The sequence below is a fragment of the Magallana gigas genome, chromosome 8 (assembly GCF_963853765.1).
Source record: "Magallana gigas chromosome 8, xbMagGiga1.1, whole genome shotgun sequence".
Lineage (NCBI taxonomy): Eukaryota > Metazoa > Mollusca > Bivalvia > Ostreida > Ostreidae > Magallana > Magallana gigas.
Window position 1 is genome coordinate 22,887,024 of NC_088860.1, and position 117,844 is coordinate 23,004,867.

The 117,844-nt window shown below is 33.1% G+C and overlaps 11 protein-coding genes and 1 long non-coding RNA gene across 19 annotated transcripts; 7 read left to right on the forward strand and 5 right to left on the reverse strand.

Annotated features, from left to right (window-relative positions):
* Positions 1-7,755: 7,755 nt before the first annotated feature.
* LOC105319933 (uncharacterized) lies at positions 7,756-16,232 on the forward strand. Its single transcript, XM_011417666.4, has 11 exons — positions 7,756-7,878; positions 8,565-8,737; positions 10,547-10,709; positions 12,429-13,319; positions 13,408-13,594; positions 13,754-13,859; positions 14,361-14,498; positions 15,330-15,428; positions 15,542-15,633; positions 15,769-15,872; positions 16,035-16,232. Exons 2-11 carry the CDS (start codon positions 8,575-8,577, stop codon positions 16,057-16,059), a joined length of 1,968 nt encoding a protein of 655 aa, XP_011415968.3. The 5' UTR covers positions 7,756-7,878; positions 8,565-8,574; the 3' UTR covers positions 16,060-16,232.
* A 1,332-nt stretch (positions 16,233-17,564) lies between these two features.
* On the forward strand, positions 17,565-19,448 carry LOC105348634 (zinc finger MYM-type protein 3). The gene is made up of 2 exons (XM_011458155.4): positions 17,565-18,831; positions 18,936-19,448. Exons 1-2 carry the CDS (start codon positions 17,703-17,705, stop codon positions 19,196-19,198), a joined length of 1,392 nt encoding a protein of 463 aa, XP_011456457.4. The 5' UTR covers positions 17,565-17,702; the 3' UTR covers positions 19,199-19,448.
* Positions 19,449-23,398: 3,950 nt separating this feature from the next.
* On the forward strand, positions 23,399-32,061 carry LOC105319932 (uncharacterized). The gene is made up of 11 exons (XM_011417664.4): positions 23,399-23,506; positions 23,672-23,879; positions 24,247-24,409; positions 25,028-25,912; positions 29,259-29,445; positions 29,694-29,799; positions 29,988-30,125; positions 30,228-30,326; positions 30,464-30,555; positions 30,680-30,809; positions 31,447-32,061. Exons 2-11 carry the CDS (start codon positions 23,714-23,716, stop codon positions 31,470-31,472), a joined length of 1,992 nt encoding a protein of 663 aa, XP_011415966.3. The 5' UTR covers positions 23,399-23,506; positions 23,672-23,713; the 3' UTR covers positions 31,473-32,061.
* On the forward strand, positions 26,163-29,216 carry LOC105327260 (uncharacterized). Its single transcript, XM_066069563.1, has 2 exons — positions 26,163-26,327; positions 26,858-29,216. The coding sequence occupies exons 1-2, from the start codon at positions 26,313-26,315 to the stop codon at positions 28,676-28,678; spliced, it is 1,836 nt and encodes a 611-aa protein (XP_065925635.1). The 5' UTR covers positions 26,163-26,312; the 3' UTR covers positions 28,679-29,216.
* Positions 32,062-33,123: 1,062 nt separating the features above from the next.
* Positions 33,124-36,076, reverse strand: LOC105319931 (glycoprotein 3-alpha-L-fucosyltransferase A). Its single transcript, XM_034472299.2, has 2 exons — positions 35,095-36,076; positions 33,124-34,062 (listed from the first exon to the last, which is right to left on the reverse strand). Exons 1-2 carry the CDS (start codon positions 36,009-36,011, stop codon positions 33,738-33,740), a joined length of 1,242 nt encoding a protein of 413 aa, XP_034328190.2. The 5' UTR covers positions 36,012-36,076; the 3' UTR covers positions 33,124-33,737.
* A 2,644-nt stretch (positions 36,077-38,720) lies between these two features.
* Positions 38,721-46,356, reverse strand: LOC105319929 (retinol dehydrogenase 11). The gene is made up of 6 exons (XM_011417661.4): positions 46,118-46,356; positions 42,805-43,047; positions 42,287-42,376; positions 41,201-41,386; positions 40,525-40,628; positions 38,721-39,521 (listed from the first exon to the last, which is right to left on the reverse strand). The coding sequence occupies exons 1-6, from the start codon at positions 46,266-46,268 to the stop codon at positions 39,315-39,317; spliced, it is 981 nt and encodes a 326-aa protein (XP_011415963.3). The 5' UTR covers positions 46,269-46,356; the 3' UTR covers positions 38,721-39,314.
* A 1,528-nt stretch (positions 46,357-47,884) lies between these two features.
* On the reverse strand, positions 47,885-49,298 carry LOC117690418 (5-hydroxytryptamine receptor 1B-like). The gene has a single exon (XM_066069642.1). The coding sequence runs from the start codon at positions 49,132-49,134 to the stop codon at positions 47,971-47,973; it is 1,164 nt and encodes a 387-aa protein (XP_065925714.1). The 5' UTR covers positions 49,135-49,298; the 3' UTR covers positions 47,885-47,970.
* Positions 49,299-50,287: 989 nt separating this feature from the next.
* On the forward strand, positions 50,288-59,414 carry LOC105319941 (succinate--CoA ligase [ADP/GDP-forming] subunit alpha, mitochondrial). Of its 6 annotated transcripts, none has more exons than XM_034472293.2 (10): positions 50,288-50,391; positions 50,674-50,777; positions 51,058-51,174; positions 51,510-51,722; positions 52,116-52,335; positions 54,049-54,122; positions 54,545-54,733; positions 54,877-54,898; positions 55,569-55,604; positions 59,045-59,414. In XM_034472293.2, the coding sequence occupies exons 1-9, from the start codon at positions 50,355-50,357 to the stop codon at positions 55,589-55,591; spliced, it is 999 nt and encodes a 332-aa protein (XP_034328184.2). In that variant the 5' UTR covers positions 50,288-50,354; the 3' UTR covers positions 55,592-55,604; positions 59,045-59,414. The 6 variants fall into 6 exon arrangements, with proteins under 6 accessions (XP_034328184.2, XP_065924896.1, XP_034328185.2 ...); XM_066068824.1 differs by lacking the exon at positions 59,045-59,414 and adding an exon at positions 57,629-58,959; XM_034472294.2 differs by lacking the exon at positions 55,569-55,604.
* A 13,547-nt stretch (positions 59,415-72,961) lies between these two features.
* On the forward strand, positions 72,962-85,495 carry LOC105319928 (G-protein coupled receptor 83). Of its 2 annotated transcripts, none has more exons than XM_066069980.1 (2): positions 72,962-73,557; positions 84,173-85,495. In XM_066069980.1, the coding sequence occupies exon 2, from the start codon at positions 84,240-84,242 to the stop codon at positions 85,473-85,475; it is 1,236 nt and encodes a 411-aa protein (XP_065926052.1). In that variant the 5' UTR covers positions 72,962-73,557; positions 84,173-84,239; the 3' UTR covers positions 85,476-85,495. The 2 variants fall into 2 exon arrangements, with proteins under 2 accessions (XP_065926052.1, XP_065926053.1); XM_066069981.1 differs by lacking the exon at positions 72,962-73,557 and adding an exon at positions 79,456-79,563.
* Positions 85,496-89,490: 3,995 nt separating this feature from the next.
* LOC105319926 (D-beta-hydroxybutyrate dehydrogenase) lies at positions 89,491-99,091 on the reverse strand. Of its 2 annotated transcripts, XM_066069813.1 has the most exons (9): positions 98,483-99,091; positions 96,862-97,034; positions 95,936-96,057; positions 94,453-94,575; positions 93,869-93,972; positions 91,180-91,252; positions 90,723-90,784; positions 90,450-90,503; positions 89,491-89,761 (listed from the first exon to the last, which is right to left on the reverse strand). In XM_066069813.1, the coding sequence occupies exons 2-9, from the start codon at positions 97,017-97,019 to the stop codon at positions 89,669-89,671; spliced, it is 789 nt and encodes a 262-aa protein (XP_065925885.1). In that variant the 5' UTR covers positions 97,020-97,034; positions 98,483-99,091; the 3' UTR covers positions 89,491-89,668. The 2 variants fall into 2 exon arrangements, with proteins under 2 accessions (XP_065925885.1, XP_065925884.1); XM_066069812.1 differs by lacking the exon at positions 98,483-99,091 and having other exon boundaries at positions 96,862-98,447.
* A 6,462-nt stretch (positions 99,092-105,553) lies between these two features.
* LOC105319925 (neuronal acetylcholine receptor subunit alpha-6-like) lies at positions 105,554-107,619 on the forward strand. The gene is made up of 2 exons (XM_011417656.4): positions 105,554-105,859; positions 106,102-107,619. The coding sequence occupies exons 1-2, from the start codon at positions 105,554-105,556 to the stop codon at positions 107,017-107,019; spliced, it is 1,224 nt and encodes a 407-aa protein (XP_011415958.3). The 3' UTR covers positions 107,020-107,619.
* On the reverse strand, positions 105,603-113,252 carry LOC136270899 (uncharacterized). Its single transcript, XR_010708768.1, has 3 exons — positions 112,322-113,252; positions 111,383-111,504; positions 105,603-107,015 (listed from the first exon to the last, which is right to left on the reverse strand). It is a non-coding gene; the product is annotated as an uncharacterized lncRNA (long non-coding RNA).
* Between the last annotated feature and the right edge of the window lie 4,592 nt (positions 113,253-117,844).

Sequence of the window (117,844 nt, forward strand, 5' to 3'; positions counted from 1 at the left end):
GAAATCAACGATTATGGTTTAGGTTTTGTTCAACAACACTGAAAATTCTTGCTATGATTTGCAAAAAAATTGCTAACAATATACGTTAACTTTAACTTTTCATTTGTTGTACTAAACCTAATGCATACGAGAATATCATAAATAAAATGAAACAACGAAGATAAAATAAATCAATTGTATTGATAGAATGCAACCAAAAAGATTTTCAGAGTAGGTGCATTTGTTTCTAGATTTGGAAAAAAAAACATGGCATAGTTTTTTCTAATTAGAAAAAATAATTAAATCCGATCAATTTAACCACTATAGAGGTATGTTGACGATCTGAGGTAAATTTTATTTTATTTGCCATTTTTTAATGTTTAAAGCAATAAAAGCTTTGTAAATGGTCTACCAGAATCAGGGTATCATGTTCAATTTGCTATGAAACAACGTTCGTACCATGTTTTGTGTACATGAGGTTCTCGGAAACAAAAATATCCCATTTAAAGCAAAAAACAGTAGAGTTGATCAATTATGTCCAGGGTCCATAAGTAAATAGAAAAAAAATCTGAATTAAATGAAGTTTTTACTACTTTGCAACAGATGTTAAAATACCCCACAAAAAAACAAATAGCATAGCACGAGCTTTATTTTCAAAACAAATAACTCTGATGCATGTATCTCGCTTTTCAATCGACAGTCGACATTCAAATTACGATTACATATTAGAGATATCCTAATAATGCATAATCACCACCAAAATGAAAGGGGGGGGTGTTTCAACTTAAATAACCATGCCTTTCTTTAAACTGATCACGCAATTTTTTAAAAAATCTATTATTGATTAAGTTCATGACGTGGGGAAATTCCACTTAAATCATTACATGTGCAATGTTATCGCAAGTAGGAATATATTGTACCTCTTTTCGGTACATAGATTATTAAGGAGATTAAAAAATGCATTAACTTTCCAGTTAATCAAAAAATGTTATCATCCCATGAACACAATACTTATTTTTATGTCGAACGGAAATATTGCATCAAGATGAAAAGAATATGTTGGCAAACTTTTTCCGAGTACCATGAGATTTGGTGGTACCAAATCACCAAATCGAATGGCGGGGAAAAAAGTTTAACAACATACTTAGTACATGTTTCACACGAGAAATTATTCTTTTATAGTTCGTTTTATTTATCACCATTCAATTGTGTTATATCTTATCAATTCAAAGTATGATGATTTAAATGCAATTAGTTCAGTCCACCTTGGCCTGGTGATATTTTGTGCCTTGGGGCAGGTTACCTGTTTTAGATAGGAAAAGTTTGAAATGAGTGAAATTCAAACTAAACAATAAATCATACATTCACCCTTCAATTCATGAAAGAAGCAAGCGAAGTACAAGATGTCTTTCCAAATGGATTTAAGCCAGGAAATAAAAAGTCTTTTTGATATTAATGATGATTTATTTTCGGATGTGCCAGACACTAATTCCAAAAACGGTTTTCTGAAACTATTTTGGAAGCTGACTTGGAAAAACAAAGAATCCAGAGAATTCCTAAAAAACAAGACATAATAATTAATTTGCAGTAAATGTATGGCTGGTCTGGGCACACAACAGAAATAGGACTGCCAGTGTTCTTCTTGAAAGATACATAACTGTCCCCTTAAGTTTTGTGGCAGTAACCAGGAACGATAGCAATATTTGCCAATTTTGTAAAGCAGCTGCAGTGACAGATATGAGAGAGAGAGAGAGAGAGAGAGAAGTTTTTAAATTTTAATTTTTATTTAGGATCCAAATACCCCCCAAACACGATCTACAATATTGTGGCAGGGATCCAGAGGAATATCAGGGAGGAATGGTAGACGCCCCGAGATAAATTTCTTCAACAACATCGCATTTTCAAGTTTTAGGGGAACCTTGGATTCTGTAATGAAAGAGAGAGAGTATCAGAAGGCAGGGGTGTTGTTAAACATACAGAGAACCTGACAAATAATGATGAAAATGAACTTTGGGGAAAAGGTGTTATCAATAAGACAACTTCAAAGGGTTTAAGCTATGGTGTGTTCTTCTATAACTCCAATTTTGGTTTCGCAATTTGAGTGAGCACAAAGACCTTAAGGCCGAACAATTTACTGTTTCAAATGATCTATAAAAGGTGGCCTGAAAGATCGAAAATTTATCTAAAACAATACCTCAGTACAGTTGTCCCCAAAAACCCAGTTGTGTTGTAGATGCCGCTACCTTGCATGCATACCAAATAAAGGCCCCTTTTATAGACGACCTCTTCCGCCCGAAAAAGAAAGTATTGTAAAATTTTCTTCTCAGGTTATTGGTGTCAACACCCTTGGTAAGTGTATGCAATCAATATTTGATGATACTAGGAAAGACAAAAGAGTTGTGAATCACTCTGGTAGATTATTTTGCTGGTCCAATTTGTATAATGCTGGGTTTGAAGAGCAAGAGGTCATGAAACGTAGTGGTCATAGAAGTTCTGCTGTCAGAACTTACAAAAGAGCATCTGAGGAGAAATAAAGAGAAATTTCAGATGCTTTGCAACCTCCTTCTCCTAAAAGCCAGAGTGTAGAAAGTGAGCGAGCACCATCCATAGCTACATCATCATCGACTGCAGATTCTACTAAGGGTGAGCAGTGCAGAAATGTATTAAGACTGACCATTCCAGCTTGTATAAACAAAATCATAATTAGGATGGATGGAAATGACATAACATTGCCCATCTAATTATTGAAAAATGATCAAAACTGACACTGTTCTCCAGAGAATTTAAATAAATATGTTTTTTTCAGATGTTGTTTTATTCATATTCTTACAAATGTTATGTAGTTGAGACTTGGTTTGCAGGTTTAACAATGATTAAACCAAATATCGTCAATAATTGGTTTAATCATTGTGAACACAATGGATGGTCACTAAAGCCTGGACTTGGTGTGTACCAAGTCATTTGGTATCAAGAAAATTGTTCGAGGTGTGAAACATGTACTAAAAAGATTAGCTCTTCGTAACACATACATTTACCACCCCTCATATCTTAAAAAGGAAAAGTATTAAGCTGGTTATTTTTATTTCAGAAAATTTACGACATTGGATATTATACTTATTTTATTCAATTTTATTGACATTTTCTTTCAAGAAACAATTCAATTAATCAAAATTTGTATAAATTGCTGCATTATTATTTTGTCTTACTATAATGATACGTGTATTTTGTTTGAAAGCAAAAATTACAAAAAGGTGAAATTTTTGTGCTAGATGATGCATGAAAATTTCAAAAGTATCGAGGAAATTCCATGCATTACACTTAAATTACAAATGCTTTATAACCATTCTAATTCTGTTATTCTGCATTTGATCAGAGGTTTCTTTTATAGAATTCGACTCGATATGTATAGTTTTCACAGATAACAATATAAGTGTACTTCTTATATCATATCTTTAAATGAAATATTCTTAAAACATATCGCATAACAATGAAATTAAAATCAACATAAAAAATGAGAAGAACCATTATAATTTAATTGTGCAAATGAATATAGTTTCTCCCACCTTCGTTTGTGGGTTGGTATTTGTTGTTTTATAATAGAATAATGTCGCATGTCAAAAGTTCACTGAGAAACCTTTGGGATTAAAAAAAAATCATAAATATTATGTCCTTAAAACATTTAAATAATTTATTTAAAAGGTTTTTTTGTTGCATCTTTAATTCACAGAAGTGAGTTTGTACCTTGTGGGGTATACCTAAACGCAACTATATTCAGTTTTCATATAAATGTGCAAAGCAGTGCATAAGAAATTTTTATCTATTGAATTAATTAAGATTTATCTACATAATACATAGAATATCTAAGTATTTTGACGGAACATTTTTTATTTCCGTCTTTTATATTAATTGTAATTCTTGATTGGGGAAAAACAAGATTGCTATGATGATAAAAGGGAGTCATGCTTTAAAGATTTACTGCATTTCTATCTCTGCAATTTTAATGTATCGTTTAATGTGTTTTTTCGACGTAAATAATACTTTTTTATATTGAAAATCACTTTATTGCAAACATAAAAATGTAAATATCTGAGGAATCTCCTCATGAATCAAAACCATGCATGTTTATCAACAAATATAACTAGAACCTTTAGAGTTCACAAACACCGTCAATCAACAGGGGCATCGTATCCATTCTACACTTTAGAAAAGTACTTGTTGATTTTACCTACAGATCTACGGATCACGTTTACAAAATTACGATCATGTAATCATCGATTCCCCATTGAAACAGGTAGATGGCATAATATTGAAAAACATTTAAGAAAATGTACAATGTGTGATTCTAATAGTATTGGGGATGAATTTCATTATATTTTAGAATGTACATATTTTGTAAACGACAGAAAAATGTTTTTACCCAAGAGATATTATGAAAACCCAAATATGATAAAATTTAACGAGCTCATGAATACTTTTAATGTAGAAAAACTAAAAAACTTGTCAATATTTAATAAGAAAATTTTCAAAGTCTGTTCTTCCAGAAACCAACTTTAACAACCTATTGTATTGTGATTTTAACTTTTTTTTTGTCATTATTACTTCTACTGTACATGTGATCCTTGACTGTATTCGTGTACATTTGTATATACTGATTTTGAACCTCAAATACTAGTGAACTGGTCTTGAGCGAATAAAGAATTGAATTGAATTGACACTCAATGACATATATATAAATTATACACCTAAATTCACAGGGGCATCGTATCCATTCTACTCTCTATGACATATATATAAATTATACACCTTAATTCACAGAGGCATCGTATCCATTCTACACTCTATGACATATATATATATATATATATATATATATATATATATATATATATATATATATATATATATATATATATATAAAGTGCCGTACGAGTTAACAACGCGGGTTCAAATTTTCCTTTATTAACTCGGACGTCAATTTTTTAATTAGCTAATTAACTTAATCAGGCGTGAAATTGGCAGTCGATTGATTACTTTATAGCGATCGGCGACAGTATCAACACCTTTAAGAATGTGATCAAATGATGTGTATAATGTAGCTGTTCTTTTTCATAGTTTCTTAAGAAGTTTAGTAGTAGCTTTAGATTTTGCTTTCTTTGTTTTTCACTTATGTAATTTATTTTTTGGTCCTGAAGAAGGGACGGGTTGTCCCGAAAATATGACAATTTCTATTGCTCGTGTCGTTAGCCATTTTTAGTGCTTTATATATTCAGTTTACTGGCTTAGTATCTATATATTAGATCCGACACCTTAAAGATGCCTAGTGTTGTTGATTCTATTCAGTGCTTTATATATATATATATATATATATATATATATATATATATATATATATATATATATATATATATATATATACACACACACACACACACACACAAAGTGTATTCTTTATATATATGTCATAGAGTGTAGAATGGATACGATGCCCCTGTGGTCAATCCTTTTGACTCGTCGCGGACAATTGTCGTGGATTAAAAAATACTTATGATTACGTATGATTGAATTTTTAAAAGGTCCAGTTGTAACGTAATGTATTTAAACTGAGTTTCTTTAACCATTAGTTTATGTACATGTGCATTGTTTTTTGTTACTGAACTCAATTTTAAGCTGAACATGACTCGTATTTAAATATGAAGACCAATATTAACTTTGTTTAAATTTTTCTCCCATATCGACACTGGGGTATAATCACATTTTATTCACGGATTGTGTATTTTTTGTTTTACAATACTCGCCGTACCTTCATTTAAGCATCAAACTTTTTCTTTTGTGATTCATGCGAGTATGAAGATAAACGTCGCTAGTATTGCAGAAAAAAAATATTGCAATTTAAATTGGAATTCGCAAATGTTATTAAACATCCTCAAAAATTACCACCAGTAATTGGCCAGCGTTGATATGCTTCTTATGCCAACTATGTTGAAATTTGGTCAACTCGAGCTTGAGCTCATTAAAATATTTAAAAATAGGTGTCAAGAGTGATTCTTACCATAATTCAATTGGCTTCCTCAAATGGTTGTGATAACTGTCATCTTGTAAATTAAATGCAAAATTTACAGCATAACAAGTTTTAAGTTGTAAATTTTGTATTTACTGCCATCCGGTAAATTGAAAATTTGCAACAAGACATAACAAACGGCTGAACAACAGCATTATATGTGTTTTATTAAACGAGTCCTGTTTCAATAAAAAATCTCGTAATTGTGGATTACAGTTATAAAGAATGACATAATAAAAACTTAAATCATATATCTTGTTTCTCTTGCCTATCATGGTTAACTAAAAAATATCTAATGCTACGTCGAAATTTAATGCAATACGTAAAAAGCTGGATGGATATTTAGAAATTTTATTTCCAAAAGTCAAGATTATTTTTGTTGTTGTTAAAAATAGCCGTTATGTTTGTAAACTTTTCATTCAAATCATGTTTTTTTTCCTGTTTGTTAACGTTTTTAATGCTATTTAAAGAAATGAGCTCATTGAAACAAGTTATATTGATTGTCACGTGTCAATTTGTATCAGATGTGGTATAATTTATTTTAATCAAATTACTTCATTTGCAAACAAAAACCTGACATGGTTTTGGTTACATAATAAATACTTCGGGAGCTCTGAATTATGTATCTCACATGCTGGACTTGACTTAAGAGGATCATGAGAATCTTTCATTTATACCATTATCACGTCTTTAATTAACAAACACGTCCTTATTCAATTCTTAAGACAGCGAAATGGATGTATGTAGGTATTGGTAAGGCCGATTTCGAGTACCATCAGAAATTAATAAATAGCTAGCATCTCGAGTATACCAAACATATTGTGTACTTTATCGCATGGCATGTACATTAGAAAAAGACAATACACAAATTATGTTATAATCATTACTTGCGTAATACATGTAAATAATAGTTTGTTTTGATATTTGAAAAAAAAAACATGAAAATTTTATGACCATTGATCTATGTGATGTAAGAATACTTCCTTTGATTTCAGAATTTAAACGATTATTTATCATGGATGTAGCATTGTGATAAGTTTTTCAAGAGAGAATAACCCGTTGATGTTAAAACATTAAAAAATTAAAACAATCTCAATTAAATCATATATAGATTACTTGAATAGAATACAACATAAACTCATAATAGTGTATCTTAACTATTGGTTGCCAAGGACAGAGACACAATATGGTGAAAGTTTGTTGCCAGCATTTTTTTTGTTGCCCCTTAGAGATTCGAAACGGTGAGAAAATATAACTTGGATTAGACAAAAAAAGAGATTCGGAATAGTCAGATAGTCGTATCTGGAATGCTTAGATTAGACAGAGGTACAAAATAATGGGAAAGAAGAAGCCGAAATATTGGTGGTACATTTTTTTTCGCGAAAAAAAAATATGTAACGTAATATTAAAGCTGAGGTATAAACAATTCTAAATTAAATTGAAGGAATGGAGAAAAAGGCATTGACATGAAAAGTCAAACGCAGGAAAGGATGTCAGCTAGAATAGTACATAATTCATCTTGAACTGTTCATAGATTTTAATAACGATGCAACTATTGAATAAAGTTACCTGAATTTGATACGATGTTTAATTAATCATAAGACCTGATGATCGCTAAATCTTATCTAATAACTAAACGTACATGTCTGTATTAAGTGTTAATGAGATGAGAATGTGATGATTTTGATTTTGGACAAATCCCCTTCGAAGATTGCGGAATCGATCGATGACGTCACGTAACTGTTAATTTAAAACTCTCAGCTTCATTACGAGGATGATAGAAAGGCGGAGATCATGAAAAGCACATACAGCAAACAGGGTTGAGATAGCTGTTGCCAAAGGTTGGTGAAAACTAACATTCTATGTTCTTCGCAAAAAAAAAAAAAAATTATGATTATTAATTTTTCAATTTCAAATGTGATGTACTGTATATGTTTAATGTTTAAGCCTGGTAAGCGCCTTTGCTTTTTCTTATAGATTTAATTAAGGTCATCGTTCGATCAGATAATTAGTTTTGGTTCGTTCTGATTCAAAATATTTTCCAAGTGGATATTGCCAGATAAAAGGTCGAATAATAAGGGGGAATGTAACTTTGCCCATTTAGAAGCATGACCTTTGATGATAAAACGTTTACTTCTAAGGAATATAGTTTGTTTTTTAACAAACAGTACATATACAATAATAAATACAAGATAGCGTATGAATATAAATCTTAAGTTATAGTTCCAAAAATTTACTGATTACATGTATATGCTAAAATGCGCATACAAGCATTATTCTGGCCAATTTAATATCTCCACACAGTGAATTAATAAAAAAAAATGTCATTTCAAGGATTATTTTCTCTTTGGTTCAATTAATCACTATAAAAAACCGCGAAAATTAAGATTTGCTTTATTAAGAATTAAAGACAACATTTACCGTCATAATTTTAAAAACATACAGCGTGTCTCTAAAACTATTACTGTAGAGATAAAATCAAACAGGCGATCCATATAGTCATTATTGTCTGTATTTGTTAATTCAGGTTAGAGAGCATGGTGTTTTTCAAGAAGAGAGGCCAAATCCGGCCGTCGTCCAAAATGGGACAGTCCATAAATAGTTCCATGGGGTCCATGACGCCGTCCCAACTTAACACTCTCATCATGGACATGCTGAGTCTGCCTCAATCGGAGAACGCCTGCAAGACACTGTGTAGAGGTGAGAGTTCAACAAAGAATCTGTGTCCGGGTCCTTTAAATGAGCTCGTTGGTCGTGGCCATATTTAGACCACTTTGATCTTCTTGAGAAAGAGAGTTCTACATTTTGATTTAGGAGAATTATCAAATTTTAAAGCTTTATTATTTGGATTTTTTCTTTACTAATGTTAGTTTATTGTCAAAAATACCATATGCCAAAGTGTAAGACAAATCTGATGGTAAGTGTGTTGACCACTAATGACCTGCCTCCTTAATAAGATAAATAGACAAAAGCAATGCCGTAAACAAAATCATGCTTAAAAATGCGTTAAACAGTAAAAAATATCCTGGTAAAAAACAATCCGTTTCAATCCACTCTGATGATTTCAATGAACTATGTTAACACAGCTATTTGAACGGTAGTTGATGATAATTGCAGTTGACCTTCATGTTTTATTTTTAACTTACAAAAAAAATTCAAAGCCTAAAACAGAAGTAGAAAATACCAATTCCTTCTGTTTATGTAAACTCTTCTAGGCACCATGCATAATAGATAATGAAACATAAAATGCTACATGTAATATGATTCAGATTGTCTTTTTGTTTAGGTATTTGTGTCTGCCAGATTTTTTGAAAAAATTGCCTTTAACATGAAATGCATCATACTTTAAAATCATTGTTTTAATCTGTGATTTCTATTCTTAGTTAAGGAAACAAATATATTTTAAATATGAGTTTAGTTTATACTATCAAATTTGATATATATTATGAATTGCTTGTACATAACTCAGACCAAGAATCTCTACCCCCCCCCCCCCCCCAAAATGAAATTTTTTACTTTAATGCAAAATAAATTCATCTCATGCACTTATGCTTTAATCTTAATGTCTTTTTGCTAATATTGGCCAGACCAAGGGCTTGCTATTTATGTTTTTGAATTATATATTTCACATTTAAGGAGGATGATTCGGGTTTTTGCGTAAAAAATACATTTACAATAGGAATACATAGGAAATTGTCATTTTCCACATTTCGAGGCCGATTTGAAAAAAAAACTACAATAGCGATTTTACTTAAATTGTGAAATGTGATTATCAATATCATTTTCTTAATTCTACCATCTGGTTTTTAATGGGGCTCATCTCAAAATATCAAAACATTAAAACTGAAGAAAATATCACTATATTTTGATATATATTTAGAGCATTAAAAATGTTTATTTGTACAATGGATTCATTCAAAAATTGAGGAAAATCTTAATCATAATTCTTGAACAAAAATGTCAAAGGCGCACACTTTTTACTTTTTTAAATGTTATTTCATATAACGTACTCCTACAAAGCTTCATTTTATCATAACGTCATAAAAGCACAGTGGCAACGCTCACCTACAGTACAACGGAAATTTATTTAAAAAATTAAATTTTCGGTAAAAAATCTGAAAAATTCTCAACTGTTATTTGTTTATTATGTTCTATTTCATTAATAGTTTTGAAACGATTTCATAAAGGGTATAAATACATTGTATTTACTATATTGCGCAAAAACATTCGCAATGATAAAAAATTAATCTACTTCGCTGAGGTAGTTGAACTCTATACACTAAAGGAACACAAGTGTACAAATAAACAGAAAAAAAACGGGCGCCACAAGTAGACATTTGATTTTATGTTAATTCCATTTTTTGTCAACATTGTTTTCTATATAATAAATGGCTTGAACAATTTAAAATTTAAATCATGACAAAATTAATAAGGATACAAATAATAAGATATATACAAACAAAATTTACGATAAAGACATGGACAATTTTAGAAAAATTGCTTTTTTAGACAACCCAATTACCAATTCTGGAAAACGAAAGCAGCTGTTGAAAATGCTATTGATTGTGCTCCTCCCCATGGGGATCCTGGTGGGAATGATGTCCAATGTGTTTGTTTCCGTCCTGAAGAACTATGTCGAGTCGTCTGAAATCCGGAGTTCTCTGTTCTTCTCGTAAGTGACCAATCATTACAAAAAACATGCCACCGCCTCTTGTGGGTGTAAATGGGCACGTTTAAAGCGTGTGTTAACAGGACTCGATATATGTCTGTTGTTTACATTGATTTAATATACTAGTAAACGTTCTTTTCTGACTGATTTTTCTATCTGCTAAATTCGTTGTGAACAGAAATAAACAGTTTCTAGCATGTGCCACATACATGTATACTAGTATTTAAAGCATTAACCTTGAATTTTCTTTTCAACATTCAAAATGTTAACAAAAACATGACATGAACTTTGTTTTTATAACATATATTTGTAAACTCTATCAATATATAATATATATTAATATAGTATTGTATCTTGCTTATAACTCGACCACTGACATTCAAATTACTACTACCTTATACCTACCAACTAGTTCGTCCAATTCATAACGTACTGATGACTTGTAAGCATGTTCCTACATTCGCTTCCTCTGCAAAAATATACCCGAGTCATGCAAGATTATTCAAACTTATTAATTTACGCCTGTCACAGACAGACAATCGTTAATAAGGAAATAAACAGCAAGTTAAAAAAGTTCACCGGGGTGTGAACTTGGTTGGTCCTGTGGTGAAATCCTGTTCGTGAGGCCCGAAGGCCTTCTTAGAAGATTTGATCACATACCAACCAAGTTCATATCCCGATTAACTTTTTAACATTGCTGTTTATTACTTATATTTTCATTTGAAAAGGGCAAACCAATAAGAGCTGTCAAAATTACCAAGATTTTATGTATACAATAATCCAACCAACCGCTTGAGCATTATGATCATTGTGACGTCATGAAAAAGTTAAATTAGTACAGAAGTGAACGTTTCCTAATTCTGTAGGTTCATACAAGGAATCATATTTGCAAATCTGTACATTTAAACAATGTAATGCTTTCTTTGGTGATTTATGCGGGATAGGAAGGTGGCACCTTTGCTAGCCAAAGGTCTTCGTTCCACTCCGTTCCCCATTATGGGAAGCGGAGTGGACCGAAAACTCTTGGCTAGGAAGGCGGCGACATTGCAGAAAAAATACATAACATGCGTTAACGTGTTATAAAATTTTTTATTCGCTGTCTTCATAACCTGCATGAATCTTCAAAGAAAGCATTTATTGTTCATATTTACATCTTTCTTTTAACAAATAGTAATATATAAAATGATTGTAAAAAGTAAGTAAAACTAACTAAATTACTGTTAAAGTACATCAGTACTTTAGCTAAAAAAAAAAAGTCAAATCGTCTCCTATGAGAATTTGAGTCTGACATCATCATTATCATTTCTTGCAATCCGTGAGTTTTCTCAGGTCGCTGTAGGTTTCGACCAATCGACAATGGGGCGTGTAGATTTCAGTTTTGTCAGTTTCTACAAATTATGAATAAGTTTCCGTAAGAAATAGAGGGAATCATACTCAAAAGATGTAAAAATATAGCAAGTATGTAATTTGAATCGAAATAAATTATAAAACTATTACCGCCATTACTAACGGCCCCCACTATGCTTACTTGTGTAATATGTGCCACATAAAAATATATATATTTCTAATCTTTTTAATTGACATTTTACATGATACAAGTGGTTTTGATATTTTTGTTAGTGGGTTCTAAGGAGCAAAGTTTGGACAAACAACTTCAAACATGATACAAAAATGACACTATTATTTTACTTTTTAACAACTTACACGATGTCATATTTTCAGTATCGAGCTCGGTCAAATGATGCGGTATCTGCAAAGAGAACGCGACATGAGCGCCCTCTATGTAAGCGCCATTGGTATGGAGACCAAGAACCTACTACTTCGACGGTACCCAGAAACTGACGCGGCGGTCGACAACATGTCGTACTGGCCAGTCAGGATGAGTAACAAACGGCTCGAATTTCAGTCTAAGGACAAATTCCTGCTGTACCTCAACCGACATAGGTATCAGCTGGACCAAATGCAAAACAGAACCTCTAAACAGGAGATCGAGTTCTACACCAGCCTGATAGATGTGTTCATCTTGTGGCTGTACGAAAGTGTGTCCGAGTCCCGGAGCGGTGCAATATGGAAGACGTTGGTGGCCTATCAGGAGATTATCGTAGCCAGTGAACACATCGGGCGAGAACGAGGCTTAGGCGTGACCTATTTTGCAAAAGGTGGATTTGATACCAAAGAGGATTACTTACTTTTTTTGGAAGCTCAAATCAACTCCAATATCAGTTTTCAATCTTGTAAACGCTACTCTGATCTTGCATATCAGATGCATGAGGAACAGCTTAAAAGTAAGAATGAACTGCTGGTCCAGATAACCAGCCTGAGATTGATGATACGCTCCAACAAGAGCAGCATCCAACTAAATGCGTCTCTGGAAATGGCCAATTACTGGTTTGAAAACATGACCTACTATCAGGAGACAGTCAGAGAAACGCAGAAGAAACTGGCAGAGAAAATTGACAAACAGCTGACAATCCGAGAAAACGAAGACCTGGAGGTAATCGTGTCGATCAGTTGTATCTTTGCTGCTGTTATGATCATCTGTCCATTGGTAGTTACTGGCGTCTACAAGCTAACTGTCCAGATACAAAACTACTCAGTGACTATTGCAAACAGGTTGGTCTTCTCTTTTTTTTCATTTAAGATAGGTTGAAATAGGAAAACAATGTGCATGATTTCATGATGTGCGACTGTGTAATTGTAGAACAAAAGCCTTGAACAAAGAGAAAAAGAGAACTGACACTTTGCTCTACCAGATGTTACCTAAGTCGGTGGCAGAGCGACTGAAGAGCAATGAAGTGGTAGAGGCTGAGCACTTTCCAGAGGCGACCATCTTCTTCAGCGACATCGTGGGCTTCACCAAAATAGCATCCTCAAGCTCACCATATCAGGTTTTTCGCATTATCTCTCTCTCTCTCTCTCTCTCTCTCTCTCTCTCTCCACACACATCATTCTGTCCATATCTCAATGTCTTTCATCTTTTCTTTTTCTTTGGTCAATCCAATCATTCTTTTTTCCCTTTTCATTAGATGATTTTTCCTTTTATTAAGGTGGTCGATATGTTAAACAATCTGTACACGTGCTTTGATGGGAGGATAGATACGTATGATGTGTATAAGGTGGAGACCATAGGTGACGCCTACATGGTTGTTTCGGGTGAGCTCCCCTTTTTTTAAATTTACGAACATGTAGAGCGTTATTTTTATACTCCCCCCCTTGCAAAAACAATCTCGAATTTTTTATTTTTAGCGAAGTGTAACAATGCTTACTAAATTTTAATATTTTGTTGTTTCCTACTGATACCAAAAATGCAGCTTTACAAATAGTGTCCTTACAATAATACATTTAAAATAGAAACATATGCACTGAACACTCGATGCACGCTTGTGCTTCACTTTTTTGCCAGCAACGTTATAATATTCTTTTACACAAATTCAGTCATAATATCATGAAAAAAGATTACATTAAAACCAGTAGAAATTAAACTAGCTTAAGTTATAAAAAGACGCACTGTATTGTTATCTAGTCCGAGCTTTCCTTATAAAATCTTATGATGAAGAAGTGGTCCCCTTCCAGAGTAAATGAAATGATTAACCTACTGATTAAAAAAATGCCTCTTTTTTTAAACAGTTGATACCTGCGTTTGTTAATTGACAGGTGTCCCTCGACCGAACGGAAATCGACATGCTGCGGAAATAGCGTCCATGGCGCTAGACTTGGAGCGCACTGTCAAGGACGTGGAAATTCCTCATTTGCCCGGGATGACCTTCAGTCTGCGTATTGGTTGCCATACTGGTATGTAATATTGGAACAGTTTATTTTCTAATTCCAAACGATTCTGAATCTAAAAGAATTCACTTATCTAAGTATTAATAAAACTATAAAATATTGATAAATCACATATGTCAGTTCTCTTTGGGCTAATCGGCAAACAAAATTTGAGTTTCATTCGTCAAGTTATATGCGAGTTAAAGAGCTTAAAAGTTTTTGCAACGTAAACAAAGCTTTTGTTTATACTATGAATGTTGAAGTGAAAATCCTGCTTTAGACCTAAACTGAATGTGTTAAACGTTAGGAACTATTTATTTATGCTTAAAATGAATAAGAAGATAGACAAATCAGCATGAAAAAAGATTTTTTTAATGGTACATGTATATTGAACTTATGTAAACAAAAACAGGGGACGAGCCTTGTTTACTAGTACATGACAGAGAATTGTGAGCCCTGTATCTTGCTTATATCTCTACTTATATATGACTCTCAAATTTCATTTGATCATTAGAAATGTATTCCTAAAGCATTGTAAATAATAAAAAAAGAAAAATAGAATTTGACCAAAATCGTGACCATGCCCCTTTAAGTGGACGGGCCAAAACGGCTGCCAGACCCATCTCAAAATATTTTGACAAGCTAATTGAAATGTAAGAAAATAGTGCACGTGAAAGAGCCTTTATATTTTTTGTATATGAATTTAAGACAGCTTGGGCCGATGTCCAAAATAAAAAACTAAAGGGTTCACTCTACCTAACACAGTCCATTGTTGCTATTGGATAAAGGTTATCTAAGATATGCCATATAAGTGATCAAATGGTAATTTTAACTTCACTTTTTGACCCCCGACAACAGGTCAAGTGGTAGCAGGTGTCGTGGGAACTAAGATGCCAAGATACTGCCTCTTTGGCGATACTGTCAACACAGCCTCTAAGATGGAGTCCTTGGGAAAGGGTATGTACCTGGTTCCTGAATGGAATCGCCCAATCTTTTTGCTGACACTATAAATAAAAGGTTAAAAAAGCAATGGTTGTCATTGATAGAAAGTATTATGTCTTCATTCAAAGCGAACAAGATTCACATCAGCCAGACGACATACGATATTTTGCTATCCATTGGCGGGTTCAAGATGACGGAACGTTTGGATGAAAGTGTTCAGGTAAGAGAGAGAGAGAGAGAGAGAGAGAGAGAGAGAGAGAGAGAGAGAGAGAGAGAGAGAGAGAGAGAGAGAGAGAGAGCAATGTCAAGCATAGTATGTGCTTGAAATAAATTTTTTCTTCCTTTTAAATTTTAGGAGGACCTGGATTTAAAAAATCACTTTAAAGGAACTTTTCAAACTTACTGGCTTTTGGGATCCATGAAGTTTCCCGCCGATGAGAGATCAACAATGTCAGATGAGTAAGTATTTTGGGTGGAACAAATTTTATACTGATCTACACATCCAGGTCATATGCGTCCTGTTTATCTGAAAAGCCTCCATTTGCTGGAAGGAGATGGGTTGTGCGTTGAGTGATGTTAATCGATTTTTTTAAAATTTAATATTTTGTTTTTTTGTTGTAGTCAAAGCATGGATATGGATTATTAAATGTTAACATTTTATATTTGACTGCGACCACATGTTTCTGAGATATAGTTGAGGGCAGGGAAATTATTGGAATGATATATATCCTCAGCTTAAGATCTAACATTTGCAATGTCAATATCAAATAATTTTTCTTTTCATTTCACATGTTTTGTCAACATTATTAAAACACTTTGTTGAAATTGATATTAGTTTTCATTAGTTTTTGTATATATAATTAAAAAAAAATGTGTATTCAGTTTTTATTCAATCAATTTGTGTTTTTGTACATACATTTATATCATTATCGGTCTATCTTTAATAATGTGAGCTACAAAAACAAAACAAGTCCATTGTGTATATATATACTACTTTCTTTTTTGAAAATTCATTTGACTCTGTGTTCACTTTTTTAATCGGAAAAGCCTTTTGCAATAAAGCTACCTGTGCACAATTAGAATTGCTTCTGAATGTTGTCGTCAAATTTATTTTAGACGCTTGATTGTTTTGAAATGTTAATAGAAATAAAAATTTATCACTGAAACAAATAAAAATATGTGCAACATATCAGAGCACGGTTTTGTATATTTCAGGGATACGTATCTCTGGAAAAAAAGTTTCAAATCCAACTTTTGAAACATAATCCAACTTTTGAAACATATCTTTCCAATTTTATATTAAATTTTTCTTTTAGATTTTGTGGTTATGTAGTTTTCAAAAAACTGTGTTCAAGAAGCAGTCTAAAAACAAACTACTAGTAATTGTGAAAGTTGAGTAGTGGTGGTACGTGGTGGTACGTGCTGAATTTGGCCAAGATTTCGACTAAGTTTTAAAACAACGTATACAGATCATTCTTTTGAAATTAAGATAGTGAGATGTACAACACACATTCATCTTTTAAAAAAACCATAAGATAAAGTTTGTACAACGAATAAAGTCAGTGTCTATATAAAATACCAAAAATTCTTTTCTTCAACTATCCATAACAAGTGAAAACAGGTAAGTTAGTTATTGTTGTCGTCGGTCAGCAGGTTAAATAGAAAGAACAGTTTGAAGGTTACCATGGTAACTAAAAGTAAGTTGAAGTCTGAGATGAGCGCATGCAATGTCATAGAGTTCGTGCTTTCAATATATTTGTTACTAAAAGCCCCAAGAACCAATGGATAGTTTTAAACGTTATTATTAGATAACAAAACATTTGATGCAGTTGTAAAAAGTAAGTGAAATGCGCAAATCAATACGCGGGCAAACATAATTATCTTATATAGTTTGTCCCAATCACATTTTCTGTTACTTTTGACGATTATCAACCAAGTTACACTTGCCTGACAAGAAGTATATGTCAATCGAAATTGATGAAAGGGGTCAAATCCAATTCTTTATTATTGACATGCAATCAATTTCTACCCGGAGAAATTCACGTTATAGTTACATGATGACACGAGAGCATGTACGGAATATATCGCCTCACTTTTTGGCACGAGGGGGCGGAGCCCCCGAGTGTCAAAAGGTGAGGCGATATATTCCGTACATGCTCGAGCTGCCAATCATGTAACTGATTTGTCCAATGGTTTTGGCACATTTTCCCGCCATCCGGTGATATTTTCACTTTTTCCCGCTCTCTGGTACAAATTAAATGCGCAGTTTCAGAAATTCGGTGGAGGAAGATGGACGTACTCGGCGACTCCGATGACTTGATTTTAAGCCAAGCGCTTGAATCTTTTGAAAACTTTGATGAATTGGACGAAAAAGATGTTGAATTTGGAAACTTTACTTTCGACGTTGATGAATTTTTAAAGGAGTTAGAAAAACAGGATAACATTAAAACTGAACAATATGACGTCAGAACCGACCCTCCGGAACGTTTCGGCAAACCAGTGAATTCTACAGAAATAAAGGAGCTTCACAAAAGTCAGGAAAGTACCAATACACGACGCAATACATCTTGGGGAGTTAAAGTTTTTGACGACTGGCGAAAATCGAGAAACGCTAATTCAGGTTTAGAAATGCAACTTCCTGATTTACTATCGTGCAGCTCACAAGATTTAGACCATATTTTGTCCTGCTTTGTGATCGAGTGCCGCAGGGCTGATGGTAGTCCATATCCACCTAAAACCTTGTACCAGTTGTGTGCTGCTATTTTAAGATTTATGCGAGATAATGAAATCGACTTAAATTTTCTTGACGGTAAAGATATGCGTTTTCGGAATTTCCGCAAAACATTAGATGCCCGAATGAAACAACTCGCCACGGAGGGAATAGGTGTGACAATTCGACAGGCGGATCCAATTTCCCCCGAAATGGAGAACGCGTTATGGGAAGGCGGACATCTGGGTATGAAAACTTCAGTTGCACTTACCAACACAATATTCTTCTACAACTGTAAATTATTTGGGCTCAGAGGTCTTGATGAACATCGTTCATTAGTGACGGAGCAGTTCAAGCTCGACAAGATTAGTGACAAAATGTTTATTACATTTTACGGTCGTACTTCCAAGAACTTTGCGGGGGGATTAAATCAGCGAAACCTAACTGCCAAGGAAGTAAAACACGACTGTGGACCCGACGGACCTCGGAATTTATTTCATGTGTACCAAACTTACATTGACATGGTTGGACCGGGAAGCATGTACCGTCGTCCATTAGCAGGTGAGGGACTGAAGTATTCCAAGCAGGTCATGGGAGTAAACAAACTCGGGAAAATCATCAAGGATATGTGTAGTGGGGCTGGCTTCCATGGGAATTTCTCCAACCATTCGGGCAAACGAACATGTGCTACAAATCTATTTCAATCAGGTAATATTTATCTCTCTCTCTCTCTCTCTCTCTCTCTCTCTCTCTCTCTCTCTCTGGCGTAGTTTTTTAATTTTCTTTTGTATTCATAAATTTTTATTTGTCAGGAATAGAGGAACAGCTTGTAATGTCCAGAACAGGACACAGAAGCACGGCAGTTCGGAACTACAAACGACCAAGCCAGGAACAACTTAGTGCAGTAAGCATGGCGCTAAATCCACCGAAATTGGGCTCGGAAGGAAACGAATGCGCGGCAGAATTCGAAGCCAATAATAGCAAACTTCCAAAGTTAATGGTTGATCCAATGCGCACCCCAATGATCAACATTACAAACTGTAATGTCCATATTTTTGATGCAGGAAACAAGTAGGCCTAATGTGTATATTGATCACGTAACATTTTAAAGAACTGTTCAGTTTTTGTTTCAAACTGTTAAAGAAACAGAACATTTTAATTTTAAATTTTCATTTTTTTTTCTTCATGTTTACAATTTGTTGAATAAAGTTTGTTGCCAGTATTGTGTGTTTTCTTTAGCCAATCGCCATGAGGGGGCGTATCTAATTAGTATGCAAAAATATCACATATGTGATATTCAAATAACAAAATTGTATGCGATATATCAGTCGAGAAACATCAAAGAAAAAACACCGCACCATTGGACAAAAATTAATACAAGTTCGATACCGGTGGGTAAATATGACATCCTTTTCCATTCCAAAGTCATTGGAAACAACTTGCACATCACTCGGATACTTTTATGTCTTTTGCAATGCAAAATCACAGTACATTTTTAACCGGAATTTCCAAAGGAAAAATCCGGTTAATGAAATGGTGAAAATGGCGGGCGACTGCCAAAAGGGTACCTTTATATACTAATAACTCCTCCAACAGTTTTCAAGATAAGAAATAGTTCTTTTGCAGATCAATTGAACATATATCAGAGGTGTGCATAATTTTTTTAGGATTTTGATTTCTGATAATATATGAAAAAAATACCAGCTGTTAATTTGGCAAAATACTGCATATAGGGTACCCCTATTGTACGGATGACTCCTCCTACAGTTTTCAAGATAAGAAGTTGTTCTTCAGCAGATCAATTGGACATATATCAGAGGTGTGCATGTTGCTAGGATTTTGATTTCTGATGATTTTTTAAAAAAAATACACTTAGTCATATTTTGGCAAAGTATTGCATATAGATTACCCCATTTCCCTGGAAAGGTAGTGTTCATCAGGGTTGACAAATTGATTATAGATCGATAATGTTCTCAAAAGAAAACCCGGTTTGCTGTCAAATTGACAGCTTTTCTCCTGTTTTTAAAATTATTTTAAGCCATGTTCCTCAAACTGAAAATGTAAAAGAGGTGTTTTATAAGATTCAAATGTGTTTTTGTTCATCAATCTGCATAAAAAAATAGAAAACAGAAAATACATTCGTCATGTGGTAAAAAGAGTGAGAATCAAATGATGGTGTTCAAATTACAAAACACAAGTTTAGTCTGGAACAACTGCAAAATATGCTAAATATACAATATATTTAACCGAAAATAGGAAAATGGGATATAATCTTGGTATGAATATAATATTTTCTAAAATACTTAGATGTTATTCTTTAATTAAAAAAATTTAAAAAAATGCTCAAACGACGTGAACTAAAGATTAAAATCCTTCATCACAATAGCTTAACGTACAAACTTACATAAAATCCTAAACTTATCAAGATGTAGAGTTGCGTTTTTAAAAAGCATAGGTATATGTTTAATAAAATTTAAGTTTAAGACACTAAATTAACAGTTTTTGGAAAACACATATCTAGGTCATCTTTATGTGCGTGGAAAGGAGAAACTAAATGTCATTTTATTTTTCACAAATACTAATTATCGCTTCAAAATATGTCTTTCTTCAGTGAGAACAACAATTCGATAATTGCATGTCACGTGATTTTTGACACTGTCGCCAAGGTAAGCAGTGCGTAAATATAACCATAGAAACCAAGTGTTCCAAAGTTAATGCCTTATTTGCAATAGGATTTATCTTTGTTAGACAAAGAATGCACATTTAGAGTAATTTAAAGGTGATGCATTTAAATTAATCGGTCTCTGGTCTCTTACATGTATATTGAAGAATGAGTAACTTGAATTACAATACAAGAAAGTGTGACATTAATTTCGGGGAAACACACTTTTAAATAACAGAAACGATTGTACAAATAATCATTGATTTAAAATGTCAGGTTATATGTTTCCCCAATATTTTGCAAAACTTGGAAGATTTTAGGAAAATGAACCGTTAATACACTCTCCTATCTTAAGTCTTTGTGACTCTTTTATCTATTTTCGAGGTCATGTTACTAAAATTTTTAATGACACCCCACTTGTTGACATAAGGTCGATATTATAAATAATCCTTTAGCAAAGACATCTACTGATATTCTTAATAATTGATTTTACCACACCCTGTACCTAGCATGTTTTTTTTTTGCATGTTAAGTTACTCGTATATCCCAGAGCACTGCGTATCAAACCAAGAATTTCATAATTTGAAACAATCCCTGAACAGTTCATTGAAAAACAAAAATGCAGCGTATTTTAACAAATATTAATTGTCAATGTTCCTTGACTTTGTGCATGTATTTTCTATGCTCAGTTTATACAATTAAGGTCGGTAGATATTTAAAAAAACTAGTCAGTTTTAGTATATTATGTTTTTTTTAAGCAAAAGACCATTATTAATAAATTGAAAATAGTTTCCAAATATTTACGTTTTAAATAAATATTTTAAAAAGGGTTTTTTTTAACATCTTTTCATTAAGTTCTTCTTTTTAATAAGATTAATATAATAGTATAAAGATAGTCACGACCATAAAATCCTATTAGAATAAAATAAACACTCCTTTAATCAAAATAGACAGCAGTTATAACGAAAATTGTGATATACCGTCAATCAGAAAGGATTTTCAACTTAAAGCTTATAAAATTTCAAGATTAATCCAACAAGATATTCCTAGGTAAAAGTATTAAGTATTTGCTTGTAAGTTAGTGAATTCAAAGTAGTAATCATGTGGCTTTAATTAAGGGATGGGAGTATTATGCATATTTAAGAGGATTTGAAAAGTGTGCTCCAAATTTCAATCCGGCATCCATTACATTGAGACAAGAATATCGAAACACTTTATGAGTATGTGCAGTCATGTAGATGCATTTTTGCATATTCAGTTTAGGATCATCAACACCCCGTGAATTTTACTCTATATATGACAGTACGCTAATAAGCAGATATCCGGCGAATTTCAACCCATTGTTAAGTTATTAATAGTTACCTAACACTGAAGCATTGGTCTACTACATGTATTTTTGAGGTCCTGGGTTCGAATACAGCAGAACCTTTTATTTCAATCAAAAGTGATACATGCAATTGTAAAATTTTGGCTTTTATTCCGCCAGACTTGTACCTTTTCTTGTCATTTTCAAGTCGAGCGCATGCAAAACTTCATATCTCTAAAATATGTTTGTGCTGATACTAGATACTTTTTTTTGTGGGACCCTTAACAACAAATCACCATCCCATCACCGCTCCTCTCACTCATCATAACCCTTGTGCTTAGTTTGCCTTCTAATAGTAGTAACCAGTTGGTGGAGAAAAATATTAACAAAGGATCAAAATCATTTTAAATACAGTAAAATACGGTTATAGCGAACACGCTTATAATGAATTGACGCTAACAGCGAAGTGAATTTCATTCCCCAAGTCTCTATTTCATGTTGTAAACTTGACAGATATAACGAATTACGCTTATAACGAAGTTAAATTGGCCGTCCCTGGGACTTCGTTATAAGCGTGTTTTACTGTATTAAGGATAGAGCATAGCCCTTATCACATCGGAACCATTGGGGCAAGTGTGTAAATCACCAGTTATTTAGTTTTTCCTGTTCTTACTACTGAAAGGATGTGAATGAATTGAATAATTTTTTAAAATTATAAGAGAGCAAAGACATACAGAAACCCACTTGTTGATATTCAAGACAATTCTGCTTAATTATAAGTGAGTCATAAGATAAGATAATAAATTCTGTTCTGAAGCATAGCGGTTGTTCTAATACACTTTCTGTGTTTCAAATTCTTTATTTTGTATAATAATTATTATTGTGTTGATAAAGATATCATACGCCATTTTACTTTAAAAAGAAATTAAGAATAATACTATTCAGTGGAGTAAAAAAATAATTAGCAAACAAACAAATGAACAAACAAACAAACAAACAAAAATTTAAACAGCTTTAGAGTTAATTGACACCGAATTAGATAAATAATGCATGTATTAAAATTAAGATATATTATAAGACAAGAAAACTACAGTTTAAAAAATAATATGTTAAAATCTTATAAACAAAAGTTGTATAAAATAAGGTCATTTTTAATGTGTTATTTTTGCAGCAACGTCTGTATTCGTTGTTGATGTTCATGGTCACTGAAAACATTTGGTTGATAGTTATTTTGAAACTGTTTCATAAACATCGATCAATATGTTTTTCTAAGAAAAAGGATTCCACATCTGAAATTTGATTAACACTTTCAAATAGTAAATACATCGTATCTATGGCAACCGCTATCACAACATCTGCCATATTTTAAACTTTTGGTCTTTTCTTTAATGGTTTGAGAAAAGGCAGACGTTCTTGTAAGTAAATGTGTTGTCTTTTTTTTTTTTTTAAATATTATCACTAAAGCGGAATATTATTAAATTACGTTAAATGAATCGCCTTAACATAATTTTAGGTACCGTTGCTTAATAACATGTCCATAGGCATCAAGTTTTGTTAAAAAGACCAAGATATAATTTTAGGAAATCAGAGAATCGAATCGGTGAGAATTGCAGTGAAAAAAAATGGGTTTGTTCAAGAGAAAAGACAACCAAATCCGACCTTCATCAAAGTCCAACAAGTCTATTAACAGTTCTACAGGCTCAATGACCCGCTCCCAGCTCAACATGGCCATTATGGAGATGTTGAATCTGACTCAGAGCACACACGGGTGTGACTATGTATGTAGGGGTAAGTTCAATCCGAAGTTTTACACATTTTACATTTAATTCTTACTCATTTAATTTTCAAAGAAATTTTTTTGAAAAATCATTTCATGTATGAACTGTTTAAGACTTATTACATAAGTATGTATTAAAATGTATTGAAATTTGTTCGTTGGCAAATCGTGCATCTCCTGAATTATTCATACTCAAAATTGAAAATCTGTCAGCTACTAACGATGGTAAAAAGTGATAAAAAGGCTTACATGCATCGGTAAAATTCCAACTTGAAAGCGTTCAGAGGGACCGGGGGGGGGGGGGGTTAATGAAATTCGATATTATATGAAATTCGATATTATATGAAAACAATGAGTGAATTTGATGCCTTTGAAAAGGTAACCCCATTACCGACACCGGCAAAAGGAAACAGTTGTTTAAGATGTTGTCCGTCGTGTTGCTGCCGATGGCCATTTTGATAGGCATGACGGGAAATGTATTCCTGATAACTGTCAAAAACTTCATCGAGGCGAAGGAGACCAGATCGGCCCTGTCCTTCTCGTGAGTACAGATCTGACATTGTAATCTTGTATATTAAATGTATCTAATCAAATGTATCTTAATATAAGAATTGTATCTCGTTATCAGTCTTGCTCCTGTATCCATTCATATATGAGGACTATACACAATGCCAAAGGCAAATTTTGTTCCTATAAAAATTCAAAATTTTATTAAAAATTGTTTCAAAGCCAAGTATATTTTGTAGAAAAATGGCATATATTTTTAATTGTATGACGTACAGTGGGTGTTTTTGTGCAATCCAATCACAATAAGACAAAGTTAATATCAGTGATTTTCGTACTATAAAAGCTTTGGCGCAACTTTCAACTACTTGGAAAGAAGCAACGTGGATAAAAATATAATCTGTTCAAGCATGTGATCAGTTTCAATTTCTTACACTATTCTGCAAAAGAATTTGATAAAATGGCTTGAAAATGTTTAATTTATGATATCATGTTTCTGAATTGATAGCTTTTAGACAAACTAAAGATAAAAATATAATAAAGCCATATATCTGTAAACGTACACATCAAAAGTAGAATTAAGTTGCCGATTGTATATTTTATGGCACAACTTTAGACCCCCACCACACCTCTCCTTATAATGGTTTTGTTTCAGTGTTGAACTTGGTCAGATGATGCGCTTTCTGCAAAGAGAACGCGACATGAGCGCCCTCTACGTGAGCGCCATTGGTCCCGACACGAAAGAGTTCCTTCTGAAGCGTTACCCCGACACAGACATGGCCCTGGAAAATCTGTCCCACTGGCCCGTCAGCAAGAAGAATAACCGTCAAGAGTTCCAGTCCAAAGACCGCTTCCTGTTGTTTCTGAACCGTCATCGATACCAGCTCGACCTATACAACAGAACGGCCAAGGAGGAGCTCTTCTTCTATACGGACGTGATCGATGTCTTCATCACTTGGCTCTATGATGCTGTGTCAGAGGCCAGGTCAGGTGCCATTTGGAAAACCCTCGTTGCCTACCAGGAAATCATCGTAGCCAGTGAATACATCGGACGAGAACGAGGCTTGGGTGTGACCTACTTTGCTCTTGGCGGTTTCAAAGCTAAAGAAGATTACCTCCTGTTTCTGGAAGCCCAGGATATTGCCAATATAACTTTTCAGTCCTGTAGACGATATTCTGAACTGGCGTACAATCTCTATGAAGTTCAGATGTTACAGAATGATTTGGTTTTAGCCCCTGTGCGGGCAATGAGGCTAAACATACGATCGAACAAAAGCGCTCAACTTGCAGGGTCGCTAGATAAAGCCAATGAATGGTTCGACAACATGACAGTATACCAAGATATTGTGCGCGGCACGCAGAGGGCTTTGGCTAATAAGATAGACATCATGCTCACTGCAAAAAGCGACGAAGACGCATACACCATCATAACCATTGCGTGTATCTTTGGGCTGATCATGGTAGTATGTCCACTGGTGATTATAGGGGTCTATTTCTTAACGTCTGAAATTCAGAAGTATTCCATATCCATCGCTAATCGGTAACTATTTATAAAAATTTTTAAAACAACCATAATATTTTTTTTACAAAGTTAAATCCCTATGTACACTGTATTATTAATTCTCTTATAACTTGAAAATTCTGAAGGGAAATCCCCTTAGTGTCAAGTGGAGTCAAGATTTGAAACTTGTGATATCAAGTTATTATTATAAATCTTATGTAAATCATATTTGAAATACGTAGAATTTTTGGGATAAAGTCAAATTGTGTTTTTTATACTTAGTATATATGGTTGAAGGTCCTATAGTCGTGCGTGCCCTGTAGTCGTGCGCCATCTTGTTTGTTGTCGTATTTGGTCACGTGCCAAAATATTACGTCATAAACGGCTGATTTTGAAAGGTTGATATCAAGTGCGTATAAACAGAAACGAAGAGTTAAATATGCGGAATAAACAGGTAGGAAATTATACAAACATATATTTTATGTAAAATATCCGCCATTTTGTTAATACCAAATTTACTATTTATAAAAATGCATGTTTTCTGGGTTGAAGCGTACATTCCAGACATGAAAGGCACATGGCTAATTAGCATATCCAAATGTAGAGGTCACAATGTGTATCGATTGTTTCTACAGGCCAAACATTTTAATTGTTGGGTTATGAAAATGTTCATATTCCTTACATTTTTTGTAGACGTAATTATAACGCAGGAATAAATTTAATTGAGAGAGGGGCTAAAAACAATAATTTTAATTGAGGGAAAAACACTTTTATACCTTTAATTTGAATTAAAAAATATTTGAATTTTTATTTACTATACAAAAAAGAAATTATTTGAATGAATTTACATTTTAATCAGGAAATATTTGTCCAGTTTAAATCTGTAAGAAATGTTCAATATTCTATTCATTGAATAGAATAATTCCTTTGTATTAAGAAGAAAAATTAAAAAGTCAAATTAAAGATCCCTTTTCATATTTTTAGATCCCAAAGAAAAAACCCAAAATTAAATTCAGACAGTACAGTCCAACTCGACTCATAAATGCATATCTAGCTGTCAAAGAAAAAGGGACAAGTGTTCGCAAAGCTGCAAAGCAGTATAATGTCCCAACCCAAACTCTTCGCGACCGAGTCAAAGGGAAGGTAGACCTGGAGAAGGTAACTATGGGGCCAGCACCATTGCTTGGACAAGAAGAGGAGGCTATGCTTGTTTCGCATTTGAAAGCAATGGCCTCATTTGGTTATGGGTATACCCGAAAAGAGGTGACCAATATGGCATCTGACTATGCCATTCAGCTACACAAGAGAACCAAGCAGCAGAAACCTCTCACATTAAAATGGTTTAGAGGGTTCATGAAGCGTTGGCCAGATCTGAAGGTTGTTAAGCCACGGGCATTGGAGTATCAACGCGCAAAATCATCGAATCCAGGAAATGTACAACGATACTTTGTTGAACTGTCGTCGATCCTCACAAAGTACAACTTATTTGATAAGCCCCATAGAATTTTTAATGTGGACGAGAAGGGGATCACACTCAACCATGCACCTCCTCATGTGGTATCCGGCACTGGAGACACGCCACAAGCTGTAACAACAGGAAAATCCTCTACGGTTACCATTCTGGGATGTGGTAGTGCCTCTGGGGTTGCCATTCCACCATATTTTGTCTTTCCTGGTATGCGGATGAGGTCCGAGTTGATGGAAGGCTCAACACCTGGAGCAGCTGGTGATGTCACAGAGAGTGGATGGTCAAACTCTGTTATATTTCTTCAGTATTTACAGAGCCACTTTGTTCATTATGTTCCTGGTGGACTCGATGAACCAGTTCTGCTGCTATTAGATGGACATAGGTCTCACGTTTCAGTTGCAGCTGTTGAATGGGCAAAGGAACACAATATCGTGTTGCATGTTTTGCCAGCGCACACTAGTCATATTCTTCAGCCCATGGATGTTGGTTGCTATGGCCCTTTACAGAAAATTTATAACAATTTGTGCCACCAAAAGATGAGAGCAACATCAACAGTAATCACCAAACAGGATATCTGTGCCCTAGCATGCCAGGCATACAGCAAAGCTTTATCAGCTCAAAATCTTCAGTCTGCCTTCCGCAAGTGTGGAATTTATCCTTTTAATGCTGATGTGGTGCCAGCAGAAGCTCTTGCCCCTTCTTCGGTATTGACTCAAAGGAACGAGGAAGAAGACAAGAGCGACTCTGATATGGATGCAGATGAAAACAACAACAGTCAGGATTTTTTTGCAGAGCGAACTAGAGAGCTTGTTCGTATAAAATCAGAGGGATTAAAGGCCAAAAAAGAACGCAAAACCTTGAGCAAGATTACATCAGGCAGAGCAATTACTGAGCCGGAGGTATCAGCGAAAATTATGGAACATGTTTCAGCAGCAGCAGCCCCAAAACAAAGAAAAAACATAAAAAATCAGACACTCTCTACCACCTCTACGAAGAATGGTAAAAGTCCAAAGTGTGGAAACAAGAAGAGTAAAACATCTCCACAAACAAAAGGTCATTCACAGGAACCTGGACCCTCCAATGTGCAGCCAATTGACAACACATCTTCAAGGCAATACTTCCTATCCGAAGACTCTGAGGACATCTCTATTTCGGAGGAAGAATTGTGTTGTATCTGTAAAATGTTCACCCCACATGCTGTTCGAAATAGCACATCCCTTATTTTTGTAAAGTGGGTACAGTGTGACAAATGTAGACATTGGGTGCACTTAAATTACTGCACTGACATCAGAGTAGTCCGGATAGGGGATCACTATCTATGCCCTCACTGTAAATAGAGTAGAATTTAAGTTTCAAATTTGTGTATACCTTGGTCTTGATAAATTAATGTGATTCTTAAGATAGTATCAAATATCTGTTATCTTGAAATACAAATTAACCTGTATATGACTGTATCATAAGTTGTGAAATGATGAAATTCACCAAGATTATGAAACATAATTTATTTAACTTATTGTTAAATTTTCATAGCATTTGTTGGAATATGTTGATATTTAAGAATATATTTGATATGTTATTTGTGACATCAAAATGAAAAAGTTACCAACTACACAAAATTTACTTTTCTTGGCCTCATTTTTGCTTACATATCCGGGTGCACGACTACTGGTTCCAAACAAAGATGGCGACCATAATTCCTCGCTTCGTTTCGGCCTCGATAATTATCTGTTTAAAGCACTTTAATGTATTTTAGATACACAGAAAATCAGAATACAGTTCAGTAAGTTTAATTATCTTGACAAATAATCCTTAATTTAATTTAACCGCTCAATAAATCAGATTATTTCTTAAGCGCACGACTACTGGGCACACGAGGATATCTCAATAATAGTTCTTTCTGTCTTTGCTTTGGTGAAGAACAAAAGCGTTGAACAAGGAGAAGAAAAGAACGGACACACTGTTGTATCAGATGCTGCCCAAGTCAGTGGCGGAGCGGCTGAAATGTAACGAACAAGTGGAGGCCGAGCAGTATGAGCAGTCCACCATCTTCTTTAGCGACATTGTGGGCTTTACCAAAATCTCCTCGTCTAGTTCCCCTTTACAGGTATAGTGGTCTGATAAAACGTGAATCTACTAGAATTCAATGCGTCAAGCTCTTACTACCGACTTCATTTCCAAAAGTGCAAAAACGATACCAGAGGCGTGCTCGCCAGCGCTCGCCAAAAATTCCCTATACCTGCAACACAAATTTTAGCGAATGCTCGCGGGCACTCGCTATGCTGAACACGACTCTGTATTGATATGTCATGCATTAAATCCGAATTTACTCGGTATTTTTGGTTATTCCACAAGGTGGTCGATATGTTGAACAGTCTGTACACGTGCTTTGACGAAAGGATAGAAATGTATGATGTGTACAAGGTGGAGACCATTGGTGACGCCTACATGGTAGTGTCAGGTACGTACTTACTGTGGGAAGTTAGAATTGTATAATTAAAGTGAAAGTTTCGGATGACCAAAAGGACCAAAGTCCATGTTTATCGCTTTTTGTGTTCTTAAGAGCGAAACTTTCGTTTATTCCTCTTATTAAACAAAAAAAATTGACGTTTTGTTTGACATTCATTTACATGTAAAATACAACAACAGGTGTTCCGAGGCATAATGGAAAACAGCATGCCTCAGAAATAGCAAAGATGGCGTTTGACCTCGTTAGAAGACTACGACATTTAGAAATACCGCATCTCCCCGGCATAAAGTTCACTCTCCGCATCGGCTGCCACTCTGGTAGGCATTTGTTTAAAAATGGCTCCCTTGTTATGTTTGATTGTTTCCCTGTTATTCTGCAACTACATATATATAGTTACTGTCGTCCTTTTCCTGCTTTAGGCACAGTTGTTGCAGGAGTGGTGGGAAACAAGATGCCGAGGTATTGTTTGTTTGGGGAGACTGTGAGTGTTGCCTCCAAAATGGAATCTCTCGGAAAAGGTAAGCTGTTCGAATCCGATTTAAAAATGTCCATAAATATAATAATTTTGCGATGCCAAAATGTCATTTGGTATTAAAATTGAGCAGCTGTATAGGTTATTAATTATGACTTACTATAACATGTATTATTTATGCAGCCAACAAAATACACTTGAGTGAGACTACATACGATATCTTGACATCTATTGGAGGATTTACAATGCATGAAAGAAAGGATAACATAGCCAAGGTGTGGATTTAATAGCAAAATCTAGTATTCTAAAAAATATTAGGATAAAGCCCTTTTTTAAAAATAGAAATCAGTTTAATGCTTTGAATGTTCATTACTGAATATAGTATACCTTTATGTACAGAACGACCCGGATCTACAGAACGCATTTAAGGGAATCGTGCGCACGTACTGGCTGGCGGAAGTGGACGGCACGGAGCCGGACACCGACTCTGTGCAGACCGAGCCCGAGGAGCCGCACGAGAGAGTAGCAGGTGAGGCCCAAAACGGCGCGAGGGGAACGTGCCCAAGCTCGATATTAGCCGCGGGTCCGTAGCTCCTATGCGTAAAAATTTGGTAGATCAGGGCATAAACCCGAATTTCTCAGTACAGCTAAAAATCTGCATCTAGCTCGACATCTGCTTAAAGAATGTAAGTTATCAATAGCTACTTAATAATCAATTTTATATTTTTTTTTAGGGGGGGGGGTGTCTAAAATATTTTTTTCTTGCATAATTTTTTTTAAAAATTATCTTGGGGTGGGATACGGAGTTTCGGTTATCATATCATAAGTATCATGGTTCATCTTTAATGATTTTATCATAAATTTTTTTTTTCCAAAGATAGCATGGTTTGACGTGAAATGTTTTTTTTCTCGATAATTTCCGGAGAGTACGGACATATGCGAATTTAGTTTACAACACCACATTTAAAATGACACACATAATTACATGTATTAAAATGTCATTTTCATGTAAAAAACAAAAAAAAACAAAAAAACAAAAACAAAACCTCCTGTGCATAGTTGTAGAATAACATGATAATAAAAGTTGTTAATACCATCGATTAACAATATCTTAATTGACATATTCCTCTGATACATTTTAATGGTTTACCTTTATTTTTTTTCAGGCTCCAAAAGTTTCTGGCTACATTAAAAATACGATATTCGAACACAATTTGCGTAAAATCAAGACAACATAATACATGTATATAACAAGATCAGTGTTGTTTGTATAATTATGTCCTCGCTTTGTTTATATATGTAGTGATGGATCTGTTTGTCCTCGTTTTTAACAAGTGCGTTTAAAATGCTTACATTTGATGAATTTTTTTCTCTCCACAATCGGATTTTTTTCTTCAGAATTTTCATTATTTACAATTACTATAGTATGATTTTATAAAGTTATTTCGAGCAGTTAACTACAAATTGAAATTACCTTTTTTTGTATATGTCTAGCTAAATGATTTTAAGCTTTGTAATTTTTTGATATTAAGAAAAGCAATTAAATTTGGAGGGACTTTCAAATTATATGTATTAACTTCTTTGTTTTGTTTTTTTTAACTTTTATATTATTATTTGTATGCGTGTTGTAAGAATTATCAAAACCTTTATAAGGTACATTAATTTGGAAGTGTATCTCCGTTAAGATAATTTTCTTGGTTATACAAGAATTTTTTTTAAAACTATGGTTGTCTTAACTTATTCATAGATGTACATTTATGTTTTGTATTCATTGTGTAAAGTATATGAAATAAAATTTTGTTTCAAAACTTGCATTGAAATCGGTTGACAAGACTTGATCAAATTTTTAGAGATTTTAAGACATTAGTTTACCAACATATTTAAAGACACCGTCGAACGTGGCCAAATGTAAAGATCATTTTATTGTACAATACAAATCGTCCACCCTTTGGTTATTTTTTCTCATATAAACTAACTCATTTGTAGTTTTTTGAATATTGAAAGACCTCTGTCAGCTCTCACGACTGTTTCGTTCGGATCTGATATCCCGTATATTATAGTTTTTGTGAACATCGCAGTCTTTATTTTTTCACTTGCCCTGGTATATCCTCAAAATATCCACGTCACCCAACCATGGCGTCATTTCCTAACTGTTGTGCATAAACTAATATTTGCATCTACCAAGTATTATTCCCTCTATTTCTTACGAAAACTTATAGTTAATTCATAGCTCTATAGAAACAGTCAGACTGAAATATACACGCCCTGTTTATCGATTGGTCTAAACCTTCAGCGACCTCAAAAAATCACGGACTACACAAAGTTATCATGATGTCAGACTCAAAGTCTCACAGCAGACGATTTGGCTGTTTCTTCTAGCTAACCTACTTATGTACATTAACAGTAATTTAGTGATTTTTACTTTTTTTCCTAATCAATTTATTGAATAGTTAAAAGAGAGATGTTAAACAATATAAACAATAAAATGCTTTCTTTGATGATTCATGCGGGTTATGAAGGTAGCGATCATTGCAAAAAAATTACATAACCCGCGTTAGCGGGTTATGTATTTTTTCTGCAATGTCACTACCTTCATATCCCAAATGATTCCCCAAAGAAAGCATTTTATTGTTTAATGGAGGAATTTTCAAATGTTCGTGAACTTCGACAAAAGCAATACGTTATATTATTTTGATGTTGTAATCTTCCACACACCTAATCAACTAGTCATAGCTAAAAACACAAAGCTTTTATATTATTACCGACATTTTTATTGAAACCAAGAATAGCCCCTATAATTTTGGGAGAGTGTGGGGGTTAGTGCCTCGAAAAATAACTCTTCGTAAACAAATTATTTAATGATTCATCAATAATTCATACATATCATCCTGCAGTTAAATAAAGTAGGTCAATGATAAAAGAAGTTTCTTACTTTTTTATTTACGAATGTCAAAATAGGCTGCAATAGAACCTAAATAATGGAATCTTGGTTTTTTAGCGTCCATCCCAAAAAGTATCATTTGTCTCAATTTTTAAGTTTTAGACTACCCGACGGATAGTTAAAGAAATGACAATTGTTCCATTTTGCAACATCACAAGTTTATAACTTCAAACATTTCAAAATTATTTACTAAAATCAAATCTACTTAGTAGATACATGTATATACATGTAAAATGAATAGAGAAAACTATTTGGAATCAAATTTGATGTACAATTTCCACCTCATATCACATTAAATATCACCAACCGTGAGTCGTTCCTTATCGAATATCATTAGTCTGACGTCACGGGTCGTCATCAAACGACTTTACTCAAATAGTTAACGCCCGTCTTTTCATTTGGTTTTAGACGCTCTCAGCCGTCATGAACACAATGGTTATAACTTTCATAAAACAAACAAACAATTTTCAACTGTAAAGGGCTGAATTGAACAAACAAATCTAGATTGAGGAAACATCACCTCCGCCATCTTTGGTCTCCTCGTATACAAACTTCCGGTTGTCTCCACCATGCTGCAATATCGCGGATAATGAGCTCTGGCTTATTGAGGTCATTCAACATTGCACATAATCTGCACCAAAATTTCGTGTCTATGAAATCTCCAGTTCCCTTCCATCTAAAGTAATCGTTATAAAGTTCATCATTTTTGTCTAAAACTTTTAGATAACGCGCTAAATGCTGAGGAGATTCAAAATCTTCAACGTGTATGAATGAGTTTGGCGGGGCGGATCTTGCATAGTCGTCTGGGTGTGCACCCATCGCCACCGGAACTACGTCATTCCTGTTAATGGAAGAGATGCAGAAAATCACTTTTCTTAAAATATCAAAATGGTCATAATTATTATGATTGTAGTTTGACATTATACCAATTTAACAATTCTAACGAAGAATCCCAACAAAACCACTTGACTACATTCTAATCAATTGCAGGGTTATTGGGCCACAGCAAAATTCCTCGAAGAATTAAGAACTTTGCCAAAACTTCCCACAATAAATTACAGTCATATTTAAAACATTTTTTTTAGGAAATGACACATGAAGGTTTAGTAAGGTGCGATTGTACATGTGCACAAATTGTAATTTATGGCCTTTACAGCCAACCAAATCAACTTTACTTTTAAGATTTTTTGAAGTACTAAGAAATGTTTCTACTGTTTTCGATGCATTCACATACATGTATAGGTCTAAAAGACAATGCATTCAAAGTCAGATTACATACAGATATATAAGCAATTTTATTTTACACATATAAATGAGAATTTTTATTTACCCTAGAGAATAACTTTCTATACCATTTATAATAATTCATTAGTAAATGAACGAAAAGTATGTTTCCTAAATCTTTAACAACAGATCTAGATAGTGGAGACACGATATTAGCAGAGCAGTTGAGTAAAATTGATATCCTCAATTACTCTCGGATTTCTAATCAATTGAGTTTCCGAAAGCACTTGATGTAAGCCACTCTCTCGAGTCTCTATAGAATGCCTAATTGGACTTCTAGAATGTCTCGTTCACTTAACAAATATGTGGGACATCCATTCGAAGAGTTCTGAATGATCAAACCAATTTCACTGGGGATATGCGGCAAAACCGTTAAATGATTGGAAATGATATAATTCTTTGCATTATGATTTTCTCTTGAAATTGATACATTTCATGTGCCCTGAACATTTGATTTAATATCGAAATGAAAATGTTGCTGCCAACATTAACCTCGGTATCTCATCTTTTTGGGATAAATTTACAGACCTATATAAGAGTAAGATGTTTTCTCATATCAACAACAGAAAGGTGACTATCGATCACTTACATTAGTGCGTTTCTGAAAAACTTCTCCGTGATGTAGTCTCTACAGTTTGAATTTTCAAAAGCTAGATAAAACTTATAGTCCTTCTTCAGCATCTCGAAACACTCCAGCTCCGAAGACCTATCGCACTGATGGTGTCCACAGGCGCCATACACATCGACCGTCATGTATTTTTGTAACTCGCGAACATACCCCATTCTATTGTTACTGGTCTCACAGTTGGAGACAAATATAGCGGCCAGTTTCTTCTTTCCCGACGCATAGTTTTTCACGGACAAAGTTTGGTTCTTTTTTTCCTCTTGAAATGCATGCCATTTTTCATACGGTGCTACGATCGTAGAATCATGGCGATAAGTCGCAGTCCAGTTGAAGACCTCACCCAACAAAGTGTAATCAATCGTAGCCAATGGTCCTTCCAAAATATAGAGGATCCAAATTTCACCTGGGTTTCTTTTGAACAAAGCTAATTCACTGTAACTTATTTGAATATTGAAAAGCCTTGCATCGGCTTTCAATGACTTTGAATCGTCGCGATGTATTTCACAATTTTTAATCGGACATTGGTCTTGGATAAATTTCTCTTGCCCTCTTGGAATGTCAAAATCTCCGCTTCCAGATATCAAAATAATCCTATTACGAGACAAGTCGACTTCCGGTCTGTAAGTAATCTGCTGATAAATTCGATCTTCACCTGATGTGGCGTCCCACACAGAAGTCAAGTTTGGTGACGTCTCCTTGCGGAGCACTTTGACCACGTCTCGTGCACTTCCGCGAGATTTCACGGGAACACACGGAACGGCTTTAGACAGCTCCCTCATTTGAAGTGAAGTGCACCGAAATATCGAAGAAAAATTTATGACACAACTGGCTATTATAAATACAATGACAACAAACAGAAAATATCGATAAAGTCTTTCCATCTTGGGGGAAACCCTAAAATGTCGACTCCTCTTAGATAACACCAAGGTCGTGTCACATAGTTATGCACTACCACTACGCTTGATAACATTTTCTTAAACAAACGATCCTATATGAGGACAGATAAGGGGATATTTTACAATTATTTGACTATAGAGTGCTTTACCTTTATTTATAAAAAAAACTGAGAATAAGCTTGATATTCCGCAAAGTATGCATAGTTGAAAGTTTTGTTATTATCCTAAACGTTCACTCTGTATATGCGTGTACTTGAAAATATAAATATCGATTTGAAATCTCATAATATACCAAATGTTGACATCGTTTCTAGTTTCAAACTACACTATACTATCCTAGCACCCTAACACCACAACTTGGATGTATTTGACAAGTATGTAATCTATTTAATTTCTCTTTATTTGTTCGATTTCACCCTAAATTGTTTACCGACATGAATTTCTTTAGAATACAGTAAAACTCGGATATAGCGAAGTCCTGGAGGACCTGTGGATTTATTTTACTAATTTATAAAAGTTATTCGGATAAACTTTATTTGGTGGTGGTGGGGGGGGGGGGGGGAGGGGGGATATGCGTCTAAATGTTTTTGAAAAAGAAATGAGCAAAGTCTATATGTCTTGTTAGTTGAAAGATAAAAGGCACTTAATCATTCAGGGCCCCATGCTTTCAGGAAAAGGGTTTACGATTCTTCAAAAACATTTTTATACTGTCCGTTACCTGGACTAAAGGTAAAAATGAGTAGCCTTAAAACAAAATTATATTTATCAATAAAGCAATCATATTTGGGAATTGACAATCCATGTTCATCCCCCCTACTGGCATACCCCATTTATTTAGGGATCTCGTATTTCTGTGCTAGATGCCTTTCAATTAAGGAAATCCGGATTAATAGATTTGTGTTTTCAATTGATTTAGAATGGGGCACTAAACTTTAAACCATAATCAAAGTACTGATAGTACTGAAAAGCGCTAACACAGCTTCTGTTTGTGTATAAAAAATATATGTATATAACATTTTAGCTTCTGTATACGCGATATATTTCCTCATCACTGCGTGGCAGCCCCTGCAATGACGTATGTAAGCCACGTACATTAAATTCACAATAGCCCATACTAGCCCGAGCAGTTATGCGCACAAACTCCTGAAACTGGTTCCCTAACCAGTTTAAATGATGTAAACTTCTGCTCATAGGGGGCGGTTATTCGTTGCACCGGAAGTAGAAGTCTAACGACAATAAAGCGCTGAGCTATGCTTAGCGCTTTAAAAAGGAGACAATACCTGAACTATACCAATTCTACATACACACTCTCTCTCCAAAAGACATTTCCATTAAGACTTTAGAAGAGTTCATTGAAGAGAAAGGTCCTCGCCTGTGTTGGACAGTCTTCACCCCTTCCCTTGAATTTTATTTTCATATGGTTTGAATTAGTTTGTGCGTATGTGGGATATTTCCACCCTTTTCGACAGCTTTTTGTCACAATTCAACTAATTTTCAAACTATCATATGATCCAAACATTTCAAGGATGTCTAAAGACCTGTTTTATGTTTTGAAAACATATTTTACTCTTTGATTTAAATAGAAAAAAAAAGGTTATCTAGCTAGCTACCCCCTCCCAATCTGCGATTCAAAAAGCGTATATGCATTTAACGAAACTATCATTTCGGGTAGGAAGGGAAATCTTTGAACAAATTGTAAACTCAAGTCATCACGTAGGAAGAAAATTGTAAAAATGTGGCTTTTTTGGCATATTTGGCCCCGCACATGAGTCCCGGGTGGGGTGGGGGTGTTAAGGTAATTAAGATTCCTCTTATCTTGTGTGAGATGCTATAAACTAAAATTGTTAAAAATTGGTCTTGTACTTTGTAGTTTTCAAAAAGTTTAAAATGTAAAATTGTAAACGTGTAACCAGACAGCTGTCTTGGTCGTATTGTGAACTGCATGTAGATGAAAAGGTGATGAACAATAAATTGCTGTATTAAATATTATCAATTTACTATTTGCAAAACATTTCACCAGTTTAAAAGTCAGGATTGGGAGGCTAAAATATGAAAGCGTCTCGATAACATTTTAAAGCTGCATATTACCGCTTTTAGCGTTGCTGGAAACGCGACCAAAACGATCTATACATGTATAAGTTATAGCAGAGACATACATGTATGTCTCCGGTTATAGAAGAAACTGTCTGCAAATTATACAGTTTAATCAATTCAGACGCATTTTAAAATATTCACTACATTTCCAATTATTTTTTACTAACGATCCAATCTGTAAATGACCCAGTTTGAATTGTTATGTAAATATTTACGATTATACCAGACGGTCTGAACCAATCTCTGTTAATAGATGCTTAATCAGATTAGATTTGATACCAAGGGTCAAATAAATCGCTGTTTAACACCAAATTGGACTTACTCATTTTATAGCTGCAGGTCTGTAGCTCCCGATCTGAAAAAATTCGGATGGACAACCTTGGTCGTCCACGACGCACGACGAAAACCAATATCAAAAGTCATTTAAATTAAACAAATTACCGGTGAAAATCTTCACTTTTTCTGGAAAAATATTGACACAAATTGAACCATTCTGTTCTGTGGAATCACTTGAATTAGCGGTGGCTTAATTTTCGTGGATTTGGTGGGTATTCCTCACCCAATAATTAATATCACAAACGAATTATGATGTACATGTACAGTATTTATTATATCAATAAAAAGTGAATTAACAAAACTATATCTTGTATTTTTTTGTATATTTTTTAAAAATATTGTTTGAACAAATAATTTTCCAAAATGCACCTAGTTGACACTGATCAGTATGTACCCATATACATTAGTCCTGAGATTTGGTAAATCATCTTGCAAAAAGCTTAAACTCAGCATATTCATATACATGTATACATGTTGTACATACTTGTACATATATACATTCATAAAGTACACCTGAGGCTTGACATGACACTTTACAGGTATAAAAAGGCACCTGTATAAAACTAAAAATACTGTTCTGTTATTCGATTTCTTTGAGAGACTAGGTTATCGTAAGGCATAAACACAAACAACATTAAAATGTTACACAACTACCGGAATGTTTACAAAAATTGTATAGGTTTGTTAACTAAAATACTGCTCTGTAGAATACATTGTTATTTCTTTTCAAAGAGGTTACCATATGGCACAAACACAACACACAAAAATGAATCACAACTCTCTGAAGTTAAATATTATTTTTGTTAAAATGTAAGTGTACATTTACATTTGTACACAATCATGTAAATCAAATGACAGTTAATTTGAAGAGGACAAATCAGTTGTAGCAATAATGGCTTCTGTGGCCTCCCACAGTTTCTTACACAGTCCCTGGTCGTATGCTGACCCACTGATCCACCAGGTGTGGTCGTATACCTGACTATCAGACAAGTATTCACCCTGAGCATTCCGCATTTCCTCTGAGACTGCTGCATACAGTGTTGTCTGGGCACCATCCCTGGGCGTCTGTCATAGCAAAGAGGAAATATATGTAATGATTGACATTTTTGCTTGTTATTACATATTTAAGGACAAATGACTGGACCACAGATTTTAAATCTTTGTGAGGGATACATTTAATAAAATGAGGCAATCAAGGGACTGACATATCATCTTTGGTTTGAAACTGCAGCATTCTTTATGGAAATTGCTTTATTTATAGTTATCTACTTCACAACATATAGTTTATATTTGTCTCATTCAACTTTTGCTGATACAAAGAGCTAATTAAAAACTGCATGAACTAAAATGGCCAATTCTGTTTCTGTTTAGTATCTTAAAACTGTTGTATTTTGTAAAATTTCAAACCGGACAAATTGTCAAAATTGTTTTCCTTTTACATACAACTAGATGAAAATAATAATTGGCATATAACTCTCCATGTACAAGGCCTACATTTGATATGGCATTTTGAATAGTATCATATTAAATCAAATTTTCCATGAAACATTACACAGCGGTTTGTCTTTCACAATAATCTTAATATTAGTCATCACTGTCCTAAAGCTATTTATCTATAATGTCACTAAAATGTGCTTATTCCTGCAATTTTACAAATAAATGAAAATATTGTAATTTTTCCATCATATTTTGCCTTTGGAAATATAACGCGCAGGTCAAGTACAACTTTCACACATGTTTTGTTCGTATAATTATACACATCATAGTTACAATGGTACTTGAGCAAGCCTGCGCTCAATATTTTCCAGTTGAAAAATTGTTGGAAAATACCCATTTTTTTGCTAGAAAATATGAATTTATCAAATTAAGACAATCTCAATAACGTCATTCTACATTATGACATCACTGTGGTGACAACCTTTAACTTACATACTTATTTTCAATATGATTTCAACTATCTTTAACCTTATTTTCAAAGCTCTCCATAGAACTATACTTTTTGGGGCGAGAAATGCATAATCCTTTGTTCAAAATTCTGTTCATTGCTTATCTTGTGTTGTATACTGACCTTAAAGAACATGGAGAGGAAAGGTGTGAACAGCTGGTTCCCCCAGAGACCTCGGAAAATCTCTGTCCCAGCAGCCCCAGGGTGCACACAACAGGTAGACACACCTACAACATTTATATGTGGGACAGCCTGAAATACACTCTGACACCACCTTCTCAAAAAGGTGAGCTTGAGAAAGCATCATATACCATTCACCATAACAGTAAAAGATAAAACAATGAACATGCTTAAAATGAATTCATGCTTACAGTGAAGTCAGATTAATTCCCCTTACAAGATTGTATTATAACAATTACTCATGTAAAAGATTACAAATAAAACAAATCACTTGTGTATGTTGCTTTGCTTTAACTGATTTTTACTGTGCACTGTTCAATAAATCATTGTTACACACCTGCAAATTAAGTTTTCCATAACTTCATCTATTGTTCAGTGTTCAACAATTAAATCATTGTTACACAAAATATTTGCCCTCTTTTTATTTTTGCCCCCTAAGCCCTTCAAATTGTTTTCAGCGGGCCAATTCCAAAATCTCTCTTTAAATACAACTGTGTCTAAGCGAATTCAAGATTGGAAGAAACTGTTTGCAAGTGAAGAGGGGCAATGATAACACATGTTGAAAATAACCATATATACAGTATCATACATGTATGTTTATCTTTATGCTACAGTTTACCGGTTCCTTCCAGCCTCCTAGCAAGTTCTTTGGTAAACAGAATATTCATCAGCTTTGTGTTGCAGTAGGATGAGAAGCCATCATAGTCCTTCTTGCCTTGCAGGTCACCTACGTCCACTTTCCCGAAAGTATTCATGATGGAGGTCAGATTTACAATTCTGCTTGGAGCAGACTTCTTTAGCAAATCTTCAAATTTGAAAAAAAAAAAATTCCCAGGAAATATGTATATGTTATCTTACAACAATATTCCACAATTCTTTAGGAGTAGTTGTTGGAAGAAAAGAAATGAATGCTTTATAATATTTGATGTTGTGCTCATGAAACATTTTTAGAGCTTTTGTCGACAGATCTATCGGCTGATGCACTAGAAGTGCCCATTATAACATGCAAGAGGGCTGGGTGGTTGGGACCATTTTCAGACAAATTGATCTCCTTGAAAAAAAAGCTCTATAATAAAGCTATATGAGCTGCAATTTTCACCTTGCGCTCATCGTCCATTCAGCGTTCACTTTTCGTTCAGTCAGATAATATCATATTTAGGCTGATAACAATACATACATGTAGTTTATTTGCAATTGTTTCCCGATTACAGACAAAACACAATGTAAGGATAACTCCCGAGGCACTCCAAATAAATCATTTATCTTGCGTTCACATAGCATTCACCATGCATTCACTTTGGACTCTGTGTTCGCTTACCATTCATCGTTCATAAGCGCTCACTAAATCCCGTTCAGCATGTGCTCACCGTTCACAAAGAGTGTGCTTACCATTCACTAACTTTTCATATGGTAAAGTACAATTTTTCAGGGACTGTAGGAAAAAAATCTAATTTAAAAGCTAAAATACATTGAATTTTTCTTTACAAAACATATCATATCTAAAATCATGAGATAGATCTAACGGGTAATTTGTTGACCACCCAGCCTCCTTAAATAATTGACTGAACTGCAATACAATCATTGTTTAACTTAGTGGATATGGTATCTTGCAATGATCGTTAAATATCCTCTTCAAAAAAGTTATAATTTGTTTTCAATAATTTAAAATTTTTAATCATTTTTCTCCCCATCATTTGATTCTTACCAAGAAGAAGATCGGTAAGAAGAAATGGTGCGACATGGTTTGTAGCATACGTAAATTCCAATCCCTCCTCTGTAATGGTTTTTGGCATGCCTATCAAAATATAAGGAGACAAAAATAATTAATAACTATCAGTCAGTCATTAATACAAATAATTTTATCAATCTCAACCTTCACCTCATTAGTGTAATGAACTCTGTTGGGTTATTGTTATAGTTTGAGCTACTGAGTATTAGTGTCTAAAATGAACTGCAAGTTGCATGATGACCCTAAAAATATTCAATTTAACGATATAACCCAGATTAAACTTTCTGATAAACAAAGTATTCAACATATTAAAACTGCAGGTGTATTTAAATGCATAGAATGGGAATCATACTGATAAATTATCTACAGCCCTAAAGGAGACAATAATCTCAGTGCACTAACTTCCCTTTAATTTTATGGAATGAAAATTACTTACTATGATAAGTTCACCAAAACTTGAAACATTTATTCAAAGAATAAAAAAACTAACTCACTTGAAACTGCTGCATTATTGATGAGAATATCTAATCTGGATTCTTGTTCATAAGTTTCTCGTGCAAACTGCCGTACAGATCGCATAGAACTAAGATCTAGGTGTCTGACGACCACATCACCTCCATCGGATAGTTCCTTCAGGATTTTTTTCTTTGCCTCTTCTGCCTTTTGTAAGTTTCTACAAGCTAAAATGACGCGAGCTCCTCGTTTGGCTAGATCTAGCGCTGTCCAATACCCAAGCCCTGTAAAATGTGATATTTACATTCATGGTTTCCTTAATTTCAAAGTGTTGTATATTTCATGATAGAACTATTTTAACAAGATCTTGGACTTTTGGTAGGACATAGTAGTAACTATCTATTTCTTGCTTCAAAACAAGTTAAAAATGATGCTAGTTTCAAGCAAAGTCTGCATCGATTGCAATTGCATAGTTTAAACTCACTCAAAAGCCAGATAAATCTAGTTGATTTCAATGAGCTATGGCTGAGTGGCCAGCAATGAAATAGACAGGCCTACGACACATTGCTGTTTGACACAACTGCCCAAAGTCCAAGATCTTGTTAAAATGGTTTTAAATTAAGTTAATTTTACTTAAAGAGGAATTTTATTGCTAATGTTTGGCTTTTCTCCACTTGTCTATGTGATTTTAACAGAGTAATATATTTATCTAATTAAAATTAGACTGACTTGTAAAACTGCTCCTTTGCGATAGCTATAAAATTTCTAACATTCCACACAGGGTCATCTCATAGTGACCTTTCAAATAGCCAATGAAATCACTGCTGTCAAAATCTTGGCTGGTAGTTCAGTTATATACATGTATTTTTGATCACCAATGAACCTTATTCCCAGAGGTGCCTCATGTAGTACACAAAGTCATGACGAAGTGCATGTATCAATTCTACATTGGTGTTATTGTTGTTTGCATGATTCATGGAAGAATATCAGTTGGATGGATATTATATATTGTAAAGAACAAATTAGATGAACAAGCATTAAAGTGGTTAAAGATAAAGCTATTGAAGTTAATATTTTAAGACTTGTTTATTGAAGCTTGAATCCGATTGGCTTACATATCTATGTTTATTCATACTTAAAAGGTCGCTCTGAGATGACCTCATATGGGATGTCTTTACATCTTGCAAAGTGTATCGTAGAGGAGCGATTTTACAAGTCTAATTCAATAACAACACTACATTATATTTACTCCAGGTTTTCCTACTGTTTTTAAACTGTTGATATTGGAAAAATAATAAATTTTCTAAAAGTGCTACTAGTTTCAAAATATAAACAAAAGTAAAGAAAAAAACTGTTTTAGTTATCAGAAAGGTTAGGAATTGATTCTTATGACTTTATTACATAGATATTTTGCTCTTTTTTGTCTCTTAAAATGTCAACATGCAGCTCTTAATTTCCAACGTCTATGGACACCGGTACCTGATCTGGAAAAATGGTCTTGAATTGGGAAAATATTGATGATTTTTTGGGAATGGGTCCGGTAAACGGACCCAAAAATAAAATAGGCAAACCCCTGATTACAGTATTTAAACCAATCCTGATTTAATTCCTTAATCTATGTGCATACGTAGAGAAATTTTCTGAATGTTTTACTGACTTCATGCAATCAGAAAACACTAATGAACCTTGATCACCTGAAGATAACAACAATGGTAATTACACTCAATCTGAATCACCAAGTTGATGAAAATGAAAGATAACTGCTGGTTATTCTAAATTGTGAATCGACATCAGAGGGCTATAGATTACCTACAGCAATTAAATGTACTTCAGAGGAGGGGTGGTTACCATAGTGATATAAAAATATAGTTCTCTATCTTTGGTATATGTAAATACATTCCTCGATACTTACATATAAATTTTGTACCTGGGAGTATCTGCTGCTTGTGAAAAACATGACAATCAAGATATCAAATAAAAGTATCGCTATATTGATTTTATATTTAAAATAAAGTATCTGAGCATTGTTAAAATAAATGCCAAAAAAAATGTCTGCCTTTTTCTTACTTTTAATTCCTGCAGTTGGTATATTTTCTTCTCATTAGGCAACACAATTTTTTTTTTTTTTAAATTCTAAGTTAACAGCTGCCTATATAACAAAATGCAAAGACTTCTCACGGGTCTAAAGGGTCAGTGAGAGCAAAGCTCTCTCTATAGATAACATTCATTTATTAAAAAAACTTTTTTTAAGATAAAAAACAATACCAGTACTCTATAAATTTAAATGTACTTCAAGTTGGCAGTCACCTGTTGCCATTCTGAATCTTTCACTAATTCTATCTGCCTAAAGAGTAAAGACATTAATTTTACAAAATCTCAGATAATTTTAAACCCCAGGCCTGCATCTTAAATTCTGAATGTTGGAGAAAACATATCAGTTTAAAAAAAAAAAAAATTATTTTTCTGCAACAGGACATTTCTATCTACCATCAAATTATTATTATGTCTGAAGCCTTTTCACTTTTACAGAAATTGTCTAGAATAAGTGATGTCTCCATCTAATATGACCTCGTAATGTCTGAGCAAGGGACCTTTAAAATAATAAATAAATAGATACCCAGATCCAATTTGCATATTTCAAATGAATCAATACACTCTTGTAAGTTAATAGTAAAATATTGACTTCAACCTCCAAATAGTCACGAGTAAAACTTATAATTATCTAAAATTGTCAAGTTCTGCAATTATATACCTCATGATATCAACAATATCTGAACAGATACCAACCACCTGTTTGGATAATTGCTGTGCTGATGATGATATCACAAGAGCAATTTGATATTCTAATTATGATGTCTTTAAAAAAACCCACCAAGATATATCTGTTAGGCAATGCACACTAATGATATGCCTGCTCTGATGTGAATAAGCAAAATAAGCAAAGTTAACATTCAAAAGGGAGTTGACATCGAATTTGTTCAAAAATAAATTCTGACATATGGCATGCCTAAACAAAAAGTGTGTTTAATTACAACCATCCGAGGTTAATATTTGCTGAGAAACATGTCATAAAAATATGACACGGACAGACAGACAGCCATACAAGGGAAAAACTTCTGAAAAAATGCTTGATCACCAGTCTAAGCATGGTAAGAAGAGGAGCAGTTTTACCTGTACAAGTCTAATTTTAATTACATGTATATATTGCTTGATCATTGTAAATCGCAGTCTCAAAAAATATCAGCTGAAAATAGGATTTTGTGATTCAGCAGTTTTTGGTATTTCATTCGTTTTGATGAACAACGAAACAAACATGAATAAACTTACATAACAAACAAAGATGAATCAACATACCCGTATTGGCACCGGTAACAATAGCCGTTTTACCATGTAACTTAATTTCAGATACGAAAGGCTTCTTTATGGACACTTCGTATAGTTTTACCGCTGTGAGGACTATCCCAACAAATAAACAAAATCCACAGAATATGGAAATTAGATCCATTGCAATCTTTAAAGACTGTAACTTCAAAGAGGCTTTGATATTAGCTTTTTCCCTTACAGACCAGATCTAGTTTCACTTTTATAAGATCAAACCGGATATAGGTGGGAGAGAAATATGAGTAAAAGTCTACCTCGTTAGTGATTGTTCCGGAAAATTACCTGCTTCTTTGAAGTGGGCAATTATTTTTATCGATTCAAACTTTGCATTAGTAAAAACAATGACATTTCACCTTGAGCAATGTTTTGAAAGATAAAATCATGAAAACGGACTGCAGTTAATGTCCTAGCTTCCTCTTCGCTTAAATAGTTCCCGAGGCTCAGACAGACCAAGAATAGTCAAGAGCAGTATTTAAACAAGCGTACATGGCAGTGTGTCTAAAATTATGGTGACTAGGATAAACTATCCTTTTTAATTTAAAAAACATTAACTTAGATGTTAAGCATTAATTATATTTCTGATTAATTAGAAAAAATACAAATATTGTTAATTGTTTTCTCCTTGTAATCTTTAACCAACATGTTTCCATTCAAATCAGTTTTATCTCCAAAATAATGATCTCATATTTTCTTAAATCATAATTTATGGAAAACAACAATATTCACTTTCATTTCTTATGATAAAAAATATGTTTTAAAAGATTTTTACAGTATTATATAAGAGTCCTGTCATAAGCTAACACCCCCCCCCCCGCAATTTTCAAAAATATATCAGTGATCAATACACAATTTTTGTTACCCGTTTACAAGTAGATTTTGCATATAATAGATATCTGATTGTTTGTTAAAACGTTTACTCCTAATTAGCGATATAAAATTTTACAAGCTTCTCTTATCAAAATTTAAAAATTAATGTAAAATGCATTAATTAATCATTTAAGGTACGGAAAAAATCTCCAATATTAAATGACTATAATTATATTTATTGTTAATAATCTCCATACACGTTGATATAAGTACATGTACCTTAAATGAGTTTGAACAACTGACCAATGAGGAAAAATCATAACGTGCGACTTCGTTCAAAATTGTCTATTTTTCAGAGATTAACTTATTTCAACTTTATGTACAAATAAACTATATTTAAGCTAGATTCTTACATCAATGAAGATATTTGTTTTCATTTAATATAAATTTTGTGTAAGTTGAGTATATATGTTTCTAAAAGACTGAATATTCACAAAGTTGTAGTAAGTCTCTTTGTTAGATTCTAATAATGTCTTTTATGACATATTCTATATCTTATATATAAAAAATAAGGAAAACAATTACCTACTGGTTATTTTCTTCGAGACTCTCTCTCTCTCTCTCTCTCTCTCTCTCTCTCTCTCTCTCTCTCTCTCTCCTTGCTAAAGATAATGTAACTGTACAAGTGTAAGTGGCAGCGTAAAATTGTCTCTATTAGAACCATTTAAACAAGACCTTGAGCTCTCAGTAGGACGTAGCTATATATCTACATGTATTCCTTGTGTCAAAACAAGTTAAAATGACGCGGTTTCAAGCGAAAAATGCATCAATTGCGTAGTTAACTCAAAAGCTAGACAAATCTTATTATTATCAAAGAGCCGTGGCTGAGTGGCTGTAAGGAAATAGATAGGCCTACGTCACATTGCTGTTTGACACAACTACCCAAAATCCATGCTATTGTTAAAATGGTTCTATATACATAAAGAAAAGAATTTTTTTGGTATGAAACATTTACTGTATCAGTCAACATGCCACAAATATGAACAGAAACAACATGTGAGTTTCTTCTTAAGCGCTCGTAAATTGTGTCTCACTTCGTTCACTCTGAACGCATACACCAATGGGTTACAGGCGGAATTCAGACTTGAAATCACGCAGACAAAATAAATGGCATCTTGGCTACGCGCGTTTTTTGGAAACGTATGGCTCCAGCCCATCAGGAAGTTAACGGCACACAAGGGAGATAAACAGAAGAGCAAACATCCTGCCAGGATCAACAAAGTTACCACCGCCTTCCTATGGGCCACTAATTTGACTGTCCTCAACGAAAGTCGATTTAATTTGACTCTCTTGGGCTTATCTGGTTTATTTGGAGCGTGGTTGCCTTCCTGAACACCAGATCGAGGCCGAACAAAGATGACGCGAGGTTTGCTGAGTGTGAAAACATCCTTTTGACCATTCTTTGCTGGGTGTATCAGCGATTTTTGAAGATTAAGAATTCGATATAACATCCACCCACAGGAAGTTATGATGAAAAAGAGGCCAAGAAAGAGAAGAATAGCCCACGAACGAAATAATATATGAGCACCAAAATCCGAAAACAGTTCCGGAATGGAACATACAGTTATTGTATGATCCCTCCTTAAAGCGGTAAATGGTATAAACACAATTGCAAAAGAGCAGACCCACGTTGCTATGATGATTATCCAAAATCGAAACACTCTTTTAGTTCGTTCTGACGAATAATTTCTGGTTAATATCCACCAACGATCTGCACAAATGAAGCACAGGTGTAACAGAGAGGCCACAATGCAGCACAGGTAAATACCTAGGGCCACCCAACACCTGGCGTACTGCAGTGGGGGTTTAGGGTCGTTAATTCCGTCGGTGACACGTAGGGCGTAGAATAAGAACACGCTACTGACGCTGACCATACAGTCGGTGATGCTCAAACTCAGGATGTGGACGTTCCGGATCTTCCGCCCCATACACCGACCACTGATTAATATAATGATGACTGGAAGGTTCAGCAGGAAAACGACCAGTGTTGAAGTCACGTATAGAGAGATGGACAACAATCTGAGCACCGGCGCCATATTGGGAGTGATGCTGAAAGTAAAACATTCACGGGACTCTCGAACTCTGGGATGCTTTATTCTGGGAGATGATGGTTTCTGCTCCATAAGGTTGCGTGTTGGTTAATGGTGCGTTGATGTTTATCAGCCAATTAATGTCAATGTTTTCCGTTCTATTACGGAACAATTAAAGCGATGATTTTATGATTTTTATTGTTCCTTAGTCTTACATTGATTAACTCGCTCAATGTAATGGTCTACCTGTATATAAAATGCTGATGGCTCCGGATCAGTTGCCATTGGTGACCAAAGATAAGACTTGGACGTCTTAGGAAGAAAATTCTATTAAAGAACTTTGGTCTGTAGCACAAGATGTAAAATCTTTAACAGAATAAAGAAAATACAAAGTTAACCATATTAAGACATATTGATTTTTATTAACAAAATGCAAGGGCTTTGTGCTCTTGAATTAGATGAAATCATGCATTAAATTTTACTAGCTAGTATTTATAAACTACTAGTATTACAATATTATATTTCGTTTAGTTTGCATGCATATGACTCCAGTATTTCACATTTTACAACTGGCATTAAAATCATTCATTGTTTTGGTGGACTATTAGATATATATTGAATGATTTAAATTTAACACCTTTTTATTATCATTTGCAATGGAAGGCTGCAAATTTTAGTTGAAATCGTGAGCATGTCTTTTTGATTTACAGGAATTTAGATGTACATGCAAGTAGGGGGTTTTCTTTCTTTCCTAAAAGTTATACAGAATCGTAAATATGAAAAAAAAATTATGGAAATTTTTGTACATTTCATCTACAATGTGGTTCAAATAAAAGAACATATTGATCAATATTTTCATACGTACTTTATCAGATTTGAACTGAACAAATATCTTTTTTTTAAATTTACCAGTCACACGTGCACTAGTGTTTGTGCAGAACCACGGGTTTTCGTGAAGCCAAATTCACTTTGGGATTGAATAGTTATATCAGCATGCATTTTTGTGAAGAGATGAATACTCGGGTTGCAGAATGTACATGCATATATTGAAACTGAAAATCGTATACACTTATATTTACATGTAGTACGTGGATGGGGTGTTGCTTGTAAACCTAAACATTTTATATTTTATGTATTGCGATTCATGAAAAACTTAATAAAAATTATTGTAAATTGAATTACTTTTACATGTACGTTGGCAATTCATTTATGGTTATCATATATTCCTACATTTACTTTTGGGTTATCCCTGTTCGTTTATTCGGAACACTTCATTCCCATCTAAAGGGTTTTAGCTATTAGAATTTTACACGATGGCTGCGGCCGGAAAACTTCTCTGTCGGATTTCGGGTATGGGTTTTAAAGGAGACAAAGAAATTGATTAATTTTTAGATTAGTTGCAAAATCATCTTCGGATTCTCTTATATTAGCTACGAATATGGTGTGCATTGATATTTTATTTTAATAGACAAGGTGACACTATCATTTCGAATTTCCTCAACTATTTCTATGAGAACGTTTGTGCTTACATGTATATATCTTGCTTTAGCTATTTAGATTTTGAAGAGATGCATTGTTAATGATGAACAACGTTGGTTATGTTAATATTTTTCAATGACCCATGTTTTGTAGGCATTACAAAGTCTGGAGTAAGGTCATGTTACACCACAACACGTAAAAATTTGATGATAGACAAAAACACCAAGGTTATCTGTCAGGGATTTACAGGGAAACAGGTAGGTTAAGTCCTTTAAATAAAAGCTCGAATAATGATATAGATGTCCTTGACATTAATTAAGTTATCGAAATAATGGTGATGTACACATTTAACAGTTTTAACCTTCTCACACCAAAACATAAATTGATTCAAGATTGTCTGAAGATCAAAGCAATGCACAGAAATATTAGAGCATATTATGATTTAAGAGATGATATTATGATAACGTTTTTTTCGCATTAACACGACATATTACTCTGACTTCCATGATTTTACTCAACATGATGTTGTCTTTGTAGGGAACCATACACAGTCAGCAGGCTATTGAGTATGGGACAAGAATGGTTGGGGGTGTGTCCCCTGGTAAGGGTGGCCAGGTTCACTTAGGTCTCCCTGTCTTTAACTCAGTCCAAGAGGTACGTGCAGATTGATGAAATTATGCTACATACTTTTTAGTGCTCCAAGTCATGCTTACATTCATGTCACTATTCTGGTTGTCATCAATATATATTTAACTTGCCATGTTTAGCCTATTTTGCAAACAACACAGTTATATTATAACGCAAGGAACAGATTCATCTTTGAATAAAAAATCTTATTGGTGCCTTCATTGGGGGTACTGGGTTGGATATTCAGATGATAAACCTTTTCCTTAATAAATAAATAAATACAGCAGAGGTTCATGCAAAACTCATGCCTGAATTTTGATGGGTTTTGTTTTGAAATAAAAAATATGGTTGTTTATTTGAAGGCTAGAGATAAAACGAACTGTGATGCTTCCGTCATCTATGTGCCACCACCATTCGCAGCTGCAGCCATTGTTGAAGCCATTGATGCAGAAATCCCACTAGTTGTCTGTATCACAGAAGGAATTCCCCAGCAAGACATGGTCAAAGTCAAACACAAGCTTGTACGACAGAATAAAACTAGACTCATTGGACCCAATTGTCCGGGCATTATTAAAGTGAGTAGCGAGTGATGAAAAAAGAAGGTACTAATAGCACAGAATTAATAATATACGTAGTACATTAAGGTAACTAATCAAGAGACTATGGATATATAATATAGAGGTATTACTTCTAAAAAAATAAAAATTAAAAATTGAACTAACTCTATTGTACACATACTTAATTTAGCATATTTTTGTGCTGCTTCTTCACTATTTCAAGCACTTGCTATTATGCCCAGATATTTGAATTACCCATAAAAGCTTATCTCTATATGCATTAATTTTTTATTACACTGATCAGTCAAATGTTGCGCTAATTAATATTTAGTGCCCTAATTTATGGACATTCACAATATTTGAACCAGACATTTCTTGATGTAAACAAGCTTTTCCTTTTGCTATTACTAGCCTGGAGAATGCAAGATTGGAATCATGCCAGGTCACATTCACCAAAGGGGGCGTATTGGAATCGTGTCCAGATCCGGAACCCTGACCTATGAAGCTGTCCACCAGACCACCATGACCGGGTTGGGTCAGACCCTGTGTGTGGGCATTGGAGGAGATCCTTTCAATGGAACCAACTTTGTAGATTGCCTGGAGGTGTTCCTAGCAGACCCAAAGACAGAAGGTACGACTATCTTCATGTTAATTGCCATTATCTTGGGACAGGGCATATTGTTCATCCTAATTTTTAAAACATGTTTTAGTATTATCTTTCACATGAATGATGCAAACTAAAAAAATATCTAGAATTCCACTTTTTACTTTAATTTGCATGTAAGAAATTTTCATGAGGTCTCAAGAGCCATGCTGATGTGAATATTCTTCGCCACGAAAGGTCCTTAAATGTCTTTGGCATATTAATTTTTAAGTAATCTAAATCTTGATCACGAAAATTAGTCGCAGCGAACCAATTACTAGTACCTATTAATTAGTGTTTTGAATATATCAAGGCAATAAGCTCTAGTTTGATTGTAAAACACACTGATTTCAGTGCAAAAAGAATAATTCATCTTATTTTATGAAGTAAAAAAAAAGTCCTTTCTTATCCACGTTTTGACAAATCAGTCTAAGTACCAATGTGTAGTTTTTTGGGAGTTGATTTTAATCAACTCTCCTATGCAGTTTCTCTGGCAAACCGAAAGTGAAACATTGTTTGGACCTAAGCACAAATCATCACCGCTGACAAGACTTAGATCTTGAAAATATTAGATAAATTCTGAGTACTGTATGCTGAACCATTAATTTTCAAGGAAATGTATTTATAAATACCTTGAAAATAGTCAGATTTTTTTGTAGTAGTATGTATTCCTACGCCAGAGTTCAATTAAGTCTCGTTCAACCAGACGCTCGGCTGAATCCGTAAATCTTCGACAAACAGTGAGTCTCTCTTGGTAGTTGGAAATTAACGGAGACACCCAAGCGTCTGGTTGAACGAGACTAGAGTTCAATATTGCTTGGATCCAGACATGTGTACAATTTTTAGAAATATTTTGATTACTGATACATAGTTTGATGGAATTCTATCTTTAAATATTACACAACATGATTCATATGGGGTTTTCTCGAAATTCTTGACGGAAAAGTTCGAGAATTCATATTATAAAAATGTGCGTTATTCAAATACAGATTAGAAACTACTTGCCATGCAAAATAACATATCGTTGATTTTAAAATCAATAATAATCGATAAAATCAACTCCCTTCAGTACTTCAGTACATGTACTTTGATTTTATAGTGGCATTATCATTCTAACATGCAGCCTTTTCTACAGAAATGTACAAATCTGATTGAAATTGCCTCTTCTGACATGCTTCTGCTCTCAAAGTTCTGAATCAGCTCGTATAGAGGTCATGTACCTCTTAGCAAACCAAGAATCTAAATACAGTATTTGAAAATAAGGTCATAACATTTTTTGTCCAATCAATATTCATTTTCCTTAAATACTTTCAGAAGAGGTAGGAATAAAATCAAGATGTCTGTTTCATTCAATACAATCCAAGCCTTTTCAGTGGGTTTTTATGTCTGCAGAAACAAAAACCCAAATACTATGCACATGTTACATAGCTGTACATTTTCTTGGAAGTTACTGTAGCACTTTCTTGACAATGGTACCACCTTGAATACTAATATTCGTGCAAATTTTGCAGGCAGAGTTTTGCCAGCCTGGATTTGATTGATTTATTAAAAGGTAGCCTGGCCCTCACCTCTAAGCAAGTTGATTCAGATGTTCTCGAGGAGAATCATATCAGAACAGATTGTGAAATAAATGGATATATTTTCATTTTGCAATTATATTATATTATTTTGATATACAAACTCTTTTTTTTTTTTCAACAGGAATTATACTAATTGGTGAAATTGGTGGCGGAGCCGAAGAAAAAGCAGCAGAATACCTCAGAAATAACAATTACGTAAGTCAGATGTAATTAAGGAATGAATTCAATATTTATTTGTTTTATACGATATAAAATGGTTTGGGGCAGTTTACGCTTTGTAAACCGCGAAGCGGTTAATAGCCAATCAGAAAGCGCGTTACAATCAGAATAAAATTATTCTCTTATTACGTACGCTTCTTCCAAAAAGAGAAATGGTAAATAAGAGGGCTGGATGGTTGTGGCAATTTTTAGCTTATTAATATCTTCATAAGTAAGAGCTTTGAAATTGAAATTTCATGGAATTTTTCTTTATTAAATGATTGTTATTGGCTAGAAAAAATAATATCTAAAAATTTAAGGTAGATCTGATGGGTAATTTGTTGACTATCTAGCTTCCTAAAAGCTCAGTCACATATTCTTTAGTCCTGCTTTGACTATTCCTTCTTTAACCGTTTCAGGGTCCTACTGCCAAGCCTGTTGTGTCCTTCATTGCTGGGCTGACCGCCCCACCCGGTAGGAGAATGGGCCACGCAGGTGCTATCATTGCCGGGGGTAAAGGAGGGGCCGACGAAAAGATTGCTTCCCTGAAGGAAGCTGGTGTAACGGTCACAATGTCTCCAGCGGAAATAGGAAAAACTATGTTAGAGGTCAGTAGAGTTGTCTTTCCTTGTGTTGGATTCTTTACTAACTGAGTAGTTCTAGTTTATAGATTTGAATGAACAAGAATTTGATAGATTTTTTTATTCAGACAGATTTTATAGTTTTTATGTGTGATACTTTTTTCTGTTAGACTCTCTATCCACCAGTTGAAGGTATATACCCACGGTAGTCATATATGGTATAAATGTCCTCAACTGCTTTCTCAGTGTTACATGTTTCTTTGCTTCCAGTCAAATATAATATCATTCGTCATTCTTGTATCTCATGAATTAATATTTTTTTTGGGGGGGGGGGCTTTTTAAGCTTTTTTAAAATTCTATATTTCCAAAATTTCCACACATTTCCAATTTTGTTTTATGAAAATTATGATTTTCTATGTCTACATTCTTTCGATATTTTTTTCATTATAACCACAGTCTATGTAGAAATGTGGAATGCCCTTTACTAAGTTTCATAAAATCACATTGCATATGCAAATTTCTAAATTGATTAACGCTTTTACACAAATTCTTATTTTACCTTCTATCTACGCAAACACAATACTGATAAGAAACTTCATAAGGTCAAATCCTATCATGGAAATTCGCTGTGTCATATACATGTATAGCTGATCCATATCAATAAAAATGGTTGAAAAAACCTTGAAATGTTTATAATAGTTCATTTCATCATTCAAAATCTTACATTAATCAGATTCTTCTTTCATGCCATAATAATTTTTGCAGTTTGAATATTTTGCACTGTTTTTTTTTTTTTTAAATTCCAATGTAATAATTCCTATTTGATGATAAATTTTGTTCTGTGATTTATTTGTTACACCAGTCGATGGAGGTCCTGAGGTATAAACAGCACTAACAGGTAGGGACACTGCTTTATTGATCCTCAGAATTCTCCTGGTTTGATTTCTGCTTGTAACAAACCATTCTCTGTCTGGAACTACGTCAGAAGATTGATGGAGGAGAGAGAGAGAGTTGTGGGGAAAAGGGGGGGGGGGATTCTAGACTTTTGAACTGGGGTGCATTGTATTAAGGGAATTACATTTAACTACAACCCCCCCCCCAAAAAAAAAAACCCCCAAAAAACAAAAAAACATGCTTACTGTATATCTCCATGTATAAAAAAATGTAACTCTTGAAGATAGTACTGGGTGATTTTATAGTAAATTTTGGTTATAGCAAAGTCCTATTAACCAGTGGATTTACTATATCCGTAATTCATGATATCCCTATAACAATTTTGTAAATATACATGTAAGTATACCAAATTCGCTAGATACGTGTTTTCTTCCACTTGGCTACAATTAATGCTAAGTGAAGCATAAAATGAGAATACCGGTACATTCTTTTGAAAACTATGATAATCAGATTAAAAATTGAAGGATTTATGTGAAAATAAATTCAGTCACACAATTATGTCAATTAATAGTATTGCAAACTATTTGAACTAAAAAAAAAATTAAATACAAAAGTTTTCAATTTCGTTGTTTTTCACTCCTAGGGACTTGAAATCAATTTGCTATATCTGTAAAACTGTTATATTTAAAATAATTATAACTGTAAATTTTGCAACAATTTGTTAAGAATTTTTCCCGGGACTCCACAAAACTTTGCTATATCCATGTTGGAGTTTCACTGTATAGATTTTTGTTTTGAATAATTGCATAAATTTGAAAAGAATAATCAAGCAAAAAAGTTATTATAAGGAAGTGGTTCATTTTGGCTGGTATTCTAGATTGATATCTTTGCATGCAATTAAGTGATTGAACCAAAACACAAGACTCGTTTGGCTTAGCACTAGTCATATTATGCGTTTTTAAAGTGATATTGTAAAACATTGCAAATACTGTGCCTGATTTGCAAGCATCGAAACCTATTAACAGGAAATAAAAGTGTATTGATTTTTCAAGCTCATCCTCCATTACCTTTTGATCTAGTCTTTATTATGAAGCTAAAAATGCCTGATACATGTATCTTAGGCTTGTGACAATACAGTTACTAAAGATGAGATCTTTCGGTGTAAAACAGAGAGAGAGAGAGAGAGAGAGAGAGAGAGAGAGAGAGAGAGGAGAGAGAGAGAGAGAGAGAGAGAGAGAGAGAGAGAGAGAGAGAGAGAGAGAAGTCCTTCACAAACTATTTGATTCATTTGCCACGTAAATACATATAAATAGATTAAAAAAAAAAACCAAAAGGTTCCCAATAATTTTTTGTTGTGGAAAATGGTTCCTTTGGCACAAGAGCACTAACTGATCAGTCACATGATTGATTCCGTTCTTCAGCCTCAAGCTACAGATACCCTACCAATTTACAGATCACTCTAGTATAGAGACCTTGAAACCTACTCTGCTTAGCCTTTTAAAGAACTGGGTGTCATACATGTAGCTATTTACAGACTATTCTAACCTCACTGATAAGAAGAGCTACCTGTATGTTTAAAGAAATAGCAAAATTAACATTCAAATATTTGAAAATTAAATTTTTAATTTAAAAGATATAAGAAGCATTTTTGTTTTCTTTATCAAGTAAAAGTTAATGGCTTGAAAGTATCTAGGCACTTATAACTGATATACAGCAGGAGAATCTAATAGTTGGATGGTTGACCACTTAACCTATTAATGTTAAAGAAAATTTAATACCAGTACAGTTCAGAGTTTGTTTATTTTATACATTAAAAAAGTATCCATATTTTTATTGTTTAAAAGCTTTTGAAAAAAATCAAAATAGTGGTGTTTTTTTTTTTGAATGATAGAAGCTGTTTATGTGTAGCCATTGCTTTGTCTTGTTCTGCTTATGCCTCCTTCCCCATTTCTATAATGTTTTCAGGAGTAGACATCATTTAACATGTATGCCTTGTCTTTGTCTTGGATGATAGGGTTTTTCTTTCAGGGAGATGCAGGGATGAATGAAATATCATTACACAAGTAGTATGCTTTTAATAGAAATGAAGTAGGCTCAAGTTCAGAAAACAAGCATGAATAAGTGTTTGTCTCTTATTGATGTATAAATATAAGTAAGAAATTCAAATTTTGAATATCGATCTTTAGATTAACCTTCAGAATTTATCCTGCCTGCATTGATATTGTTGAAAAGACGTTGTCAATGATATCCGTCATGTACAATTACATGTATATAGAGTATATGAAACTTTGATGCAGACATGAAAAAATAATGTAACATACCGGGTACTCTCTCAGAATTGATTGAACTATAGCATCGCTTTTGCATTGGATACTATTTTAAAAATAATAGATTTGTATCCAAATAGTTTTCTCTGAATAAACACATATTTTGCCTTTGTTTGCAGAAAATTTATTGCAAGTACTTGATTAGTGACTTCCAAAAGCCTGTAATTTTCTCTTCCTGCTATCATTAGGTTTTTAATCAATCTATTAATACTTTGATTCTTTGAGCATTAGATGTATTTAACACATTTCTGAGCCGAGGGGTAGAGAAATGAGAATGTTAAAAATTTGGTTAATGAAGGCTGATTTTAGATCTCATGGACACTATAATAACCTATTGTGATATATCACCAGGCTTAAGTTCACATCAGATTTGGAACTCAGATGGAACTTGAACTTGTACGGAGTGAGATCTCGAAAAGAACATAGTTATGTGTGCCTGTGTTTACATCCTCTGCGCATTTTCTCTCATATTTCTTAAGAAATTCGATTGTGTTTAAATGCATCTGACCAAAGCAAATCACAATCTAGCCAGTTAAACCAGTTAGTCTGCGAATGAATTATACACATTTCTTCTCGCTTTAACAGTCATACCAAATGAACCACCAATGAAATAAACTAAACATACTACTTAAATTTTTGTCATGATTTCCCTTCTGACTTGTCATGCATATAATTGTTCACTTTTTTGGATGCATTCGGAATAATGAAATTTTCTCTTTTCCGTTAATCAAATTTCAAGTTCAGGTTCCATAGTAAACTTAGGAAAAATTAAATAATAAAAAGAGTCCATTGATAAAACTTAATTTTCTGTACGCATGAATCAGTGCAACTACATATAGCGAAGGAATAATCTGAAGCTTGCTATGTTAGAAGCTTAGTTGTTCGCGGAATGGCTTTTCCGACTGCATGCTACCCGTAGCAATTAAACTAAAAGTGTAGAGTTATTGGACTGGAACGACACTTTTTCCTTATACATTTTAATAGCGGAACAACAAGATTATATTTTATTAATCAAAAGACCTTCATTTCATTCTGATATTTATTACGGATATAGATGACACATCTATCGACACGTGATCAAGTTTTTACTTTTTTTTTTTTTTTTTTTTTTTTACAGAGAATGGGAGGAGGTGATCACTAATGACGTCACGTGATGAGTTAATTAGGACAACAAATGGATCTGTCGGTGAAATACCAACCATTGAATTTAAAAAAAAGATGTGTGATTTATTATAAAACCGCTTCGATATGAAACTATTAAAATATCTGTGGAATTAAGCAAATGATGATTACTAAAACATGGATGATGAAATCACTAAATACCAATGTTTCTGCTGCATAGAGCTGCTTCTGTATAACTATACTTCGTAAGAAAAAAAGTGTTGAAATTTATGTTATTAGAATTTTGGAGAAATGATTATTTATTATGGAATTGATATTGAATGAATAAAAAAAGTTTTTTATCTTCCGTCGGAAGAATGAATGATTTCCTTGGTTGTTTTTTTTTTTCAAATAGAATATTTTATAGAATATCAAGGGACTTATTTCAACCAACGTTCATGTAGCAGAAGGTCCCTTGGAATAAATGTGTATAGAGGCCGCGTTTTGACGTTAACTGCACCCAGTAAATGGTTTCCTGAGCAGCTGCATTAAGTGGTTTGAGGCAAAAACGAGAAAAAAAACGCCTACTAGTGCAACTAGTGCAGTAACTGTTAAAATCAAACCTAAATCATCTCGATTATCAGTGCAGGAAAAAGGCTTCAGTATAATGAATTCTGTACAGACTAAGTTAAACTGGCTCCCAGGTTCGAAATTTGTTCGATTTGAAATGGTTGAAGAGTCCAAGATTGTTTGATATATATATAAAAAATTTACCATTTTTAGAGAACCATGGAATTTCGGTAGTTGTGTCAAACATCAAGTTGACGTAAGGGTGTCTATTTTTTATTGTTGGCGATTTAGTCAAAAGACTTAGCCCCCCCCCCCCCCCCCCCCAACACACACACACTTTTTTTGCAAAGTTACATATAACCATAACCAAGGTTTTTTGTTTTTAATTTGCTTGTCAAGAATTTTTGATAAGCCTACCCCCACCCCCACCCAATTTCAGTTTGCTTTCGACGCCACTGCATCGTATAGGGGTCTAACTATTGATGATATGTTGAAAATGTTTCGCTTCTAATCGACAAACTGATCATAAGATAAAGTAGTTATGCCAAGTTAAGCAAGGAACATGTACCATTTTGAGCTATTTAAAGACGTGGCTCTTTTGAAAATATTGTAAAAATACGTCAGTTTTTTCTAGTCTTGACTTCTGTTTGTCATCTAGATAAAAAAAATATCTCATGGGGGGGGGGTGTTATTTATTTTCTTCATCTTTTGCAAATTTGCCTTCTTTTTTTAAAAAACCTATTTATATATTGTTTCATTTTTATTTATTCATTTTATTAAGTTTTCGTTAACACAGATGGATAGTATTAGGTATGCACTTCACTTGGTTGTATATTAAGACGCACGTCTTACAGAGATAATGACTTTAGATCAGGTTATGAGCAGCTGCAGAAAGACTTTCCCCAACTTCGAAAACGAGTGGCTAATTTCTGCAATGGTATTTGAGATAATACATCTTAAATATATAGAAGAGTTTTCATGACCTAATAAATGATGTGTCAATTAATACCATACATTAGTACGATAGCACATATATACATGTATAGACTTTTGTAAATGATTGTGAAAGCTTTTTCATACAAAAACAGTTAATAGAATTGCAGGTATATTACATGTAAAAACAAGAAAGGAGGTTCAATAAAAATAAATAATGAAGGGTCTGTAGAACAAAAAAACAAAAACAAAAACCCAATAGAATGTATGCTTGAGGGAAATATTACGTTTCCAAAAATTGCTTTCTAAAAATATTGATAACAAATTTTTGTAGATAATCATTTTCCAAGATAATTTATAAAGTCAAGTAACAAAGTCAATAATAGGTACAGGAGTACTTAAAACAACCGAGTAGTTGAAACACGGAAACGTACATCTTTCCTCACAATTCTCTTGCTCGTGATTCTGAGTACGCTTGCTGCAAAATAAAAAAAACCCATTTTATAACAAGAAATGATTTGCGGTCTTCAGAAAACAAAAGAAATCAAGTGGTTATCTGGCAGATGATTTTCTTCCATTTGTTTCATCCGTGGAACTTATTCACATATTTTTGGTGCAAAATTGCTTAGTTAAATGATCATATGCATTCGACATTAGATTAAGATACTAGTTCACGATTATTTTCCCTCATGAAATTCAAATGAGGGCTTTTTAACGCAAAAATAAGCGCGGAAAATTCACAATTCACGAGGTGATTAATAAGCTAGAAATTATGAATTTATCAAAATGCTAGCTCAGCTTTGGTTGATTATTTTAATCGACACTAAAAATTATTAAAGAGAGTGTTGCAGTTCCTATGCTAATTTTCCCGAAAGGAGTTGCAGATAAAATGGAAAAATTAAAGTTACAGAATTTGATGTAATTCTTTTTTTGCTTGCAACGTTGTATATAAAACAGGGTAGAATTTTATCTGGAATGTTGATATAAACTTTTATAAGAACATTAAATAGAATTAAAACTAGTTACACAGACAAATGTGACAGATTTCACGCTTTATAAAAGAGGAATCCTCATTGTTGTAAAAAACTGCCTCCTTGAAACAAAATTAGTTTAATCTGACCGTTTAGAGTAAGACAATTTCTTGAAAACTGCCATTTCCGATTTTTGTTGCATAGAGGCATATATTTTTTTAAAATCTAACTTTTGGGAAAAAATCATTAATACCTTTGAAACGTACATGTTAAATTCCTCATTTAGAAGTCACGTCTAGGTTAGTCGAGTGGTAACGCAGAGAGAATAGGATGTGATCATGACCGACTATCTTGATGGGGGTTCGAATCCCGAAACAGTTGGAATTTTTTAAATACATATTTCTTTTAATCGCATTAAAAAGTAATGTATATAGAGAACTTAAGAATGTCAGAATAAAGTTATTTGCTTGTCAATGTAATGCTTATTTTTTTTTTCAATATTTCTTGCTGTGTCCGCGTGAAGTCCCCATTATAAACTTGAATTATAAACATTCAAAGGATTTTAAAACAATGTACGCATATATGTAGAAAGTTGATTTTTCCCCTCTTTTATGAAATAAGCGGGACATGTACAGGTTGTTAAAGGCTAAAAAACTAAGAAAGAAAGAAAACGTTAAAAAAGTATGAATCGGTAATGAAGCAGTAGGTTAATGAAAATATGTACGGATAAATTTGTTCAACCTTTTTATCTGGACTTGGAGTATCTACATGTAGGTACTATAGAAACATGCGATGATTATAATTACAACTCAGACGATTTTGAAGAGCCCGAATCAGACATTTCCATGTAACTCCATAGAATGATACTTAAAAAACGCTGGACAATTGCAATCCATATATGGTAACACCAAAATACAGTCTTCCATATTGTATTTGGTGGTTGCCGTGTTCGATAGAAATGCGCGTAAAATGCCTCCATTCGGAACATACCCGCTATATAAATATAGTCGTCTACGTAATGTGTCTATATTTAGATATGACGGATATTTAAAGGTCCTTTTCACGTTAGGGAATATTCCCGCTGTTTTGCAACACTCTCTTTTATGATAGAAATATTATCTTACAATATTCAAATGTAAGTTATCTAAATCTCAGAATCGAATTATTGCTACCATCCTTAAGATGGTACGTGTATCTGTTCTTGAAGCTCGTTGAAGTTTTTGGAGCAGGTGCCCCATGATTTTCAAATTTAAGCTATTGCTGGTCCATTTTTATCTCACCTGAGCCAAAGGTTCACGCGTGAGCTTTTCTGATCACGATTTGTCTATTGTCTATCGTCGTCATTGTAACCTTTTTACATTTTCATCTTCTTCTCCAGAACCGCTGGGCCGTTTTCAACCAAACTTGCGCAAAGCATCACTTGGTGAAGGGGATTCAAGTTTGTTCAAATGAAGGGCCACACCCTTTTTAAAGGGGAGATGATTTAGAATTATTTTAAATTTGATGGTATTTTTCAAAAATTTACTTCTCAAAAACTATTAAGCAAGAACAGCTCAAATTTGTGTGGAAGCATCCTCAGGTAGTGTAGATTTAATTTGTTTAAAACATGGTCCCCGGTGGTAGGGTGAGGTCACAATAGAGGGGGGGGGTCAAGTTTTACATAAGAATAAATAGAGAAAACCTTTAAAAATTCTCAGATACCATACAACCAGAAAAGTTTGAACTGAGTGGAAGCATCCTCATGTTGTATAGATTCAAATTTGTTCAAATTATTATCCCCGGGAATAGGTTGAGGCCACAATGGGGGGGGGGGGGGGGGGGGGGGAGGGGTCAAAATTTTACATACGGATATGGCCAGGAAAACTTAAACTTGTGTGGATGCATTCACAGATAGTGTAGATTCAAATTCAAGTTTGTTGAAATTAATATTCCCGGGGTATGACAGGGCCACATGGGGGGGGGGGGGCAAATTTTTACATTGGAAGATATAGAGAAGAATCTGTAAAAATCTTTTGAAAAAGCATCCAGTCCAAAAAATTGTATGAAAGAACAGCTTGTGCAGATTAAAGTTTGATCCAACCGTGATTCCCTAGAGAAAATTGGGGCCACAAAATGGGATTTTTTTTATAGGAATAGAGAAAAATCCTCTTACAAATACTAAAACAACAAAAGAGGCTTTTTATTTACCATAAATATGGATAAAAAAATCTGGAAATTTTTAACTTTCTGAAGATCTACTGTACTTAGTTGTCAAGATATTTTGATGCTGTAATGCTGATTTGATCAGAGTTATGGCTATTTTGGCTCAGAAGAACGACGGGGCCCCTGGACTTCTTGTTTTTTATTAATATCTAATTTGGGCAAAAAAAAAAGCATTCAGTGGCTAGTACTAATGTTCTTTAATTGACATGTTTTACATGTTTGCATGCTGGCTCTGAGCCATGCTTCTGATGCTGGAGGAAGTTAAAAGTATTTAACAATGTTAAAATATGATGCAGATAACATATATATATATATATATCAAAGAAATTAACTTTCTTAACTTCAGGCTATTTAAACTGACATGGTTTATTCATACATCTATATGATAAATAATGATAACATTGTTATTATGTAATATAATTCTCTTGAGGCTTGGGTGCATGGATTGTTCTGCGATTAATCGCAATTTTGTCACACAACACTATGCATTTACATGTATGGTAAAATTGTCTTTTCCTTCTATCGAACACACTGACATTGGCGAAAATTTATTTACTTTACTTTTATACAGGCACTCGACAAGAGATTTAGGTGATTTAGTTTAACAACAAATAAAAATTTCTCTCTATTCTTAGGGTTTTGAAAGTAGTAATTGCTGCAGGAAAAATTGTCAAATCTGCGCACGCGGATTATTGGTTTTTTGTTTTTTGTTTTTGTTTTGTTTTTTGCAATCCATCCTCGTATTAAACCACCAAAGAAAGCAATTGTTAAAATTATGTGTTTTCAACATTTCTCAATAAATGAGTATTCTTCGCTACCATGGGTTTTTTTTTATCAACCACCTCCCCACCAAAACCGAAAACCTTTGGCTATAACGAAGATGTAAATGAGTTAATATATGAAATCACATGATGGATGTAATAAAATATCAGTTTGAAGTGAAGAAAGGCATGTGTCGTATTATTGACCAGTGCGATGCAAAGATTGAATGGGCAAGGGAAAAGATTTGTCATTCTTGTTTTCCACATTTTCAAGAAAGTATCGTTCATTACTTAACAATATTTTCTATCTCCACAGTGTGAAGATTTCCACTACGTAATTCCGTAATGTTATTTCATTTTATACAATCATATTTTGTTTTTGATATGTAGTTTCAAAGGAAAACATATGCTTTGACCGTCTTTCAATGCAACCAATTGCATTTTGCGTTCTTCAGTAAGGAGAATTCAAAATGTTCTTACTCAAAAGGTAGCCTGGTAATGTACCTCGAAAAGTCTAGCATAAACATGTTTAAGTGCAGATAAATAAGGTATAAATCTTCATGGAAATCTATTTTAAAATTGAGAAATATCTCATGTATCCTTATAGTATTACATGTAGTACGAATTTTAGTGTTGCTTAAAGTTCATTATAGTCCATAAAGAGAATAAATACAATGTAGTACCTAATGTCTTGTCTGGAATTTTCATAAGAATGACAACTTGAAAATTCTACTAACAAACGGGAGACTTAGCATTCTCTCTTTCCATATCAGACCTTCCATATTTTTTATTCAAATTAAAACAGATACATGAACAGGAAATGCACATAATGTCGGTAAAAACTTCGTTTTAATAATGCTGGAGTAAATCTTCTCTCCCTAAAAGGACCATTATGACATAATACTTTTTAGTTTTTACTCCTCCATTCATTTACGAGGCTTTTAGTTTGATTGCTTTTACAACTCTTCGGGCAATTTAAACCTTAAAGATAAGCTAAAGTACATGCATGTGCTTGAACTTGCAATTATTTCATTATGAGTCTCGAATCATGAAAATCGGGTGGGTGGGGATTAAATAATCACTATAATTGACAAATTTACATTTCACCATGTCTGGTAAATAATGATTGCTAGTCCTTAGTTCAGTTGCAAAATGTGACACAGTGTCAAAAATTCCTTTCATTGCTGCAAACCAACTTTTATTCGCGTGCAAGGAATTTCCGCGAGCTTCGCAAATATTTCTCGCCATGGACCAGTATTTGCCTAGAATTGGTTATTAGAAAAAAAACAGGTGTGGATAAGGCTTAATTGGTCGCAAAAAGTAGTCGCCGTTCATCTTAGGTCAATCGCGAAATAAAGTCGCCGCAAATAATAATTGGTTTATTATTATATATTTACATCTCCCAAGTATTTTTCCCTGTATTTTTTACGGAAACTTATAGTTAATTCATAGCTCTGTAGAAACAGCCAGACTGAAATCTACACGCCCCATTTATCGATTGATCTACAGCGGCTGAAATTGACAAGAAAATGACAGGGCAGATATCGACACGCCCTGTTTATCTATTGGTCCAAACCTATAGCGACCTAGGAAAAATCATGGATTTTGAAAAAAAAATTCAAAGTGGTCTAAGGCATAATTTAGGTAATATTGTAATGTAAATCTAAAGAAATTTGAATTTTGCAGGGGGGAGGATCTAGACCCCCTGACCCCCCCCCCCCCCCCCCCCCCCCAAATCCGCGCATGGATAACGGAAATGTTCTATAAAAATTCATATCTCATGTCTTTCAGAAAAATTCCTGGTGAGCAAATTCCTTCCAAAAACACATTTAGCGCTTTCTCCTATACGTGCGCCACGTATAACGTCCAGCATTCACCGGTAAACAACTCGTTCTTCCTCTTACTTTACGTCTAAGGTCGAGTTCCACAGCGTCGGTTATCGGCTATTAGTTGAAAAGGTTGAAACGTTTAATATATAGTACGCTGCTTTTATAACTTGCCATGACCCTGTGGGTTTGTATGCAGCCCTTTGATTTAGTATAAAGTATTTGTTGACTATAATAATTCATTTTATACTAGTCTTTAGTTACTTCAGAAAAACAATCCAGCAGACCTTGACTTGGTGAAATTCAGTAAATGGGACATACGTGATGAAAAGGCTTACCTTTTCTGTCATTAATATCAATTTAAAAAATTGAGGATGCACTTGTGTGAAATGCCTTTTATTAAAGAAATCACTGTTTTATTACACAATGAAATCGATGATACCAAGTACAGATCAAATGGAACAAATTTTCGTAACAAGGTCGGGTCAAGGTATATTATTACTATCTTTATGATAAAGATTGAAATCAATGTAGGTATATAAATACTCCAATTTCAAAATTATGTTAATGGAATAGTGTGCGTGTTTTTTTTCTTTAATTAAAACGTGGAAATAATGTGTTATATATATAATGTTAACGTATATCAAATTTTGCTTGTTCGGGTTCTTGAAGTTTTCGTAAATTTTTGCAGCATTTGAGACATTTTTCTTCATTTAATATACTAAAACCTAATGATAAAAAACAAAACAAACAAAAATACAATAAAAGAAGAAGGAAAAACTTACTGTTTATTCAAATCATATAGATAAAATGTTTGTATGGAAAGCTAACATCTTCATACAATTTTTGGAAAATAATGTTAATTTGATATGCAATAAATAACTAAACAGGCACTTTCTTTGATTTTAAAGTTTTTAAATGCTTTTTAAGCCTTTAAATAGGTAATTACATATACCATTCAATTGAAACTCCACAGTGAACAATATGAATTAGATCGTTACTCGCCTATAGTCTTATAACAATTACATGTTGAGGAGTGGGTAAATATAGGAAGCAAATCATAACCAACCGGATATCAAACTTCATACACGTTGTATAGCCTTCCTTGTTAAAGATTAGAATTATACTCGTCGACTTTAAAAAATACCGGAAAAGCCTACCCCATTTTGGTAACAATGCTACCAAACTTATGAACATAAGCCCCAAGCGGATCCAAACTCATGATTTGCGCCTCACTGGCCCAAAACTTTAACCACACATTGAGCTATGATGACATTCAACCAAATCGATACAAAAAAAAATTAACAAAACATTTAAATCGCCATCTTGTGTTTTATGGAAGGGAATTACCGCCAAAATTCTATGTATCTTGCTTTTATTCTTATTATGCTTACTTCTTTATTCTTCATTACATTTACACTTTCATGTCACTTTATTGTTTTCATATTCATGCTTATTTAATTTCACTTTGATTCTCTTTGATCCTTCATTGTTTGCTTAATTCTATGTTGCAACATTTTCTTCTTATTCGTGTAAATTCTTTCTTCTATCTCTGTTACAAACGCGAATTCAAACACGCAAACCATAAAGCACTTTCAATAAAGACGAATACAAGTTGCATGAATTTAATGCTGCATTATGACGCCAGGCGGCAGTGTGTGCGCTACAATTGCTGCTCCCGAAGATTTATTAAAACGAAACTAACAAATGGCATAAATTTAATAAATTCGTGAAAACATCTCAAATTAAGGGCTTAGTATAGGAATATGAAATACATGTTAATATAATTAACTTATAGCAAGCCACGATATACGCAGACTTAAAAAGATACGGATTTTTTTGTGTACATGAAAAATGTACGAAAGACGAATAGGGCCACTTAAAAAAATATGTTTATCTCGTAATTACGAGAAAAGATCTCGTTATTACGAGTTAATTATCTCGTTATTACGAGAAAAGATCTCGTTATTACGAGAAAAGATCTCGTTATTACGAGTTAATTATCTCGTTATTACGAGAAAAGATCTCGTAATTACGAGAAAAGATCTCGTTATTACGAGTTAATTATCTCGTTATTACGAGTAAATACGAGTTAATTATCTCGTAATTACGAGAAAAGATCTCGTAATTACGAGAAAAAATCTCGTTATTACGAGAAAAGATTTCGTTATTACGAGTTAATTATCTCGTAATTACGAGAAAAGATCTCGTAATTACGAGAAAAGATCTTGTTATTACGAGAAAAGATCTCGTTATTACGAGTTAATTATCTCGTAATTACGAGAAAAGATCTATTTTTGAAATGGCGCGTTTCATTATTCTATTCTTTTTATATAAAGTGTATGAACTACTGCAATGTCTATTAATATACAGTTACTTAGCATGATCATCGTTTAAAACGCATAATTTGATATAAAATCAGACCAAGTAGTTTTAAAGAAATTTCAGAAGAATTAGCAAAGCAAATTGATTAAAAAATTCATTGAACTATATGTCAATAATTAAGAAGGATACGTGTTATTTTTTTCAGACTACAAAATGTTTATATAAAATCAATTATTTTCAATATACATGTAGGTTGTGTATGAACATATAAAACACAAATTCGGGTAAATCCTGTGTATCCATATCCATGACTGAAACTATATAGTCATTAAAGTTATCTGTAACTAATAAAACTGTGTTTTTACGACTATAGGACTACCTGGTATTTACTTCGGAGTGGGATTATAATATATATAAGTTGAATAGAAAAATTACATAAAGTTCATTCCTTTTATTAATACCAGATAAAATGTCAAATCCAATCATTTTGATATGTAGAAATTAATGAATAATGATCGTTGTTATTTTTAAATATTGATCAAAATTGAATCAACGTTTCTGGAATGAAAAAGATAGACTTAAAGTGTGATCCAGTCGAATTCTTTTTCAGAAACGCACCATTTTATATAGATCTTTTCTCGTAATAACGAGATCTTTTCTCGTAATAACGAGAAAATTAACTCGTAATAACGAGAAAATTATCTCGTAATAACGAGATCTTTTCTCGTAATAACGAGAAAATTATCTCGTAATAACGAGATCTTTTCTCGTAATTACGAGATCTTTTCTCGTAATAACGAGATAATTAACTCGTAATAACGAGATCTTTTCTCGTAATAACGAGATAAAAATATTTTTATATGTGGCCCTATTCGGCTTTCGTAAAAATGCCTCCGCGCGGTTCTAAAAAATCAGAGGGGGGGGGGGGGGTCTGAGAGATAATTTTGTATTATTTTTTTATTGGTTGATTAAATAAGTGTGAATTTTCCATTGGGGGTGGATCTGATCTCATTCTAGATCCGCAATGCAATGATGTACATGTACCGTATATATATGCAGTAACAAATTATTTGCAGGAACGCTTAATTTTTAGAAGAGGAACATGTCATGAGTACTTGTCGACATGCAGGACTTTATTTTCATTTGAGGTGAAAAGAGGTGGGATGATGCACGGTTCTGTCCACAGGTACCAGTGGAACATGTAGATGAAATAGAAATAAATTTAAACCAAATTTAAAGATGTTTTTGAAAAACAATAAAAGGACTGGGGTACGAAATATTTAGTAGCAGCTTTTCTTGTACTCTAGTACGTGTGAAAATTATCACTTGCATGAATCACTATGTACCTCTCGTTAGGCTACAGTACTGTGTATCCCTGATTAAGTGCGATGAATTAATATCCGCGTGAAATTCCGGGTTAAAAAACTTACAACTGCAGGTTTCAAAATCCCACTTATTTTTCTAAAAGTTTTGAACTTGTGATATGAAAACTACGTTTGGTGCACGCGATTTTATATTCTTGCGATTCGGCACAGAACGGTGGAGTCGCAGAAGTAAACGCGGTAAAATTAACGAATCTAAATTATCAGTGAATTAATTACACAATGAGTAAACGAAAACAAACCAGGCAATTCAAAGAGATTAAAATACGGTATGTGATATCGATATGACTGTTTTTAAATACGTTTTGGTTTAAAATCTAAATCAAATCTTAATAAAAATTCTTATATAAAGTTCTAAATAAAATATTTTTTTCTTCCAAAATACAAAACATTTATAATGTATGCTTCTTATTTACACAGATTTTTGAAGTGATAAAAATGTGTATGTATCACTCACAGCCATGCTTATTGTAGGTTTCTTTATTTTAATATAAATCATGTACATGTAACTGAAGGTCCATGTTTAGATTTGAAGGTGTTTAAGCTATGATACATGTAACTTAGAGACATAAACCTCATACATGTCGTCTTGATTAAATGAATAGTTGAATTGACCGACTTCCATATCAAGCTTGCGATGATGGTAATTATGATACGGGTGCTAATTATGAGAACTGTAAGATTATATCGTCTCATATAAATAACTGATGCGCAGACTTAGAATTTTATTTTATTTTAGGAGGGGGGTCCAGTCACCCCACCACCCTTGAAAATTTAAACTTTTTTAAATTCACATTGTAAACCTACTGAAAATAGAACTCGACCTACCCCCCACCCCATCCCCGGCAAACAAAATTATAGATTATCCCTTAGTACATTTACCTCCCCTCCATTTCTTGATCTGAACATATAAACATTGGAGCGAAATGTCATGGTGCGAAACATCCCACATTTAGCTAGCTACGTTGGTTTTTTTTCGGGGAGCAGCAATTGTAGCGCGCACACTGCCGCCTGGCGTCATAATGCAACATTAAATTCATGCAACTTGTATTCGTCTTTATTGAAAGTACTTTATGGTTTGCGTGTTTGAATTCACGTTTGTAACAGAGATAAAAGAAAGAATTTACACGAATAAGAAGAGAATATTGCAACATAAAATTAAGCAAACAATGAAGGATCAAAGAGAATCAAAGTGAAATTGGATAAGCATGAATATGAAAACAATAAAGTGACATGCAAGTGTAAATGTAATGAAGAATAAAGAAGTAAGCATAATAAGAATAAAAGCAAGATACATAGAATTTTGGCGGTAATTCCCTTCCATAGTGTTTTGTATAGTAGTTGGTCTTGATGTAGTTGGTCTTGATGCATTGAGCTACCTTAAAATACGACCATCCCAACTTCTATGGCCTTTCTGACAATAACGTTTACTCAATGCAAATGCGTCCACGACACCCTTCTTTATAATATTTGGCATAGGAACTAAACTATCAATCCTATGATTTTATCTCAAATTTGATACAAGTGAAAAGCTGACAATGTGACTGCAAACTGGGTTTTCTTTTATTGGAACAGTATCCATTTGTCAACCCTGAATTGATAAACACTACCTATCCTGAGAAATAGAGTACATTACTTGCAATATATACATGCAGTATTTTTTTCCATAAATTATCAAAAATCCAACTACTATACAAAACAAAAACTTCCTATCTTGAAAACTGTAGGAAGAGTTAACCTTACAATATATGATATATTCTGCGAGAAAATGACTAAGTTTAACAGCTAGTATTTTTTTCTTCATAAATTACAGCAAGTATTTTTATCATAGATTATAAATGATAAAAATCAAAATATAAATAATATGTACATCTCTCATATATGTGAAATTGATCTCCAAAACAACAACTTCCTATCTTGAAAACTGTAGGAGGAATTATGATAGTATCCATAAAAGGGGCACTCTTTTGGCAGCCGTCCGTCCGTCCGCCATTTTCAACATTTCAATATAACCGGATTTTCTTTTTAAAAACCCGGTTAATAAAGCAAAAGAAACGAGAACGAACTGCGTAGTGTCCCCCCTCCCCGCACATTTTTTCGTTTCTTTTGATAAATACAATAAAGAAACAATGTGAAATGTCTGGTAATATTATTCAACTTTTGGTCATCATTTTTAAAGTACATGTATGTATGCACCCTAAAGGGACTTGGACAGGATTTGAGATCAAAATTTTTATTTTTAATGTAAAAAATGGTTTACTTAATTGTGCATTTAAAATGATTGACCAAAATACTGAATGTCAAAGCCACGTTACAAGCGAGATACAGAGGTAAGAATTGATTGTTATTTAAACAAAGCTCGAGTCTTATAGTTGTTTACAAAAGATGTAATGTAGAGAATTACCATTTCTTAGACTAAATGACACGTAAAAACAACTTAAACTAATTCAATATCTTTAAAAGTACTGTTATCCACAAAAGAAAGATACATTTGATTGAAACAAACTAACACCAATACAACGCATATGTAAAAATGACAATGTTCGAGCTTTGTTTACAAAACAAAGAATTATGAACTCTGTATCTTGCATATAACTTCATATTTGACTTTCAAATTTTGACATAGCATTATAAACTTCTATATTTATCTTTATAAACATGGAAAATGGAAAAATAAAAAAATTGAAAATTTTTAGTCAAATCGTGTCTAGGTCCCTTTAGTAATGATCAAAATACTTTTCATCAGAAAATGTAACATGTATATAAAGCCCCATTTGAAGATGTCGTTCCTCAATACTAAGCTTCTTGGAATATAAATTACTTTCTTTTATAACGCTGTAAGGCTTATTACTATATTATATATATAAAGAAGTCGTAAATCAATGCAACTTATTGATTGGCATATAATAAAAAAAAGCCAATGTTTTGAGCGTATTTTTCCCTTTTTCAGTGACACATAGGTGTTATTCTTGTGGTTGACTTTTACGGCATCCTATTATCATCGATTCCAAAAACTTAGCCCCGAGACGTTCAAAAAATTGGGAGCGGATGCTTTTATGTGCGAAAGGGCTCAGGAAACGAACGGATATATTTAAGATCAAAATAGGAATTTGCAATCCTGTCCAAGAGGTCTTTAATATGTTTCTTTAAATGGCTCTTCTCAAGTTATGTGGTAAAGGGAAACTTCCACCCAGGGAGATATTTTTGATTCATGGCTTGTCCCACTGTGCACTTTTTCAAAACATATGATATATACGTCTATATAACAGCTACCGCTTAGTGCGAATAATATCTTGTTTCTCGAAAATAAAACTTAAAACTCTCTTCGGTGACAGTGTTAGTCACACGCCATTACCTTTCAATATGTTTACCTGAAAACTGCCTACATGTTTCGCATCCATTTAGATTGTACCTATACTGTATATCGACCTGCATGGGTTGTTCCATTTGCTTCGCGAATGGACCTTGGAGAGGGATGTGAATGGATTTTTTTAAAAATGCTTTCCGTAAGAAACACAGAGAGGAAATCAGAAATATTTTGGCTTTTAACGAATAAAAGGTAAACTTTACGTTTAAATACCGGTGTTGTATTTATTTTTATATATAACAAAATTTGGACATCTTTAATGTCTAAGCTTATAATAAATTCCTAAAATGCTTATTATTGATTGTCATATATTGATGCTTACGATATTTGCGTCAGATAAAAATGTATAATTACTCAATCATTGCTTCATATGTAGATAATTTCAAGGGGGTTATTTCGCTGTTTTCATGACAATTCGCGGTATATTTTTGCGAAAGACTCTATTGGACTCAAATTACAAAGCTAGTACTGTTTCATAGTATTCTTATCTATGAAAAATGAGAAAAAAAATTACAATGAAAACATATTTCAGGTTATCTTTTATACGTTATATTTTTTATGATAGGTTGCATTGTGGCAACGCAAAGTGCTTAAAGCAATATGAGCTGCAATTTTCATGTTGATATTTTTTTTTTTACGAAAATGATATTTTCTAATAAAATGACAAAATATAATTATCATGGTGTTTGAATTTCTGTTAGCAATATTTTTGTGGAAAAAACCGTTAAGAAGCCTTAATTGGAGCAAAATTGAATTATTGTCATCCTGTACAAAAATTGATATGCTATATATTTCTTAGAAGAGAAATCTTTCTTCTGACAAAAATTAATGATTTTTAAAAATCTTATGTATCATTAAAGCTTAAATTACATGCAGCCTTATCATACTAGCAGCTTTTTGCAGCAAAATAAAATTCGAAGAAATACAGCTCATATTGCTTAAACTTTTCAAAGTGCTTTGTAACAGGGCATACATGTATGTCAGCGTCAGATAGCATCTTGAAGTGTAAATCGAAGGTGTTTTTCTGAATGTTCCTAATCTAGCTAACATCTTCATTCATCCCAACACTCCACACGGTTTTAAGCAAATTCTGTTCTCTTGTAATGGCTGTGGTTTAGTTTTTGATTGTCAGCAAAAAAAAATCTACAGTTTTAATCCCACATCATAATTGAAGTTCTTAAGTACTGATGGGAATTGATTTTATTGATTATTATTTATTTAAAATTCAACGATTAACGTAATTTCGCATGACAAGTAATTTCTTAGCTGTATCTTATTGATTACGTACATTTTTTTCTAATAGGAATTACCGGTCTTCTCCGATAAGTATTCCGAGCATTACACGTAAACCCCATATGAATCCTGTTGTGTATTACTCATATTTAAAGATAGATATAAGGCCACCAAACTCTTATTTTTTATCACTAATCGAAACATTTCTGGAAAATTGTATCCAAGCAATTTTTTGACAAACAAATTACAACATAGTCTAGTCTACGCCAGCACGTGTTCTATCTTTAAATTGAATAGTCTACCCATGATTCCAAACGTTACCGCTGTAAAAATGGCGCTTTGGTAATCAATGACAGCGAACCAGTCTTATTGAACTCTGGCGTAGGAATACATATACGACTACAAAAAATATCTAAATTGTTTGTAGAATTACATAGAAATTAGTGATTATTTTCAAGTACTGTAGTGCCATATTGTAAATTTTTAATTTACTGGTCGGGTGTAAATATAAAATTTACAACATGACACTAGTCAGCGGTGCTGATTTGTGCTAAGGTCCAGACTCCTTCCGTTTTGCCAGAGTAACTGCATAGAAGTAAAACCCATCCAACAGCGAGCACGACCAGGCATGAGTTGACTGCATATATCTGAAATTGGCGTCTATTTTTATGAAGCTTATTAATTGTGTACAATTTGATATATATGTTATTATATAGATTAGGTCATGTAAGATAAATTAGCTCTCTAAAAATACATTCTCAATCCCGCTTTTCAATTCCATTCATTTTGCCTTTTTTTCTTAAAATTTGTACATGACCGTTTAAAACGTAATCATTATATATGTAAACTAAAGATGACATATTTTTATTTTATTACCAATTCAAAATGAACATGTTTTTATTGTAAGATATGGAATCATTGTTGGCGTGCAAGACGTATGTAAAAGCCTGCTTTTGTTATATTTCCTTATTTGTGACTTTGTTCCATAAAGTCAATCCTTTTAATGAAAATCTTCAAAGGAAGAGCTTATATGATATTTAACTTGTGATTGATGTCAATTTATCCTAGATTTCCTAGTATACGGTATATATACGTAGAAACCTGATTTTTAAATTTGTCAGATAAACCGCTGGCTTTGAGCGAGTCAAATAATTGCAACATAACAGAATTAACCGTTCAGAAAAGGCGATGATCTGTTCCTCAGGGGACCACATCACCGACTTCATATTTGTGACAAAGGATTGTCTTACTATAAAAAAAGAATGGTTTTAAAACACCTCGTTGACATATGGGTTAAAGTGATCGATTTGGGAGGACAGAACAGTGGTCGTAAATAGCCCATTCTTAGTTTTATTCCGTAATCTTCTTCTTCTTCAGAGGAGCGCTGTTTAAAGATTATATATAAGGAATAAGGAATCATTCTTTGAGTATTATGAGGTGATAATTTTGGTCAGGGCGTGATCAAATCCAATAAAGCCCGAAGGGCTTTATGATAGATTTGATCACGCCCCGACCGAAATTATCACCTCATGATATTCAAAGTATGATTTCTTATAATTTATATTTATATCGTACAATTAAATATTGAAATATAGATAAGCAAACCCCGCTGGCGCCTCAATTGGGCTTTATGAGTTATATAGTACAAAATCGATACGTAGTGTTATCACAGGCAAAGACACTGGAAAATGTTAATATAGAAAAATATTCAAATTTAATTAAAGCTCAAATATTAGGATATTATCCTCACTAAATGCATACATGTGTGATGGTTTATGGGCGATGTTGAAAAAAAAGGTTGATATGAAAAAAATGACAATAACAAACCGTGAACCATCTCAAAAATCCATAAAACGAAATACAAATTCAAAGCAGAGCAACACGGGCATCCAAATAGATCTTATTTCTGATTTTTAATTTGTTGACCATTAAGCCTTCTCATTGAGCCTTCTCGGAACACTTTTCAAATAGCCTTACCCGCATAAAATACAGGTACATGTTTGTGTAAGCATCTTGATGTTTCTCTCGAGAATTAGAGAGAGACCAAGTCGTAGTGGCTGCAAAATAAGAAATCATAAAGAAAAAATCTCAAGAAGGACCCACAATGAAGAGAAGCTAACACGAACTTAATTAGCAAAAGAAATAAGTTTTCGTCAAAAATACCAATCCTTCCGGGGGAAGCTGCTCAAAACTTTACTTTAAATTGTATAGAATACAAACGTTATTGGTAAAGTTTCGGAAATCAAAAGCATAAAATCAAAACTTTTACCAATTACATAAGCTCTAAATGAAATTTAAATGACTTTCAGCTGCAATGTAACAAAAAAGGTATTTGTTTACTTGAAAATTTGTTTATTTATAAATGTGAATAAGAATTATTAGTTCATTGGCATTCACTACTTTACAAATAGTTTGCTGAGTTATGTCCCTTTGGGGGGTCGACCCAAAGGTAAAGAAACCCTTTAATATTCCCTTTCTTTATTCTACCAAAACAAAACATTTAGGCGTTTTTCTGTTTGGAGTTGGTTTTAATACAAGTGATCGTAAAGCCCCATATTAGGACAATCAAAATACAATATGGAAACGAATAGAAAAATGCGAAGGCTACCCAGAGCTGGTGGTTAATTAAGGGACATAGAGTTTGTGAAAAAAGTGTCATAGTATAAAAGGTAGCAATAAGAGAATGATCTGATGAAGAGATTTTGATTCTGCTTGATCATCGGTAGCGCTCCTCCATGTCGACTGGATTTAATTAGGGAAATAAGTATTGAAGCAAGGTAGCTATTACTTATCACTTTTCCTGATAGATCTTTGAAAAATATACACTCCCTGCGATATTCGAACGGGACTCAATGAGGCAGATGACAAACTGACATGCTTTCATTAGCCTTAGAAGACAAATACAAGCCATTTACCGGTAATGATTCTATTCACGTTGACAAAATAACTCTTCCCTTAAACATTTCATTTCCGTTTAGAATTAGTAAAAATGAATGTACTTTACGTGAAACTTTTCTTTTCTTTCAAAAATCTTATAATTCTAGCCTTAACATCAGTCGAGACAAAATAATAACAACTTTTTGATTTTCCGACATCGTTAACAGCTAAAAGAAAATTAAATTAGACGAAAATGATAAAATACCAATAAGGAAAGCAATTTCTTTAAAGTACTTTGCAATAAAAAAGAAGATCGCTAAGCGTATGAAACCCGCCAGCCACATATTATAAACGCCTTACGTGCAGGAAAGCAATAATCCGGACATCAGGTATAGAAAAGAAATTACAATAACACCACAAGCGTGTTTTGTGGTCTATTTATGGTCATCCTACCCGGGGTATCTGACCCCCGACTTTCTTTCTCTGGATACAAACGTGGTAAATATGCGGGTCGTTGACCAAGACTTAGTTGGTCATTGACTCTCGGTCTCTTCTGGCCCTAGGGAAAGAGAGATGGGCATGCTGAGAGTTGTTGCTAAATTTATTTGTATTGATGAGAGAGAGAGAGAGAGAGAGAGAAAGAGAGAGAGAGAAGACAAGTGAACAATTTAAAAGTAAAAATAAGAAAATGAACTATGAAATTAAAGTTATAGGTGTACTACGCTAACCCCCCCCCTACCCCTAAGGATTAGGAATTTTCATGATTTTTGGAAGTTGCCTTTTTTTTGCTTGTTAAGATTTTTTGGATGAATCTGGCCCCCAACTACTTTCAGAAACAATGCTACGTGCCTGTTATATACGCATTTTGAAATACAGTAACTATTCAGTGTTCATTTCTATAAGATATAAACAGTTTCATATTTATCTAAGGATCTTCGGGTATTATGAGGTGCTAAAATACGGTCGGGGTGACCAAATCCAAAGGGCTTTATGATAGATTTGCAAAAAGATTTGAAATGCTCTTTAAGCTTATTTACGACAGCTATCGTAACAAAATGGACATTTGTTATCTTTGAAGAAAATTGTTACATCGACGCTCTAAGCTTTCATAACGGATAACTTTGATCCATCTCGAAATCATTTGATTTCCTATAATTTCGAGACTGAGATCAAATATATTTATCAATACAATTTTCCCAATTTAAATCAAATGTGGACCTAGTTCAGTGATGAAATTGGATGCATATATCGAGTTGACGAGTGCATACTAGCATGTATTATTTCTAATTGTTATACTTTCATGTTAAATACTGAAATCTGATTGGTTAAGACGCAGTTAATAATATTTACTATTACCCTCAGCGTTAGCAACACACTTGGCAACGGGTAACATTAAAAAATGTTACATGCGCGAAAATTATGCGCGTACGGTTCGCTGTAGAATTCACGTTATTCCTATATAAAAGCAGTAAAATTTTCTTAAAAATTTTTAAAAAGACATTCAGTATAACAAAATAAATAGTGCCTGTTTGGGAGGATAACAGTTGAAATTGACACCCCTCGAAAACCATTGTCAACCTCCGCTTCGCGTCGGTTGACAATGGTTTTCTCGGGGTGTCAATTTCAACTGTTACCCTCCCAAACAGGCACTATTTATATACTGTTAAAAAAAAAAATTCCACAGTCAACAAAATATCGAAGCGTCAGCCTTTTTCTAAATCAAACGAACGAACAAACAAACAAACAAACAAACAAACCAACCAAATAGACAAACAAACATAGAAAAATGTTAATTGTTTTTAATAATTTTAGGTATTCGTCAAAGTAGTTTATGTCGTGCATAAAAGCACAAGAGTTTATGTAATAAGTTTCAGATGAAAGCAATATTGAATAAATTTAAGCGTCTAATTACCATTACTAATCATCTAATCTGTTATGGTCAGTTCCAAGTTGCTCGCGCTCGTGTTTACGTCAATAGTGGGCGTTAACATTTTGCACTGGTCAATAATTGAATGGACGATTATAAAGCTTGCCTCAAAGCATGCAGGAAATGTCTTAACACAATAAAATAACCGTGAGCAAGCAAAGGTAATGAACTTTTTTTTCAAATTCGTAGACATAAAATGGAGATTAAGTGTTATGGTTGCTGTTAAATTTGTGTGTTTGTGTGTGTGTGTGTTTAAGAGAGAGAGAGAGAGAGAGAGAGAGAGAGAGAGAGAGAGAGAGAGAATATTGGTGGGGCGAAATGATATACCAATTTTGGTTTGAATGTTTAACTTTGCTTTAGTTTATAGCTCTTTGTGTCTGAACAACTGCCGGTGATTCCTACTAGCAGTGTCTAACGCCTGATGTCAAAAAGTATTTTATCACTAAATTTCGATATCTGATAATGCATAAAACCATCAACAGAGAAAAATGCGTGGTTCTATGGTAAATGATTAATTATTGTAGGACTATAGAGGTAGGATGCAACTTCCTTTTTACTAATCAAAAGACAAAGTTGCAAACACAGAGCAATTGTGTCTATTCGAACTCGATTCATCAAGACAAGGCATTCTAGTTCATGTCTGGTAATTCTTCATAGAGAATCCAATACTAATTTGTCTTATGACCTTTAAAAGAGCAAGTGAAACTATTTTCAACATAGAACATTGAAGGTTTTTTTTGGTATCATTTTCAATTTAGAGGACTTAGCTACACTGATTTTATCACATGTAAAGTCATAAAAAAGCTAAGGGTATTTTTAAACTACGTCTATCACTGATTATATTGAGACAGTAGAACAAGTTCCACTACCGGTGATGTAAAAAAAAAACCCAATGATTGCCAAGTTTTTTTTAATTGTATAAGCTAAAACAATAATGAGTGGCTCTTGTTTCAAATTAAAGTACAGCGTGTAATAGAAACATCGATTCTCTTTTATATCAGTCATTTATCTTCTGCACCATTTGCCTCTTTACATATTTTTTCTTTGGCTCTTTCAAATCATTTAAATAACTATGGATTTTTTCTATATCAATAATGCATGCAATACATTTTTTCTTTTGCTTCTGTATACGGTAACCAATAATATTTTTTGCTCTTTCATAACAGTTTCGTTTGTACTGCAGTTTTTCTTTTGCTTATTTGTTTCAATTTTGTTTTCATTTTTGTTTCTCTACTTTATCTTAAATATGTCCTCAAAGAGAAACAACTGACACGTTGGCTCACACGTGCTGCAGAAGAGGCATTTGCCGTGTGACATGCCACGCGATGTACGAGCTCGAGTGAATAATGGGTCATCATATAGTAGTCAATAAAATTGTTAACTATCATTTGAATTGTTAATTAGCTGAAATGGGGATCATTACTGGAATTAAGGACCATTAGAAATGTTTACAACTATCAATAATAACCCAGTCGTGATATCGGTCTGTTTGTGCGTCCGTTTGTCTGTCCGTCTGCCCCGCCGTTCGTCATTCCGCCTGTCTGTCTTTAAAAAGATATAATTGTCAATTTCCAACTTGCAGACAATTTAAATGTTTATTAACATACATTTTTAAAGTGCTTTTCTTACAAATGTGTATTCTTAGATGCAATTTAGTGGAAAATGGTGACTTTGCATTTACACGTATGAACCGGTAAATTATGCTTTAATTTTGATAAAATTCAGTTACATTTTAAAGGATTTAAGACACGACTTTAGCTCAGATTTTTCTTTTTTCTTTTTTAATTTTTAATGTCTAGAATGGTTAATATGGATTTTTCAAATGCTTGATAAAAATTTGAAAGTCAAATATCAAGTTACGAGCGAGTTACAGAGGTTAGACTTCTTGGCTCAAGTCCTGTTATTGTTTTCATATGTGTTATACTTGGTTTAAGTTTCTAAATCAGTCTAATGTTGCTTTTTGTTGTTGATTAAATTATTTATGATCACATTAAATGATTTTATCTTGTTCGCTATAAGTAATTTTGTCAAAGAAACATTACATGTAAACAAATAGGAGACTCGAGCTTGATTCATTTTTAGCCGGGCTATGCTGAATCCTGGCTGTAGGCAGGCGAATCGCCTATGTTACTATAAATAGCACAACTTTAAAAGTAAACAAAAAACCAAACAGCATAAAAAAGCTTCCGTTATACCAAATAGTTACACAAAGAGCCACGTTTTGTCAAAAGTGTTGCCATCTTGGTTTTTTTTTTATAATTTCGAGAAAATTGTCTATCTTTTTTTAATTCTCTTATAAATAAAGTGTTTTAAAAACAAGACTATGCATTTTGGACACATACAATTTGCATGAATTTCCATGAACTACTTTGCTGCGCGTCGAAGAAATGGGGATCGAATATATAATGCTTGTTGCAAAATTCAAGGCAGCAACTGTTGAAGTTTTTTTTTTACTAGACAGACATATTTTTGTTTATAGCCGCTTACAAAATTTGATCGCCCTCTGACGCTTTGCTGACATTAAAAACATGAGAGAGAGAGAGAGAGAGAGAGAGAGAGAGAGAGAGAGAGAGAGAGAGAGAGAGAGAGAGAGAGAGAGAGAGAGATTTTCAGTCTTTACTACACAATATGCATAAAAACACACCAAAAGAGCCCGGCTTTCAGTACTTCAGTACTTTGATAAAATAATGCCTCAAATTATTTACACTTTTTACAATTTCTTTAAGCACATGTATATGATAGTCTATATTTTTAGAATTTTTTCTAAATAAAAAAAATTATTCTAAAAAGTTTTTCAAATGATTCTAAAGTTTATTGTGTAATTATTCTCTGACATAAGTTTCTCATTCTCTCAAGTGTCCAAAATAGCAATTGAGATTTACAAATGTAGTCTTGCAGCAATCTTTCCATGCGGTTTAGCAAAAGTTCGATATGATCTAAATACTATTCCCATAGGAATGTCGTTCCGATGAATGATGTTTCTGATGTTGAAACTGGTCTATAGTAGTGATTAAAATTAATGAAAATGTTCGTCGCTAAGTGTTGCATAGAAAATTACATCTGGTTTATGATCTAGGCCTTAAAGCACTGTGATCTACATGCACTTCAAATTTGATGGGGCCAAGGAAGATAAATATAGTTACTTTCTCCTATTAATAGGTGGTTTAACGTAAATATTTTATTATGATGTCTTTAATTATGCTCAAAGTGTGGATTGCCTTCAATTGATTATTCCACGAACCTTTTTACAGTAAAAACGATAAAATTACAAATCTATTTTTTGAAATTTTAATGGTAAAAAATTAACCCATGATTCAACAATTTTACACAAAATGCAAGGATATTTTGCACTCAATAAAGTCGATCAACCGATTTCAGAAAACAAAACCACGATATTCAAAATGATAAAAACGTGTTTTTTTCATTCTGCAAAAACTTTCTTTTTATGGCAACTTTGAGATCGATAGAGGACAGTCATTTGTTTCAAATCTTCTAGGTTTAACAGAAAAGCCTTCGTATTGAGTAATGACCCAATTCACATCTTTAACGAACAAAGCTCTCTTTTAGATCTGCAATTATGTCCTTGTTGCCAAGAATGACGAAGGCTTAACATATTTAACGTTGCTTTGAATTATAGGATAATAGGATAGGAGCTTAAGCGACCTCGGAACTAGTTCTGCGATATACTGTTGGATCTAATAAAAATTGTCAGTTTCGAAAATTTAGCCGTTTTGCTTTTACGCAGAAATTACAACGACTTGCTCATATAAAATTAAATACTAGTAACGCTAAAAATCTTGATGTTTTCAAATTTTGTAAGAAGCAATCGTCCATACGTTATCGGGGATGTTTTGTGTCAAAGATAATGAGGAAATACTAGCTGGTCTATTGGAGAACTTGTTTTATTTTGGATGAAAAGAGCGAAGAACCATCTACAGTAAGGGATACTGAATTTTGCAACACAAACGTAAACTCCTGAGAGGTTGTGGTTATCTGGATAACAAGATTCTTGAGTCCGTAAAACTGTAGCTGAACTGCAGTATGCAGGACACCATTTACAATGACGGATTTTCATCATTTTAAGCACACGTACCTTATCTACCTTTCACTGTGAATGACAATACAATGCAGGCACGTAGCATCAGGGGGGGCCAGGGGGGGCCTGCCCCCCCCCCTCCCACTTTTTCTCGCAGCAACAAATATTTTAAAATTTACATATAAAAAAATGAATCATAATGGAGTTGGCCCCCCCACTTTTTTGGAAGTTAGTAAAAAATTGATATGAAAATAAGGAAATGAGTAGTCAAATTGAAGTTACTACCCCCCCCCCCCCCCCCCACGGATTAGGAATTTCAAGATTTGGAGGAAAAAAAATTTTGGTAGGGAAGAATTTTTTTGGAAGTATAGTTGAGTCCCCCCCCCCCCCCCCCCCCCCACGGATTAGGATTTTGAAGATTTTTGGAAAACTTTAAATTTCCTTTTTTTTTTGCTTGTCAAGATTTTTTGGATGGGTCTGGCCCCCCCACTTTCAAAAACGATGCTACGTGCCTGCAATGATTGTGAATTAAAAGCTTCACTTTTAATCTAAAAAAAAACCCCAACCAATTGTATCAATGCATGCATGCATATACAATTAAAATCAATTTCATGTGCATTATGATTTCTATTTCGGAACATAACGATACCTAGAAAAAACCCCCCTTTTTTTAATTCTTGAATTATATCAGTTTGAAGATGATTACGTAAATCATTTTTTTTTTCATTTTGCAGATGTGTGTGTATAGGATGACAGTATTTCTAGGATAGTGCGTGACATCCAGTCTTCTTCAGAGACGCGATGTCTTTTTTACAATTCCAAATGGATGACATAGAAAACTTACTTTATTCCTTGGACAATGATACATTACATGACGTTTTCTCGGATGATTTTGAAAATACATCAAACTTTGAGTATTTCGATAGCAACCCAACGACCCAGATTCTTCTAATTTCAATGTTTGGTCCTCTGGCCATGCTTACATTTGTCTGCAACATCATTGTTTGCTACGTCGTGGGCAAAAACAAGAAAATGCAGACGGTGACAAATGTCTTCATTGTGAACATGTCCGTGTCGGATTTAATTCTAGTGTCTCTGAATGTCTCGCTTAATATCGCGAGACATCTAGCGCGTGAATGGACCCTGGGAGACTTCTGTTGTCACATGTTGAACTTCTCATTGATGCTGTCAGTTTACGTTTCGACCTTCACTTTGACCGCCATAGCTCTAGACAGGCATCAGGTGCTTCTCTATCCTCTACAGCCTAGAATCACCAAACGCATAAGTTACGTAATCATTTTTGCTATTTGGTTCGTGTCAATCCTCTTAGCATTACCGTATGGGGTTTTCACCAAAGTGGCAGTGATTGATTTCCTGTTGGCCAAGCTTAAGCGATGTACGACCGTGTTTCCTCATCCTGCTCATCAGTGGGAGCAGGCGCTGACCATTACCACAACGGTCCTACAGTTCTTCTTGCCTGTGGGGGTTATTGCTATAGCCTATTCAAGGGTGATACAGAAACTCTGGCTGCGAACGCACCTGGGGGTGGTGACAGAAACACAGAGAAGAATAGAAATTCAAAAGAAAAGAAAAACAATCAAGTTATTGGTTGCTGTCATGTTAGTCTTCACAGTATGCTGGGCGCCGATCAATTTCTATCATCTCTTGACGGACCTTCATCCGAACAGAGTTACCTTCCGTTACAACGGTACAGCTTTTTTTGTTTGCCATTGGATTGCCGTCTCCAGTTCCTGTATAAATCCTATTCTTTATTGTTGGATGAACCAGTCCTTCCGTTCTGAGATTAAAAAGCACGTGACTTGTTTAAGGTGTGCGTTAACGAAACGTAGCAATTGCTCACATGACGTTGAAGAACCTTTCACGAAAGAAACCAATTCTCGTAACCGACAAGACCGCAGGTCGGTCTCGAACCCTCTGATATCCACTTCCTCTTCCGATTCCAGGCGATCAGAGAGAGAAATTCCCAAGAAATGTAAATTCACCTGTAGGTGCACGTATAAATTAAGTAACGTATGAAATAAAATGATGCGAAGCAAATTAAATTCGTTACTTTTTAAGAAATAAGGAATCATTCTTTGCGTATTATAAGGTGATCAAAGGCGGTCGAGGGGTAATCTAAAATATTCTAGCCAGAAGGGATTTATGATAGATTTGATCACATCAGAGCGTATTTGATCACCTCATAATACTCAAAGAATTATTCCTCATTACTTAGATGTATATTTATATAATTTTCAGCGATTGTTTAATGGATGACCATCGAAATAGTCATTAATGAAATGTATTTCCACTAGTATACATTACAAAAATGACCCGTAGTGTTATCAGAGACAAAGATACAGGAAAATGTTAAATGTTAGTATATGTATTAAATATTAAATTAAAAAAAAGGATAAAGATTTGGAAGGTGGGCAACAGCTACCGTGTACTTTAAGGAATATGGACTTGGAAAAATGTCCATAAAAAATCTCTTCCAGGTAAAGAAGTTAATACATGTACCTGAAACGTTTTAATGAAACATGGAAATTAAATGCGCATAAAGATTAAATCAAAAGCGGATTTTTAGCATGCCATATGATCAGCCTCTTATCAATTGCAATTGCCTCAATTACTGCTGCAGTTTTATGGTATACATCGAATTGCAGTTAGCTATCAACGGGAGGGATTGCACACAATTATAGATATATTATCATAACACCTAACACCATTGACAGTTAATATCAATTTAGTGGACTTCACTTTGTAATTGAGAGAATTGGACATGCCCTTAGAAAAATGTGATATTTAAAATCTTCTATTAAAAATGGGATTGCATTTCCGAACTATTCAGGTCAATTCAATTAAGCAAATATTCTACGGAGCATCGGATTTACGCTCTAATTCACACCATTATGCTTCTTATAAGTTTAAAATTATTACACGTTCGAATTCAATTTCATTGTATTTATTTACGTCATGTTGTAGAGGATACATTAAGCAAAATAGAATGATAAAGATATACAAAACACCAAATATATATTTTTGTAGAGAAAAAAAACCCCAATATTGTAGAGGTCTGAATGAACGTGACCATTTTGAATTTTGTTACTTAATAATAGTTTACAGCTAGAAAAACAAACGTTACATGTCAAAGGAGATCAAATGCGTTATCGGTTGATTATTCAGCCTCCTTAATGGTATGCCTATAAGTCTTTACTGACTTATTCTTTTTACAATAATCTAAATGTTGGTTCAAAACAACAAACTGAACAGTCGTCAAATAAAGATTAAAATTAATCAAATAAGACCAAATAAAATTCTTTGAGATGTAAGAATCAAAAGTTAGCAATTATGATAAAATTTCAAATGGATTCGAACACAATTTGTTTGCTCTTCTTTCGAACACGTGACTCTCTCAAAAAAGCCATCTGGTGCAATAGCAGAAAAATTATCCGAAACAAAGAAAGACATAAAGATATTTAAAGGTCGACTTGAAATATTACAATCAAAACAGATTATATAAGAAAATAGGTTCAGTTTTGTTTCAACCTTGAAAACAAGCCCCAAATCAACTAAAACGGCGGATATAAGTATACAAATATGACAAATCCGGTATCAAAGCCCCTCATTTCAAGGCTACTGCCGTCAAACTTTACCTTCGTTTTAAACATTAAATTGATCCATTAAAAAAGATTAGTTAGCAATATGCCTTTAATTCGCGGTAATTGACATTTTCTGCACTTTTTATTTGCATAATCATACTCCTACTCATATAATGAAGAATACTTATTCCAACGAGATTTTCGTTGTGTCATATTGTGCCTTCAAGTTCCCATTTTGATAATAATCAAGTTTGGAATTGTTAAGGCAACATTTTCTTGTAATTACGTTTTTTTATTAATCAAAACAAAAATAAATGGAAATATCAATGTAAGCTTAGTTGCTAAAGGCTACTAATAAGTTCGGAAATAAAGATGATCAAACCGACAGATAAAAAGTTCATGCTATTTCTATTGCTTCAAACTCTTAGAAGATGAACAACACTCACATCCTGTCAAACTGCCAACACTATAATGTCTAGCTGCTTAAAAATTTGTCACACAAAGCCGGTTTCAATACAATTGCAATAAGTCCTTCATATATAGTGCATTCAAGGAGGAAGAATCTAATGCATTACGGAATTTTTGAATGTTGAAAAGAAAATTCCAGATTAAGACCTAAATTGAGTATGAAAGAGACACTAGGAACCGTTTTGATATGTTCAAAAATAAATACATGTAAGCAGATAGGAAAAAAGCACCGGTATGTTGAACCAATGTAATCAAAACCATGGTAAGAGCCTTGTTTACATAACAAGGAATTGTGATTTATGTATCTTGCTCATAACTCTACGACTGACACTTAAAATTTCGTTGATCATTACTGCATTACTAATACATTGTAAACAATAATCAAGGTACTTAAGTACTGGCAATACTTATCGATTAATTATTCATTTTAAAATCAACAATATGTTATTTTGCATGACAAGTAGTTTATAATCTGTATTTGAATTACACACATAATATAAATTCTCGAACAAATCCTAATTCGTCCGAACAAATAGCTAATTCTTCCGAACAAATAGCTAATTCTTCCGAACAATTCCTAATTTGTCCGAACAAATCCTTATTCGTCCGAACAAATAAGTCTGGTCCTTCCACGCCGCCGTCTTTGATATGATAACTTGGGATAGTATGTAATTAATTTTTAATCGTGAAATAAAATATTGATTTAGTGGCAAAACTAAATGCAAAAAATCTTGGTCAGAACAAATATTACTAGAAAGTAAGAGAAAGAAATATTAAGAGGGTTTGAAGGTCGTGGCCATTCCTAGACTGTAAAGTTCTATATAAATAATAGGGAAAATGCCTTAATTTACAAGTTAAAACATAAGGAATTTTTCTTTACTATATAATAGTTTATAGCTAAATAAATCATATCTTTAAATTATTAGTTACCGGTAGATCTGAGTATAATTGTTGTTAAATATAAAACTATGTCCAGTAAACTCGTTATCACTTAACAAATTATGAACGAGTGGAATAGTATATTTATTTTTTGATAAATATTGATCATCAAAACACTTTCATAGACAAGATATATGGTTTATGCCATAAAATCAATTGATTTGAAGACCAAAGCCACTATTAATTTACATGTAGTATGTATGAGATGTCAACTGCTGATTCAATCAAACAAAATTGTTTTAAAAAATTTTAAATCATTTTTGATGATTGTTGAGAAATTAAAAGAAAATTCAATGCCGTAAGTTAGATTTTACAATAGTGGAAAATGAGCTCAAATCGTGATTAAGTCCTTTCAAATCATTTTGGATATTAATTTCAAATAAATTAAAAGGAGAACGATACTTTGGACTTTACAATAGCTAAGAGAAAAAAGCACAAAATAGTTTGCGAACAGGTGCGGAGTAGATATTTTGTAACCCAAAAGTACACTTACATCACTGCTCCGGAAGCAATTACAAAACGATTTTAGCAGGTTTGAATAACCGATTCTTATGTATATCCAATGTCTATCTCATGGCTAAAATATTCACGCCTTACTCAGGTAGAAAAAATGTCTAATGGACAATTATACTTTCAACAATGAATGGGAAAAACTAGGTACATCCGACTGGCGGTCAATACCGAACATTCCTTTTAATTTCTTTAGAGCCCACATATGACAGTGATTGAAATATTTCCATAATTTGAGAGCATTGCTTAATGTGAATGTTTCAGAATTTTGCATGTTTATGAACTAATCGAGATATTGTACACTGGTTACATTACTAGGTCTTATTTAAAGTACAGTTATAAAACTTGATCATCCTTCTAGACATTGCTGTTAACATCAATGTTATATTTTCCAAAATCCAAACCATTATTATATAGACCTTCAAATAATTTTCGTCTTAACTCCATGGGTTGTTGAAATTTTTTTTTTTTTTTTTAATCAAAAACCATTTTCAAGGCATGCATTTTCAAAAACACAAACTGAAAAAACACCCGAGTTTGCTTGGTTTTTCCAGCATTAGGTTAACATCCAATATCAATAAAACAATTAAAAATGATGTCCCAAAGGGAATATAATTGGCTTTTTGTTACACAAACAAATTATCTCGCCTAATGCTGCATGGGTCTTAGTTTTTAATGATGCCGCTGCAGTATATCTAGTGAGTCCATTGGCTACTGAACAGTCATGCCACCGTCCATTGGAATGGATGTCCCGGTCATGTTATCTGCATCCGGGGAACACAGGAACAGGATCATTCCAGCGATCTAAAAATAAATTCAGCGATTTTATACAAGTCAAGAACAATTGTATTTTTAAAAATTCTGACAACGAGTCAGTCAGTGAGTCTGTTCGTTTGCAACCACTCACTCGTGTCTTTCCGACAGAGCTCGGAAAAATACCTCAAATGAAAATGTACGAAGTACAACATCACCGACCAGTTGTAAGATTCTATATAACATTGAGTCGCTTCCGGCCAATTCAAGTATTGGCTGGAACAGCATGAGTGGGTATTCTTTGGTAAAGTCTGCGTTTTATCAGTTAATTGAACAAAGTCTAGTTCAGATCTCAACGGATAATTATTGGCCTATTGGGTAATGTCATGGACGCCTAGTGTTATAACAAATTTGAGATTAACTTCCACCTGCCCGAAAGGACCAAGAAATCGTGACTGCGAGAGTCATTAACTAAACCGAGTCTAGAATGCTCTCGTAATTTGTTTTTGAAATTGAGGATATTTTTGAGTTTTAATAAACATGAAATATTTGCCTATGAATTATGAATTGTTAATTAAATAAGATATTCGAAATTTAAATTTTAAAAAGATATATCAAATTATCATTTAAAATTAATCTTATTTCTTATATTGGTATTCGAAGTTTCTTAAATCCTTATTCATTTTGATTTTCATATCTCTAAATGGAAACGTCTTTATATTAAAAGAAATTAACTTACTTGTGATGGATCATTTATTTTTCGTGTGGGTGTAGCATTTGTAAACAGGTCTTTCTGCAAAGATAACATAAACATCCATTATTACAAAATACGACTCAAGGTCAATTAATCATTACCCTGGCAGGGGGTAACTTATTTACTTGTCTTTACAGTTAATTTCATCGAGTAACCTTACTAAATCTTATGTAGGTAAGCGCTGAAGGTATGTTATTGAATATTCAGGAATCAAAATGATGTCACACGTTAAGGTACAACTCGACAGTTTGATCTCACCTTGGCTTCTTCTAGAGACATATTGGTCTTGTCGGCATGCAATTTGACCTGGGGTGCTACAACTAAAGGTCATATAATGATCTGGCAACGTTAAAAATATATAGGTTCTTCATATAGTACTTTGCTTTTAATGTGCATAAAAATAAGTAATTTAAAGTGACATAATGACGCACAAACAATCAATCGAGTTTTAACACGATTCCAATATGCATTAAATTTTCTCAAATAAAAACATGAACTTTTTAGAAATAACAATCATCAAAAGCAAATCTTTCATGAAATAGATTTCTAGTATGTCTGATTATTTCTGTTGTCATGTTGAGAAAGTGAAGTGCCTCTTTTGAGTCACAGAGGCAATATTAGAATTATATTTAATTTAATTTTCTCATTTTATCCAAAAAGAAAGAAAGAAAGAACTACTAACATATTACAATAATTGAAAAAAAGAATAACTTACGAGGTGTGTCGGTCCACGCTGGACACAACGCATTGCACGTGATCCCAAAAGCCGCTGTATCCATAGCAACAGCCTGAAATTTGAAAAAAAAAATAGACATTGAATTCCAATTTACTTTTACATTTCTTGTTAAACTCGAAAGATATTAAACGATTATACATAATTGAGACGCATACCATACATTGATATCATATCTAAAATGATTTGGACAATTTCCATTCATTCTTAATACCAGTATTAGTTTATTCACGACTTATGAAACAAGCATTCTGAGAGTATTGCATAAGCAATACACGTCCCCTACCGATTTGTGGAAATTGTGAAAACAATGCAGTTATGCAGAATATTGAACCCGAACATTAAAAAATTGGAATATAAAAAATTAATTTTCTCGAAAATATGTCAACCAGACGCTACAAAAGTGTAAACTTGATCTGTAGTTAGACATTTTGAGGCTGTTCAGCAAATTTCATATTATTCCTCAAACGCATAAAGAAAAAAAGGGTGGAAAACTGCAGTGGGACAGACAGACGGACGGACGAACTGACGGACGCAGAGGAAAGCTATAGTCCCCTCCGGTGAAAACCGGTATGGGACTAAAAATCGACAATTGGTGATCATGGGTCATGTGCCATATAGATCACATGGAGAACAAACGTTATCTGACTTAAGTAGTTCAACTAAAACATTTGATATAAATAAGCCTTTCTTGTAAAGTGAAAGGTTTTTGTAACAGCTCATTGTTTTTATTATTTATTTTAGTAATCATCTTTATTTCAGAAGGACCTGACCCTTCATTTGCAGAAACACGAATCTTATAAACGATTAAACCACGGATTTTTAAGAAAAATTTGCTACTTAGCATTTCCCACAAAAATGAAATATAAAAGATTAATGCACTGTGAATACAAAAGGTCTTCGACTCGGGTGAGCTACTTAAAGCTATACACGCTATAATTTGCGTCAATTTTGAATAAAGGGGAAAATGTATGTGTTTGATTACTAATAAAAGTTACCTTCATGCTGTTAATTATAATGCTCAATTCGATCACGTAACAAATATATCAAATATTAAACAATAAAAAATATTTATTTTCCTGCCAGGAAAGTAATGCCTCCTCGTTAATATCAATCTATCACGTGATATCGACAGCTAAATTTAGTCTATCATACCACAACTGGTGAAGGGTCAACAACTTCATAATTGTGATAGTTTCACAAAGGAAAGGATATTTTCAGTAAAGCATAAATTTGTCCGATATACGAGTACAAACAAAAGAAAAAAATACAAGCCTGTGAGTAGATATGAATACTTCCTTTAAAAAAATGACGTAGACCTGTGTTTTCCCCCTATGTGCTATTTATAGATCCTATAAGTGTTAATGCAGAAGTAAGGGTATCGTGAATGACAAACGTATCTTACTCATTATACATGTATGTATTTCAAATTAACAACTGTTAAGCATATTAAAAATCAAGTTGGATATTTAATTAGGCAAACAATAACGACCTCCTAGTTCTCCGCGGACATGCGCAATGAGGTCGGTTTCGCTCTTCCTTCATCAATATTCATGAAAAGGTATATTTTCTTGGCAGGAAAATAAACAATTAAAATCTATATCTTTGTAACGAGATGGAATTCACCATTGTAATTTACAGATTAAGGATAACTTTTATAAGTGGACAAACACATGCGTTTTCACTGTCATTCAAAATTGACGTAAATTATAGCGTGTATAGCTTTAAAAAAGAAACAAAAACTTTCTTAGTTCAAGGCATGTTTAATAATAAGAAAAAATCATTGTACGAGTGTGATGTAATAACTTCATCATGAACCATTCGATAAAAATGTTTATTAGTCAATCATTATTTTACATGTCGCGTGTCCTTGGTGCAATGAAATTTTTTTCTGTTTTAGTAAGAGCAACATCATTTTTATATATATTAATTTCAGAAAGTACATTCTTAAGAGGATCTGTGGTTCTATAAGTTTTATAAATGGTTCATTTAATGAATTTTTAAAGTGCCATAAAAAGAATTACCAGGGGCAATACATGGATAAATCAACAAAGCGATCGTAGAAAGCAAATACAATATGTTGGTGTTTTTTTTTATAGACTATGAAAAATTTAATTAAAAATTTCTGTTTAACAGAGATAGCTTTGGAATAAATAAATTAACGTGTATATGCTAATCCTTTATGGTGTTTTGACATAAATACTTAAACCTTAAACAACTTTTTAAGCATTTTCAATTTTTTTCTAGTTAGATTTAAAGACAGCTAGGCGAAAATTAAGATTGATGTTCAAAGAATACAAAACCTAAACAAAAATGTTCTATGGACCATGCCCACATGAACTGGTCAATGAGTAAGAGGTTCTCGTGTTTGGGTTGTGCTTTATTGGTAAAAAAAAAAAAGTGTACACGAAGCAACCATTTACGACAACTTGTTCTCCATTACTGGGCATATAGCAGCCAAACTATATACATAGATCTAATTCCTTAAAAAAAAACGGGCCCCACCGTCACCAACTTTCCCCAAGTCAATACTTAACCTCAAGTCTGAATTTTTACCGCAAATGTATGCACTTTTCTTTTAAGGATTTGAGTTGAGGATGAGTTGAGTGAATTGGAAGTTTTGGTGACAAAGGGGACCAGTTACTATAGTTCAAGGTCCTCTAAAAATTACCCTTGTGAGTCCAACCAACCCTGTCTTCGAGGAAATGTAAGGCGCCTTGTTGTAGTGAGCCATTATTGCCTGCACTGAAGACACGTTTACTATTCGTCCCCAACCTATCAAGTGAAAGCCGTTAAATAGAATTAATCATTCACTAACCCAGTGACAGTTCAGCCTAAGAGTTTTATCTTTTGTGTGACACGTAGCCTGACTCGGATTTACAAAATGGGTATATTATCCTATTAGTATTTCAATTATCCATGTCAATACGGATATTTGCAAAGAAAATAGAACAGGAAAAAGATTAAGAGTTAATAAATGTAAGCTCCCTTGACAACCTTATAGCACCTAAGTACTTCCGACATTGACAGTTCGGGTTATTATCACTGGTGCTTGATTCCTGTTTTAGTGTGATTTCTAAAAAGAATCGTGACACAACGATTTGATAGAAGAGAATATTTTTTTCTGAAAGTAGAAAGTATTCAGTGTATCTTTCATACATGTCGATGCACCATTCCATGTAAGCGAATGGACGGTAGTTTCAATAATTTTAGGTTAACAATACTAGTAACACGTGTGTTGAGTTCTACACATACCTTTCATTTTCATTGCGGGTACCACGTGTTTGCTCAAAATGAACGGTGTGGTTAGATTGACCTGGATGAGATCGTTCCACTTTTCTAGTGGCATTTCATCAACCGGTGCTACATGTTGTATACCTGTAAAAAATTTATAACGAGGAAACAATGAGTATTTTCCATTTTCTTAAAACTTGTTTTTCCAATCTCCAAAATGTGAAGAATTCCTTACTAAAGTAATTCCATAATTATATTTTCATGTCACAAGATACTTTTTACTTAGATATAAATTAAAGTGTTCAAATTCAAAAATAAATAATATGACTTTATTCATAAACATTCAAATGCATTTTGCATGCTATTTTAAGGAAAATTCTAAATATTCTAGTTCCAAATGCCTGGTAGCCTGGTACTGTACCTTGAAATTTTCGGGAATTAACAGGTTTAAATGTTAATAAATAACGAATAAACTACCAAGGAAAATTACATAAAATTGAGGAACGTCTTGTGTGTCCTTGAAGATAACAAGGACTTTAATAAAAATACAATAGGGTTGTTTTTGTATCTTTGTCCAAGTTAAGACTGGTAGATCTAAATTAGAAAAAAAATAATGCAATTTTTATCTTATCATTTAACATGAAAAGAAAACTCTTTTTGTATGCGTATAAATTTTGTCATCTATATTGTTGAATGGCAAACACATGATATATATTTCGTGTTTTATATTGTTTATATGTTCTTTGATCTTTGAGGACAACTTTTCAGTTCTTATCTGAGAGAGATTCAAGACCTTGTTAGGTAAACTAACATATGTAACACTGACTTTAAATATGATTATAAGGGATGTTGAAATGTTAAATATTTGTGTTAAGTACATGAATATTGAAAATTGTGACATAAAAGTAAGAGTCACGTTTCGTTTATTCAATTATCATTTTGTTTGTTTGATTATTTGTATTGTATCTAGGATAAACAATTTAATACTGAAACGTTTTTTGGTTTATTTCGAAACACCGCACCCCTTTATGTTTACATTTCAAGTAAAGAAAGCTACATAAATAAAATTACTAGTTACAAACAGAAAAACATAGTAAATTATCTTCGTAAATTAAATTCAATCAAAAAGAATATTTGATTCTCACATTTAACAATGCATAACAGTTGAAACAAACCACTTTACGATATTTTATTACATATCAAAGATTTTTATTCCATGCTATATATCTTTCATGGTCAATAACCTCTTGGTCAAACACTAGAAATACAAAATATATTAATTTTATCATAGTTTTGGAAAGGAAAAATCACACGAAAAATAAATTTCAAAAACATCAATATCAAATCAATGATATCCATTTGAGTTACATATTAAACTTTCTGATATCAAACTGAATTGTAAAGTACATGCATCTGTTTTTTAAGATTCAGCATTTTCAAAGAGTGTACACGTTGTTTTCAAAATTGCCATCGATATAACCTGCAGGAAATTCAAAAGTTTTACCAGCATTGTTAACAAGGATATCTATTCCCTCTGGAAATAATCGGTCTGCTTGTCTGCACAGTTCTAGCACCTGAGTAACATCTCGGAGGTCGCTTTGTACGTAATGAACCTTGCCAACAGCCCTACCAGACAAAGAAACAAAATAATTAATAAAATCTACAATATATCTAATGTAATTAATAGATTTGTGATCTTGCTCCTGTGTGATATGCTATGTTAAGCGTATCGTAGAAGAGCGAAGCTACACCTTTTAGATAGAGATGTCAATGTACCCAAATCATACATATGTGCAAGTATACATCAGTATTCATCAACACAGAGGACATATAACACACTATATATCAGACCTACCAACCAAGCAGAAGAGTAATTAACATAATTCCATAAACAAAAGCAAAGCACAAAGGCACTGACATAACCAGATATATTTAATGAATCTCATCAAAGATTTCGGAACATACCAAAGAAAATTAAAAAGTATCGATATTAGTATTTCAAACTCAACATTGCAAGAATAGAGGATCGATTTACTGTACATTGCTTATCATAAAGCACTCAGTATTGCCAAATCCAAACATAAAAAGCAATGTTATCAACCTTTTCTGTTCTTTGATGACAGATATAAAATGCTATTACAGAATAAGTGATTATTAGATCTCATAAACATGATATTCAAATATTCAATATACGAGAATGAACACTATTTTTTCTAGCAATTAACGAAAATATCACGTTCTTAAAGACATTTTTGCCACAAAATGCTGAAGCATTTTTCGTTGCAAAGTAGGGAAAAAATATTTTATTATTGACACCCTTTCTTTTGTCGTTTTCGAAGAAGGCAGTGCTTCGTCTTTTCTAATTTGTTCTTTAATAATATTTAAGACGATAATATTATGACGATGTATGAGACCATCATGCATACTCACGTGCTTTGGATATCCTTCAGGGCTTCCTGTGCATCGTCAGGTGACCTTGAACCCGTCACCAAGACCGAACAACCCTTAGCTGCAAGGAGTTTAGCCGTGGACCGTCCTATCCCACTTGTTGATCCTGTTATCAGGGCTGTCTTACCAGCAACCGACATACCCACTGTGTGTTTCTGCATAAATAAAGCAAAAAAAAAGTTCATCGGCGATGTTGTACATTTCTTATACAAACAACTAGTACCTTTTTGTCTGAAACTACACGGACCTGCGTCATACTCATATGAAGACAATTAGAGTTCATTGCAGGTTTCGAAGTGCAATACCAACAAACTTACGTCGGTTTAAAATGATACAATTATAGTTGAAAACATAAAGATTGTATTGTCATATTTATAGGGAATATGTCTGACTTACGTACGAAGATAACCGAAATTGCATTTAAAATGGCATACTAGTATCTTACCATATCTATCCAGGATTTTGCAAAGACATGACTCAGTACCATTTGAAAAGTGCTCTAAATGTCAAACCCTCAGAAATATTATACACTATCAACTTTAAACCTTAGCTTGACTTCGTGAAATGATCTTTCAAGAGATGTTGCAATAGTTATTCAATCTAATGTTTATAAATTCCAAATTGCAGTGAAATAGACTAACACACAAAAGTCATGTATTTTGCACTGAGAATATCTTGAATGGCATTTTAAACAAATCCGGGAATATGAATTATACAACTAAAAGTTGAGGGGTAAATTTTCTACTGGCCATAATTTTTTGAAAGACATCTGTCGACTAGAAATGTCATTCTGACTTATTTCCAGGCTTTCAAAAAAAGATTTCTCTTGAAAAATCCTTGTAGGGTAATATGGAATATTTATTGTTTACCAAAGCTTTAAACTGCAAAGATATGTTTTTTATTCTATGTGTGAAAAATATAATGCGTTCGCTAAATGAAAATTAAATTTCTGATCATGTGCCTCGTGAAAGCACATATTATCTGAAACATGAGGACGCTTAATGATTCGTTATATAACAGCTTTGCTCAATCATTTGTTTACATACCTTTCCATAGTTCTTGTATCAAGTCAATATAGCCAAATGAAAAGATTTACAAATAAAGTAATAGATGAATAATTAGATAATGCATTGTAATTCATTCAAACGTTATGATAGTATCTTAGTTTCACAGTTTAACGTTCACAAAGTTACAAAGTTGAGGCACAGATAAGACAGGATAAGTGTGGTTGCAATATAAAAGGGCTTCGGACAGAAAATATTAACAGATTTGGAAAATGGCAAGTCAAAAACAAAGAGTACTCCACATATTGCTTGAAAATAGTTTGTTCGTATTACATTAAAGATGCATCTTAATGTTTAAACATACTAGTACAACTCGTATAATTATTTATATTAGTACAACCAACAACATACTTCATCTAGGTCACTATATCTTATCATGTTTTGATGAGCGAGATACATTATCTAAAAGTTATAAAACTGATATAATCCTGTCTATACTCTTTGCATCATTTCAATAATCGATACTTTGATCATTTTCATCGCACTAAATATTAAGCAATGAAAATACTTGGATTTAAAATTGTAAACTTTACACTCACCTGCGGTTTTGTTATCAAGTTAAAATAGAAACCGGATGTTCATGCAGGTAGTCATAATCTAGAGTTGATCCCAAATAATGATCTCGAGTTGTGAGGAAAGGAAAATGCATTTTGGCCGTTTTATAAGACACATTGGTAACTCTTATGTTTGTCATGATTCAACAGAAATTGAAATAAAAAAAGAGAGGTTGTAAATCTATGTGCTGGATGTTACAGAAAAAAACTAATATTTTCATAAGTGTATAAAATCTTGATGCTTTAAGAAAACAGTGCTTAACTGAGAAGGTTTATACATGAATGTTTGCAATAGGCATTAACACGTCTGAGTATGTGAGAATAATATAATGCACAACATATTTATAAATATTTCCTCAATCGTGCCTTTCTGGGACTAAAAATGTTATGAATTATTATTCTAAACATTTGTCAGTGCATGGAATAGTTTGGGGTTACATAACCAAACGACACACCTTGGAATAATATATGATCAGACGAGAGTTTAAAGCAACGAATCAGATTGCTAAGCTTGTATTATCTTTGGCAAAATGTGACATCTTCGTCATAGACTAATTGACATTTTTTTTTATTCTACCTGAAGATAGCTAAGTAATGGAATGAAAATATTAAAAGGGCTTTTTAGTTTCTGCTTACGTGCAATTCCAACCAATCAAGTATTCGTATGGTTCTTGTATGATGCCACACAAAGATAGGGTATTCTATTGGATTTTTCTAATCCTATTAATAGTGTAAGAATTGAAATATTCGATAATTGTTGCCCATTCGAAAATGAACTATCAAATATTTTTAACAACCCTTTTCCCGAGATTTTTCTAGATAAATGCTTACTATGTGAAATTTATATTTAATTTTTGTCATTTATACGCCATTAAACATAATATACATATAATCAATTTTTATGCTTTAGAATTATTGTAAAGCTTGTTGTCAAGAATATGAATTATAAATGGAACAGCCATTAAACATGTTAAAACTAAGTGCACTTCGGCAACTAAAATAAAGTGCCAGGAACTTTGCCAGAGATGGGATATATATGATTTATGGATTATTTCTCAAACGTACATATCAGATTGATTATGTAAGTATGAACGTTTCATTTAATCTGGCAATAATAAATCAATGGATACCTGATGAAGTTTAACTTTATTTCAATATCTGGACCACTTTGTACTTTAAAATGGCATACTAGTATCCAACCATATATATCAAGGATTTTGCAAAGATATGATTCAGTACCATTTGAAAAGTGCTCTAAATGTCAAACCCTCAGAAATATTATACTTTATATCAACTTTAAACCTTAGCTTGACTACGTGAGATGATCTTTCAAAAGATGTTGCAATAGTTGTTCAATCTTATGTTTATAAATTCCAAATTGGGTGAAATGGACTAACATACATGTATTTTGCACTAAGAATATTTTGAATGGCATTTTAAACAAATCCGGGAAGAGGAATTATACAACTAAAAGTTGAGGGGTAAATTTTCTTCTGGCAATAATTTTTTTGAAAGACATCTGTAGACTAGAAATGTCAATCTGACTTATTTCAAGGCTTTCAAAAAAAGAATTTCTCATGAAAAATCCTTGTAGGGTATTATGGAATATTCATTGTTTACCAAAGCTTTAAACTGCAAAGATCTGTTTTTTATTCTATGTTTGAAAAATACAATGCGTTCGCTAAATAAAAATTGAATTAAATGATAATATGTTTAAATAAAATGAAACAAACCCCCTTTCGCTTTTTTAAATTTCTGACCATGTACCTCGTGTAAGCACATATTATCTGAAACACGAGGACGCTTAATGATTCGTTATATAATAGCTTTGCTCAATCAATTGTTTACCTACCTTTCCATAGTTCTGGTATCAAGTCAATATAGCCAAATGAAAAGATTTACAAATAAAGTAATAGATAAATTAAGTAGATAATGCATTGTAACTCATTCAAACGGTAGAGAATATCTTAGTTTCACAGTTTAACGTTCACAAAGTTACAAAGTTGACGCAACGATAAGACAGGATAAGTGTGGTTGTAATATAGTAGAGGGCTTGGGACGGAAAATATTAACAAATTTGGAAAATGGCAAGTCAAAAACAAAGAGTACTTCACATATTGCTCGAAAATAGTTTGTTTGTATTACATTAATGATGCATCTTAATGTTTAAAATAACTAGTACAACTCGTATAATTATTTATATTAGTACAACCAACAACATACTTCATCTAGGTCACTTTATATTATCAAATGTTTTGATGAGCGAGATGCATTATCTAAAAGTTATGAAACAGATATAATCCTGTCTATATTCTTAGCATCATTTAAATAATCAATACTTTGATCATTTTTCATCGCACTAAATATTAAGCAAAGAAAATACTTGGACTTAAAATTGTTAACTTTACACTCACCTGCGGTTTTGTTATCACTTTAAAATAGAAACTGGATGTTCATGCAGGTAGTCCTAATCTAGAGTTGATCCCAAATAATGATCTCGAGATTTGGGGAAAGGAAAATGCATTTTGGCCGTTTTATAAGACACATAGGTAACTCTTATGTTTGTTATGATTCAACAGAAAATGAAATAAAAAAAGAAAGGTTGTAAATCTATGTGCTGGATGTTACCGAAAAACTTATATTTTCATAAGTGTATAAAATCTTGATGCTTTAAGAAAAAAGTGCTTAATTGAGAAGTTTGATAAAAGAATGTTTGCAATAGGAATTAACACGTCTGAGTATTTGAGAATAATATAATGCACAACATATTTATAAATATTTCCTCAATCGTGCCTTTCTGGGGCTACAAATGTTATGAATTATTATTCTAAACATTTGTCAGTGCATGGAATAGTTTGAGGTTACATAACCAAACGACACAACTTGGAATAATATTTGATCAGACGAGAGTTTAAAGCAACGAATCAGATTGCTAAGCTTGTATTATCTTTGGCAAAATGTGACATCTTCGTCATAGACTAATTGACATTTTTTTTTATTCTACCTGAAGATGGCTAAGTAATTGAATAAAAATACTAAAAGGGCTTCTTAGTTTCTGCTCACGTGCAATTCCAACCAATCAAGTATTCGTATGGTTCTTGTATGATGCCAAACAAAGATAAGAAATTCTATTGGATTTTTCTAATCCTATTAATAGTGTAAGAATTAAAATATATGATAATTGTTGGTCATTCGAAAATGAACTATCAAATAACTACCTTTTTCCCGAGATTTTTCTAGATAAATGCTTACTACATGCATGTGAAATTTAATTTTTGTCTTTTATACGTCATTTAACATAATATACATATAATCAATTTTTATGCTTTAGAATTATTGTAACGCTTGTTGTCAAGAATATGAATTATAAATGGAACAGCCGGAAAAGGTACCCTGATTTTATCACATGTTTATGCTTTAAAATTATTGTTAAGTTTGTTGTCAAGAATATGAATTATAAATGGAACAGCCATTAAACATGTTAAAACTAAGTGCACTTCGGCAGCTAATATAAAGTGCCAGGAACTTTGCCAGAGATAGGATATATATGATTTTTGGATTATTTCTCCAACGTACATATCAAATTGATTATGTAAGTATGAACGTTTCATTTAATCTGGCAATAATAAATCAATGGATACCTGATGAAGTTTAACTTTATTTCAAAATCTGGACCTATTTATATACTTTGTACTTTATCCTTTTATATACTTTATTTACTTTGGGTTTTACAACTACTAAGATTTCGTTTTGAAGAAATGGGATCAATTATTAAAGAATTCTCTTCACACGACTTTAAACATTTTAACTTCAACTTAAGTTGGAATAACACACCTGGGAAATGTCACTCAAATTAACAGTAAATTATTCGATTATGAAAAATATAACGCTAATTTAACTGTACATTGCCAAATAAGCGAAAAATTTGCAGTCTGGGGATAAAGAATTATCTAAATTCAGTAAGTAACAACAAAAGCACCAACGGCATTCGAATTAGTTTAATAATGCGATTCTTTCATTGAAGTTTTATTCATAACTGAAACCACACTAATAATTTTCATAATATAGATTAAAACAGATTTTCCAAAATTGTCTTTTTTGCGAACTTTTTTTTTTACACAACCTGGGCAAAAACACTCTGGGTCAAACTGTATCGGGAAAAAATTCATACAGGGCGATCAAAAACACTTAGATTCGCAAAGTGCACTGTAAACTTCATTTAGAAATCACTAGTATTATTCTTAATCTTTTGTAGGACAATTCATCAAAGTCAACTTAAGCATTATATAACCATTATATAAGAGTAAATACATAGCACAGAGAAAGATTTAGGTCACCATCATACGTGAAGTTCTAGTTATGAAGTGAACATATATATTCATACATATGTGAATTACAAAATACTTCATTATTTAATACATTTCTTTGGACAAATATACAAATAAAGAACTAGCAATTTAATTATCGTTGATGAATGCGTATCGTGAAAATTTATGATTGTGAGTTCCAGTAATTTACAACAAATTCTGTTAATGTTTTAAAACATATCGATGCGAAATAGATACATTTCTAGATAATCTAATTAGTATAACACGTGATACAAGATAACATAACAATAGCATATTTTTTTTATAATAAATGTTGAAATGCAATAAAATTTAAATTGACACGGTCAGAAAGTGTGACAAGGCTGCATGAAGGCCTTAATGTAACATCACACACAAGATTTTCCTTGTGCAGTAGTGATTTTACATATGTAATGCTATTGTTATTCAGCCTCATTAAAATTTTATCTGGTTGCGTGTGATGTATAGATAAAAGTATAAGTACACATATTTTTGCAGTGCATGTTTACATCTTTAGAATGTTACTTAGTACATACGAAGTAAAGACATGCTTAAAATGTTATCGTCAATTTTGGCGGATGTTTGGGGATCGTTAAATTCAGAAAGATTTAACTAAGGTATGATACATTTGCCTTTCTATACATTTTATTCTTTCTTCTGATATAATTAAATATAACAAAGTAAAACGACACATTTTGAAAAATACGTGTATTGAATATTTAAATCTTTCTAAACATAAAATTTGGCAATGTGAACAAATCGGCACTCCATCATCTACCTTTGACTTTTTAGAATATGCATATTTCTTTATTGAAAGCAGTGATACAGTTCGTCTCGTAATTAAGTGTTTTCAGTAATTAGTTTATAATCATATTGTTAACAAAACAAACGATATGTAGTGCTTTCATCTATTGATGAAATCAGATGGATGATCTTTACTTTAATTAACACAATCATTATGCATGTAATCACATTGTATACTTTTAGTACTATCTTCTAATAAATCATACAAATAATCATTTAGTAAGAGCATGTAGCGATAACCTACTTCTAGAATAGTTTGATGTTGCTAGGATACAGATTTTAAGATAAATGATATAATTGACTGATTTCGAATGAGCCTTCTGAATACTTCTGATTCCCCCCTCCCTAGTTTTGCTTTTAAAAGCGCGATGAAGACTATTTCATGGTTTAAGTTTTTTCATTTTGGAACAAACATTTTTTTTATTGAATAATAGTCTAACTTTGGTGCTGTTTAAAACAACTATGTGATCTATTTTTTTATGTTTCTCAAAGGAAGAGTTAAATCATACATTCTACCTTTTGCCCGTTTTCTTTTCCTCGTTTACCTTAATCATTCAGGTTATAAAATAAATAATTCAAAAAATTAAAAAAAACAACATATTTCCTTACTATGATAGAGTTATAAACTCTGCACACTTTATTGCAAACTGACATATAAGCATTTAAATAAAAAAATGTTTTGAAAAAATCCCAGCAATAATTATTTTATAATATGAATCAGCAACAAAATGATGCAGACATATCGAATTGAATGTTATCAAGCGAAGCTTTTAGTTTGAGGCCATAGCAGAACAAATTGAGAAACGCGTTAATTCATTGGATCGTCTATTTTCGGTACAATGAAGAGAAAATCAAATGTTATATTAACCTCCTAGGGCAAGTGCAGGTGAATATTATACAATTATTGCTGTTTTTGAGGTAAATACGATGATTTAGCTACCCTAGAAGTATAATATTTACCGAGCTAGACTCGAGGTGAATATTGTACTTCGAGGGTAGCTTAATCATCGTATTGATCTAAAAACAGCAATGATTATTTAATTATATGATTCAGCGACGAATTCATACAGACAAATATGAAATTGAGTGTTATCAAGCAATGTTTTAGTTTGAAGCCATTGCCAAACAAATTGAGAAACGCGATGTTTCATTGGACGATCTATTTTTAGTCCAATGTTGAGAAATCAAATGTTATATTGACCTCTTAGGTCACGTACAAGTGATTATAACGTTCTGGGTTTTTTTTCAAGATAGTTGAATCTGACAAAAAGTGTTATTTTTTCTAGATAGTTGGATATGAACCAATTAGAGAGCTGGGAATTAATCAATCATGTAATAATATATTATAATATATATTTTATAATATATATATTATGATATATATTATTTGTTTTGGACAACATTAAAAACACTCTTAAGAAACTTTTAAAGGGTGATTCTAACGGCTGATATTAGATACTTGACAGTTTTAAAACGATTTGAAATTTCAAAACAACGCGTAAAGAAGCATTTTTCGTTATCGGTTGCTTTTAAACTCAACTGGTTTTTTTTAATTTTATAGTCTGATCCAAAATTGAAATGAATAAAAACGTTTAATATTGGCATTTTGGTAGCGATTTAAACGTGCAGTGACCTTTCAATGATACATTTAATTCTTGATAATGATTTTTACCAATTACCACTGCTAAATAGTGTGTACACAAACTGTTGACTAAACTGTACATTCCGTAATTTTCTTCTCTAATTGTCTTTGACGAATAATCACATATCCATGCATTACATTCCCACCTTCCGCAGATTACTATTTAATTTGTAGTTTCCATTTTTTAGCTTCAACCTGAGCTTATGCCGTCTTACAGTCTCTAGATCCAAACCTTTTGCTGCATAAACTATTTAGTGTCGAACTATGGCTGCAGTTTCAACTGTCCTTGCTGTGTGTTTTTTCGGAGGGGTCAATAGCCAGACACCAGTGCAAGTTAAGAGTCTTGTAGACAATCTTCTCTCTAACTACGACAAGCGAATTCGTCCGGTGGAGGACCAAGCTCTTTCTGTGACTCTAGACGTGAGTTTTAGCCTAATCAGCATCATAGGGGTGGATGAAGTAAACGAAAAACTAGAGACGTCCGGTTATTTGACCATACTATGGAACGACTCCCTTCTCAGATGGGATCCGGCCAGTAATAACGGTATTTCCACGATATTTTTGCCTCAGGTTTGTAAAGCTCAATAAATTTTTTACTTAACATAAAACTTTACTATTTACAAATAAGTAGGCATTATGTACCATTGATGACACAAAGTGCATATTTTAACAGTTTATCTGTAACATGTACATTACAAACGATAAGAATCCGTTTTATTAAGAAAATATTAAATAAATTGTAAAATACACCACTTAGCAATTGCAGTTTTTAATTATTTTGATCTTATCAAATGGGAAATAATTAATTTTAGAACGACATTTGGAAACCAGATATAGTGCTGGGAAATGGTATCAGAAAATTTGAAGAATTGGGGGGCAGTTTTTACAATGTTGAAGTTGACAATTTTGGTTTTGTTTTGTGGAAACCTTTCCAAGTCTTTGAAACACAATGTAGTATCGATACCACATACTTTCCCTACGACAGAGAAGTTTGTGAGATTGTCTTCGTGGTTTGGAGTTACACGATCGCCGAAGTTGAGATTTCAAGATCCGCGAATGGAATTAACCTGAACGAATACACAGAAAGTGGCGTCTGGGAAATCACACGAACCGATGTTAAAGTAAGCAAAGAGGCCTTTGAATCCAAGGTTACATTTTCAATTTACATCAAGAGGAAGCCCTTTTATTATGTATTCAACATCATCATTCCAATTCTTTTTCTGGGAATGCTCACCATTTTAGTTTTCGCTCTGCCCGTAGAAGCCGGAGAAAAGATGTCATATGCAATGACCGTGTTCCTATCTTTCGCTGTCTTTCTGACCATTATCAACACTCTGCTTCCAGTAAGCTCGGAAACAACACCTGTTCTTAGCATATACCTTCTTATGCAGATGACGATGAGCATTCTTGTTTTGTTCATCACAGCTTTACAAATACGCTTGCATCACCGAGACACGTCAGTTCCAATATCTAAACCCTTTCGGTTTATGGTTCGCCTCATGCATTACTTTCGATGCCGCAAATCTTGTAAAATATCCCCTGCGAAAAACAAGGACAGTGAAGAGAGAGATAACTTTGATTCAGTGGGGGGAACCTCTCAAGAGGAGGAAATCAGACCTGAATGGAAGGATGTAACGTCCGCAATCGATTTCCTGGCATTTTGGAGTTTCTTTCTTCTTTATCTGTCTCTGACCGTGTATCTGTTTGCAACAATCATCAGAGGAAGCTGAGGGGGAAAAGATGACAAAGAAGTTTAAATACTAATATACATTTTTTGAATTAATATTTTCTCCACTTTATATCAATGAACTCTTTTGGACATTTGTATTTTGTTTATTGATTGGGAGTGCTAATAATAGATAAAAATATGGATTAACATATTATTTCGCAATTGATATTGTAATCAACAGACAAATGAAACACGTTAATTTACTTATATGCTCAATGTACACGTTATTTTTTTTTTAGATCGATCCATAATCAAAAAAGAAATGTATGCTTCCTTCATTGCAATGTTTAGTTTAAAAAATAGCATAAAATTATTTGGAAGCTTTATAATAAGAATACAAGTATTCATGCATTTAGATTTTGAATGAACTGGTCGATATATACATGTACCTCAATCAATCGACCCATGCAAAGAAACTTGCGTGAACTAGTAAGGTAATGCGTTTTAGAGCAGCATTAAAGAGTCCCCAGTTGTTTAACAGTTGGCAATGTATTCATAATGTTTTGTCATGCACCATAACTACAACTGCTTTCATTGTCTTTGTCAGTTTTTAATTGATTATCAAATAATTCTGAATAAATATGATAAATTTGGAAACACATGAGTGTCTTAAAATGTAAACTTTTAACCCCTACCTTTCTAGCGGTGGGAGCATGAAGACATCAAACAAAAATTACTTCATACGGATTTTATCTTTGCAATTTTTTTGAGTAGCCTAATGTTAAAAGCGTAATAAATGTACTTTCAAGGTAAACATTCATCCTTGAAAAGAATTAGCTAAACAAAACAACTATAACCAAAATGTCTACTTAATTTTAGTTTCCACATCTTTTAACCATAAACTCCTATATATCTTCAAGTGTACAGTACGTTAGCATACATTAGCAATCAATTTATAAGAAGAGGATTGTTATTAAAGACGACGATGACAAAGGACAAACAAAAAAGCCCAAATCACACATTTACTAAAAAAGTAATTGCATAAATGAACACTAATTTTATAAAAAGTATGCAAATACATTCGGTTTTAAAATAAAACCTACAAACCTACAATTTTCTGAGAAAAGTAACGCTATGCTAAGCGTTCCTATCAATCATAATCAATACACACACAGCTCAAAATAAGACGTTAAGTAAAAAGTTTAACTTTGGAGGACAATTCAATTCTTTATTCTAAAATAAATGTGTTAAACTGCATGTTTTCATTCATATGAGAATCTAATCTAAAAGTAAAGGTGAAAATGGTTTTCTTAGTGAGAAGCGTTTATATGACGTAATATTATCTTGTTCAATCCAGTGGTGACAGTGCTAATTATAAGCAATTAAAATTAATCGCCACATGAGTATTAACAACAAAACTAATGGAGAATTGGACAAATTACAAAACAAACCATCTTGATAATGGAGTATAATTATTATAATTATATCTCTGAATTTTGAAGAATAATTATACTTTCTACGTTTTACTTTTGACTAAACATCTCGTATCGATTCTATAAGGCAGCAAAAAGCACACTTTTTTAATGACAGGAACACTACCATGTGCAATTCTTGATAGATTTATATATCATTGATATAGGATATTTCATCAAAATATTGTTTATACTTGCTATCATGTGTTGTCCCTCTGTTAAAATTTGAATAAACTTTTGGCCTTGTTTTGCATCATATCCTGTACAATTTCATTGACAAGACAAAAATGTCGATGTTTTAATAAATGAAAATAGTTAATACCGTACTAAGAAAAAACAGAAAACCCGAAAACAAAACCATTAAAAGACCTGTGAAAAAGCTATTACCAAAAATAAAAGAATTTCGTTAATTAAATGTCTGACCAGGATTAACTTATTAAACCTGGATTCATTGATCGCCTGAAAATATATACACTAGCTTAATGTCTGATTTAAAAGTTAAAAGATTATATTAAGATTTAATGCATAACAGATGCACTAAAAAGATGCCGTTCTCCATGAATAGTGTATTGAATATTATCGATATTTTTGGGTCTGTGTCAGTTCAAGCAATTCAAGTAGCAGCTTCTATACGAAATCCTGCAAATCCATTCATTTTGTTACGTAAAGTTCTTTGTGGAAGAGCGGCAAGCAGGCATTTAATTCACATTCACAAAGTATACAAATGCAACTATTGACCAAGTACAAACCAAAAACTGTTGTAATGAAATACCAGCCCGAACTAGTGAACAGGAAACTGCATATTTACGCAGACAGATTTCAGTAATATGGAAGTCTTCGAGAGAAGTCATTGAGAGAAAACACTGGTGGTCAACGCTGATTCACTGTTGTGATGTCACGGGATTGTATTTACCCCCAAAGGAACCAAAACCGAAAAATCGTTACAACGTCAATGAACAAGAGAGGAAGAACAATGAAATGAGAAAATCAATGGCCGGGCCTGCATACGGGGTGCCTGTGTACCCAATGAATGCAGCAAGAATTGGAAGCCGACTTGGGGCAACAGAAGAACCACAGAATTACGACGATTCCAACTCGTTCGTGAGTGAATGTATCACATCATATTTCCTGTAATTTTAGATAATTTCCTTTAAAAAAAGGAATGAAATGCAATCGATAACCGTGTGAAATCAAATCTCAATCTTAACATTTAAGAAATTATATGTGTATGTTTTATTTCCTGCTATTTAGAGAAGGCTCGATGGTCGTGGCCTTTTTAGGTTATAAATTCCTCCTTCATACAAAACGCATTGTAAAAAGATGAGAAATGTTTAAATTTTAAAGCTGAAGTATTTTGATTTTTTTTCATAACCAAATGAAAGTTTTTGGTTAAAATTGTCCTATTTAAAAACCTAAGATAGATCTTATGGTTAATTTGTTGGCCATCCAGCCTCCCTAATATTACACCCATGTTGCGGAAGATTTTGTAGCCTAGGTAGACCAGGGTGTAATCTGAGTTTGAGTTATTGTGTTCTTGATTGCAAGTGAGCCTACGTCTAGCTGCAGGTCTGTAGCTCCTGGTCTGAATAAATTCAAATTGGACGACCCGGGAGCTACAGTGCCTCCCATAGTAAAAAACTGCAATTTACGGCGCACAAAAAATTGCGTTAATTTTGGACTAATTAACATTATTTATAATCAAAGTCTGTGAAAACAATTACCAACCATTAAATTCCTCATTCAAGTTACTGCTGATATCGGTACTTTACTTGCTTCAAACTTTCTCACAAACACGCAAACCGACCTCAGAAATTGAAGTGTTAAATTCACGTAAAGCTTGAGAGTCGCCATTTTAAAATGTAAACAAACTGCATCACTTCACTTTACAGGGCTGGTGATGCAGTTAAAAAAGAATATCAGAGGCAAGAAAAGTGATGATGTCTGTTGTAAAATGTCCGAAGAATTTTTTAGAATCAATTAATTCTATAGAATGTTTGGAAATAAGGTTAATCAGTCCAAAACTAGTGCAATTTTTTGTGCGCCGTAATTTGCCGTTTTTTTTACTATGGGAGACACTGTAGCTCCCAGGTCGTCCATCCAAATTTTTTCAGACCAGGAGCTACAGACCTGCAGCTAGCATACGTCTGGATACCAAATCCCCAATACAGCACAGGAGCTATGTGTCAGAAAGCGACGGGAACTCTTTAGACAGCTCTGTTGCAGACCCTACCATAACATGACGGACCATATTCTGTATTCTAGGGGGCATTATACTGATCCTTCTAACCGTTGTACCCGTTGTTGTTTTCATCATTATAAAAGGTCGGTACATAACAGTCGTTGATGTCAAATATTGATTCAACTTGCGTCCTTAATGTACCATAATAAATATCAGACGTTTTCTTCTTACATATGATGATACCACAACCACATATAATACATACTGTAAGTAAATTTTCCTCATAAGAAAATCAAGAAATCCAACTGAAAATAAGTAGATAATTTTTTAAAGAAACTGCTACTAACGTCTGCATTTTTCAATGATTGTCTCTTTTTGAACAGAGATATTGCTGATAGTCAAATAAATTCTTTAGAATGTACATAGGTGGGTTTTTCTTTTCATGCAAAAGAAATCGATAAATATTGAATTAATTGAGAGGACGTTACAAATCAATGAACATTCTTAAAATTGTAGATGAGAGCAGTAATAGACAGATCCTTTGTTGGAGATGAATTTAGACAGTGCAATATTAATTTTATCATAGTTTTGGAAATAAAAACTCACACAAAACATCAAATCACTATTTATTTAGACATTAAATTTGCTGATATCAAACTGAATTATACAGTGCATGCATCTTTATTTTTTAAGGTTCAGCATTTTTAAAGAGTGTACATGTTGTTTTCAAAATTGCCATCGATATAACCTGCATGAAATTCAAAAAGTTTTACCAGTATTGATAACAAGGATGTTTATTCCCTCCGGAAATATCTGGTCTGCCTGTCTGCACACTTCTAGCACCTGAGTATCATCTCGGAGGTCGCTTTGTACGAAATGAACCTTGCCAACAGCCCTACCAGACAAAGAAACAAAATAATGAATAAAAACTACAATATATCCAATCTAATTAATTAAACTAAAAATAGATTTGTGATCTTGCTTCTGTGCAATATGCTGTGTCAAGCGTATCGTACAAGAGCGATGCTACAACTTTTAGATAGAGATGTCAATGTACCCAACACATACATATTTGCAAATATACATCAGTATTTATCAACACAGAGGACATATAACACACTATATATCAGAACTACCAACCAAGCAGAAGAGTAATTAACAGAATCCTACTAAACAAACAAAGCACAAAGGCACTGACATAACCAGATACATTTAATGAATCTGATTTTAGATTTCGGAACATATCAAGAAAAATAAAAAGTATATATATAAGTATTTCAAACCCAATCTTGCAAGAATAGAGGATCGATTTAATGTACATTGTTTATCATAAAGTACCCAGTATTCCCAAATCTAAACATAAAAAGCAGTGTTATCAACCTTTTCTGTTCTTTGTTGACAGATATAAAATGCTAAAGTTTTAGAATAAGTGACTAATAGATCTCTTAATATGATATTCAAATATTCAATATTCGAGAATGAACACCATTTTATCTAGCAATTAACGAAAATATCACGTTCTTAAAGACATTTTTGCCACAAAATGCTGAAGCATTTTTCGTTGCAAAGTAGGAAAAAATATCTTATTATTGACGCCCATTCTTTTGTCGTTTTTAAACAAGGCAGTGCTTTCGTCTTTTCTAATTTGTTCTTTATCAATATTTAAGGCAATTATAACGATGTATGAGACCATCGTGCAAACTCACGTGCACGTGCTTTGGATATCCTTCAGGGCTTCCTATGCATCATCAGGTGACCTTGAACCCGTCACCAAGACCGAACAACCCTTGGCTGCAAGGAGTTTAGCAGTGGACCGTCCTATCCCACTTGTTGATCCTGTTATCAGGGCTGTCTTACCAGCAACCGACATATCCACTGCGTGTTTCTGCATAAATTAAGCAAAAAAAAAAGTTAATCGGCAATGTTGTACATTTCTTATACAAACAACTAGTACGCGTTTGTCTGAAACTACACGGACCTGCGTCATACTTATATGAAGACAATTAGAGTTCATTGCAGGTTTCGAAGTGCAATACCAACAAACTTACGTCGGTTTAAAATGATACAATTATAGTTGAAAACATGTAGATTGTATTGTCATATTTATAGGGAATATGTCTGACGTACGTACGAAGATAACCGAAATTGCATTTAAAATAGCATACTAGTATCCTACCATATATACCCAGGATTTTGCAAAGACATGACTCAGTACCATTTGAAAAGTGCTCAAAATGTCAAACCCTCAGAAACATTATACACTATCAACTTTAAACCTTAGCTTGACTTCGTGAGATGATCTTTCAAGAGATGTTGCAATAGTTATTCAATCTAATGTTTATAAATTCCAAATTGCGGTGAAATAGACTAACACACATGTATTGTGCACTGAGAATACTTTGAATGGCATTTTAAACAATCCGGGAAGAGGAATTATACAATTAAAAGTTGAGGGGTAAATTTTCTCATGGCAATAATTTTTTTGAAAGACATCTGTCGACTAGAAATGTCATTCTGACTTATTTCCAGACTTTCAAAAGAAGAATTTCTCTTGAAAAATCCTGGTAGGGTAATATGGAATATTCATAGTTTACCAAAGCTTTAAACTGCAAAGACCTATTTTTTATTCTATGTTTGAAAAATACAATGCCTTCGCTAAATGAAAACTAAATTAAAAGATATAATGTTTATATAAAATAAAACACCCCCCCCCCTCGCTATTTTTTAATTTTTGATCATGTACCTGGTGTAAGCACATATTATCTGAAACATGAGGACGCTTAATGATTCGTTACATAACAGCTTTGCTTGATCATTTGTTTACATACCTTTCCATAGTTATTGATTCAAGTCAATATAGTCAAATGAAAAGATTTACAAATAAAGTAATAGATAAATAATGCATTGTAATTCATTCAAACGTTATGAGAATATCTTATATTCACAGTTTAACGCTCACAAAGTTACAAAGTTGACTCAACGATAAGACAGGATAAGTGTAGTTGTAATATAGTACAGGGCTTGGGACGGAAAATATGAACATTTTTGGAAAATGGCAAGTCAAAAACAAAGAGTACATCACATATTGCTTGAAAATAGTTTGTCTGTATTACATTAAAGATGCATCTTAATTTAAACATTCTAGTACAACTCGTATAATTATTTATATTAGTACAACCAACAACATACTTCATCTAGGTCACTATATCTTATCAAATGTTTTGATGAGCGAGATACATTATCTAAAAGTTATAAAACTGATATAATCCTGTCTATACTCTTTGCATCATTTAAATAATCAATACTTTGATCATTTTTCATTGCACTAAATATTAAGCAATGAAAATACTTGGATTTAAAATTGCAAACTTTACACTCACCTGCGGTTTTCTTATCACGTTACAATAGAAACCGGATGTTCATGCAGGTAGTCCTAATCTAGAGTTGATCCCAAATAATGATCTCGAGATTTGGGGAAAGGAAAATGCATTTTGGCCGTTTTATAAGACACATTGGTAATTCTTATTTTCGAAAGAAAAAAGAGGTTCTAAATCTATATGCTGGATCTTACAGAAAATCTTATATTTTCATAAGTGTATAAAATCTTGATGCTTTAAAAACAGTGCTTAACTGAGAAGTTTGATACATGAATGTTTGCAATAGGCATTAAAACGTCTGATAATGTGACAATGATATAATACACAACATATTTATAAATATGTATTATCTTTGGCTAAATGTGACATCTTCGTCATAGACTAATTGACTAATTATTTTTAATTCTACCTGAAGATGGCTACGTAATGTATAAGAATATTAAAAGGGCTTTTTAGTTTCTGCTTACGTGCAATTCCAACCAATCAAGTATTCGTATGGTTCTTGTATGATGCCACACAAAGATAGGGTATTCTATTGGATTTTTCTAATCCTATTAATAATGTAAATATTCAAATATTCGATAATTGTTGGCCATTCGAAAATGAACTATCAAATATTTTTAATTACCTTTTTCCCGTGATTACCTAGATAAATACTTATTATGTGAAAGTTATATTCAAATTTTGTCATTTATGCAACATTATACACAATATACATATAATCAATATTGGTTCAATTCCTTCAAGTTCAAGTTCATTTATTCGCTCAAAACCATTTCAAACATATGGTACATGAGGACAAAAATAACATTAAAATATACATATAAATTGGTCAGAGGTAAACATATATTAATATAAAGGTTATAGAGTTAGGAAAAGTTATACAAAGAGAAACTCATGGAGGACAGACTACCTCGTATATCTTTGTTATAAAAATGCACAATTTTCTCAGCAATTTCATGTTAAATGTTGTCATAAGATACGAAAATTTTAACACATTAGGTCTAGCTGAAAATTTTTTGTCTATAAACTTGTTCCGGACTTGTGATATTGCATCACATTCTAAAATATAATGAAATTCATCGGCTACACGTTTGGTATTTACAGAGAGGACAAAATCTCTCATTTAATGGGATACCCTCCCATCTTCCCAGTTCAACTGGTAGATGGTGATTTGAAGTACGAAATTTACCAAGAATTTTTCTGAATTTCAGGGGTAAAATATCTAAATATTTTTCATATCCAAAATTTGTTTTAAAAATTTTATATATTACTCCTTTTGATGAATTATTTATATCAGCATGCCACTTTTGAATAAATTGATCTTGTAATCTCTGTTTAACTGCCGTTGAAACCCATTTTTGGTTAACAATATTTAAAAACTGACTTTGCCAAACATTTGATAAACCACATGAGTTAAAAACATGACGAATACAATCAATCCAAGGGTTAGTACTGGTTGTATTTTCAGTCTGATTCAACAAGTGCCGGTATAATATATTTGTAATGCTAGAATTCGTCCTAGAAATTAATTTACACCAGTATGATACCATTCTAGTATATACAATTACAGATAAAGGAAAACGACCTGTTTCTCCGTAAACCATATAGTTTGGAGTACTACTTTTTAAACATAAAATGTGCTTTAAAAACTTTAGGTGAACACGTTCAATACTATCAAGTTTTTCAAAACCCCATACTTCGCAACCATACAGCAATACAGGTACAACCATTTTATCAAAGAGTTCTAACTGACATGTAACTGGTAGATTAAATTGTCTAATTTTTCTAATGACACCATACATTGCCTTTTGGGCTTGGTCACATAAATGTTTTTTGGCTTTTAAAAAAGAGCCAGTTCTTGAGAATATAATGCCAAGGTACTTAAATTCTTTAACAATTTCTAAAACTCTATCGTTAAATAAAAAACTCTTTTACACATTCGTCCTTTGGAAAAAATTAATACTTTTGTTTTATCTATATTTGAATTTAATTTCCACTCTTTACAATAACATTCAAACTCATTCAGTGCGTTCTGCAAATCATCGCCAGATTCCGCCAAGATAACAGTATCGTCTGCATAAAGAAGTACAAGCAGTTTTATATATATACATAATTCATTTTCTATTGATGTGGTAAAACTTTGCAGACCAGCAATATTTTTTTCAACAAGATAATTTTCTAGATCATTTATGTATAATGAAAACAAAAATGGTGACAAATTTTCGCCTTGGCGGACTCCAACATTACAACAAAAAAAGTCGGATACCGTGCCATTCATCTTGATGAGTGATTTAATACCTTTATACATATTTGTAATATATTTAAAACATTTACCATTGATACATGTATCATAATTTAAGAGCTTGCACCATAAACCATTTCTCCAAACAGTGTCAAACGCCTGTTTGAAATATATAAAAGCACAGAACAGTTTTTTCTTAAATTTCATCAACGTATTGGATAAAAATTGTAAAGTAAGAATAATAAACAAATAAACATTGTCAGTTGTAAAAATAATCTAAGCATTGGATATCGTCGGTCATATGACAACCAACAGGCATGTTCACGAAACTTTCCTAAGATATGACATAACTGTGTTCCTAAGATATGACTTAGGAAAAAAGTTAGGAACATCCTAAGATCAACTTAGAACACGTCTTAATGTAGCTCGACGGTAACTTAGGAACATCTTAAGTTAGGATATCCTTACCTTCTACAACTATTCTTATTTTTCAAATTCATTGATACAGATCGATTTTGAGAGACTTTTGTGGTGATAAATCATTAAACAGTTTGCCAGAGAAAAGTGTACGTGTCGGAAGTTTACACAATATGCCTAAAACCAGTAATTTGATGTATCATTTTTTAAAAATTTACAAATACTTAAATATATTTCAGTGTCCAATAACAATTTAGTTAAAAAACCCAAAAACAATACCAAAAAAAAAAAATCGAAAACAAAAACCAAATCAAAAAACAAGAAGAAAAAATAAAGCAACCCCCCCCCCCCCACGAGAACTCCAAATATGCATCAGAACAGAACTGGCTTACAAAGATAATAATTATTTAAACAACATGTTTGCATTCTTTGAGTGTAAATTAACATTTTATAATCTTGTCATTCAAGTACATGTAATATATACACACACTTGGCCTAGAATTTAACGTTACATGTAGAATAAACACACGTACAAACACAACCATTTGCCCTTTAATCTGCAAAATATAGAATACACGAACATATTAAATAAGAAAGAAGTCATAATATATCTCAAAAATACATTAATACAGTTTACCAGTAATCAACATTACGAATTTTTTCAAGATGATTTTTTAGAATGAAGTGATGAAGCCGATGTAAATTTACTTTTTAGCCAAGGATATTTGAAAAAATTTACAAAAGAATAAAAAAAAATGTATCTCACGTAGTGTACATTGTAGATATTAAAAATTAGTTAATATTTTTCATTCGCCAAACAGAGACAGTATTTGCGTTAAAAAATTGTAGTGTACATTGTAGATATTAAAAATAAGTAACTGTTAATAATTTACATACGCCAAACAGAGACAGTATTTGCGTTAAAAAATTGCTTAAAGGCAGGCATATAGCAACGGGGAAGGGGGGGGGGGTGAGAGCTTGGGGTCTCTCTCCACATAATTTTGTTAAAATGAACATACATGATATAATAAATGACCATGCCCCCTCCCCCTCCTCCCGGATTGGGAGTTTGAGGTTTGTCGGAAATGCAGAACTGTAGAAAATATTGCTCTATTCTACCAGTCTTAAGAACAATCTTCACAACAGTCCCAATATTCCCAAAAATGTGATTTTACAGCCTTAAGACGGTCTTAGGA

Excerpts from the sequence above, each read along its gene's own strand:
- LOC105319933 (XM_011417666.4), top strand. The coding sequence starts at position 8,575 with ATGGTGTTTTTCAAGAAGAGAGGCCAAATCCGGCCGTCGTCCAAAATG. Across the intron at positions 13,320-13,407 it reads TCAGTGACTATTGCAAACAG|AACAAAAGCCTTGAACAAAG; the intron begins GTTGGTCTTCTC and ends GTGTAATTGTAG. Across the intron at positions 15,873-16,034 it reads AGATCAACAATGTCAGATGA|TCAAAGCATGGATATGGATT; the intron begins GTAAGTATTTTG and ends TTTTTGTTGTAG.
- LOC105348634 (XM_011458155.4), top strand. The coding sequence starts at position 17,703 with ATGGACGTACTCGGCGACTCCGATGACTTGATTTTAAGCCAAGCGCTT. Across the intron at positions 18,832-18,935 it reads TACAAATCTATTTCAATCAG|GAATAGAGGAACAGCTTGTA; the intron begins GTAATATTTATC and ends TTTATTTGTCAG.
- LOC105319932 (XM_011417664.4), top strand. The coding sequence starts at position 23,714 with ATGGGTTTGTTCAAGAGAAAAGACAACCAAATCCGACCTTCATCAAAG. Across the intron at positions 29,800-29,987 it reads CGCCTACATGGTAGTGTCAG|GTGTTCCGAGGCATAATGGA; the intron begins GTACGTACTTAC and ends ATACAACAACAG. Across the intron at positions 30,810-31,446 it reads GCCGCACGAGAGAGTAGCAG|GCTCCAAAAGTTTCTGGCTA; the intron begins GTGAGGCCCAAA and ends ATTTTTTTTCAG.
- LOC105319931 (XM_034472299.2), bottom strand. The coding sequence starts at position 36,011 with ATGGAAAGACTTTATCGATATTTTCTGTTTGTTGTCATTGTATTTATA. Across the intron at positions 34,063-35,094 it reads TTTTTCAGAAACGCACTAAT|GAATGACGTAGTTCCGGTGG; the intron begins GTAAGTGATCGA and ends TTCCATTAACAG.
- LOC105319929 (XM_011417661.4), bottom strand. The coding sequence starts at position 46,268 with ATGGATCTAATTTCCATATTCTGTGGATTTTGTTTATTTGTTGGGATA. Across the intron at positions 40,629-41,200 it reads TAGGAGGCTGGAAGGAACCG|GTGTGTCTACCTGTTGTGTG; the intron begins GTAAACTGTAGC and ends TAAATGTTGTAG. Across the intron at positions 39,522-40,524 it reads TCCTCTCCATGTTCTTTAAG|ACGCCCAGGGATGGTGCCCA; the intron begins GTCAGTATACAA and ends TTGCTATGACAG.
- LOC117690418 (XM_066069642.1), bottom strand. The coding sequence starts at position 49,134 with ATGGAGCAGAAACCATCATCTCCCAGAATAAAGCATCCCAGAGTTCGA.
- LOC105319941 (XM_034472293.2), top strand. The coding sequence starts at position 50,355 with ATGGCTGCGGCCGGAAAACTTCTCTGTCGGATTTCGG. Across the intron at positions 50,778-51,057 it reads AGGGATTTACAGGGAAACAG|GGAACCATACACAGTCAGCA; the intron begins GTAGGTTAAGTC and ends TTGTCTTTGTAG. Across the intron at positions 51,723-52,115 it reads ATTGTCCGGGCATTATTAAA|CCTGGAGAATGCAAGATTGG; the intron begins GTGAGTAGCGAG and ends TGCTATTACTAG.
- LOC105319928 (XM_066069980.1), top strand. The coding sequence starts at position 84,240 with ATGTCTTTTTTACAATTCCAAATGGATGACATAGAAAACTTACTTTAT.
- LOC105319926 (XM_066069812.1), bottom strand. The coding sequence starts at position 97,064 with ATGAACTTTTTTTTTGCTTTATTTATGCAGAAACACACAGTGGGTATG. Across the intron at positions 94,576-95,935 it reads TATCCTTGTTAACAATGCTG|GTATACAACATGTAGCACCG; the intron begins GTAAAACTTTTG and ends AATTTTTTACAG. Across the intron at positions 90,785-91,179 it reads AGCGTGGACCGACACACCTC|TTGTAGCACCCCAGGTCAAA; the intron begins GTAAGTTATTCT and ends TATGACCTTTAG.
- LOC105319925 (XM_011417656.4), top strand. The coding sequence starts at position 105,554 with ATGGCTGCAGTTTCAACTGTCCTTGCTGTGTGTTTTTTCGGAGGGGTC. Across the intron at positions 105,860-106,101 it reads CCACGATATTTTTGCCTCAG|AACGACATTTGGAAACCAGA; the intron begins GTTTGTAAAGCT and ends AATTAATTTTAG.